Consider the following 138,773-nt stretch of genomic DNA (forward strand, 5'->3'; position numbering starts at 1 on the left):
TGCCATCCAACCATCTCATCCTCTGTCGTCCCCTTCTCCTCCTGCTGTCAATCTTTTTTTCAGGGTCTTTTTTAAGGAGTCAGCTCTTCGCATCAGGTGGCCAAAGTATTGGAGCTTCAGCTTCAGCCTCAGTCCTGCCAATGAACATTCAGACTTGATTTCCTTTAGGATGGACTGGTGGCAGGATGCAAACCCAGGCACCAACAGAATCCCACTTTTGAAAAATAAAATAGAGCATTTTGCTGGAGGAAAGCAGGCACCAAGGAACACAGCGTGTCCTCCTGTGTCCCAGGGCAGAGCCAGGCTGGTCCCCTAGGATCCAAACAGGGCAGCCGGGGAAGCAGGGAAGACAGAGAGTGTGCTGATGGTTAAGAGAGATCCTCTGCCAAAACATGGGGCTCTGGGGTGAGGTGGGGATCCCGAGGTGGGGTACCGAGATCCGGGCATCAGTCAGGAGCTCAGACTGAAGCCCTGAGTGACCCACTCATCCCTGTTCAACTCCACAGGTGTACACCAGCCTCCCCTCTCTCTGTGTGGTTTCTCTGTGCTCTCCCTTCTCATCTGCTAGAATTACACAAGAAGCAGGTGTGGTTCTGGTAGAAACAGACTCACCGGATTTTACAAGAAAGAAAGAAAGACCCTCCACAAAGCTCCGGTCCTCCCTTAAAGCACAAAGCTTTGTGGGGGTGTCCTTGGTGACTTCTCCAGTCTGGATGGTCTCGTTGGACGAGACGGTCTCCAGCAGGTACCAAGAGAAACGGGCACACAGCTCTGTCAGGCGGGAAGCAGAGTGATCGGGAGACGGGACCGCCCGGGGCCCCACCGCCCGGCGCGCTTGGCAAACTCGGCTCCGTGCCTGCCTTGGGTCAGGCCTTGAGCAGAGGACACCTCCTCCCCCTTCAGGCCCTGGCCCAGGGCATAGCGTCACCTCCACCTGACGGCCTGCTGCCACCCTCCCCCACAAAACGGGTAAAACACAGTTACATTCAAAAACCTTCATTTAATCAAGAATCAGAGGGAGGAATGAGCAGACCCTGAGAGAACCATTCCCAGTCCGTCCCACTTCCCTTTGTTCTAGAAAAGACCAAGAAGGAGCCGGCATCCACACCGCTGACGTGCGTGCCAGGGCTTCTGGAGCCAGGCCTGCCCAGAGCGGGTGTGGTTCCTGGTGGTGACTTCCAGGCCAGCCAGGTGACTCTCGCGAAGGCCAGCACCACAGCCCCAGGGCAGCAGCTATCGGGGACGCGAGCAGAGGGCCTGGCTGACGGGCTCGGCCCCCAAGATGGGGATGGGAAAGGCCGCCCATTGGGAGAGGTGGGCCTTGACCCCCCAGTCCTGTCCAGGCTGGCTCTGCCCTGCTCCCCGGGGCGTGCGCGCACAGCCATCCATCATTTCTGGGCCTCCAGATTATTCTGGAGCTGATTAAATTAGCAAATGCAATCACAATCTGAAGCAAGTTAATTGAGAGAATTTATTTGGGCCTGACAGTTTTATGCATGTTTGATGAAGTATTATAAGGTTTATTTTTGATTTTGCATAATTTACCTTTAAATCCTGCACTGGGGGGCCCATCAACCATTAACGACCAAAATAAACCTCTTTTAAGATGCATCTATTTATGATTTATTTCTGAATGCAATATCCTCCAGATTTTTTTGGTGCTGTTGCCAAACTGACAAATATGTTAAAAGTAACATTTTGAGCCATTGCATTCACCCTATAAATCTTCTGGAATGTATACAATTCATTAAAAGTTTTGAACGAAGTACAAGTTAGCATTTATATTGCAACAAGTGACATATAAATGCCTGTGTTTGTCTTCCGGGCCAGCCATAAAACATATCCACCCCGCCGGGGCTCCCCCGAGCCAGACAAATCGCCCACGCTCCGGGGGATGATAACTCTGCCACCAATCTTCCCTCCTGTCAGCACAAAACTGTTCAATCAACAGGAGTGTGAGCTGTGTCTTTTGTGAAATTAGCACAAGAGAAAATACAACCTGGGCCAGGGACGGGGGCCGTGGGTGCAGGAAGGGGCTGAACCACTGTGAGTGCTGACCTTGAACACGCGCCTTCCGTGCCGGCTTCTCGGCCTGAGTCTGGGTCTTAGGAAGGCACGTCCATGAGGCGGCAGGCATGCTGCCCGGGAGGAAACCAAGGCCACCAAGACACTAGGCTGTGTGGTCTCCTCCTTCCCACAGTGACAGGCTGGGTCCCAGTCTGGGAGCTCAGACCCTGGCAGCACCGCGCGGACTCTGCACCCGGAGTCCCTCACTCACAGCCACTGGGGATGAGACCTCCAGCTCACAGGTGGAGGCTGGACACCTAGGGAGGTTATGTAGCTTAGCCCACCCACCGAGGAGCCTGGGGGAGGTGGGCGGGGGCGCTGGACACACTTCTGAAATCAGGGCAAGACTGTCACCGATAAACTATAATCCAGGCGCCGGTCCAGCCCGCCCCCATGCCACCCCCAAGCCTGTAGCCAGTGTCCAGCTCGACCTGCTTTCCCTCCAATGCCCCTTACCCCTGCACTGGGCACCCAGGTGGGCGGGACTGGAGCCGGGCAAGCTGATGCCCATGGATGCCACTGGGCAATGCCAGGCTGAGGCCACTCCCCCCACTACCCGTATCCCCAGCTTTGAATGCCCAGTACAGGGCAGGCACTTCATCAACCAACCAACCAACCAACACAAGCAGCACTGGGCCTGCGGTGGGCCAGGCACTGGGGCTACAGGGGGTGGGATGGGGAGGTGGGCATGGGAGGCCTCCCTGCCAGGCACCACCATGCTGAGACCGAGTGGCCAGCTCATGCCAGCCTTGGACTTAGAAGAATGGAGGACAGCCAGCTGGTGGGGGAACCAGGAGGGGAGGCCGAGGCGGGAGTTGCGCCCCTCCCCAACTACCTCGGAGACACAAGCCAGAGGCACAGAGGACAGAGGACCTCTGCCCACAGTTAGAGACTGGTGGGCCGGAGCCCAGGCAGGCGGCATGGGGCTGCAGCAGCACACGATCTGACACCGCACTGCCCTCCGCAAATGCCGTCCACTGGTCTGTGGTGGGGCGTCCCTGGCGGCTCAGTGGTGAAAAAAAATCTGCCTGCCACTGCAGGAGACGCAGGTTCAATCCCTAGGTCCGGAAGGTCCCCTGGAGAAGGGAACAGCAACCCGCTTGAGTACTCTTGCCTGGAGAATCCCACGGACAGAGGAGCCTGGAGGGCTACAGTCCACTGGGTCGCAGAGTCGGACACGACTGAGCGCACACGCCTGCACGCATGTGTCTGTGGTGACCTCTGGGGGCTCAGCTGGCCCCCGTCACACACTGGCCAGAGTCCACCTGGAGGAGACAGTGTCCTCTCCGGGTTCACGGGGGTAAAGGAGGGGTCACGTCAGGGATGAGAGATGCCGCCCAGGTAGGCTGGGATTCCGTAACCAAGGACCAGCAAGGGAGTGAGACCAGCGCCAAACAGTGACGCCTGCAGGGAGTCTGGAAGAGACGGGCCAGCACGCGTGCCACGTGTGAGCCATCCGTCATGGGTGGGTTCATCCCAGGTTTGGGAGTCAGGCCTGACTTGAACAAAAAGATCTCTTTCCCCATCTGTAAAGTGGAGGCAAGACGACGTCCCCTGAAGGCGGTGATGAGGATGTGAAATGACATGCTCGCTCAAACCACTGGGGGATGTGACCCATCTCCCCACGCTGGGGCTGTGAAACAGCACCCGTTTAGTTATACTCGCAGGGTGCAGACAGGGCCTCCCTGCTCTGTGCCACCTGGGGGCTCAGCTGGCCAGTCCCAAGTGGACGAGTGACCCAAAGGGCTGGGGTCAAAATCCCCCAGAGAGTCTCCCACTCACAGGTCTGATGCCCGTGTGGGGATGCCGCAGGGCTGGGCTCGGCGGGGCCTCCCATGATGGGCTGGCCCGGTGCCCCACGTGGGCCTGCGTGTCACGGCGCCATGACAGGGGCTTCCGAGAGCATCCCCGAGGCTGAGGATGAAGCTGCACTGCCCTGGACTCACGCAGTGTCACTCAGCCTCAGGATCTGGTCACTAAGGCAGCCCCGAGCCGAGGGGAGGGAATTCATCGACTCCAACTTTTCTTTTCTTTTGGTGGTGGTGGTGGTGTTGTTTTACTCCCTTGAGCACAAAATCATTTTCACACATTTTTTTTAATATCATTTTTTAAAATATTCTTTTCCACGATGATTTATCATCGGATACTGACTATAGTTCTCTGTCCTGTACGGTAGGACCTTGATGTTTAGCCACTCTCTGCATGAGCGTCCATCTGCCGACCCCGACCTCCCCCTCCGGCCCTCTCCCAAACCCCTCCCCCTGGCAACCGCCAGTCGTTCTCTACGTCCCCGAGTCCGCTTCTGTCTCACACATAGGTTCATTTGTGTCACATTTTAGATCCCACATATCTTATGGTATTTCTCTCTTTCTGTCTGACTTGGTGTGATCATCTCTGGGTCCGTCCATGTCGCTGCAAATGGCATGTCATTCTTCTTTATGACCGAGTATATATACACCACATTTTCTGCACCCATTCCTCTGTCGATGGACGTTTACTTGTTTCCATGTCTTGGCTATTGTGAGTAGTGCTGCTATGAACACTGGGGTGCAGGGATCTTTTTGAATTAAGAGTTTTGTCTGCCTACATGCCCAGGAGTGGCGTTGCTGGGTCATGTGGTAGTCTGTCTTTTGACAACAGGACTGCTCACAAGGACTACCCAATCGCTGAAGGCTAACGTGCCTGACTACGCTGTTGGGACACTCGTGAGGATTAAACCCACCGTCACGGGGTGGGAAGTCACACCGGCCTTGCCTGAGGACTAGACAGTTAGAACATGACTGCAGAGAGGTCAGTCCCTCCCCACACCCAAACCTGCAGGGCGGCCTGATGTCAGGGGTCACTCAGCCTCTATCGTCCTGGGTGGCAAAGAGTCATTCCAGGTCTGGCCCCTGAAGTGACCGGATCCTTGCTCCCCAGCAAGCACAGGGACAGCGGAGGGTGGGGGTGGCTAAGACCGTCCCAACCTGGCGGTCTGCACGTCTACCAGTCTCTGTAAGCCGTGTGACAAACGCTTGTTTAAAGCAGGGGTGAACCAGGTTTCTGCAAAGGCAGAGAGTAAAGGGTTTGCAGGCCAATGGGCCTCTGCGGCAGGAGGCTACTCAGCGCCACAAACAACCAGGAGCTGCTGGGACTCGGCCCGCGGTGCCCTGGTTTATGCCTCAAAGCCCCGATGGACTCAGGCCCTTCTTGGACCCTTGGCTCAGTCTCAGGCCTGGCTCTGTGACACCACGTTCATTGTTCCAGCAGGTGGCGCCCGGCCACTGCCCACAGGACAGATGTCCTCCTGACGTGGGGGGGGGGGAGGGGGAGAGGGGGTGCCTGGGAGGATGGAGACTTGAGGGGGCCCCCGCTGGAAGGCCCCCCACCCCCGCCAGGGGCAGCCTGTGAAAAATCGCAGCACACGTCGGGGGTCTCCCCCAGCCCTGCCACTGAGCTGGCCCTGAGGACACAGCCTCGTCTTCGTCCTCGTGGCTCCGGACCTGGCGGTGGTCGGGCTGCAGATACGGGGGCGTCCAGCCCGTCTACTGAATCAAACAACAGAACGGAGCAGAGTGTGTGGTCAGAAGTACAGTTTGTGAAGCTTCTGGAGTTGTTTAATCATGTGCGTGTGTGGACTAGATCATGATATAGAGAGACATCTATCTTACTGTGTGGGCTATGGTAAGGAAACTGAGCCAGTGGGAGAGGTTAATCCGTCAACAGATCTTTGAGCTTTTGAGGTGGAGAAAGGGTATGGTTGAGATTAGTCAGAACCACTAGCTCCCACCAAGTGCGGGGCGGGGGGCGGGGGCAGGGAAGGCGTGGCACACAGTTGGAGGCGGTCTCCCGGAGGTGGGGATAGTGACTGGGGTTTTAAAGGGTGAATAGGAGCTCACTGGGTGGAGGGCAGGCAGAGGGACAAAAAAAAGCTAGTGTGAAGGGTCAAGGACAGGAGCAAAGGGGCCCCCTCACAGGGCTGAGGAGGGGCCTGGACAGGGCGTTTCCAAGGGACAGGGCCGGACCTGGGTCTAAGGAAGAAAACCAGCACCCTCGGTTAGGGTACAAAGCAGGGATCAACTGCAGAGGGCCAGCCACAGAGAAGATGCAGTTTCAGAATCCCTTCTCACAATACCCTTCTGCTCTCCCATCCTCTCCTGCTGCTCCCTGACCTGATCTGGGCCCCTTCCTCCCCTCTCCACCATGACACGGCCAGACCTTCCTCACCAGCAGAACGGCAGCTGAAGGGATAGAACCACCACGTGTGTCCCCAAGCACCGCGCCCCACCCCAAGGACAGGGTGGGGCGAGGGCTGGTTGGGGTCAGGACTTGCGCGCCTGGTGACGCTGCTGGCTGGTAGGGGCTCCAGCCCTGGAGGGTCAGCCAAGGGGAGGTCAACACCCAACTATCTTCCGCAAAGAATGTCTGAGGAACTGGCCTCTACTAGAGCAACCAGTGCGGAGAAGGCAGTGGCACCCCACTCCAGCACTCTTGCCTGGAGAATCCCAGGGACGGGGGGAGCCTGATGGACTGCCGTCTATGGGGTCGCACAGAGTCGGACACGACTGAAGTGACTCAGCAACAGCAGCAGCAGAGCAACCGGTGGCAAAAACAACGACCAAGAGCAGGACCCCAGGCGCTGGGGGTGCAACCAGCTTCTTCCATGTGTGGAAGCAGGTTCTCCACACCCGACAGAATTCAGGCAGGTGAACTTGCCGACTACATCCAAGAAGCGTTAAGTTTCCCCTACCCTGACCTCGATCGGATTAAAATACTTAAAACACGTCTACACCGACATCCTCTCTCTCCCAGGGCTCTGTGGGTCCCGACATGGGACCCCGACATCTGTGGGTGCGTGGTGTCAACCAGTCCGCCCTGACTCCCTACATTCGGGGGCCTTGGGTGGTGTCCCCAGCCCGCTCGAGACTCGCCGGACGGCAGACACGCAGGGCTGGGGCCGACACCAGCTGCACAGCGAGCGAGCGCTCTTCGCAAACCGCAAGACCATCACCGACCCAAAGGCGCGCGCCTCCGCACTGCCCACAGCCTGGGGCACAGAGGCGCATGCGCAGAGGAGCTGCCTGGGGGGGGGGGCGGACGGGGGGGCGGGGAACTCCGAAGCGCAGATCCCCTATCTGCGCCTGCGCAGGACGGGCCGAGGCGCCGACCGGGTACCTAGGGCGGTGTTGTCCGGGGGTACGTCACGGGCCGCGCGCCGGGCGCGTACGCACGCACGCACGCACTTACGCTCAGGGGGCAAGCACCGAGTTCCGGCCGCTCGGGGTCGACGCTGAAAAGGGGGAAGGGAGGCGCTGTCCGTTTTGGCGCGGGCGGAGGGTGGGGGTGTGTGAGGAAAGTCCTACGGTGGCCGCAGAGGGACGGCGCTACGGCTCCCACGCTGGGCCAAACGCCGCCGGCCGCCGGGCGCGGGAGCCCCTGTCCCTTCGGGGCGGCCCCGGGCGGGGACGCGTGAGGGTCCGGGCCGCGCCGTCGGCACCATGAGACCGCCCTGCTCCTGGAGCCCCGAGGGACAGGGGGCCGCGCGGCTCGGGACGCCGGCGCGGAGAGGGCAGCCGGTGAGCGGGCGGGGGTGCCTGGGCGGGGCGGGGCGGGGGCGGCTCTCAGGGCCGCCAAGGGTCGGCCCTGCCTCTGGGGGTCGAGGGCCTAGCACTGGGCGGGCGGGGGTTGGGGGGACGCATGGGTGTCGCCCCTGCCCCCCAACCTGGAAGCGCGTGGCGCAGACCCGCTGCTCGCCGCCAGGTGGGCAACGGGAGGATGGCTAGCAGCCCGCCCCCGGCTGCGACCCCGCAGGAGCGCCGAGGTCTACGTGCCATCAGATGCTGTCAGACCTGGTTCTGGTCGCAGCCTGGGGGCAGGGCGGGGCCTGTGCGCTGGGGAGGGTGGACGCGCCCGGCCTCCCCTTTCCTCCCGCTCTGGCCAGAGCAGCACGTGGGCGGCCGGAGAGGGAGCTAGCTAGCACCAGCCCCTCTGCAGGCCCCCAGGCTGCACGCCACGTGACGGGAGGCCGATGCCCTGGGCAGCGCCTCCCCGGGGCCTGTCGTTAACTTTGCCGCTCCGATTTTACGCATCCTGTACTTCCAGTTCTGTGTTTCCCATCCACGACCCAGGCACAGCTATAAAGGGCAGTTGCTAGGCAAAGCTAGAGAGCCACTTGCTATTTTCTCCTCTCCGGTGGTCCAGTCCCATGCCCTGCGATGACACCACTGGCCAGCCCTGGGCTGCCATCTCCTCCTCTGCCAGGCATGGGCAGCCCTTGCCCAGTAATGCCTGCTTCCTACAGCTCCCCTGGGAGTCCAGTGCTGCTGGCATCCCCATGGTGCAGAGCAGGAATGGTCTCAGAGGGTGAGATGACCTGCCCAAGGTTACTCCTGGTGAAGGTCAGCACCAGGGTTCAGGCACCGCAGGGGGAGCCCAGAGCCCTGTGCCAGCTGCCTGACCCCCAGCACTTGGCCTGTCAAGTTGCTAAAGAGGGTGACCCAGTCAGCTCAGTGGGCACCCTCTCCCTCTTCCTGTCCTGTGCTGGTTGCCAGCCAGGGGCTTATTCGCCCTGGATAAAGCAGCCACAGAAGAGCAGGCAGCCTTGGGCATCCCAGTTAAAAGCCAGACACCGAGTCCACTGCAGGGGACTCGCCAAGCCTCTGGGGGGGGGGGGGGGGGAGGTTAGCCGGGGTTTCTATTGACCCTTTTTCTCCTGTTTTAGCATTGACTGCACTGGGGGGTCTGCGCCCTCTGTCCTGACCCTTCTTCCTGGTGTCACTGGTGGAATTTTGGTTCCCATGTGATTGTGGGTACCTTCAGAGTGTCCTCAGCCTTTTGAAAACGATAACTCAGTGACTCTCCAGTCCCCGACTCCGTCTCCCGGCAGCCCTAGGCTGGCTGTGTCCTGGCTGACCCGGCTCCTCTTCGTGTCGCTCTCCCTGCAGGCCCCCGCCTCCCCCGGTGCTCAGCCTCGGCCGCCCAGGCCCAGGCACCCACGACGCCTATGCTGAGCGCCGCCGCCGCCGCCGCCGCCGCCGCCGCCCGGACCCGATGCCGGTCATGCCCATCCCCCGGCGGGTGCGCTCCTTCCACGGCCCGCACACCACCTGCCTGCACGCCGCCTGCGGCCCCGCGCGCGCCTCCCGCCCGGCCCGCACCAAGTACAACAACTTCGACGTGTACGTCCGCGCGCGCTGGCTCTACGGCTTCATCCGCTTCCTGCTGTACTTCAGCTGCAGCCTCTTCACGGCCGCGCTGTGGGGCGCGCTGGCCGCCCTCTTCTGCCTGCAGTACCTGGGTGTCCGCGTCCTGCTGCGCTTCCAGCTCAAGCTGTCGGCGCTGCTGCTGCTGCTGGGCCGCCGGCGCGTGGACTTCCGCCTCCTCAACGAGCTGCTGGTCTACGGCATCCACGTGACCATGCTGCTGGTCGGGGGCCTGGGCTGGTGCTTCATGGTCTTCGTGGACATGTGAGGGTGCCGCGGGCTCCTCCGGGGGCGGCTGATGGCGACCTGGCTGTAGGTGCACCAGCGAGGGGTGCTCTTCTTGCCAGGATCGGTCAGGGCCCCTTCCGCCCCGTCCCGGAGGAAGGACCGCCCTGAGCGCCTGGGTCTCCGGCTCGGACAGGAAAGAGCGGAAACTTCTGTGAAGGGGATGCTGGCGCCCTCGCTCCTGCTGGTCTTTGCTTCAGCCCTTCTCTGTGTGTGCTTCCGGTGCAGCATCCCTGGGGCCACCTGCTTGTGGTTCCACCTACACTTTCCCAGCAATTCCAGAGGGGACCCGTCGGTCCAGTCTGTACTTGGAGAGCCTGGGTCCCTGTCCCCTCTCCAGGACACCGGCATCACCAGTGCTGGTGTGAGAGGCCCCTGGGAGGGGTGTGGTGCCCAGGTGCAGACCTGGGGGGGGCTTCTCCCAGCTGCACTGTCCCCTCCGGTGCGCCCCCAGCCCCTGCTCCAGCCTTAGGGAAGCGTCAGGCTCCATCAGCTGACGCCCCGCACTGCCACCAAGCTCTTCACTCCGCCCTGGGCCACCAAGTCCTGGCTCAATCCACACACTGTCCTCCATATGTTACCCTGTGAGGCGTCCTGAGTCCCAGACCGGGCTTCCATGTCACCGGGGTTCACTCGGCAGGCTGCTAGATCAGGAGGGGCGTGCTGGTTCCAGGGCACGCGTGTCTTCCTCCTGGGCAGGTCTGCTGAGAAAGTCAGCCAGATGACGTCATCTCTTCAAGTGTGACTTTCTGAGGCGGGCAACTCAGTGTATTTCTGGCTTTAGGGGGGGTGCGGGGTTCAGCCTCTTCCCTGGAGGGAACATCCAGGATTAAGACGTGTGTCGGGAGCAGAGATCAGAGGCGGCCCGAGTACTGTACTTTAAGAAACACCTCTTGGAGTCGTGGGTACCCCAGGCTGGACTGCCAAGTGAGGGACTTGGTGGCCCTTGTTTCTGCCTCGGCAGCTATCAGAGCAGCTGGGGGTCAGAGCAAGAGTGAATGTGGGCCAGGAAAGAACCAGGGGGCCAGGGCGGTTCCGACTGCAGAGAGAACATACCAAAGGGCTCGAGTCTTGCCCTTCCCCTCCCCCGCCTCCATCAGATGAGGCCAGGGTGGCCTTGGGCCTCGTAGGTAGGCAGGCGAGGGGCACTCTGAATGATTCAGCTGGGAGAACAGCCAGAGGCAGGACTTAGGGCCTCAGACAGGCGGGTGAAAGGCAGGCTAATGCTCCACCCCAAGTTGTCCCCACAGCCCCATCTGGCCAGGCTGCCTAGTGGCCAGGGGGGCTGTCAGGGCAGTTGTGTGCCGCTGGAAGAAAAAACCCAAATCAGGTAAAGAAAGCAAAAAATAACTTGGCTGCAAGCTGTGCTTTTTTATTTGTAGTCAGCTTCTGTCGGGCGTTTGTCCACTCAAGGTCAGCGGTGGGCTCCTCGGAGGGAGTGGGAAGCGAGTCTGTCCGAGTTACCTGGACGGCAGGCGAGGAGCCGATCGGCGTGGACCCCACTTCTCAGCGCTGCAGAGAATCTTTTGCACTAAATCATGCTGTCTCCTAAAAGCTTTGTTTTGTGTTGGTTGACTCCCGTTACTCTGAGGCCCCCCCCCTCCGGTGGGCGCGGGCGCGTGCCCTTGGGGCTGGGGGGTGGCAGCGGTGCGGACACGCCGCTTGTGTCCTCAGTGCCTGTGAAATTCTTTATGAAATGAGCCACCTGCATTAAACTTATTTTTTTAACATGTTGATGGCGTGACTGTTTACAGCTCAAAAAGTTTCTACCTTTTTTTTTTTTCAGAGGATATAACAAGCCCGAAACACCACAGATGCCGTTTTTTCCTAAGTACAGTGGGAAACTTTTAAAAGCAGCCATTGCCAAGCTGGAGAAGGGGTCATTGTGCTGGAGCGTAGGGTCCCTCTGTGCCCGGAGGCCAGGGCTTCCACTGCCGTCGCCTGGCCTTGGGGCTTGGCGGGGGCGGCCGCGAGACTAGGTCAGTGCTGGGCGAGGAGGGCCTGGTGAGGGTCGTGAGGCTGAATTCAACAACCACGTGCGTGGTCCTTACAAGACAGGACATGCCCTCTCGGGCTGGAATGGCCGTGGGCTTAGGACCTGTGCATACAGTGTGAAGTCCGTTTCAGAGAGGACACCCACGGGGGAAATACTGGCAGAAAACCCAAGTTACAGTTCTTGTTTAGCCAAAAAGCAATTGGAAAAATGAGACGCACGTTCTTATTTATCTTTATTGAGTGAAGGCTTCCCTGGCTCCCGTGATGAGGAGGGTCACGTCCTCTCCTGCAGCCAGGGTGGCCGGAAAGCGCCCCTGGAAGGGGAGCTGTGGGTCCACGACAGGGCGGCCTCGCTGCCATCCCTGGAATTGTGGGGGGCTTGATGTATCAGTGGAAACCGACCCGAGCCCTCTTGGGGTTTAGCTTCTGATGGCAGAGTCGGTAGAATCTTCACAGAAGCCTTGGTCCTTGAGACATCCCAGAGGACCCTCAGGAGGTTTAAGGTTTGTTGGATAGAGCCTTGCCGAGGCTCGGGTGGGGCGATGCTCTCCGGCCAGGAGGGAGACGCCTCTTGGGCGCGCTGGCTTCATGGGGAGCAGGTGCCAGCGGGCAGCACCAGCCCAGGTTTGTCCTCACCGCGCCCGAGCCTCGGGGAGGCCCACCTTCTGCGGCTTCCACAGGTCGCCGGGCCTGGCCGCCTCCCCACTTTCTGGGCGAGTTGGCGTGTTGGTGGTGGAGACGGTGGGCCTTGATTTTGGGAATCAGGGAGGCCTGAGGAGGGCAGGCAGGCAGGCACAGTGGCCACACAGAAGGAAGCTGGCCAGGGGAGGGGAGGAGCAGTGCCCGAGGGAGTGAGGGGCGGGGGCGGGGGGTGAGGCCTGGGAGGCATCAGCGGTCAGCGCCCAAGCGTGGGAGACTCAGAGGGGGCACCGGGGGCCTGTGGCCTGCGAAGAGAGGACAGTCAGATTCGGGAGCGTGATCCCTGGGCAGGGAGGGCAGCAGGTCAAGGCTGGGGCAGAAGCCGGGGGAGGCGCTTCCCTGGAACACGGAGCAGGGCCTGAGGGCTGGGTGGTGGCCTCCTTGGCCCCAGGTGCTGGGGCCCTCTTGGCCGGTCACCCATGGAGCCCTCGCTCCGAGGAGCACCCCGGCCCGCAGGGTGGGAGGGGCTGCCCGTGGGAAGGGAGGCAGCTGCGGGAGAGGGATCATGGCAAGAAGGGAATTTGTAGAAACCAGAGGTTTATCTGAGGAAGTCAGCCCCTGGGCAAGGGGGTGGATGAGGCGCCCTGGGAGATGCCCTCTTGGCTCCAGAGTCGCTTCTGGCGGCCCTGGGAGGGAGACCACACTCAGACCGCCATGTCCTCCCACCGCCCTGACCTCCTGAGCGCACAGCCCAGGGGGAGGGACGCAGCCCCCGCCGGGAGGGTGGCCAGGGCAGGCGGCCGCCCCCTCCCTGCCCCCCTGCTCTGGGGGAGCGTGCCCCCCACCGCGGCGGCAGAGGAAGGGCGGTCCCCTGGGACGCCCGTGGGTACTGACGTCCGCTGACCTTGAGAGTCCCTGTCCCCTCCGGCGCCTGATTGGCCGAGGGAGGCCGGCTCGGTGCTGACTCAGCGCTTCCTTCCCACCGCTCAGGCCGGTCCTCTCCCTTCTCCCTTTTTGGTGTTGTTTGGAAAGGGCCTGTCTTCCAGGAAGGCCCTTCCTCTCATCCCCACCCCACCCCACCCGCCCCTGCCGCCCCTCCAGGCCTGGCTCCTGCAGGAGCCACTTTCCAGAAAATCCCCAGCCGTCTGACAGCTCCCCAAAAGATGGGAGCCGCCCCCCCTCCACCCCCAACCTCACCAGCATCCCTGCCCGGGGGGCGGACGGGGCCACGCGGGAGCAGCTGACTCAGCGCCCGTGGGCCTGCCCCTCCCCCAGCCCCGCCGGGCAGCGTGCCCAGGCAGGCTGGCAGCTGTGTCACACGGGGCCTCCGGCAGGGCGGCTGTGGCTCTCGCTGTGTGGCCCGCACCGCGCCTGAGGGGGTGGCAGACGGATGCTGGGAGGGCCTGTGCGGGCAGGCGGGCCGGCTGCCAGACGCCCCCCGTCCAGGCACGTCCACGGCCCGAGGCCAAGGAGGCCCACGGGAGGGTGCTCAGGCACCGCCGCGGCCCCAGGGTCAGCTCGTCCTCCTAAGCCAAGAGATGGCGAGTGCAGCACCCCGGCCCAGGCAAGCTCACAGGAGCCCAGGTTGGGCAGAGCTCTCCCACCCCAGCTGGCCCAGCTGTGGGCACCTGCCACCTTGGCCCCGGTGACCCGGAGCCCTGGGGCAGGCACAAGCTGAAAGGGGCGGGCGCTGCCACCAGTGGGGACTAGCCCCCGGCCAGAGTCGGGCAGGGCTTAAGCCAGGACCCCCAGGGGCCCAGAGTGCCAGGCGGCCTGGCTAGGTGCTGGGGCAGGCAGGTGTTGCTCTGTGGGTCCCAAGAGTGAGACCAAAGATGCCGGACCTTCCTCAGCATCTCAGTACAGAGAGGGCCACGGACGCGGGGCGAGCGTCCTGGGACGGGGGGACGCGAGGTCTGGAGGGCCATGTGGTCAGAGTGGGAGGGGCGGGGCAGCCCCCACGCCGTTGCCCCCCGTCTGGACCCTGTACTTCTGTGCTGCCTGCCTGCCCGCGGTTGGTCGGTGGGTCGACCAGACAGTGTCTTCAGACAGAAGCCCTGGAGGCCGATGCAAGTGTCAGCAAGACCCCCGTTCACACAGGAGAATGCGTGTAGCTCCTTTCTGCTTTCTTGGAATATTAATGACTAGCCCTGGCTGAAATGCCGCATGAATATTCATCCAGAATCAGTCGGTCCGGCAGAGGTGGCCCGGGGAGGGAGGCGTGTCCCGGAACTGAGGGGACGGTGACATCGGCCTGGAGCCCAGGAGGCCAGGGCGGGGCTGCAGCCCTTCCTTCCTGGTGGACCGAGTGGAGTCGGCCGTCCTGCTGTGGCGGCCCCTTCCCCAGGCAGCAAGCAGTGACCTTCCTGCCCTCGCTGGGCTCAGGAGCCCGGCACCAGCTGTCTGAGGCCCAGATGGGGAGACGGATGGTCTGGCTCAGGGCCGGGTGTAGCCAGGTGTGTGGGGAGCCCCCCCCACATACAACCTGGGGCCCCTGCTGGTAGGAATGGTGCTGCTTACCCTGACCATCGGCCGCCCTCGTGAATGGGGCTCACGTGACCAGAGAACGGGTTCCCAGTCTTACCAGCGGCCCCCAGCACCCCCTTCCTTCTCTTTGCTGTGCTGCCCCCTGGGCTGGTGGCACTGGGCATCTCTCTGACCTGGAGGACCCCTGCCCCCTCTGCCCACTGCCCAGCCCTGGGCTCCTCCAGGCCTGGGCTGCTGCCCGATGCCCACCTGTGGACTTTGCTTGGCTGAACTAAGGGGGCCTCTGCTGCCTGTGGGGAGAGTGGTAGGTAGCTCTTTGATGATATGCCCCTGGGTTTTAAGTGTGAATTCATCATTTACAACAACGCTGTGACATAATGGGAGCATGAATTATTTGTATGCCTTTCAAATTGTACTTCGATGACCCTGTTTCCCCGGCTCCGTGCATGAAAGTGCCCCAGCGAACACGATTATCCTCCTTAATCCACACCCTGGGGCTGACTCAGCCTGCGCTGGACACCCACTGGTGTCCCGAGCGGATGTGTCACTGAGAGCATTTCAGAGCGGCTGCAGCCTCTTGCTGTGTGGCTGGCCGGCGCACGCGTGTGTGTTCACGCTATGCAGACATGTGTGCACATAAGTGTCCTCACTTTGGAGCAGGGGCAGCTCCAAGCTGGGAGGCAAGCGTCCCGGCTCCGTTTGCCTTTCCGGCTTCCCGCACATGGTCCTCTGGCCACTGTCTTCAGAGTTGATTCGTGTGGGGATGGGTCTTATTCCCGACCATGTGCTGGGGAGGGGGGGTCACCTCTCTCCACCACCAGCTCCTCCTGTGAGAGAGGGGAGAGGAAATGGGTCGGGGGGAATCTGGACTCACCGCCCAGAGTGGACGGGGCTGCTGGACACGGCTCCTCCCAGGGGCTGGGAGGGGTTCTGGGGAGCGCCGCTCAAGGCCAGCATTTCCTTCTGGGTGGGGGCTGCTGGGAGGAGGGTGCAGTGGGCTCCAGCAGCCCCTGCAACCCAGAAGGACCAGGGGCCCTGCTCTCCTGGCCCCCTGCTCCAGGAAGTTGCCCGCAACCGGGCGACGGCTGCAGGGCCTGCCTGGGGGCAGATCAGCCGCCCTGGTCTTGACCTCAGGGACACGACCTGAGGGAACAACCTCTAGAAGGACCTTCTCAAGGCGATCTGGCCCTCTGTCGAATGATGAGTGAATGAATGAATAGGACTGTCCTGTCTCAGCCCTTTGGAGGCAGAACATCACAGACCTGGTGGCCCATAAACAGCAAACATCTGCGTCTTCCGAAAAGTGAAAGTGTTAGTCACTCAGTCATGCCCGACTCTTTGTGACCCCGTGGACTGTAGCCCGCCAGGCTCCTCTGCTCATGGGATTTTCTAGGCAAGAATACTGGAGTGGGTAGCCATTCCTTTCTCCAGGGGGATCTTCCTGTCTTGTTTCTCCTAGTTGGAGCTGGAAGTCCAAGGTCCCAGGGCCAGCACAGTGGGTATCTGGCAAGGGCAGCTTCCAGGATCCCAGACACCGTGGAAAGGGCTGTGCTCTCTGGGTCTTCGTCTATAATCCCATTCTTGAGGGTGGGGCTCCCCAAAGCCCCACCTCCTAACACCTTCTCCTGGGGTCTAGGATTTAACGTGTAAACTGGGGGACAGGCACATACTCACCATAGATGCCCCATGTCCCTGGGGCTGGCATGCAGTAGTCCCTCCACTTTCTTAACGACTGTGTCCAGGGTCACTCAAGGCCTCCATCAGCTGGGTCTCAGGGGCGGGAGGTCTCCCTCCAGAAGCGCCCATGGGCATGGGTACTTGCCTTTTGCTGAGTTATCCCTGGAAAATCAGCCCCACTCTTTAGGACCTGGCCTGTGGAAGTCCTTCTGTTTGTCTCACCTGGGTGTCTCTAGCTGCAGCTGCCGAGACCTTCCCCAAGTCCTGTCTGCGTCCTGTCTGTCTCCTCCCTGGGGAGCCTGTGCCCAGCTCTCTCCTGCATCCCCCAGAGGCACTGACTGTCCCCCACGCTGCCATAGCCACCCCGCCCAGACCCTGCCGTCCCTCCTGGGAGAAGGTGAGTCACGCGGCCGCCTGGCCCCTCGGCCTTCTCAGGAGCAGGCAGAAGCAGCTGCCTAACAGCTGCACTAGATGTTGGAGGGAAATTTAGGACAAAAGAGGAAGCAGATTGAGCATCCAATTTAAACCGAGGGGAGGTATCCAGAAACCAAAACGGCGCTGCCCTAATTCGCGCGCAGAGCGAGCCACGGGTTTGCAGCCTCTGACAAGAAGCTGAAAGGCTCAGCCAGTTTCCTTCTGTGCAAGGGATCCAAACGTGCCCGACAGGCACCTGCAGACGCCCGGCCCCAGCACTGCAGGCCCCACGTGCTGGCCGGCATGTCCGCCCTGCAGGTCAGGCCGAGGCCAGGAGGGATGATTCAGGAGTCAGCAGCGCGGACAGCTACCCCACGCCAGCTCCAGCCCAAGGCCACGCGGGGCCTGGGAGATGGCGCCTCACCTTGCGGTCCCGGGCTCCTCACACCCCAGCGATGGGTGTGCTCTGGGACCCGGCTCCCAGCTGGAGAAGGTGGTCCGGTGGACGTGGGGGCTGCCCCCAGTGAAGGGCTTCGGGGAGGGGTCTGGGGCCAAGGGAGTAGGCCTCAATCCCAGAGCTGCCCTCATCAACCACCAACCCCCACGAATGAGGCCCCATCCTCGGCGGAACTGCTTGGCCTCTGCGGGGTGGGCAGGGTCGATCTGTACGAGAGGATGCAGGCAGGGGTGGGCCTCAGGCCCCCGTCCCCACCAGGGACCCAGCCCCTAGCTCAGGAGCCTCCAGGTCTCCAAGCCAGTGCGTGCCTAGGTCGGGAGCCACGAGTGGGAACCCAAAGGGGCGGGTGTTCTGGCCTGGTCTGTAAGGTGAATGGACACCAGGAAACCAACACGCCGTGCCTGGGTTTGGAAGGGAAGTGGGTTCTGTGATAAAAGGTGCTGCACCCAGCACCTGTTCAGCCCTCGAGCTGCGAGCAACATGCCCCGGGCGGGATCCCTCCCCGGGTGGAGATGAAAGCGACGGCGGCCTGCTCGGTCATCAGGAAGAGAGATGCCATCTCCAGGTGTCGGCGCCCAGAGGCAGGGGAGCCCCCACCCAGGAGAAGCCCGTGGCTCACTCCGGTGGGTGGGGGTGCTGAGAGCAGCACGGCAGGTCCCCGGTGGACACCGGGCGCGGCAGCACACCCTGCGCCCTCAGCCCCCGCCCGCTGTGGCACACCCACACCCAGGCCGGCTCCTCCCTCCCCGATGCCCCTCTCATCCTTTGATGTTCAGTTGCTCTGCCAAGTCCGACTCTCTGTGACCCCAGGGACTGCAGCACACCAGGCTTCCCTGTCCTCCACCATCTCCCAGAGCTTGCTCAAACTCATGCCCATCAAGTTGGTGATGCCATCCAACCATCTCATCCTCTGTCGTCCCCTTCTCCTTCCGCCTTTAATGTTCCCCAGCATCAGGGTTTTTTTTTTTTTTTCCAGTGAGTCGGCTCTTCGCATCAGGTGGCCAAAGTATTGGAGTTTCAGCTTCAGCATCAGTCCTTCCAATGAACATTCAGGGCTGATTTCTTTTAGGATTGACTGGTTTGACCTCCCTGCTGCCCAAGGGACTCTTAAGAGTCTTCTCCAGCACCGTGGTTCAAACCCCCCCATGGTTTGCAGGCACCTAATTCCCTTACTCCTTGGAAGCAAAATTATGACCAACCTAGATAGCATATTAAAAAGCAGAGACATTACTTTGCCAACAAAGGTCTGTCTGGTCAAGGCTATGGTTTTTCCAGTGGTCATGTATGGATGTGAGAGTTGGACTATAAAGAAAGCTGAGCACTGAAGAATTGATGCTTTTGAACTGTGGTGTTAGAGAAGACTCTTGAGAGTCCCTTGGACTGCAAGGAGATCCAACCAGTCCATCCTAAAGCAGATCAGTCCTGGGTGTTCATTGGAAGGACTGATGCTGAAGCTGAAACTCCAGTACTTTGGCCACCTCATGCGAAGAACTGACTCATTGGAAAAGATCCTGATGCTGGGAGGGATTGGGGGCAGGAGGAGAAGGGGACGACAGAGGATGAGATGGCTGGATGGCATCACCAACTTGATGGGCATGAGTTTGAGTAAACTCCGGGAGCTGGTGATGGACAGGGAGGCCTGGCGTGCTGCAGTTCACGTGGTCGCAAAGAGTCGGACACGACTGAGCGACTGAACTGAACTGAACTAAATTCCCTGGATGGGCTCTTCCTGCACAGAAGTGCCCAGAGGACCCGTGTCCTGGACCCAGAGATCCCCAGCCCTGAGGTGTTGAAGGGCCAGCCCTGGTGAGGGTTGGCCTCCAGGGGCGATGGGACCGCGGATGGATCGGGACATAGATGTTAGCACAAAGCCCAGGCCTCAGCTACGGCCCACCCCGTCCCTCCCCAGCCTGGATGCCTCATTGGGGCAGCCTGGATCTGAGCCACCAGGTCCCTGCTCAGAACTTCCAGGCAAAAGAAAGGTGACAAGGTGATGGCCATGGCCAGCAGGGACCGGGGCTGCGGCACCAAAGGGCAGGGCTGGATTCGGTCCGCACTTCCGCCCCAGAGCCCCGGGTATGGACTGCTGGAGCCACAGTGAAGTATTTGGGGCCTAGTGAAACCACTGCACTGCTGGGGAGGGGAACCCTTCTGTGGCCGGAGACGGCCATGTGGCCTTCATCTGTTACCAAACCTGATGATTTCCTACGGAGAAGGTGAGGGTGCCCTTGGGCAGGCCCAGGAGGTGTTGGGCCCATCTGTAGCCACAGGCACAAGAGTGACGGTCCAGCAGGGCTGGAGGCCAAGGGGGCAGAGGGGACACATCACTTGTCCCCCAAGGAGGCCCCAGCTCCCAGGGGCCTCGGGCAGCCCCCAGGGAGCTGGCCAGGTGAGGGCTGATGCCTGAGCTCCTGGGGTGTGAGCCCCACCACTGCTGGGTGGGGAGGGCTCTGCTGACGGCCACGCCCTGTGGGCCTCCCTCGGGTCACTGCGTGGACCCCGCCACCCCTGCAGAAGGGATGGTCTTTAGTTCCGTGTGCCTCGGACCCCAGGTACCTGGTGCTCCTCACAGGACCAGACCCGGATCTGAGTCTGTGGGGCCCTTCCTGCTGGCCTCAGAGGAGGCCCCTGGGATGTGAGCTGCTGCCCTGCGTGCAGACCCCAGACTCGGTGTCTCTGCCTGCAGTCTGAGCTGCCAGAGCATCTCCTCGCCGGCCCCCCATCCATCCCCAGGGTCCCCCGGACCCCCAGCTGGCAGGGCCTGTGAGTCTCAGGCAGGAGCCTGGGTCCTGCAGGCAGAGGGCAGGCCGGGCCAGGCCCGAGGACACTGCCTGCAGATCCCAGTGTGGACCAGCGCCTGTCACCCGGGGATCTGCACTCTGCGAGTCGCGACTTAGAGCCTGGGGGCGGGTCAGAGGGGGCAGAGCGGAGCGTAAGGGTCCCTGGTTGGCAGTGTGGCTCGGGGAGCCACTGGAAGGTGTTTGGAGGAGGACAGAGGGTCGGTTGTGTGGCCAGATGCCGAGAGGGGAGGATGAGACCAGGACAGACCGTGTGACGGCTGCTGACAGCGAGCCGGCCACCCCCGAGCCTCTAACCCCAGCCGAGCCTGGTCTGACTCCCCAGGGCCTTGACCCTGGAGCAGCAAGTGCCACTTGTCATTTCCCAAGGGGACTTGATCCCCCAAACTGTGCTCCCACCGCCCCGTCTGAGGAAACGGCCCTCATGGGCCATCATCCCAGCGACAGTCTGACCCTTTCATCCTCTGGGCTCCCGATCCGGACCCAGTCCATGCCCCTCAGCCTTCCCTGGGCCCCAGGAGATGCCCCAGCAGGCCTAACAGGACACTCTCCTCTTCACCTCCAGGCAGGTCAGAACAAGGCAGCCCTGGCCCCGCCCCTTGCCCCTAGGCCCCACCCCCCAGCCTGTTGCTCCCGGCTCCAGGGTCCTCCCGGCTCCAGCGTCCTCCTGGCTCCAGGGTCCCTGCTCCCTCAGCCCCGCCCACCTGCCTCCGCTTCACCCCTAGGTCTCCCCTTGGCCAACAGCCTCCTCCTCTCAGTGCCTGGCACGGTACTTCGTTTTTCTTTGCAGAAAATATGAATAACGTAAAATCCACCATCTTAATCTTTTATTTGTGTTTGGCCATGCTGGGTCTTTGACGCTGCACAGGCTTTCTCTAGCTGCAGCAAATGGGCTCAGCTGGTAAAAAAAAAAAAAAAAAAAATCCGCCTGCAATACAGGAGACCCCGGTTCGATTCCTGGGTCAGGAAGATCCCCTGGAGAAGGGCATGGCAACCCACAACAGCCATTCATGGGCTTCCCTGGCGGCTCAGATGGTAAAGAATCCGCCTGCATTGCAGGTGACCTGGGTTTGATCCCTGGGTTGGGAAGATCCCCTGGAGGATGACATGGCAACCCACTCCAATTTTCTTGCCTGGAGAATCCCCGTGGACAGAAGAGCCCGGTGGGCTACAGTCCACGGAGCCGCAAAGAGTTGGACGCGACTGGGCAATTAAGCACAGCACAGCAGTGCTGGGTCTTGGTCGCTGCACGGGCCTTCTCTAGTTGCAGCAAGCAGGGCTACCCTGTGCTGCGGTGCACGGGCGTCTAACTGCGGCAGCTTCTCCTGTCGCAGAGCGCAGGCTCTAGGGCGCGCGGGCTCAGGAGGGGCGGTGCGCAGGCTTAGTTGCCCCGTGGCATGTGGGCTCTTCCCAGACCAGAGATTGAACCCGTGTCCCCTGCATTGGCAGGGGGACTCTTATCCACTGGACCACCAGGGAAGTCCCATCTTAACACAGTGCAAGGGCATCAGGCACACTCACATAGTCGTGCAAGCATCAGCGTGACCATCTCCAGGATGCTGTCGCCTTCCCAGCTTGACCCTCTGTCCTCACTAGTCACTCACGCCCCTCCTCCAGCCCCGGGCCCTCACCTTCTATTCTCTGTCTCTATGCATTTGGCTCCTTGAGGGAGCTCCTGCAAGTGGATCCCACAGGGTTTGTCCTGCTGTCTTGGGCTCATTTCACCAAGCACAACGTCCTCCAGGTTCATCCACACTGCAGCCTGTGTCAGAACTTCCTTCCTTTTTAAGGCTGAACAACATACCATGGAACGTGTTCGCTACATATTGTTCATCCCTTTGCGGACACCTGGGCTGTTTTCGGGGTTGACTGTTATGAACAAGGGCACACATTTCTGGTAGACCCTGTTTTTCAGTTCTTTGAAGTGTACACCCAGGAGTGGAATTGCCGGATCGCATGGCAGTTCAGGTTTAATATTTTGAAGGACAGCACACTGTTCTCCATGGCGCCTCACCATTTACATTTCTGGCAGCATTGCAAGAGGGTTCCAATTTCCCCACATCCTCCACAGCACTGGTTATTTCCTGTTTTTCGTTTTGTTTTGGTTATTTTCTCATCATTCTAAAGGATGAAGACGCTCTCCTTGTGTGCGTGGCACTTTTCAGTCCGTGATTTTTTTTTTTAACCATCTGTCTGGGACATCAGCCCCCGGGGAGAAGCCCTGGCCTGTCGTGCTCTCCATTGACCTCCGGGGTGGAGTCCCAGGCCTGGCACAAAGCAGGACTTCCAGGAGGACCTGATGTCTGTAGGCAAGCGTGCTGCCTGCTTGCCCCCGCCCCTGCTGAGCATGGGGACCGCCTTACCTGCAGACTCCCCAGGCTGTTGGAGCTTCTGTCCGCAGTCCCCGCTTCTGAGCAAATCCTGTCTCCTCTTCCTGGGGCTTGACAGAGCTCAGTTGTATGTGAGCCAAAAGGAGCAGGCCCAGCAATGTGAGAGCCAGCGTGGGGAGGAGTCAGGATGTCTTCCCTGAGTGCCCAGGTAAACGACCACCGCCTGGTGTGTGAACCAACCGGAGCCCACTTGCCAGCACAGAAGAGGTTTCCCAGGCAGGGGAATGGCAGGTGCAAAGGTCCTGTGGCAGCGGGGGCGGGAGACGTGGCCAGCACAGACAGGCAGCTTGGGTGCTTCAAGGACAGTGGGGGTGGGTCGGGAGAGGACCGAGCCCAGCAGCTCAGGCCTGATGGGATGTCACTGAGTGAGGCCCTGCCAGCCCTTCTGGGCACGCCACCTGCCCCTCCCCCACGCCACCTGCCCCTCCCCCACTCCCTGCACCTCGCCCTTGGGCATCACCCTAGTCCCCAGCTCACATTGGCTACAGGATGGCCAGGCTTTCCCATCAGATGCTCAGAAGTTTCACAGTCCCCCCTACGGGGGGGTCCAGCTGCCACTCACAGCGGAACATGGGCTGGCTGGGGGGCTGGAGCCCTGCAGTCTGCCCCCAGATTCACTGCAGGACAAGCCTGGTCCCAGGTCTGGGGTAGGTGGACGCCCCCTGGGCAGGGCTTGCAGGGGCTGACGGGCACCTGCCATGCAGAGCCAGGTGCCACTGGGCCCTGCAGGTCACAGTGGGCTTCGGAGCCAGCTCAGCCATGACCCCGGAAACAGCCAGGAGTGCCCACGGGAGTGCCCCATGGCCCAGCACGCCCCTCGAGATGAGCGCAAGGTCACCTGGAGGGCGGAGGGGTGGCCCTTCCCAGGGGTGCGGGGGGGGGTGGGTCTCACTAATTCTCCAGTGAGAATACTGCCATGAAAATAGCAGTGAGAGTGGGAGGGGGCGGCCAAGGGACCAGGAGGGTCTCCAGGCGGCCAGGGCTGCTTGTCTCCAGAAGGTCGGCTGCCAGCCTCTTTGTAGGAGGATCTGGGGTTGGTGGACCTTGCAGACTCATCTCCCCACCATCCTGCTCATCGCCCGGAAGCTGCAGGCAACGCATCCCGATAGGCAAAGGGGAACTCCAGGCTCTGCCAGGAACAAAGGCAGAGGTGGTCTCCTCGGAGGGCAGGCTGGGGCTTCCTTGGAGAGGTGCCTGGCTGGAGGGCCCGTGCTGGGCTTTGGCCAGAGGGTGGCCTGGGCCCTGGGTGGCCGGGGAGGTCCCTGCCCACTGTCCTAGGCTGTCGTCGCCTGGAGAGGCGGTGACAGTGAGCAGGCCCCTGCTGCCCTCCAGGCCTGGGCGGGCGCCACCCTGGGGGGCTGGCAGACTTCCCAGGGGGTGGGGGACTTGTCGGGTAGGCCGTAGGATTGGGAGGGGACTGTTCCAGTATTAAAAGAGGGGGTGAACTTGATGAACCCCGAGCTGGGGACAAGGTGGGCACAAACCCAACTAAACTGGAAGACCTGACTTCTGCGGGTCTGGGGGAGGGCGGGGACCCTGCTCAAAGCCGGCCTGCGAGTGGCTGGCCTGGTTGGCACGGAGCAGGGGCCTAACAAAGAGGCACTTTGTGGACTGCTGGCACGCGGCCGCTAACGGGGCGGCCAGGGCCCCGCTCGGAGCCGGAAAGGGAGCCGCATGGCTCTCCTGACAGCCGCCTGGTCTGGGGAGGGGTCTTTGCTGACTGTGCCTCTGCTGGGAACGCTGGTCTGAGAGTTGCAGGAAAACCCTCCACGGGCCCCTCCCCACGAAGGCCTGGGAAGCCCCTACGTGGGGGCAGCTTCCGAGGAGGGACTGGACGGGAAGTCAGGTGGCCCCCCGGCCACAGACCTGGAGGCTCCCCTGAGAAGGCGCACACTGGCCATGCCAGCCAGGGCTCCTCTGTGTCCTGCTGGCAAAGGTCAGGTAGGAGGCAGACAGGCCTTCCTCTGCTCCCCGCCCGGCCTGGACCGGGCGCTGTCGCGGCTGCGGCTCCCACGCAAGGCAACTGACAGGACCTGCTTCCTCACTCTGCTGATTGCGATGCTGGAGTCTGTTCTCAGCCCTACGGTCCCGGCCAAGGGTCTGACCTGGCGTCCCCGCCTGCTGCTTCCCTTCCTGCTGACTGGGTACCCTGGACCCTCTGAGGACAGGAAAGTGGCACCAAGAACTCAGGCAGGTGGGGGGCGGCTGTCCAGTCCCTCGTCAGCAGGCACATAGCACCCCTCAGGCTCCCACACCCTGCAGATGTCTGTGGGCATCTGGTTCGTGCCGGGTGCCCCGCAGGTCAGGGCCAGGGCTGCGGACAAGACAGGGAGCCTGTGCCCAAGCGGAGAGACAGGGGCTCTGAACCTCAGAGTGGATTCGTACCAGGGTCGGGTCAGGGAGAGCCGGCTGGCAACAGCCCAACTGGTTGTTTCATACGGGAGGGTCAGGAGCGCCCATGGTCCAGGGACATCCAGGCAGAGACCCAGAAGGAGCCGTAGGGCGAGCCTCAGAGCCACTGAGGGAAGAGGGTCCGGGCAGGGGGAGCAGCAGGTGCAAAGGCCCTGGGGCAGGAGGGTGCCACCATGAGGAGGCCCCATGCGGGGGCCAGTGTGGCTGGGACGGGAGGAGGCGTGGGGTGAGGAGCCAGGTCGCGGCCGCTGCAAGCACTCAGCGTTCTGAGTGAGAAGTGAGATGGGGCGCGGAGGGAGTTGAGCGGCGGGAGGCGCGTGATCTGACATGTGTACAAGCATCCCTGTGCTGTCATGTGGAAACAGGGGCTAGAGGGGGCGGATGGGGAGGCGGGGCAGGGGCTCGAGGGGGTGGGCAGGGGGCGGCTGCAGGGACCTGAGACAGGGTGTGGGGGAGGGAAGGGGATTCCGTGCTGGGCCTGGGCTCTGGAGGGACGGAGCTTCCTGAAGGAAGCGCTGCCACATGCTGAGGTGGGGGGGACGGAGCACAGAGACGCGCCTGGTCAGGCTATATCACACCGAGACGTCCATCAGCCACCCAGGGGGCCAGGGCAGGGAGGCGCCTGGCTGAGTTGGTCTTGGGCTTGGTGCGCTTGATGGACCTTAATCTTCTTTGGGATGAGCCTCGATGGAGGACGCGAGCCTCTTCCCAGAGCTGATGTGGCAACACCTGCAGACCCGCCCACTGGTATTGGCTTTCAGGGGTCCCCAGGGTGGGGAGCCCCGGGCTGCACGGAGCCCAGGACAACAGCAGAGCGGGCAGAGGCCTCAGCTGACTGGGCTGGACTCGGGGAACACGGGGGAGGAAGGCGTCCCTTCACCATGGGAGCCAGCTCTCCCTGCCACGGCTCCCTCGGGGCTCCGCGCAGCCCTCGGCCACCTGCAGGACCACCGGAGCGGCACCTGGCCGGCTCCCAAACACTTCCACTGTCCAGGGAAGGACAGACAGCGGGCAGGCCTTGCCCCTGGTACGCCTGGAGCCCCCACCCCTGAGACCCTGCTCATCAGTCTGTCTGCAGGGTCACCTGTGTGACTGTTCTCTCCCCGTAGCCTGACACTCTCTGGATAAAAGGCGGGAAGTTAAGCTACAGACGAAGAAAGCTCAGGCCAGGAGGCCACCCCAGGCCTCCCCGAGCTGAGAAAACCCTTGCTGGCATCTCAGACTGTGGTGCTAATCAGATCCCTCACAGGGGGCTGTGGCCATCCAGCCTGCTATCAGCCAGCCCAGCTTGACCCTTCTTAACGTCTACGAGTCCTAGTGATCAGACGGAGGGACCACACCCCGCCCTGCCTGCTGGGGGACCCGGAGTGAGGAGGAATCCCAGGCTGGCTGCATTTTCTTCCTACGCTGCCTTTTTCTCCTAAGTGAAACAGGAACAGAGAACCAACTTTATAGAACTGCTGTGAAAATCGAGTTAGACAGCTCGTAGGACACAGCACAGGCCTGGCTTCTCACAGGTGTGCAGCCGTAGTGTTTAAAATGCGCCGGTGTGGTTTGCACACACACACCCCCACGTGCACACAGAAGCTGCCCCGAAGTCCCTCCTCATCCCTGGGCACAGGCTGGTGGCTTATCTGTCGTCTTCTAAAAACTTTTCAATATTTTCCAAATGTCCTTTGTTAAAGAAAAAAAGAATCTTTTTCATATTTAGACAATACGAGTGATAAAAACAACGGGAATGTTCAAAGGTGTGACCAGCTCCCTGGGCGAGTGAGTGAAACAGCCAGCACCCCTACCCCATCTTTACCTGGCGCCCGTGAGGTGGTCACACCTGTGGACCCCATCCACACGGCAACCCCAGCCGCCGGCACGGGGCAGGGGGTGGGGGGAGACTTTGGGGCCTGGTGGGTGGCTTCTCGCATCCTGACGCCTTGCCAGGAAGTGGCTAGAGAGGTCCCTCTGGGCTCAGAGGTGTTGTCTGCAGAAGCCCCAGTTTCCCAGGGCCCCGGGGTGTTTGCACAACCAAGGTCCTAACAACACCGAAGAGCCGGTGGCAAGTTGGGGCTGCAAAGCTGCTCGAGGCCAAGGCATGGCTTCTCTCCCCTGCTGTCCCCCCCCACCCCCAGCCTCCACCGGTCCCTGCAGAGCAAGAGGCAGTTACCTGTCAGGACCACATGCCAAGCCACGTGACTGTGTCTCCAACTGATAAGAGTGCCCTCAGGACAGACAGACTGCCCTGCAGGCACGCGCTGGGCTGGGAGGACACGTGGCCTGGGACAAGCTTACGTCTAAGTGGGGTTCTGGGGGTGTACCCAGAGCATCCTTAAGGCTTCATACCCATCCCCCCTGAGGCAAGGCAGGCGTGAGCTGGTAAGGGGAGGCCTTCTGTGCAGACCCTTGAGATGGGGTCACGGGTCAGTCCATGACCAAAGTCAAGGACCTATCACGAGACTGGGGACAGGACTACTTAGACTGGCTTCTGACCTCTGTCCTCGGAATGACCTTGGCTAACTGTCCTGCAGGGCTTCAGCCCCATCCTCTGACCCCCACGGGGCCCAGAATGTACTCTGGGGGAAAGTGAGGGTGGGAACCCTGTTCTCCACACCAAGCCCCTCCTCCCAGTGACCCTCTGCTCAGGACCACTGACCCGGTTCCGCCCCATTTTCCTGCAAGGACCCCGCGGCGCTGAGCGGGCCAGGAGGTCTCCGGCCTAGGAGGGCTACTGCAGCCTGTCCTGACCCGAGGCCTCAGGTTAGGGTGGGGGCGACTGAGGGGGACTTTTGAGGGTCCTTTCCGGTTTGAGGCTGATTTTATTTGTCCGCCCTTGTTTTAAAACATCACCTCTGTCCACAGGAGGGGGGCCTCGAGCAAACCGGGAGCCGGGGGGGTCAGGGGAGTCACTAACAGCCAGTGCGCCCAGATCACGCCGGGCCTGAAAGCAGACCCGGCCGCGTTCACGCAGCTAGCAGTTACCCGGCTCAGCGCAGGAGGCGCCGGCCGCCGCCGCTTCTTCCGCATCCCGGCTCTCCGGTCTCCGGGACGTCTGTGGCAGCCAAGGCCGCGCGCACCTGCTCCCGCCGGCGGCCCCACACGGCGCGGCATCCCGGTGCTGGCGCGGCCGCCGCGGGGAGAGGGCGCCCCAGGACCGGGGGTTCCACACCTCCAGAGTGTGTGGGTCCGCGCCCCGGTCCTGCCCGCGTCCGGCCCCGGCTGCAGGCCCCTCGCAGGGTCCCACGCCAAGAGTCGGGGAGGAGGCGCGCGGAGGGGGCGCAGACCGGCCGCCCCCCGCCCTCGGATCCGCCCCCCACTCCGTCCTCGCCCCTCCCCGGGCGCCCACCTGGCGCGGGGCGGCGCGCCCCGGGGCGGCGAGTGCGCGCGCGCGGCCGGCGCGCTGTCCCTTTAAACGGCCCGCGGCGCCTCCCCCGCGCGCCCCGCCCGCCGCGGTGCGGCCCGGTGCTGGGCGCGGCCGGAGAAAGTCCATGTGAGCCGGAGCGCCGGGCCGCCGGAGCACTTCCTGCCGCAGGCCGGACCGGGCCGGCGCCCGCAGGTACCCCAACTTCGCGCCGCCCGCGGGCCCCGCCGCCGCACTTCCCGCGAACTCCGCGGCGCGCCCTCCCTCGCCTGCCGCAGTGCCCAAGTTCGCGCCGCGCGCCGCCCGCCGAGCTGGCCGGCGGCGCCCGGGCCTGGGGAGGCGCTCGCCCGGGCCGGGCCGCACCCCGCCCGCCCCGCCAAGCGCGGACCCGGGCTCTGGGCGTCTCCTCTCCCGCCGGGCTTCTCGGGACACTCGGCCTCCCCCGACCGGACGGACGGATCCCAGCCCTCCGGGGCGGAGAACGCGCGCGGGTTCGGCGGGGGTCACGGCCCTGGGGACACGCCCCTCCCTCCCGGGCCGGGGTCCGAGGCCGGCCGCGGGGCTGCGCATCAGCCCGCCCTGCGTCTTTCCTTCCCCGCCTCCCCGGTCCCGCTGGACGCCCCCGCCCTTCGGGGCATCACTGCCCTCTGGCCGCCCTCGTGCACCCCCTACCTGGGGAGAGCCCGGGGGACGGCTGCACTGGGGCGGGGGATCCCACCTGTCTTCGCTGCCCGTTTCCTGCGGTGCTGAGGTCTTGGGGCCCCCGAGCCCCTTCTCCAAGAAGCTCAGAGGTGAGCTCTGAGCCTGCTGCCCTTCCCCACCCCCGCCAGGGCCGGGGATGGCGGGGGGACTCAAGCCCTTCCGACGTCGGCGTGGTTGGTTGGGGGGGGGGTCATGAGGTCAGAGGTCACCTCCGGGTCCCCTCTTCCGGGCTTCTCAGAAGTTTGGTCTTGGCGCTAGTGATGGCCAGCTCTCTGCTGGTGGCCCTTAAACCTGTGGATTTGCGGTGGGTCGGTCCTGGATCTGGGCAGGTGCCCACTATGATGGAATCTTCCTCCTTCTCCAGACCTGGGTCTGAAAGGTTTTGCTCACGGGAGCAGTTAGGCTCTTTCTTCCTAGTGGTTTTTCTGAGGACCGGTTGGGCACCCAGCTGTGAGTCCCCTGGCCATAGGTTCTAGCTGAGCCTGTCCTGTTGCGGGGGGCGGGGGGGGGGGGGAACAGGCTGCATGGGCTGGCCATCTGGCAGAGCTGGTCTTCTGAGCACTCTGGGCACACACCGCTGTGCTCGCCGGGTCTGGTCTGGTCTGATCTGGCCTGGTCTGGGTCTCTCCAGGTCTCCACTTCCCCACCTTCCCCTCCTCTTTCTCGGTGAACTCCATCGACAAAGGATGTGGGTCTGGTATTCAGCACAGGTGCTTCTCAGCACTCCATGCGGAGTGTCGTCTAAGCCCCCCAAGGACCCTAGGGGAGGCATCTCCGAGGATGGGCTCCATTTTAGAGGCGAGGAGTGAAGGGTCAGCAGCCAGCACTGCCGTCCGCCTTCCAACACACCCCTTTCCCTCCTCCCCGTGGCCCTCTGTGGTGCCCACCCCTCCCCGGAGGCCCACGGGCATCCTCCCGTTGGTCATGCCACTGTTGGGTGGCACCTTGGCTGGAGCCTGAGTGAAGGAGCTGGGAGGGACGACGCCCAGGGTGGCTGGCCCCCGCTGCTTCGGCGAGCCGGTGGGAAGGGGCACCGCAGGAGGACCGTGTCACTTCTCCACTCGCAGTGGCAGAGGTGGGTGCTCGGTGGTCACACCGGTGGAGTGGGCGCCGGCCGTGGCGTCTCTTAGGCCGCTGACTCCGAGCTGGCTCTGTCCGGCTCCTGCTCTGCAGCCGTCCGAGGCGCCTGCAGAATCTTGGCCCAGGAGAAAATGCTTGCGCGTTTTCTGACAGTGACACCGGCCACCCTGGCTGCCCAGGAGTGCCTCTGGGTTCCTTGTCAGGGACGTGGTGGGGCGCTCAGAGGGGCCTTTTCCGGGAGGCGGGCTCGTGGGTGACTTTTTACAGAACCCTTAAAGCCTCCCTCTGTTTTCCAGCTAAAACGTGAGCTGCATTATTCATGTAAGATCGACAGTGGTGATGGCAAGTGCTGAGCTGGCATTCACAGCCGAGCTCCTCTGGCACCTCTGCTCTGCGGGTCTGACTTGCGGCCTGGGCCAGGGTGGGCCTGGTACCCCTCCTGGGACAGAAAGTAGGCACTGTGACCTCGACCCTTTCAAGGGTGTTCCCAGGGCTCCACCCCATGCCCCTCCTCTGAGCTCTGTGCTCCCGGGAATGCAGAGCCTGAATGGGCTGCAGCAGACGGGGTCTCTCTCCTGGCCCTGGGGCCTCCTGGTGTGGCCCAGGGCACTCACCATCCGTGCGCGGGAAGCCTCAGCCACCTGAGGCCTCATTCTTCCCACCTGGGGACGCGAGCCCGGCCCCCGCAGCCCGTCTGCCCCCTTCTGTGGCACCCTGTCCTGTCTCGCCTGGGCTCTGCTCCAGCCTGGTTCCCCAACCCCCCCCCCAAGTTCTCTTGTCCTGCTGGGGTGTGGGGGTGGGGTGAGCCCCCTGGCTGGGGGCAGCGTGGTGAACGTCTGCTGAGCCCTTCGAGCATAAACTGCAGCCCGGATGACAGCCCTTAGCTCCCGATTCTCCAGCCTGGTTCTCCCGAGACCCAGCGCCTCCTGCAGACCCCCGAGTAACAGGCACACTGGGGAGCTTGACCTAGGCTGGGTTCTTGGGACAAGACAAGCCACCTTCCAGCTGAGGATCTGTTGTGTTAGCTGACCGGGGCCTGGCTCCTTCGCGCGGCAGGGTCCCCAAGGGATGCCCCAGGCCCAGGAACTTGGTCTTTGGGTCCGGTCTTTTGCCTGCGGTGTGGTAGAGTTGGGGGGCACTTCCCCGCACAGGGAGGGGGCCCTCGGTCCCTGTCTAGACCCTGAGCTGTTCCTGGCTGTGGGCAGCCCCACTTTGGGAGCTGAGAAAGTCTGGTTGGGTCTGGGGTCTGACTGGGGGCTGGGGATGGGTTCAGGGCCTCTCACTGGCCCCAGCCAGGCCCGCCTGCCCATGTGCAGGGAGCATCGCTGACCACTCTGTGGTCTGGGCACTGCCCCGGCCTCCGCCGGTGCTTCGTTCGCGTCTGGCTCACTTTCCTGGGCAACCCGTCGGTCCTCCCCGAGGCGAGCCATCTAGCCCTCGGGTACTTCCAGGTGGGGCCCAAATTTAGGATTAGAGCCAGCATCTCCATTCATGTCTGCACTCCAATTCAAGACACAAATATCTCCTCACCTTACGCCCCTGGCTGTGGCCTTTGTGTCCCCCCCTGCCCTCCAGCCCTCCTCACCCGGGCCCCCTCTCCGGAAGTGTTCCCCCTTAGCAAGGCCCAAGGCGTCACTGCCACCCGCCCTGCCTCCCGAGCAGGCAGGGATCCTGGCGACCTCTGTTTCTCTTTTAGCAAATCCTTGCTCTCACCAGGCCTGGCTCTCAATGAGATCATTTGCAAAATATGCTTCCCGGCTGGCCGGGGGCCTCCACATTGTGTCACCTGCAGCTGCTTGGAGCTGAGAGCTGGGCTTCCTGTGCCCTGGCCTCTGGCTTTGTCATTTAAAGTGCAGGTTTTGGAAGCAGGCGCCCCCCCTCCCACGGGCGAGAGTCTTGTGGGCGAGGGTCTCAGCAGACCTCTGGCAGGGCAGGCATCGAGCAAGTTGGGCTCCCTGGCGGCCACTTTCGGGGCTGGCATCCTCAGAGCCCCCGTGAGGACAAGGATGGTGGGGAGCACTCCTCCCTGCCTGGTTTGGGAGCGTGTCTGAGCAGGAGGAGCCGAGAGGGGATCTGATGTGGCCCTGGGCTCTCCGGGGCTGCCCCCAACTTCCACTGTCTGGACCTGAGTCCAGGCAAGGAGGCACATAGGAGCAGGACCTCTCGGGTCTCTCACTCAGCCCCAGGCTGTGTGACCTGGGGTGGGTAACTTGCCCTCTCTGAGCCCTTCCCAGGCTTGTGTGTAGTGATGCTACTGCTGGGAGGCTGCAGGTGAGCAGGCCCAGCCTGGGGGCCGTCTGGAGATGCCCCCTCCCTAGAAGTGGACCGGAGCCAGCAGGGCGGGGGGGGGGCGGTGGTGGTTCATGCCCCTTTAAGGAAAGTCCGCCTCTCCGTCTGTGGGGAGGGTGGAGGCATACTTTTCTCTGAGGTGTTGGTCTCTGTCCCATGGGGAGGAGAGGCTGGCTCCTCCAGGGCTCCGAAGGAATCTTCCCCCTCTCCCTCCCCGTTGGCCCTGGGCCCTGGCGTCCAGGAGGGCACATGGCCATGGATGGGCCCGAGCCTTCGGGGGGCCCCGCCCCATGCCTGCCTGTGTGCCGGGGGAAGCAGGCGGGCCGGGGGCGGGGACCGCCAGGGCCCGAAAGTGCCCATATATAGTCACCGGGGTGAGCAGTGAGCCTGGCCAGTGGGGCTGCATCCCGGGCCCAGGACTGGCCCGGCCCGCCAGGTCCAGCATCAGGCCCAGCCCCCCAGGTCCTTGAGGGTGGGCTGGCCCTGGAGCGGGAGGAGGAGGGGCTTGTGTGCTGAAAGCAGCTGGATTTGGAGCAAAGCATCACATGTAGCAGCAGGCACAGGTTTGGTGTTCTAGGAATGTTTGTTGATTGACAACAAAAGTCTCAGGGGCGCTCGGTAGTCAGGGCCAAGTGTTTTTCCTGAGGCACCGCTTCTGAAAGTTGGAGGCTGTAATCTGGCTGCCCCGGTGGCCTGAGCCACCCAAGGGCCTCTCGCTGGGGCTGGGGGCGGGGTGCCTGCAGCCCTCACCCCAGAAAATGCCCCCCTTCATTCTGGTGACACCCCTAGTTGTCCATACCCCATCTGCACAGTACCAGGAGCTTCCACTCTGATGGATGGCATTTTCCGGAAGATGCGCCAACCCCCTCCCCCCCCACCTCCTGGACGCTGCCTGGAGTCCAGCTGGTGGGGAAGGGGCAGTGCTGCCCTCTGGTTGCTGGTGGTCTTTGCGGGAAGTCTGCTCCTGGACCCCTCAGGGCCTGCCCACCATCACCCTTGGCGTCTGTCCCTAGGTCTCTGCACCAAGAAGGGAGAAGCAGCCTGCCTCTGCTGCATTCCGACTTTCGCTGTTAAAAAATCAGTGTTAACACAGAGTGCTCCTTTAATTTAGTTTCCGTTGCACTGCTAAGTGCCTTTGTTAAATTTTGTATATTGGTACTTTTTGTTGTTGTCAGCAGTTTTTTTTTTAAATTTTTTGGGGGGATATAAAGCCATTAGGGTGAGAGAAGATTAAAAAGATACATTACAATTAAAATGTTAATGAAATCTGCATCATACAACTTTTGAAACCCTTTAGGCATTAATCTTGCCTGTGTCATGTCCATTAACTTTGGCTATTCTTATTCCACACTGACCCCTGCTGAGAGATTTGTGCTATAATTGGATTTTTTTTTTTCTTAATAAAAAAGAAAAGAAAGCTTTTAAGAAAATAGAGATTGAGTGGTGGCCCCAGCTCCGGCATGAAGAGAAAGGGAGGGAAGGGTCTCCCCTTGGGGGCGGCTGTGGGCCCCTCCCAGGCAGTCAGTCCTCTTTCCTGGCCTGTGGACGGCCGGCAGTTCTGGGCACGCGGGCCCAGCCCCTGCTGCTCCCCTAGGGGACCCGGCGTGGCTGTGTGCTCAGACCCGTGTCGTCAACAGGCCCGGCTCACCTGTGGCAGGAGGATGTGCCATGGCCTCAGCCAGGGTGCAGGTGTCTAGGGCTCAAGGATGATCTCACCTTCCAGGGGTGGGTCCCCAGGTCCTGGCGCAGGGTGAGTGGCTGCAAGGGGGACGTCCCAGAAGGACCGATGGTTTTGGTTTCGAGTTTTTAGGATCCCTAGTCCCCCAGGAGACGCGCACCTGAAGTCTGGTGTCCTGGGCACTCAGGGCTCCAGCATGATGCAGGGCTGGAGTTGGGGGGCGGGGAGCTCCCCCACTGCCTACGCCCAGGAGAGCGGGAACCCCCCCCCCGACCTCTGCCGAGAGTGGTGCTCCGTGAACTTGTCTGCACAGACTCACCCTTGAGCGTGGCCGGAGCCTGTGGTGGTTCCCGTCCGGACAGCACCCCTGACCGGGGTGAGGCTCAGGCCGGGTGGGGACACAGGCCTAGCCTGGGGCACCTGGGTCTAGCCCGCCCTGAGCAGTAGATAGTCACAGCCGTGGCTCTGGGAAGCTGGTCAGGTGGTTGGCAGGGGGCTGCAACAGACAGATTTCGTGTCTGTGTGTTTTTGCAACACCTTTCTATAAAGGGAAACATAATTTAAAATATGATTACTTAGTGTTGTAACAGCCGCCTTAGCGCTCCATGCTATGCCGAGATCATTATCAGAGACTGATATTAACTTGCAAAGAATATTATGCAAATTGCCTGCTGGCTCCTCCGGGAGCCCTCCTCCAGGGATGGAGATGTGTGTGGGGAGTGGGTGGGGAGCAGGCAGGTCCCTCCCTGGGGTGGGGGGGGACACCCTGTATCCCGGGCCCCCCAGCCGTCGGTTCTTGGCTGTGTCTGCGGACACCGGGCGGGGCCTGTGCCCCTTCTCCACACCCGGCCTGGCTGCTTGTCTGTGGGGGGACGTGGAGGGGGACAGGGTGGAGGCCAGATGCTCACGCCCCCCAGGCTCGCCCCCGGCCTCTGTGCTGTTTGGGCAGCAAGTGTTCTCTCTGTGTCGGGCCCTGGGTGGCACCTGGCGGCCTTCACGAAGCGGCCAGTTCGCCCAGTGGTTATGGGGGCCTGTGACTGGCTCTGGCAGCAGCTGGACCTGGGGGCCCACGAACCCCACGTGCTCGTCACTCCTGAAGGGATTGGAGTCGCAGATGGGGCACCCCCACCCCCGGCTGCAGCAGGCCTTCCTGACTGACTCAGCACTGCACTTGGTGTTCCCCAGGGGCTTGGGGCAGCCCCCAGGGGAAGGCAGTGGGGGGCTTGGCGTGTGGCTCTGACTGTCCCCTCATACCTGCCCCCTCCTCGAGTCTGAAGGTGGCCCCCTGCCTTACCAGGGCCAGAGCATCCCCCCCGACTTTGTGAACGCTGCTGTGGGGGTTCCCTGTGGGGTCTCCCAGCTCCGGGAGGGCAGTGGTGGTGGTTTTTGCCTGTGGAGAGGACAGGTCAGCAGGGACGTGAGCCTCGCGGTCACCCTGGAGTGTAACGGGGGTCACTGGGTGGGGTAGGGTCACTTTCCTGGGCCCGGGTAGCAAATGACCATAAACTTGGGGACTTAAAGCAGGAGGGATTTACTTTCTCACAGTCTGGAAACACAGGAGCAGAATCAAGGAACCGCCAGGGCTGGTTCCTCCTGGAGGCTCTGGGGAGAATCCTTGCCTCTTCCAGGGCCAGGGGTGCTGACAATCCTTGGGCCTATGGACACACCCCTCCCATCTCAGGATCTTACTAATTATGTCAGCAAAGATCCTGTTTGCAGACAAGGTCACATTCTGAGATTCTGGATGTACCCTAGGCAACCAGTGTGGCAGGCTGGCTGGGTGCTGAAACCCTTTAGTGCCTAGAGGAAAGGGGCGGGTCCAGCCAGCCCAATGGCTTAGCACTGTGCTTGCCCAGGAGGATGGGCGGCTGGACACACGGACAGCAGCTACTGCTCCCGTGAGTCACAGGACGTCAGGTGGGAAGGGCCAGCACACGAAGGCTAGGAAGTCTGGAAGGATCTTTGGTTCAGGAGCTAAGCCCGGGTCGAGGGCGGGAAATGGGGCCACCGATGGAGGAGGGTTTTCCTGAGACAGTGTCTACAGTTATGTAAGTTTGGGGACAGGAGGCAGAATTTGTGTTAATTGTCATAACCCAGTTTAGTCGGCCAGTCCTTGTCCCGGGAAGCGGCCTGGAAAGGAGAGAGGGAGGTCTCCGTGGAGCCCTCGGGGCTGGACCCCGAGCTGCAGCGCAGACTCAGGCCCCCGAGACCCTCCCATCCCTTCCTACCTGCGTCTCTTCCATCCCTCAGAAGAAAACCAAGGTCGTGAAGTGGGAGTGAAATAGTGGAGAAGTCGAGGCAAACAGGCAAAAGATAAGAGCAGCGATGCCGTGAGGAGGTGGGGGCCCTGGACGGGTCTGGAGGGGACCATGGTGTCCAGGCGATGGGGTGGGGACCCAGGACCTTGGGGTCCAGATGAGCCCAGACCTCGGGGGCCCTGAGGTTCCTGGGCCTCGACCATGCCGTCAGGCAGCTGTGGAAGGCCTGGGAGTGGACCTGTGATCCGGGGGCCTGTGGCAGGGCCTTGGGCCTCTTCCTGCCCACCTCTCTGAGCCCAGAGCCCCAGGCTTTGCTCCAGTGCAGGTGACCACCTGGCCAGGTGAGAGCCTGGGAGGCTGGGAGGCTGCCCGCAGTTTTGTGCTGGGCCTTTCGTGTGATTCCTGATAACCCAGGAAAGTGGGAAGTCCCCCCCGCCCCCCGCATCCATAGGTGTCAGCTCCCAGCTCTACTTGGGAGTTCTCTGGGGTATCTGGGGGCTCCTGTGCCTCCCCCACCCCACCCCCAGCTGCCTGGCAGGGGGGTGGGGGGCTTCTCTCCCCGGAGGACCCACTGCATGCTTCCATAACTCAAGCTCAGAAGGAGGGTCCTGGCCACGGTCAGAGGTGCTCTTCTGAGGGGTTTTAGGATGTCTGGCCAGGACATGGGGTGGACCCTGGCGCGTGGGGGCCCCCAGGACCGGGCAGGGGCATGCTGACTTGGCCTCCTCTGGCCTCCTGGCCCTGCTGTCCCTGCCTGAGGTCTGAGCGTGGTCGGGGAGGGCCCCCTTCCCCCACCCAGCACCGGCCGTGGAGGACACTGGTCCTGGTGACTCAGGAAGGGGTGGAGGGTGAACAGTATTAAACTCACCGAGAAGCTGCACGTACTGAACGCAGAACCGTTTCCGAGTCAGGGACCCCTGCTGCAGCGCGGCCCACTGAAACGAGGGCGGCCCGCCACCCGCCTGGCCAAAGCCCCAGGGGCCGCTGGACAGTCCCACCGGCCCCCAGCCCGGCCCCTTTACAGCCAGAGGGTCTCTGTGGGATCATGTCCCAGGCACCTGTCGGGTCTGCTTTTAAAATTTTAATTCAAAGCATTCTAGTTACTGAAACATGAAATCTACCATCTTAACCACTTTGGAGTGCACAGCTCGAGGGCATTAGGTCCATTCACATTGCTGTAACAACCATCGCCACATCCATTTCCAAAACTTTCTCATCTTCCCAAACTGATACCCTGTCCCCATCAACCTCCACCTCTCCCAGCCTCAGGCCCCACCGTCCACTTCCTGTCTCTGGGTTTGGCGGCTCCGGGGCCGCACCTGGGTGGAGGAATCACATGGCCTTTGTCCTCTGCGTCCGGTCTTTGGTCAGCATCGTGTCCTTGGGGCTCATCTGTGTGTGGCCTGTGTTGGGACCCCTTCCTTTTTAAGGCTGACTCTGCTCCACTGTGTGGATAGCCCTCCCTGGGCCGTTATCTTGGTCTCTCCTAGGACACGTGGCTGTCTCCATGGTCTCCAGTTGTGAATGTGTGATCACGGGCGTGCTCGTGTCTGTCTGAGCCTTGCTGTGTCTCTCAGGCTCCTTTGGTCCAGAAAACCTGAGGTCTTCTCTTGGCTTCTCGTGACCTTGACCCCAGAGTCTGGGCCAGTTCTGCAGAATCGCCCCCAGTCTGGGCACATCTCAGACCATGTTAACTGGGGCCGCGCCACTGTCCTGCCGGCTGGAGGCGGCACGTGGCAGATTTTGTCCAGTCCCTGGGGGAATTTGTCTGGTGTGTGTGTTTCTAAAGCAACCCCAGTGTCGGGGGAGGGGGGTCACGGCCAAGGGTGTGTTAGGGGCAGGGGCGAGTGGCTGGCCACTCGGGACCCAGCAGTGCTGGGGGAGGGAGAAGGGGATGGAGTTGGGGAACAGAGTTGAGTCTCTGGAGGCTCTTGAGCGCGGAAGGGTGCCAAGTGCGCTCCGCACCAGCTGCTCCTGGAAAGGCAGGTCCCATCCATCTAGTGTCCCCCGTGGAGGAGCTCTGAGCCGGGCGCTGGATGGCTGCTCTCTTAGCCTGGCCCACTCTTCCTCTGGGCCATGGGCTCTGCGAGGAGGGGTCAGAAGTGCACCGCCGCCTGGTCCCCTTCTGTGCACTGCGAGCCTCTGCCTCCCGACCCAGAGCCGCTCCGGGGCTGCCCTGGTCCTTGGACCTCGTCCCAGTTGAGCAGATCTGTCCGAAACCTGCAGGTCCCATTCCCTGGGGTCCCAGGGCTGGGTCCTTGTTGAGGGGCCTGGGGGTTGTGAGTTTCCTTGTTGGGCTCCTGAACCTCAGCACCACAGACCTGGCCCCCTGAGCCTTCGGAGGCCAGAAGCCCCCGATGCCGGCACGGCAGGGCGGGGCTCCCTGCTGTGTCTTGCAGCTCTGGGCCACATGGCTTCCCCTCTGTGTCCAGATTCCCCTCTTCCTGAGTCACCAGTCATTGGCCTCGGGGCCCACGCTGGGTGCCCAAGACCTCATTTGACCAGTCACACCTGCGGAGACCCCGGTTTGCTTACGGTCACATTCTGAGGTCCCAGGCAGATGTGAATTTGGGGGACCCTGTTCAGCCCCGTAGAGGAGTCGAGGTCGAATTGTCCACCTGCCTGTGTGCCCACCTCCCCACCCCTTAGAAGGAATAGCCATCTCGTCCCCATGTCTCCTGATTGTAGATTCCACCCCGGCCCTCTGACCTGTCCAGGCTCCTCTAGAGCCCCCAGCCCGGCTGTTTTGGCCTCTGGCTCCTCTCTTTTGGGGGCAGATGGGGTGACCAGGCCTGTAGTCTGGCGGGATTGCCCCTTTTCTACAGCTGAGAGGCTCGTGAGGTTCCTAGCCCGGTGCCAGAGAGGCTCTTTGCCCACGTAGAGGTCTCCATCGGAGAGGGCGGCGGGGGGGTGGGTCTGATGGCTTTCATGTCAGTGTGTGTGTCTGATGGATTAGGAGTTCCTGCAGCCTCAGAACACACCGGATCACCCGTCTCACTCCGGAGTTTGACAGAACTGAGGCTGTCAGCACGAAGCCCTAGTCAGAAGTGGTCCACACGGGAAGGTTAAGTTAGCAAAATAAAGGCACCTCTTTTTTTTTTTTTTTTTTTTATAAAGGCACCTCTTATGGAAAGCATGTCTGTTTTTCATTTTGGGGAGAAGGATGGGAACAAATCCCGGAGCTTGGGCGTGGCCAGTGGGGCTGTTCTGGTGGTGAGACGGCCTTCCCTGCGGTGGCCCGCTGGCCGCTGATGGGTGTTGGTTGGATGTGGCCGCTCAGGACCGCTCCACCCGCCGACCCGTCTCTGGGGCTCTGGGAAGGGCCAGGCCTTCCTCCCGCTCCAGCAGTCGGGGGGAGTCTGGTCCATCAGGGGGCACCGCCTGGGAGCAGGTGGGGTTTCGGCACGCACAGAGGGGCTTGCTCTGCAGGCTCCCTTCTGTGTTGCCGGGCGTGACCCCGAGGGCCTGCCCAATGATTTATGGGCGAGGGCGCCTCTCGGCCACCCAGGAAGAGGCAGGTCCAGCCGCTGACTTAAGACCCCAAGGTGGAGGCTTGGGGTGACCTGCTGGCTGTTCCCTTTCATCAGACCCCCCTCCCCCGCCCGCCCACCACCATTGTCCTCTTGGGGGAACCACACCCCACGCCCTGCAGGGAGTACCTGGCAGTCATGGTCTTCCCTGGGTGATGAGCTGCCCGGAGCAGCGGTCAGGTCACGTCAGGGCCGAGGGGTCTTTGGAGAGTGTCTCGTGCCTGCTTGTTTCATGGAAGGAAATGGACCCAGGGGCGAGTCAGAGCAGACCCAGGGGTGGGAAAGTTCTGCCCACTCTTGGGATTCTTAGGGGTCCAGGGTGCTGCCCTGGGCAGGCGGGGCAGGATAAAGACACCTGGATTCCCCGGGGCAGCAGTGGCAGCCTGGCCCAGGTGGACTGATCGTGGGTCAGGATGGCTGCATGGGGGATGAGTAGGAAGGGGCAAGCGCGTCCTTGTCCTGGGTGCTGGTGGGACTGCCACCCCCCGGCTCTCGGGTATTCCTCAAGGTTTCAGTTCCTCCTCACTATTTCTTAACTGCGATTTCGTAATAATTATAACCGCACGGAGCCCCCGAGCGGGCTTGTTCCGAGCCCCGGCAGCTGTGATTACATTGCAGCCACTGATTTCCAAGAAACCTCACGAGGGAATTCGTTAGAGCCGCAGTGGAAGCGGGCGCCGGGCACCGCCTCCCTGGATGGCCTGGCGCAGGGGGAGTGCCTGCCCGGCCTGGCGAGAGGAGGGGCCGGGGCTGGCCTGTCACGCTGGCCTGGCCGGCCCAGGCTGCCTGGGGTATGGTGTGTGCAGGGCATTGGTTCACGTGGTGGGCCAGGTTAGCCCGTGGGCAGCTGGCCGGCCTGTGTCCACCCGGCTGCCCTTCCCTCTGGGTTTTTCCAGCAGCCTGGGAGCCTGGCAGGTCCCATGGTGGTCCTCCCGGTTCCGAGTTTGGTTTGGTCTTTCTCCTTGGGAACTAACTCATCCCCACGTCCCTTGTCAGTCCCAGAACATCTGAAGTTCACTTCATACGAGCACTGTTTCTTCTCCCCGAGACTACGGGAGATCCTTGGCCCCAGGCTGCTGTGTTTCTGGATCTGCTTCTTCCTCCGGCCCCTGTCTCCTGTGGGGGAGCGCTGGTGGTCCCCGGGCGGCTGGAGGGACAGTGGGCAGGCTCCTGCCCCGGTGTGTATGTGTGTGTGTGGGGGTCTTCCTGGGACCATGGTCAGGGCTGCTTGTGATGGAGACAGACCAGCAGGTCCTCTGATGCTGTCGTCACAGTGATGAATAGCAGAGGTGTGGTTCCTTACTTATTCTTAAATGTAAAGTCATCTTAACACTAGTGCTGGGAACTGGTCTGTTTCTCTCACTCACTTGCAGCCCGGTCACGCCAAAGTGCACCGTGTGGAAGAGCGTCACACGCCCCCCCACCCGCGTGTGTGGGGGCAGCTTGGCGGGTCCCAGGTGGGGCTGGCCTGAGTCTGTGCCACCCACAGGCCACCTGCTCGGACAGCGGGGTGGGGTCCTGTCACTGGCCCTTCCTGCGTGGGGTATTGGTGGTCACCCCCTACCAGGTGTCTGGAGAGGAGACCACCCCCCGCCACCTACAGCACCTCCCCAAATAAGACGAGCAGGGTACCAGTATCCTTGTTGGCTGATCCCATGCAGTCTGGGCTGGGCATTTCTGCACTGTCTGGCATTAACAATACTTCCCTGGTGACTCAGTCGGTAAAGAGTCTGCCCTCAATGCGGGAGACCCGGGTTCAATCCCTGGGTCGGGAAGATCCCCTGGAGAAGGGAATGGCAACCCACTCCAGTATTCTTGCCTGGAGAATTCCATGGACAGAGGAGCCTGGTGGGCTACAGTCCATGGGGTCACAAAGAGTCGGACACGACTGAGCGACCAGCATTTTCACTAAGACCCCAGGCAGTGGGCTGACCCACGGGCCCCTGTAAAGAGCCTATGAGGCTGGAGACAGAGGTGACAAGGGGCGGACCTGGGGTCCCACAGTCACAGGCTGGATCCTGCCTCCAGGCTGTGCCTAGACATGGTCATGGACGGAGGAACCAGGGAGCCAGGCCCTCCCGAGGGTCCTGGGCCACTGCGGGCCTGCAGACCCTGCCCCGCCTGCCTCGGGCCCCTCACAGAGGGAGCGTCCTCCGCCTCGAAGCTGAGGCACAGCCCCCCTGGCCGATGCCGCTGGGCTGGGCCTCCGGGGCTCGGGTCCCCACTGCAGCTCACATTTGGGGATCTGGTGGGTGAGCCTCCTTCTTGCCCCCTCGGCCCCTTCATGTGCCAGGTCCCCCTTGCCCGGCCTGGGAGGCTCAGACACACGCATGAGTAGTTTTCAGGTTCTGTGCCCTAAATTAATATAGCGTGCACTTCGTTTTAAAAAGCCATGATTGAAGTCAAATTAACGTATTTACCTTCAGTGCTCCCAGGGGAAGCGTGAGAGAATCGCAGAGGTGCGGTGGCGGCTGCCGCGTGCGGTGACATGACGGCTGCTGGCGGGTGGCGCCCGGCTCTCGGGACCTCCCGGGGCAGGCGGGCCTCACGGGCGCTGGCCCCCCAGCCTTCCCTGCACCTCTCCCGACATGTGCAGGGGCCTTGGGCGGGGTGGGGGGGCTTCTTCCTGGAGCAGGCAGAGGAGACTGGGTAGTGGGCTGTGCTATGGCCCCGAGGACTCATGACCCACCCACCCCACCCACCTCGGTGACTCTTTTCTGGGCTTCGCTCAGCCCCTGTGGCCAATACCTGGGGCCTGAGCCTGGGCATTCGCCCTCCGCTCTCTGGCCTCTGCTTTTGGCCCAGGAGCGTTTTGTCCTGATTCTTACCTGTGGATGCAGAGGCCTCAAATCCACTCCCAAGATCCAGGCTCCAGGTCTCAGGCCAGGGAGCAAGTTCCTTCCCCACCCAGGGCTTCAGTTTCCCCGTCTGTAAAACGGGGTGGTGGTATTTCTCCTAACCTTGAATTCAAAGAGGACGCAGGACCTGGGAATTTAGGCCACTGAAACAAAGTCTGGGGTGATTGAGGGAGCCTTTTGCACACACAGACATGTCTGCTTTTCTCATGGAAACTGGGTACTGAGCTCAAAGGGCCTGAGGTTTTCTGGATCAGGACTTGTGGGAGTGAGGGTCCTGGGCAGCCCTGGGCTGCCCCTCTGCATGGTGGGGGGCGTGCCTGGTCCGTGGGCCTGTGGACACATGGTCTGTGGGTGGGCATTGCCCCCTCCCCAGCACTATACTTTTTAAAAGTTGTACATGGGTTTTTATATGCAGCGCTGAAAGCTTTATGATCAAAAAACTATTAATAGAGTGATTGTATTTATCTGATTTTCTCCTTTAAAAAGCACACCTTTGTGTAATGAGTACAAAGCAATGTTTAAGCTCCTTGTTCAGTTCTCAAACTGCTTCCGCTCATCTTTGATTACCATTTATGTGGGTATTTTATGCACCCTTGGCCAGGCCGCCTGAGAAAGCACACCGATCTCAAATGCACGGCTTGGTGTGTTTTTGTGCAGCCAGCACGCCTGTGTGAGCGGGGTGACGGGGAAGGCTCAACTCCCAGGCCCCCACCCAGACCTCGAACCTCTAGCGCTCGGAAGAGCTTTGTTTGTTGTTCAGCTGCTAAGTTGTGTCTGATCCTTTGTGACCCATGGACTAAGCACTATAGGCTCCTCTGTCCCCCACTATCTCCCGGAGTTTGCTCTGATTCATGTCCATTGAGTCGGTGGTGCCATCCGACCATCTCATCCTCTGCCGCCCCCTTCTTCTCTGGCCTTCAGTCTTTCCCAGCGTCGGGGTCTTTTCCAGTGAGTCGGCTCTTTGCATCACTTGACGGGAGAGCTCACTGTTCTCGAACCTCCTGTAGAGAGAGAGGGCCGGGCTTCTGCTCAGCATGGAGACTGAGACGTGTCCCGCAGGCACGAGTCTGGAGGGCTCCTGGTAGATGATGTTGCAGGGGGCTCTTCCACAATTTCAATATCTAACCTCTTGAGGGCCCGGCATCTTTTTTGCTTCGGGGCTGTTGTGGACACCTCTGCTAGGGAGGTCCCAGGTGTGAGTGCTGGGTGGACACCTGGGGGTGAGGGGAGGTGCCAGGAGGCAGGTGTGTGTGGCTGACGCGCAGCGCTGCCGGGGTCTGTTCGCACCCCTGCGACAGGTGCCCCGCCCGCCTTCTGCGGTCTTCTCTTTATGAGTGTCCCTTCCCTGAGGCTTTGCCTCCCTCCCCCTTCCTGAGCCTCCCTTTCTTTGATTGACTTACAGAATTTTTAGGTATTCTGAGCACACAGCCTCTGTGTTAAAGACATTGCAAATACCTCTTCCCTGTGGCCTTTTCGCTCTCAACGGTGGACTTTTTGAATGCTCGATTTGAATGAAATACTGTATATCAACAGATTCCCTTCTTTTTTAAGTGAAAGTGAAGTGTTGGTTGCTCAGTTGTGTCTGACTCTTTGCAACCCCATGGACTATAGCCCACCAGGCTTCCCTGTCCATGGAATTGTCCAGGCAAGAATACTGGAGTGGGTAGCCATACCCTTCTCCAGAGGATCTTCCCAACCCAAGGATCGAACCTGGGTCTCCTTAAGGTGGAGTAATATTTTTTCATGGTTTGAGCCGGAAAGCTTGCTCAAAGAGCATTTGAGGAACTTTGTGTATTTATAGTCCCTGAGGAAAGAGTGTTGCACTCAGACTGTTCAGTTAGTTACACAACTGCTGAGGGTCCCCCAGACAAGGACACCCGCCCCTTTGGGGCTCTCTCTGCTCCTGGGCAGAAATCACGCTGCATCTCTCTGCCCACCTTGTTGAAGAGTTAGCATGTCACGGGGTCTGGGATGCAGGCAGTGTGAGATAGTAACCTGGCAGAGGGACCTCAGTCCCCTGGAGAATGAAACAAGCCTGGTGGCCTCATCAGGCGGTCCCTCCTGGGACATGGAAAGGTCACAGTCGCTCTTTTCCAAGTTTTTGACAATTGTTCGGCCTCCCTTTGTGATCATCATTTCCAAGTACAGTTTTTATAAGTAGGTTTTGTGTTCTGATTCATAACACGCTGTGGTTAAGAGGAGCCCCCGAGTGATTGGGCTCTGGGCAACCACTGAAGCTGCTGGGTTTCTCTGCGTTTCACAAAGAAGCTCTGATCCATTTTCAGGAACCTTGCTCACTGCAGAGGTGGGTTTTTGTTCTTAGTGAACGCCAGCCCCCCCAGCCCCATCCTGGAGCTTGGGAGCCCATGCATGTTGCCAGTGGTGGCCTTCGGGTTAGGCTCAGCCGCCTAGCTCCATCAGGGAGTGAAAGAGGCCAGATTCCCATGGAACCGCTGCCAAGAGCTACATTGCCATGAAAGGTAAAGGGACTCTGGAAAAGTATTTGTTTCTGAATTCTGAAGCCTCGGGGAGAGGGCACACACTGTCCAGAACGTTCTGTGTAGTCTGTAGAAGTGAATCTGCTGCATGGAGGGCCTCAGCTGCATCGGGGCGGAAGAGGAGGGTTTTCTTCCCCAAGATTCCCAGACCAGCCCCGCATTAGGACTCGGTCACTGCGGATCTTGGTCAGCAGCCCATCCCTCGTGGACCTCACGATGTCTGGAGACCTCCCGCTTCGCTAGTGGGGTGACGGTTGTCTAAGGGTGAGCCGGTGCAGGGCACCTCTGTGGGAGATGACAGCGGGCACGCATCATTTTGTGGACAACCCTCTTCTGGCCTGCAGCTTCCAGGAGGCAGAAGCTACCTGTGGATGATTGGATGGGACCAGCTTCTCTCACGGGGCAGCCAGCAGGGCCAGCCTCAGGGAAGGGACACTCTGCATGGGCGCTGAGCGGAACCATAATGTGAGGCTTTGGTCGCTGTTTCCCTGAGTAAGAGCGTAAGGGGACGGTGGGGACAGACACTGGCATGGAGCTCCTGGAAGGGAACGTGAGGATTCTGTTCCCGTAGGTGGCTCTCGTTGGGCCGAGCTGAGCCCGGGATGATCGCTCTGGACTCGATGCCTCTTCTGTGCACTTCTTCCTGTGGATTGAGAATCACAGGGCATACCACGTCAAGCATTCCCCTGTTCATCGGCTGAAAACAGTTGCTTGTGACGGACTCTGGGAAACTGCAGGGAACAGTCAGACGTAAAATCTGACTTCATTTATTTCAGGGTCTGATTTGGGGAAAGTGAAGTCGGTATCGTTATCAGAAGAGACGTGGATATTAGATCAAGTGGGACAACGCGTGGCTTTAGCCTAGCTGCCTGTTAATTGAAAGGATGATACATTTAGAAAAATAATGTTTGAAATCATAACACCTTTGTAAGGAACCCTAAATGCTTTGGGAGTGGAGATTGTTAATTTTTAAAAAATGTCGTGGCTGGTGCAAAGTACTGAAAGTTACGCTGGGGTGACTTGGAACAGCCGTCGGGGTGGCGGTGAACACCCCCCGCCCTGCCCCGGTCACCTCATCTTGCAGGGTCGCAGTGAACCCCCCCCATCACCTCATATTGCAGGGTGGTAGGCCCTACATACCAGCACCAGCTGCCATTTTCACTCAACACTTACGAATAAGCCCGTCAAAGCCAAGTGGATCACGCCCGGACTTTAACACTTCATGGCTTCTTTTCAGCCTCATCCTGTCCAGGTGTTATGTGTGTGTGAGTCACTCAGTCGTGTCCGACTCTTTGCGACCCCATGGACTTATAGCCCACCAGGCTCCTCTGTCCATGGGATTTCCCATGCAAGAATGCTGGAGGGTTGCCATTTCCTTCTCCAGGGGATCTTCCTGACCCAGAGATTGAACCCAGGTCTTGTGCCATTGCAGGCAGATTCTTCACCATCTGAGCCACCTGGGCATTATAAATGCAGGGAAATGTTATTCTCTGTGGACCTCCCACAGCGCTCCCTGAACTCATCCTAGTTTTTATCTGTCCCCTTTCACTTGCTGGAGCAACCAGACATTTCACTTTCGGGCAGAATGACACACCCTTCAATGTGCCCCCAGCTTTTTGGCCACTGAAGTGCCTGCTAGAGAAGTCACTCAGTTGTGTCCGACTCTTTGCGACCCCATGGACTGTAGCCTACCAGGCTCCTCCGTCCATAGGATTTTCCAGGCAAGAGTACTGGAGTGGGTTGCCATTTCCTTCTCCACGGGATCTTCCCAACCCAGGGATCGAATCCGGGTCTCCCACATTGCAGGCAGATGCTTTACCGTCTGAGCCACCAGAGAAGTGCCTGTTAGTAACCCCCTTAAAAAAGAAAAAAGTTTAATTACTCACTTATTTGGCCGCGCTGGGTCCTAATTGCTTCATGCAAACTCTTAGGTACAGCATGTGGGCTCTTGTTCCCTGACCAGGGTTGGAACCCAGGACCCCCGCACTGGGGGAGCAGAGTCTTAGCCATTGGACCGCCAGGGAAGTCCCGAGTTGCACCTTTTAACTCTTCCTGACTGAGAGGACTGCAGGTGACGGGAGGGACATGACGGGCACCTGCGTGTCTTGCACAAACGTCTGAGCACATTGGGCAAACCCAGAGCACGCCTGTCAGCACCCCCCCAACACACACACACAGAGGCATGCACACACACACGTGCCTCTCACATCTTGTTATAGGGGTGTGGGATCTGAGGAACACATGTAAGAAGCCGAGTGTGTCTTAAAGCCCGGCTTACTGACCAGGGTTTGGATCCTATACTTACAGATTATCCACCTATTTAAACATGAGTAGTTAATTCAATTTAATGTCAGTATGGGGTGTTCGCTGCTGGCTCAGAGGTAAGGGTTCCGCCTGCAGTGCGGGAGCCACATTAGACGTGTTCAGTCCCTGGGGCGGGAAGATCCCCTGGAGGAGGGCATGGCAACTCACTCCAGTCTTCTTGCCTGGAGAATCCACGGATAGAGGAGCCTGGCGGGCTACAGGCCACGGGGTTGCCAAGAGTTGGACTTAGCACGCTCACATAGGGTGTTAGGGTGAATGAGGACCTGGGGAATTTTAAGTTGCTAGACCACACAGTTCCTGCTTTGTCTTTAGCTTTGTATTTTGAGATTGTTATAGATTCCCATGCTTTTTTGTGAATAGTACAGAATGGGTGAACAGAAGTGGTCCATCCCTGTGATGGAGTCTTGCTTGATGGAGTCTTATCTTGATAAAGTTGGTATGAAGAAAGACAGCCGAGAGACGCAGTGGGCCCTTTGTGGGGACCCCTGGGCTGCCCTTTCGTGGCTGCCCACGCCTCCTGCCTCCACCCCTCTCGGGCTGTGACAGTCACCAGCTGCTCCCGTCTGTGTTTCATTAAGCGGTCCTTCTCACGCCCCGCCCCGCCCTTGCCGGCGTTTGGCGTGTCTGTTTTTCATTTCAGTCCTTCTGATCGGCCTGTAGTGCGTCTCGTTGCAGTGATTTGCATTACCGGGATGGCTAAAGGTGGTGGACAGCTCTCATGTGCTAATTTGTCATCTGTGTGTCCTCTTTCATGAGATGTGCCCATCACTGGTGGCTCAGACAGTAAAGAATCTGCCTGCAATGCCGGAGACTCAGGGTTGATCCCTGGTTTGGGAAGATCCCCTGGAGAAGGGAATGGCAACCCCCTCCAGTGTTCTTGTCTGGAGAATTCCATGGACAGAGGAGCCTGGCAGACTGCAGTTCATGAGGTCGCAGAGAAACAGACATGCCTGAGCGACTGACACTTTCACTTTTCACTTTCATCCATGACTTTAGCCAATTTTTAATTTTTTTTCCAGCACATGTGTATGTATCGTTGTTGTTCAGTAACTTAAGTCATGTCTGACTCTTTGTGACCCCATGGACTGCAACACGGCAGGCCTCCCGGTCCTTCACTATCTCCTAGAGTTTGCTCAGACTCATGTCCCTGAGTCAGTGATGCCATCCAGCCATCTCATTCTCTGTCACCTCCTTCTCCTTCTGCCCTCAGTCTTTCCCAAGCATCAGGGTCTTTTCCAGTGAGTCGGCTCTTCGCATCAGGTGGCCACAGTTTTGGAGTTCAGCTTCCGTGTCAATCCTTCCAATGAATATTCAGGACTGATTTCCTTTAGGATGGACTGGTTTGATCTCCTAGCTGTCCAAGGGTGTGTATATATGTACCATTTATTTTAAAAACTGGGTTCTGAGCATGCATTTGGTTTTACACTCTGATGTCTTCACGTAACATAGTTTTTTTTCATGTTATCAATGTTCTTCTCTGATTTTTCTTTAATTGAAGTATAAGTTGATTTATGAGATTGTGTTAGTTCCTGATGGATAGCACAGTGTTATGTATATTATTCTTCCATTGTGGTTTGTTATAAGATACTGTACTATATTCTTTTGTCAGATTCTTTCCCATTATGGTTTATTATAAGATACTGAATATAGTCCCCTGCGCTATACAGTAGGACTTGGCGTTTATCTATTTTGTATATTGTAGTTTGTGTTTGCTGGTTCCATACTCCCAATCCAACCCTCCCCAGACCCCCTCTGTCTTGGCACCCACAAGTCTTTTCTTGGTGAGTCTGTTTCTGGTTTGGAAATAAGTTTATTTATATCATACTTTAGATTCCACATATAAGTGATATCACATCACGTCGTCTTTCTCTGAGTGACTGACTTCGCTTGGTCTGATCAGCTCTCGGTCCATCCGTGTGGCTGCAGATGAACATTCTTTCTTTCTTTCCATGGCTGAGCGGTGTTCCATGTGTGTCTGCACCACATCTTCTCTATCCAGTCCTCTGTCGATGCACGTTTAGGTTGATTCCATGTCTTGGCTGTTGTACATCGTGCTTCTGTGAACATTGGGGTGCACGTATCTTTTCGAGTTTTGTCTGGGTATATGCCCAGGAGTGGGCTTGCTGGAGCACATGGAAACTCTTATTTTTAGTTTTTAAAGAAACTTCCATGCTGTTTTCCATCATTGACTATACCAGTTTACATTTGCACCAATGGTCTAACGGGGTTTCCTTTTCTCCACACCCTCTCCAGATTCGTTTGTAGATTTTTTGATGATAGCCATTCTGACTGGAGACTAGTGGACTGCAAGGAGATCAAACCAGTCCATCCTAAAGCAGATCAGTCCTGGGTGTTCATTGGAAGGACTGATGCTGAAGCTGAAACTCCAATGCTTTGGCCACCTGATCCGAAGAACTGACTCATTGGAACAGACCCTGATGCTGGGAGAGACTGAGGGCAGAAGGAGAAGGGGGTGACAGAGGATGAGATGGTTGGATGGCATCACCAACTCGATGGACATGAGTTTGAGCAAGGTCCAGGAGTTGGTGATGAACAGGGAAGCCTGGCGTGCTGCAGTCCATGGGGTCTCAGAGAGTCAGACATGACTGAGCAACCGAACTGAACTGAACTGGTTCTGACTGGTGTGAGCTGATACCTCCTTGTAGCTTTGATTTGCATTGCTCATAGTTAGTGATGTTGAGCTTCTTTTCATGTGTCTGTTCGCCATCTGTATGTCTTCTTTGAAAAATGTCTACCTAGGTCCTCTGCCCACTTTTTGATTGTTCCTTTTTGTTGTTGTTGTTACTGAGTTGTATGAACTGTTTGTAGATTTTGGAACTTAACCCCTTGTAGGTAGCATCATTTGCAAATGTTTTCTCCCATTCTGTAGGTTGTCTTTTCATTTTGTTTATGGTTTCTTTTGCTGTGCAAAAACTTTTGAATTTGATTAGGTCCCATTTGCTTATTTTTGTTTTTATGGGCAGACTGACATAATAAAATATGGCTATGATTTATGTCAGAGAATGTTTTGCCTATGTCCTCCTCTGTGTCTTATATTTTGTATATGATGTGAGCATGTTCTAACTTCATTGATTTACATGAGGCTGTCCAGCTTTCTGGGCTTCCCAGGTGGCTCAGTGGTAAAGGATTCACCTGCAGTGCAGAAAATGCAGGACACCTGGGTTCAATCCCTGGGTTGGGAAGATCCCCTGGAGGAGAAAATGACAACCCACTCCAGTATTCTTGCCTGGAGCACCTCATGGAAAGAGAAGCCTGGCGGGCTACAGTCCATGGGGTCACAAAGAGTCTGACATAACTGAGTGACTGAGCTTGCAAGCACATCTAGCTTTCCCAGCACCTCTTATTGAAGAGACTGTCTTTTTCCCATTTTACATTCTTTTTTTTCCCCATTGTACATTCCTGTCTCCTTTGTCATAGATTAATTGACTGTGGTGGTTTAGTTGCTAAGTCATGTCCAGCTCTTGCAACCCCATGGACTGTAGCCCGCCAGGCTCCTCTGTCCATGGGATTTTCCAGGCGAGAATACTGGAGTGGGTTACCATTTCCTTCTCCAGGGGAATCTCCTGGACCCAGGAGTCAAACCTTGGTCTCCTGCATTGCAGGCAGATTCTTTACCAGCTGAGCTTATTGATTATTTGATTACTATTTGAGCTTATTTGATTGCTATTGCTTTGTAGTGTTGTCGGAAGTCTGCAAGGGTTATGCCTCCAGCTTTGCTCTTTTTCCTCAGGACTGCTTTGGCAATTCTGGGTCTTTTATGGTTCCATATAAATTGTAGGATTATTTCTTCTAGTTTCATGAAAAATATCATGGGTGATTTGATAGGAATCACATTAAATCTGTAGATTGGATAGTATGGCCATTTTTTTTTTGTTGTTGTTATGGCCATTTTAACAATATTAATTCTTCCAATCCAAGAGCATGGGATATTTTTCCATCTCTTTGAATCATCTTTGATTTCCTGTATCAGTGTTTTACAGTTCTTAACTGGTTTACTCCTAAGTATTATTTTTTGGATGCAATTTATAAAGTGATTTTTTTTTTTTTTACTTTCCCTTTCTGACACTACATTGTCAGTATAAAGAAATGCAACAGATTTCTGTATTTTAATCTTATATCCTGCTACCTTGCTGAATTTATCATTTCTAGCACTTTCTGTGTGGAGTCTTAGGATTTTCTTTATGGAAAACCATGTGTAGTATCATGTTATCTGCATATAATGACAGTTCTACCTCCGTCCTTCCAATTTTGACGCCTTTTATTTATTTTTCTTGTCTTGACTGCTGTGGCTAGGACTTCCAATACTATGTTGAAGAGAAGTGGTGAGCGTGTGCATCCTCCTCTTGTTCCATACTGTTTTGTTTTTTTTTAAACATTTTGTTGCAATGAGGGGTTCCAAGCAGAAGTTTTAAATTTGGATAAAGCGGTCAAGTTTATCAGGTTTTCCTTTTGCATTTTCCCGGATCCCAGAGATACTGTCCTGTGCTTTCTTCTGGTTTTAAGTGACACACTGAGGCTCTGACCCGTTCTGGGTTAATTTTGTGTCAGCGTGAGGCTTAGGTTGAGGGTCAGTTTTTTTTTTCTGCCTCTGGGTATGGGGTTGCTCTGCCACCGCTTGCCGAGAGGCTGTCTGTCCGTCACCGATTGGTCTGCGTCTTTGTAACACGTCAGTGGGGCATGTTTGTGGGTCTGTCTTGGCGTTTCTCTGTTCTGTTTGTTGGCCTGTCTCTCCTCATACAGTCTTGATTACTGTAGCTACATAGTAAGTCTTAAAATCAGGTAGACTGATTCCTCCCACGTAATTATTTTCCAAAATGGTCTTAGCTATTCCACTTCTGTTGCCTTTCCATATGAATTTTAGAATTATCTTGTCTATGGTTACAAAAAACCTTGCTCGGATTTTGAAAAGAATTGTGTTAAACCTGGATATCAATTTGGGGAGAGCTGACATCTTTACTGTGTTGAGTCTTTCAGTCCATGAAAATGGTATGTCTCTCCATTTATGTAGACTAGATTTCTTTCATCAGGAATTTGTCGTTTTCAGCATCTAAGTCCTGTACGTGTTTTGTTAGATTTACGTGTCTGTATATTTTTCTGTGTGTGATTGTAGGTGGTATTGCATTCTTAATTTTAGTAATTGCTAGTACATGGAATTGCAATTTATTGCATATCCTGTGACCTTGATAGTCTCACTTATTTGTTCTAGGAGTTTTTGGTAGATTCCCTGGGATTGTCTACCAAGACATCCCTGTCATCTGCAAACAGGGACAAGGTTATTTCTTCCTTCCAATCTGTGTGCGTTTTCTTGCCTCATCTCACTGTGTTGAGTAAGCGTGGTGAGCAGTCGTCCTTGCTGTGTTCCCCATCTTGAGAAGAAAGCGTCAACTGTGAGATTTTTGTAGATGCTCAGTACCGAGTTCAGGAAGTTCTCTGGGAGAGTTTATCACGGATGGGTGTTGAGTATTTTCACAGCTTTCTTCTGCGTTGAAGGACATTTTCATGTGCTTTCACTGATTTTCAGATATTGAACCAGTTCACATCCCTGGAATAAATCCCATTTGATTGTGGTATATAATTCCTCTTACATGTTGCTAATGTCTATTTGTTAATATTTTGTTGAGGAGGGCTTCCCTCATAGCTCAGTTGGTAAAGAATCCACCTGCAATGCAGGAGACCCCGGTTCGATTCCTGGGTCGGGCAGCTCCCCTGGAGAAGGGAAAGGCTACCCACTCCAGTATTCTTGGGCTTCCCTGGTGGCTCAGCTGGTAAAAGAATCTGCCTGCAATGTGGGAGACCTGGGTTTGACCCCTGGGCTGGGAAGATCCCTGGAGAAGGGAAAGGCTACCCACTCCAGTATTCTGGCCTGGAGATGTCCATGGACTGTATAGTCCATGGGGTCGCAAAGAGTCGGACACGACGGAGCGACTTCACTTTCACTTTGCATCTGTATCACGAAGGACACTGGTCAGTAGTTTTCTTTCTTTGTACAGAGTTTGGTTTTGGTATCTGGGTAATTCATAGAATGAACTGGAACGCTCCTTTCTCTATTTTCTGGAAAAGATTGTATGTGTGATGCTAATTCTCCTCTAAATGCTTGGTAGAATTCTCCAGGGAATCTGGGCTTAGAGATTGCTTTTTTGAGAGTTTTTAAATTAAAATTTTGATTTTTCAAATAGTAATAAGGCTATGTAAATGCTCTGTTTCACTGTGGTAGTTGCCCCAGCCCCCCTTAAGAATTGGTTCATTTAATTTAAATTGTCAAGTTTATGTGTTAAAGTTGTCCCTATTATTACTTTATTATTCTTTTGACATCTGCACGGTCTGTAATGATATCACCTGAAACATTTCTTATATTAGTGATTTGTCTTTTTTCCTTTTTTCTTTGTCAGTCTTGCTAGAGGCTTTCCAATTTGATTGATCTTTTCGGAGAACCAGCGCTTCATTTCATTGATTTTTTTTCTCCCCCTATTGCTTTTCTGTTTTCCGTTTCATTGATTTCTATTTTTATCATTGTTTTTCTTCATTCTGCCTGTTTTGGGTTTGTTTGTTCTTTTTGTGAGTTCTTGAGATGAGAGCTTATTGATTTCAAACTTTTCCTTCTTTCTAGTACACGAACTCAGTGCTATAAATTCTCCTCATAGTTCTTACGTGGTGTCCCACAAGTTTTGGTATATTATATTTTCATTTTCTTTTAATTTGATTTCCTTGAGACTTCCTCTCTGACATATGGATGACTTAGAGGAATGTTGCTTGTTTCCAAGTGTTTGGAGATTTCCCTATTACTTTTCTGTTATTGGTTTCCTGTTTAAGCCCGTTGCAGTTGGGGAACACATTCTGTATGGTTTCAGTTCTTTTCAATTTCTTGAAGGTTTTTTTTCCTGGCCCAGAATATGGACTATCTTGGTGTAAGTTTCTTAGGTACTTGAAGAGAATGTCTATTCTGCTGTTTCGGGGTGGATAGTTCTGTAAATGTTGATTAGATCCTATTAGTTGATGTTTAGTTCTCTGTATCTTTGTGGATTAATTATCTAGGTCTGTGTTGGAGGAACCTGGCAGGCTACAGTCCATGGGGTTGCAAAGAGTCGGACACGACTGAGCGACTCTGCTGATCTGATGATCAGTTGTTCAAGTGAGTTTTGAAGTCCTCAACTCTAATTGTGAATTTGTCTTTTTCTTTTTCCCAGTTATACCTGTTTGCGCTTCATATATTTTGCTGTTGTGTTGTCTGGCACACACATAAGATTGCTGTGTAGTCTCAGAGATTAATAATCCCTTGACCACTGTGAAACGTCCCTCTGTGTCTCTGACAATTTTCTTTGTTCTGAAATCTGTTTTACTGGATACTGATACAGCATCTTTGTTTTATTTTCTTTTGGGGAGGTGCCAGGGGAGGCCTGCCACAAAGTGTGTGGGATCTTAGTTCTCCATCAGGGATCAAACTTGTGCCCCCTGCAGTGGAAGCGCAGAGTCTTAACCCCTGGACCACCAGGGAATTCCTCATCTTTGTTTTCTTTTATGTTTTCATGATTTGTCTTTTTCTATCCCTTATTATTTTTTAATATTTTGAAGTTTTATTGAAATACAGTTGACATCAGTGTTGTAGTGGTTTCAGGTATACCGCAGAGGTATTTATTTTTGATTGTCTGGGTCTTCCTTGCTGTGTACGGACTACTTTCTAATTGCGATGCACGGGCGTCTCATTGCAGTGGCTTCTCTTGTTGTGAAGCTCAGGCTCTCAAGCACGGGCTCAGCGGTTGTGGCACATGGGGTTAGTTGCCCCAGACACGCGGGATCTTCCTGAACTGGGGATTGATCCTCTGCATTGGCAGGCGGATTCCTAACCACTGGACCACCAGAGAAGTCCCTGTATATACTTTTTAAACTTGCCTTTATCATTATATTTGAAGTGAGTTTCTTGTTGACAGCACATTATTGACTCTAAAAAAAAAAAAAATCTGCTCAATCTCTGTCTTTTAATTGGTCTGTTTATGTCGTTTACATTTAATGGAATTATTGCTATGTCAGGGCTTAAATCTACTGTTTTATTTTTTTATTCTGTTTGTTACTCTGTTTGACCCTGTTTGTTTCTTGATTATTTCTCTGGTTTTTTTTCTCTTGCCTTCCAGTGGGTCACTTGAATGTTTTATAAAATTTTATTTTGATGTATCTGTGTTTTAGTAACAGCTCTATGGAGATATAATTCCATACCATGTAAAATTCAGTGGTTTCTAGTCTGTTAAGAGTTGTGTAACCATCGTCACCATCAATTTTAGAACATCTTCATCACTCCGGAAAGAAACCCCATCCTTTCATCAGTCACTCTCATTTCCTCCATCCCTCCCTAACCTTTGCTGCCCCTAGTTCTCGGCAGCCACTGGTCTACTTTATGTCTCTATAAATTGCCTGTTCTGGACATTTCATATAAATGGAATCACATAACATGTAGCCTTTTTTGTCTCGTTTTCTCACTTACCACCATCTTTTTAAGGTCCACCCATGCTGTAGCATGAATCACTACTTCATTCTTTTTCATGGTGAGCAATATATCATCGTATTGAGAGACCACATTTTGTTTATCCATTTTTCCACTGATGGACGTTTTGTGTTGTTTCCAGTTTTTGGCTGTTGTGAATAATGGTGCTGTAAGCGTTCATGCACACGTTTTTGCATGAGCATATGTATTCTCTTCTGGGTAGGTACCTAGGAGTGGAATTACTTGGCCATGTGTTAGCTCTGTGTTCAACCTTTTGAAGAACTGGCAGACTGTTTTCCAAAAATGGCTATGCCATTGTACAATCCCACCACATCGTCACCAACAATTTTAATCTGCCTTTTTTATTATAGCCATTCCAGGGAGTGTGCAGTGCTATTTCATTGTGGTTTTAATTTGCATTTCTGTAATGGCTGATGATGTTCAGTATCTTTTCTTGTGCATATTGGACGTTTGTGTATTTCTTTGGAGAAATGTCTTTTTAGATGCTTTGCCCATTTTAAAATTCAGTTATTTGTCTTTTAATTGTTGAGTCAGTTCTTTATATATTCTAGACACAAGTCACTGGTCAGAAATGTGACTTACAGATACCCCTTCCCATTCTTCGTCTTTTCACTTTCTTGATGGTGTTCTTTGAACCACAAAATTTTTTAATTTTTATGACGTCTAATTTATCTCTTTTCTTCCTTGGGCTTTTTGTGTCATATCTAAGAGTCCACTGTCAGAAATATTTGCCTGTGTATTTCCTTAAGTGTTTCATAGTTTTAGCTATACTCTTACATTTAGGTCTGTGACTTGTTTTAAGTTGAGTTTTGTATATGGACGCATGGGTTTATCTCTAGACTCTCAGTTCTGCTCCATTGATCTGTGTGTCAGTACCGACACCACACTCTGCTGATTTTTTTGCTGTAGCTTTTGTAGTAAAGTTTTGAAACTGGGAAGTGTGAGTGCTCTAACGTTGTTGTTCCTCCTTTACAAATTTTTTTGGCTGTTCTGGGTCCCTTGCATTTCCATATCAATTTTAAAATTAACTTGTTAGTTTCCACAGAGATGTCAGCTGGGCTTTTGATTAGGAGTGCATTGACTTTGTCGATCAGCTGGGGGAGTATTCTCATCTTAGCAATGTTACATCTAATCCATGAACATGAATACCTTTCCATTTATTTAAATCTGTAGTTTCTTTCAACAAAGTTTTGCAATTTTCAAAATATAAGTTTTATACTGAAGTGAAGTGAAAGTTGCTCAGTCATGTCCAACTCTTTGCAACCCCATGGTCTACACAGTTCATGGAATTCTCTAGTCCAGAATACCAGAGTGGGTAGCTTTTCCCTTTCTCCAGGGGGTTTTTCCAACCCAGGGGTCGAACCCAGGTCTCCTGCATTGCAGGATGATTCTTTACCAGCTGAGCCACAAAGGAAGCCCAAGAATACTGGAGTGGGTAGCCTATCCCTTCTCCAGTGGATCTTCATGACCTAGGAATTGAACCAGGGTCTCCTGCAGATTCTTCAGGCAGGCAGATTCTTTACCAACTGAGCTATGAGAGAAGTTTCATACTACTTCTGTTAAATTTATTTGTAAGTATTTTACGCTTTTTTATATCATTATGTATGGCATTTCTTACTGAATTTCATTTTCAGATTGTTCACTGTAAGTATATACAAATGCATTTGATTTTCGTCTATTGACCTTATATCCTGCAACCTTGCTGAACCTGTTTCTCAGTTCTAATAGTCTTTCGGTTGATTCCTTAGCATTTTCTTTGTACAAGATCATGTTGTCTATGAACTGAGATAGGTTTTCTTTTCCCTTTCTAGCTACATGTCTGTTATTTCATTGTCTTGCCTGATTTCTCTCCACTGAATGTTAGAGCTTGTACAATGCTGACCTCCTTCGCTTGTTCTTTATGTTGGGGGAAGTATCCAGTGTTTCACCTTGGGGTATGATGTCACTTTTAGGGTTTTCACACATCCTCCATCAGATTGAGTCCCCCTATTCCTAGCTGGCTGAATATTTTGTAGGTGCTGAGTGTTTTTATGTGTTGTTTATCTCTCAGGCGTTTTCAGATGACAGATGTTAGGATTGTCTGACAGAGGGTTTCTTTTCTGTTTTGTTTTGTTTTTGTGGTGTTGTTGTTTTTATCTGACAGAGGTTTTAAAGCAACACTGCACTATTCCAGTATTACATACTCAGAACTAACTTTGATACCAGTTTGTCAGAATTCTGCAGTGTAGTTGACTTTATCACTTTATGATTTTCGTGATGTTGAGCATCATGTAGAAGTGATGCTAGCTTCTCTGGTTGACACAGTATATGGAGTTTAGGAAATTCAGAGTAACTACTTCCCTCATGAAAAAACACATCCAGATCGTGAAAATGAAATAGGCGCTGGATTTATAAATCAGAGCAAAGACATCGTGTCATCTTTTTAACCCATTATCAAAGCAGTCTCATTTGCCCAGGATTCCCCTTGATTGCAGAAATTTGGGGTATTACATGGAAGAGCTTTTTGAGCTAGTGCTTTCTCTGAAAAGTATCTCCTCCCCCTTACACGCTGCTGCTGCTGCTAAGTCACTTCAGTCGTGTCCGACTCTGTGCGACCCCAGAGATGGTACCCACCAGGCTCCACCGTCCCTGGGATTCTCCAGGCAAGAACACTGGAGTGGGTTGCTATTTCCTTCTCCAATGCATGAAAGTGAAAAGTGAAAGTGAAGTCGCTCAGTCGTGTCCGACCCTTAGCGACCCCATGGACTGCAGCCTACCAGGCTCCTCCGTCCATGGGATTTTCCAGGCAAGAGGACTGGAGTGGGTTGCCATTGCCTTCGCCACCTTACACGCTAGCCTCTTTAAAATACTAGAAGTTTCTTTATGTTCCAGGAATTCTGAAAACATTTGGCTTATGAAACTGCTCATTATCTATTAGCCAGTAGGGATACAGCTCTTTAAGAGAGTCTGTAGTTCTTGGACACCTTTCAGAGGTAGGAAAAAGCGCTGCCTTCAGCGTGAGGACAGGGCTTCCCTCGAGACTAGGGAGGCCACTGCTTCAGCCACAAATCAGAAGCAAATACTGTCCTTGATGCAGGAAAGGGACGTGGCCCAAATCACCGCTAGGACACCGGCAGACTCTGAGGGACTTTGCCAGCAACCCGCTCAACCTGCTTCTGCAGGTGAGTCCACCTGGGCACCTGTCACGTGTAGTTGTTTAAAGATGGTAGACAGGATCCTTGTACAGATGCTGAGTTGCTCCACAGTATGTGGGATCCTCTTGGATCAGGGATCAAACCCGTGTCTCCTGCATTAGCAGGTGGATTCTTTACCACTGAACCACCAGGGAAGCCCAGGGGTATCTTTTCTATGGAGAAAAGTCTTTGAAATCTTTCCTGGACGAGAAAATGAACGAGTGTGCGCATAGCTGGACACAGCCTGGGTGGAATACAAGCAGGCGGGTGATTTTCCTGGGCAGCGGGGGTCCTTGTCCTGGGACAATCCCCTGGGTGGCCCCTGTGATGGTGAAGGGTCAAGCATTTGACATTGTGCTTAATTTCCAAGCTTTTGATAATTCTCTGAACAGTCTGTCGTCCACCTGAAATTGATGTTCGCGTGTCCCTGTGGGCTTGCCCCTCACCCGGCTGCCTGCCCATCACGGGGCTGGCACAGCCTCACCATCTGGCCTTTCCTGACCGGGTGGCGTTGGGCCGGGGGCTGGGGTGGTCTTACAGGAGCAGGTGCGGCAGGGCCTCTGCCCTTCTCGCTACCTCCAGCCTCTCCTGCAGGCTGAGGTGACGCCTCCCGGGCCTGCCCACCCCCATGAGTATCAGCCTCTTGCTCTGTAGGGCGGAATGAGAGCGAGTGAGGTGAGCTCCCAGTCCCTGGGGATGTCAGTTGCAGGGTCCTGTGTGGTCCCAGAGGCGGGGGAACCTCACAGCCCGCTCCAGTTCCAGCCGCTCGCCCCCACCCCTGCAGCAGGAGACCACCTGGCGTCTAGCAGGATGTGAGCATGGCCGTGGCTTCCAGGGCCATCAGGGGAGCAGGCGGGGCTGGGACGGGGCTGAGCCACTTGGGGCCGCTTCCTGCCCCCAGCCCCCAGGGGAGGGTCTGTTCCATCCTGGAGCGTGGTGGGACTGGTGGGCCTTGTCCCCTCTGTGTGACAGCTCAGAATGCACGGGGTGACCTCAGGCCGGGGGATCTGGGGATGTCTCTGTGTCTTTCTGCCTCTCACTCTCACACTGATGCACACATACACACATGCTTACACATACGTGTACTCACACGCCTGCGCGCACACACACACACGTACACACACATGTGCACATTCACACATGTACTTACACACCTGCACAGACAAACACAGACACATACATGTACTCACACGTGCACACACAGAGGCACACACATGTACTCACGCAGGTGCACATTCACACATACATGTATTTACATGCATATGTACACACGCGCACACGTACACAACACAAACACACATACACGTACTTGCTCACACACATGTACTTACATGCACACACGCTCATACACATGCACGTGTGTGCACGCACAAACACGTACTTGCTCACATGTGTGCTCGCATGCATGCACACACATGTGCGCACACACACACGCACTCACACGCACATACACACACACGCACAGACACACACCTCCCCATCCGCTGCTCCCCTTCCACCTGTGCAAACCCCCGACCCCCAGTCTCTCAGGGCACCCGCGTGTCAGGATGCAGAGGGGGAGGTTCTGGTGAAGGGGTGGTTGGAGAGTGGACACCTGGCTGCCTGGCCAGTGGAGCAAGCAGGGGAGGGGGCCCCGGAGGCCTGGGGGCTGGGAGGACAGGCCCTGGGGTTCTGAGGGTCTGCAGGGGCTTGGCGCCCACCAGCTGTGCCTTTGGGGTGTTTTCCTCAGGAGCAATCTGGCCGTGTGTCCTGACAACTTTGGGCGCTGATGGGCCGGTGAGCCTGCAGGACGACCCTCGACCTTGGAGTCCAGCGGGCCTGGGCCTCTCAGCCCCTCACCTCGGCTAGCCAGCTTGTCCTGGGGGCCTGGCCTCACCTCGGGGAGAGAACGTGCCATCTTGACGTGCTATCGGTAGCTACTGGTGATCGGCGTTCCCGGGCCATAAAGTTGGGTGTTTGTATTTACAGCCTTTATTTTTCATAGAGGTAATTGCTTTTTACAGCCCTGCCGTGGGCCGCGGCCCGTGCCTGCAGTCCCAGGGTGCGCTGGACCATCCTTGTCACGCAGGACGCGCCTGCATCCCTGGGGCAGTTTGGGGAGATCTGGTTTGTGGTTGAGATTCTCACACTGGAGCAGGAGGACGACTATGTGCAGCTTTTATTTGCCCCCCAGGATTCTGACTGCATTATCCGTATTTCCTTTAATTTGTGGGATTTCTAGTAAATGGGCTTAAAAATAGGTCTTGGCGTGAAGCCAGGCAGATGCGGGCAGCAGGCGTCTCTGCGTCTCGCTAAAGGCAGTGGGGTAGCCCCGTGTCACCCAGGCCTGGACCTCCTGCAGGCTCCTCTGGGGGCCTTCCTGCCGTGCCCCAGGATGGGCAGGGGTGTGTGCAGCCTGGGGCCCTGACTCTAGGCTGCATTTCAGGGGCCCGGGACTGGGCTGAACCTGTGCTGAGTGCCAGTCCATCTCCTGGGGCTGCCAAGGAAGCTGAGGGTCGGGATGAGGGGTGGGAGGCAGATGCCTGCCCTGATGGAGGCCGGGTCACCTGCCTCTGGCCCTGCTCCTCCTGGGCTTCCCCGTCCAGGTGACCCCACTGTCCCAGCTGCAGAGACCCTGAGATCTAGTGTCGGGGCCACCTGTGGGGGTCCCGGATGCCTCTCTGGTGCCCACCCGTGGTGGCAGGGCCTGATGGGCTCTGAATGGCCCTGGGCGTCTGCTCCGAAGCCCTGCTCTGTGTCTCCCGCAGACAGGACTGGGCCCAGGGGGCAGCGCCAAGGCCGCCCCAGGCCTCTCCTGCCAGGCAGGGCTGGAGCCCCCTTGGGGCTCAGGGGACCCACTGTCCCCTCCAGTCCTGTCCCCACGCCCTTCTGTGGCTTGATGCTCTGCCTGCGGTTCCCGGCTGCCCAGTTCCATCCCCCGCCCCCACCCCCAAGCAGGCATTGCCCCGGGGCACATGGACTCTGACTCTCCTCTGCCACGGAGTCAGGCTCTTCTGTAGAGCTGGTTGGGTGTGGAGCCCAGGGCGCCCGGGATTGGGGCCCTGTGTGGGCCGGGGGGCCGGGGGCCCAGGTGCGGGGATGCAGGGAGGCCTGTTGGCAGACGCCCTCAGTAGGACAGGCCAGCTGGCCTTGGGGCAGGGCTTGGGGGGGGGGGGGTCCCTGAGGTGCCACGGGCATATCCCCTGCCCCTTCGCTTTCTCTCTTCTTCAAGGCCACGTGGGTGAGCCTGGCTCGGGAGTGGCCTGGAACGCTGCTGCCCAGCTCCAAGCCGGGGAAGGTGGGGGGCCTGGACCCCTGATACCCCCACAGCCACCCAGCTGGGGGGGGTGGAGGTGGGGTGCATGCACGTGGCCCCCATCTCAGCGTAATTGCCGTCCCCCGCCCTCCCCCCAGCCCCTGCCAGTGGCTGATTTAGTATTTCTGTGTCGGTCTGATTTACATTAGATTTTTAAGCATAATTAGAAATGCAGGGGAGCTTTGTGTCTTACCTCGACTATTTATGGCATGATATGCAGATGAAGAGAGCTATGAATATTAAAGACCGGAGTGTGTGTAGAGGCGCTGTCGTTAATGAGCTGGGTGACCGGCCTGGCCTGGCGCGCTCGCCCCCCACTCCCTGCCTGCCACCCACCACCCGCCACCGAGGACCTGGCTGCTTCCGAGACCCCTGCCAGCCCTCAGAGGGGACATCGAGGTGCTGTGGGGACCATGGCGGGGCGGCCAGCGCCTGAGGCCTGGCTCCCCATCCCAGGCAGCCCTTGCTCTCAATGCCCACCCCCCCATCCCGTGCACTCGAGCCCGGGCATCAGGGGAGACCCTGCTTCAGTCCACGAGGGAGGAGAAGGTGCCGTCTGCAGGCATGGAGCCGGCTTTCTAAGTTATTAAACGATGCCCGAGGGGGACACTCTTCAAGCTTACGGTATTTAAATTACAAATACGGGTGAGAGAGATTGTCAGCGCTGTTCTAAACACTGCTTAATTCTTCACGAGCCTTCTGGACCCGTCGGTGGCTAGTCTGTGCGCTCGGTGGGACACAGGGTGTCCAGGTAGGCTCCTGGCGGGGGGTGGCCCCTGTCCTCCCGCTGGGCCGGCCATTGCTGTTTCTTTAGGTTCACGCCCTGTTTGTTTGGCTCCCAACCTCCGACCCACACCAAAGTCGAAATGTCCGAGCGGAGGGTCAGAGGCTGGCCTGTTGGTGGCAGGAAGTCACCGTCGCAGTGGCATGTAGGAGGGAGCTGGGCCACCAGACCCCTAGTCTGGACGCTGGTCAGAGTCCACCGCATAGGCCATGTGCTGTGTGGCGCAGGGCCCCACGGCCCACCCGATGGTGTGTCCACCCAGGCCCTGCCTGGCCCCCGGGGCCCCGCAGCCAGTGGGGCCGATGGGGCCCCGGCTGTGGGTGCCCAGTCTGGTGCCCTGGGCCCCCAGGGGGCTAGGGATCATTCTGGAGGGCCAGCCAACTGCGTGCATGCACCTCTCTCTGAGGGCCGGCCCTGCCTCCTGGGGTGGCAGGGGAAGGGCTGGGAAGCACATTTCTGAATTTGCGGATTCTGGCAGGTTGCCCTTCTCTGTTTGAGAAAAAAAAAAAGCTTCCAGGCAAACATTTGTTAGTGCAGTTAAAACCGGCTTTTATGCTTGGTGCTGGTCCAGGCTGTGGTCTGGGCGGAGGCTGCCCAGGTGCCTGGTGCAACCCAAGAGGCCTCTCTCCTCTGCCTGTCGGGCTGGGCTGTGGTGACCTGGCGTGGGGGTCTTGAAAGTGGGGCCACAGCCGGGGACCCATGTGACTCTGAGGTTTTGGAGGCCTGTGCACCCGCTCCCCGGGCACCGGGGACTCTCGGACTGCCAGGCACAGAGGCTGAGGTCAGAGTCCCTTCTCTGCAGCAGAGTCCTGGGGACCAGAGGCAAGTCCAGGCCTCAGCGCCCCATCTGCCCAGCAGGGTCAGCACCCCCCACCCCCCACTGCCCGATGACCTAAGTTGCCTGGGATGAGGGTTTTTGAAAGCAGGCAGCTGGCGGGGGCTGGATGATCAAGTGTAGTCCTGGCCGGAGGCCTGGGCAGGAAGCTCACCCTCTGGGTGCCCTGGCTTCCTCATCTGCACCCACGTGGAGGAAATAGGGCTGGGAGCCAGGCACACAGGTGGGGACCAGGGGGAAAGGCTCCTGGAAGCTGACACCCCACCCAGAGCTTTGCTGCCCTGCCCTGGCCCTTCCATTAGCAGCCCCATGGCGGCCCAGCCCTGCCTGGGGAGGTATTAAAAGTTTAATGCAGACCTGAGGCTCACACTGGGTGGGACCTCGCCCATCTCTCAGGGGGCTGGCATGCCCAAGTGGGCAGCCTTGTTTCACCCGAGCACCTGGGCCTCCCAAGGGTCAGCCCCCAGCCGCTTCCCCCTTGCCCCTCTGAGAAGCAGAGCATCGGCCGGGGCCTGGGGCTGGAGTGTCAGAGAGCTGGCTAACTGGAGACTGGGCTGCAACGGGGAAGCCAGGCCATTGCTCCAGTGGCAGCTGGCCAGGGGGAGCCCTCCACCACCCCCCACGCTCTCCTGTGGCCTCCGGGTGGAGGCCTGAGTGTATTCCTGGGGCCCCGGCGTGCCCACATGTGTTCGTGCCGACTCAGGAACCTGCCTGCTGCCCTGCAGGACGGACGTGGTCCTGGCGGACATGACCACTGGGGCCTGGCCCCGACTTTGCGGTGCCCTGCCTCCTTGTCGCCAGGCTGGCTGCCCCCCGCCAAGGTCCTGAGGTGCAGGGCCTGGAGGCTGGGCAGTGGTGCTGCCAAGGGGATGCGCCCCGGGCTGGGGGCCGGAGGTGTTCCTTTTACTGTTTCCAGAATGTTCCTGGCACACCTGCCCCCCCTCACCCACTTCCCCTACAGTGGGTGCCTTTAATGGCTGTGTGTTTGCCGAGGTCCAGACCTCTGATTAGATTGGTGAAATTAAATCCTGCAAAATAATTTTAATTTAATTTAATTTATCTCGCCTCCCTTTCCCTTGCTGGTAACGATCCTGCAGAAATGAAACGTTGCGTTCCTCCTCCGTGGCCCTGCTGCGGGAGGCTCTTTGGGGTCTGCGGTGGGTGGACTCCGACGCCCCCTAGGCCCCTGTGTGCATGCACGTCTGCACTCTTGGGGCCTGTACCCCCGCGTCCTTCTCTCGTCCCCCTGTGGGCCGCGCTGCCCGCAGGCCGCCTGGTCGTGCTCTGGTGGATGACCCGTCATCCCAGGCCCAGCTCTCAGCCGTCCCTGAGGGAGGGCCCACAGAAGAGGATCCCCCCGCCCCCCACTTGTTCCTTGGGAGCGCTTGCAGTCTGTGTAGAGTGGGACCCCCCCAATCGAGGCTGGCACAGCTGCAGGGGCTGGGCTCTGGCTTTGTGGGTGTCAGCTGGGGTTTCCCAGAGTGAGTTCCATTCTGAAGGGCATTATGAGGGGGAGGGCTCCGTGGTCCAGTGGCTTTGAGGATGGCTGGGATGAGCGAAGTTAGGGGTCTCGGATGTTCCCTCCACATCTTCAGAACCTTCTGTAAGTAGCCAGCCCAGGAGCCCTGCTGCGAAGGGAGGAGAACAGCTGGGGAAACTGAGGCACAGAAGGAAGAGGCAGTTGCGTGGGGGTGGGAAGGGGGCGGCCTGCCCAGGCTCCCCTCCTCTCTTCTCCACCACTGCCCGCGGGTTGGCCCTGGGCTCGTCCTGCTTTCACGGCCCTGAGTGTGTAAACCAAGCCTTTATTTTATTCTTTCTCCTAAAGTTCAGCTTTGTTCTCGCTCCGGCCGAGGCTTCTAAGAAAGCAACCTGAAACCAGCTCAGGCTGGGCTGTCTGTCCCGGGCTGGGCAGCTGGGGCGGCCGTCTCACCCGCACAGGTGGCCTGAGGACACGGCAACAGCAGGGCTGGTTGTCCCCGTCCCCGGGGACCAGGCGGCCTGTCACCTCGCAGGGGAGAGTGGTGGCCCCTCTCTGGGTGAACGGTCTGGCCGCAGCCCCGGGGGAGGCCTGCATAGCAGGGCTGAGGGGCGGGGTAGGTCCCAGCAGGGAGCGTCACGAGATGGATTTTACACGTCGCTTGTGCCAGGCTCCGGCTGGGCACTTTGCTAATAACCTCGTCTCCCTCAACCCTGTGGCCACCTTCGAAGGGTGACCCTCACCCCCATCCTGGGCGGGCATCCTTTGCTAGATAGAGGCCACGGGACCTGCGTTCGAGGTGGCCGGGCACACGGGGTGGTGCCCAGTGGAACCAGGACGTGCTCTTGAAGGGGTCGGCTCCGTAGGCTGCACACCGCCGTACCCTGCTCTCAGCTCCCCAGCAGCTGAGGGGATCTAGCTGCTCCCTGCCCAGCCCTGGGCGGTTGAGACCCTCTGGTGCCAGGGCCCACTGCACCTTTCCAGCATCTGCCCACCCCGGCCAGGCTAGGTCACCCCTCCCCTCTCACAGCACAAGAGCCCCATCTGGCTCAGGAGACCCCATCATGGTCTCTGGGAGTCTCCTGGTGGTGGGTACAGGGGGCCACGTGGGGGGCCTGTCCCCACTGCGGTGTGTGTTCCTGGGCAGCACAGCCCATCCCTTACTTAGCCCTCCCCGGCCATGCCCAGCTTGGGGTTAAATGCCCATCAGGCGTTGGGCAGACCCACCCCGGCCTCACCAAGCTCCCGTGTGGCAGCTGGAGGACTTCGCTGTGGAGGTGGCCTGAAGGTGGCAGGTCTGGTCGAGGAAGGGCCCGGCCACGGCACAGGCAGGGGAGAGCTCGTGGAGGGCGTGGCTCTCTGCGCTTCCTGCCCATCGCGGGTCCTGCTGTTCTTTGACCTGAGTGTCCCCCTGTTGCCCCAGATTGGCTTCCTCTGTGCCCAGTCTGCCCCCCTTCTGTGGCTGGGTGGGCACGGGGGGCTGTGCCTGTGACCCCCACCCAAGGTCCCAACCCCGCATCTTGGGGCCGGTGGGCTTCACCTAGGCCCCAGCGAAGGGGGACCACCAGGAGGACACTGGGAGCCCAGTCCCGGGGGGGCCATGCGATGCTATGGGCGTGGGGACACGCGAGAGGAGGTGTGCAGACATGGGAGTCTGTGTGGACCCGTGGTGTGGCCAGGCCCCAGATGCAGAGACCGCCCCGGGGACCGACCGTGCGGGGAGGAAGGGTCCTCAGTGCCTCGCCGAGATACGGTCGCCCCACATGAGCCTCTAGCCCGGGGAAGCTCGGCCGGATCCCGCTGTCCTTGGCCCACGTGGCCCCCAGGTCCCCAGAGCGCCGATCGGGCGCCGTTTCTGTGAATGCTGTGCACGCGGGCCTGCGTCGCCCTCCCCCTGGAGTAGTCTCGGGCCCCAGGCAGGACGCACAAAGCCCCTGCGCGGGCTCCCCACACCTGGACTTCTTCCCGCTCTCCTTCGGCAGCTTTTCCTACGGTCTTTCTCTCAGAAGCCGAGCCCCACGGGGTGTGAATAGGGAGGCGCCAGATGGCCATTTCTTTCTCTCCGGATGCTGCGGAGGGGACCATGCGGGATGCCGCCCTGACGGCCGTGATGCTGGGCGCTGCAGGGACCAGGCCTGCCTTGGCTGTCTCCCGTCTCAGCCTGGCCCCTGCATGCAGGCGGCCGCCCCGTGGGTGGCAGGCAGGGAAACCGAGGCTGGGCAGTCTAGCAGTCTGCCCCTGAGCCCACGAATCCAGTGGGCTGGCGGGGCGGGCTGGGGGGCACCGTTCTCTCTTGAGCAGGGCGGGCAGCGTGCCGGGGACAGGGTCAGCAGTTTGTGGATAGTGTGGGCCCGCACGGGTAGCCTGGCCACATGGGTGACCTGCCGCCTCCCCGTGCCAAGTCCATCAGGGACCAGGGCTGGTTCTTCGGGGGGCTCCTGGATGCTGGCCACCGTGGGCCTGGCCCCAGCTGCCGTCACAAAGTTGCACTTCTCTAAGAGAGCTGTCCTGGCTAAGGCGGCGGGAGTTGGGGTGCAGAGTGGCTCCCTGGGTGGGTGAGTGGGATGGGGGTGTTGAGGCTGGACCTTCGGGCTCACAGCTCCAGAGACCCCAGGAACTGGGGAGGGGGGCCCTGGGGCCCTGCAGGGCACTGGGGGGCGGGGCCCTGGGCCTCCTCCTCCTCCTGGCTCCTCTCTCTCTCCCCTCTTTCTGCCTCATTTCCCTTCTCTCCCTCCCCGTCTGGGCTCCCCTCTTTCACCAGCTTCTGCTCTCTGTCTGCCGGACCCCCTGGCCTCCCTGCCTCCTCGCCTGCGACACCCCCCCCCCCCGCCCCGCCCCAGCCACCCCCCACCCCTTCCCAGGAGTCAGGCGGCTCTGCCAGCCCAGCAGACTGTTTGGAATAGTTTAAATGCTTTGACACTCTGGCTGTACTGGGTGGCAGGGTGGCAGTTTACTGGGTAATTCATATGCAAAACTGCACTATAAATTTCCAGGCTGTCTCAGTTGCCGTGGCACCACGAAGCGTCTCCCCGCGTACAGTACAGTATTTCTGCCATCTTTGTTTGCATTGCAGTGAGTCATCAAAAGTCTGTCTTGTACCAACACCCGGAGCCGTGCATTCCTCTGGCACCAACCCTCCACTGTTTTTTAAAGCCGGGGCTGGGAGCTGGCATTTACTTCGGCTCCCAAATCAAAGGCGGCTATTCATTCCCGAGAGCTGCCTGAATGTCCGTCTGCATCCGGCCTCTTCATTTGGATGCTGTGCGCTGCCCCGGAGCGCCGGGCTGGGTGCAGCTGAGCCGGCCCAGCCCCGCGCCGAGACTCGCGGCCCCCCGCCCCCCTCCTCCTCCTCCTCTCGCCCTCCCCACCCCAAGGGCTCCCGCTCCGTTTGCTGCATTCCCGGAGCAGCTGGTGGCTGCGGGCGGCCGGGCGTGCGGGCGAGCCTGCCCCTGCCAGGCTGAGTGGGCAGCGCCGGGGCCACGGCGGCAGCGGCCAAAGGTAGGTCTTCCCCGCCGCCGGTGCCGCCGGCTGGGCCGGCAACTTCTCCGCAGCCGGGGGTGCGGCGGGAGCTTGGAGGGGGGGTTACCGCGGGCCCTCCCCGCGCCCCCCCACAGCAGCCGCCCACCTGCCCAACTCCTGTCTCCGCACTCCGCCCTCCTTCGCCGGATGCCCGCACTTTCCTCCCGCGGGACAGAGCGGCCCTTTGTACGGGCTCTGGCTGCGCGGAGTTGGGCCAGCCCTTCCCCGGCCCATCCGGCCCGGGGGAGTCCGGCACCAGACCCCGGGGGCCGGCAGCACCCCCCTGGCAGCATCTGAGCCCTGGCCAGACCCTCCCCTGACTCCCCCAGGACCCCTCCAGTCACCTGGGCTAGGAGCAAGCCAGCAGGGATTGGCTGGCGGCAGGAGCTGGGGGGGTGGGGGCGGCGGGAGGGCACGCAGGTGGGGCTGCGACAGGCTCCCAACTCCTGCCCTGGCCGCCCGATCCCCAGGCAACTCAGGCCGGTGGGGGGAGCTGAGTCCCGGAGTCGGACTCACAGCTCGGGTCGGGGGAGTCCGCAGTCTCCTTTGCTCGGAGGGAAGCAGAGACGGCGGAGCGACTGAGTTCTCCCTGCCCCAGCTCTCTCTCTGGGTGCCCCCCCCCCCGCTTGCCCACCTCTCCAGGGGGCAGAGGGGGGCTGCTTCTAAGTCTGCAGGGGCAGGACTTCACCCCCCCCCAACTCCCGGCGGGTTCTCTGCATGGCTGCTCTAAGAGAAAAGGGGAAAAGCAAACCGAAACCAAAGCCTCCGAGAGGACCCCTGCTTCTCCCATCGCCGCGGTGCCGGGCTCTGGGTTCTGGCCCCTCCCAGGGGACCGGCAGCAGAGGGGCCCCTTTGCTGCTAACTTTTTCCTGGGAGAAGAGTTGTGCAGATGGACAGAGGCCCACCGCCCTTGCCCCTCCAGCTCTGTGGCTGGCCGGCCTGTCCCGTCCTTCTGTCGTCCCGTCTTCTGTCTCCAGGCCTCTCTTCCTGGGCCCCACCAGGACGGGTGTCTTCGGACCTCAGGGGCCCTTGCACTCTGCCCCGGGCTGGCATGGGGGCACCCCCCCCACACCTGGCTGGGAACCCAGCTGGGGCTCCTGGGCAGTGCTGAGGGCTCTGCCGGGGTCCCGCTGCTGGCGGGCCTGTGGCCAGACCTGGTCTGGTGCGTCGTGGCTGGGGCGAGGCTGGGGTGCCCAGGAGCGGGGGTCGGCGGAGGTGGAGGAGGCGGGCGCTGGGGCAGAGCAGGGTGGCTTCGCAGAGCACGGCCCGGCTGCTGGACGTCCAGGAGCCTGACCCTGACCCCCACACCCACGCCCTGTCTCCCGCAGATGCGCCCCACCCGGCGGCTCCCGCGCTGAGAGTCTGAGGCCGGCTCCCTCACCTCCCGCCATGTCGCAGATGCTGCACATCGAGATCCCCAACTTTGGGAACACTGTGCTCGGCTGCCTCAACGAGCAGCGTCTGCTGGGCCTCTACTGCGATGTGTCCATCGTGGTCAAGGGCCAGGCCTTCAAGGCCCACCGGGCCGTCCTGGCCGCCAGCAGCCTCTACTTCCGCGACCTGTTCAGCGGCAACAGCAAGAGCGCCTTCGAGCTGCCGGGCACAGTGCCGCCCGCCTGCTTCCAGCAGATCCTGTCCTTCTGCTACACGGGCAGGCTGACCATGGCGGCCAGCGAGCAGCTCGTGGTCATGTACACGGCCGGCTTCCTGCAGATCCAGCACATCGTGGAGCGCGGCACCGACCTCATGTTCAAGGTGAGCTCGCCCCACTGCGACTCGCAGACCACCATGATCGAGGACGCCAGCTCCGAGCCCCAGAGCCCCTGCAACCAGCTGCAGCCAGCCGCCGCGCCCCCTTACGTCGTGTCCCCCTCCGTGCCCATCCCGCTGCTGACCCGCGTCAAGCACGAAGCCCTGGAGCTGCCTCTGGCCACCGGCCCGGGCCTGGCCCCCAAGCGCCCTCTGGAGACGGGGCCCCGGGATGGCGCGGCGGTGGCTGCCGGCCCGGCAGTGGCCACGGGCACGGCCCCTCTCAAGCTGCCCCGCGTCTCCTACTACGGGGTGCCCAGCCTGGCCACCCTCATCCCCAGCATCCAGCAGGCGCCGTACTCCCAGGGGGAGCGGACCAGCCCCGGGGCCAGCAGCCTGCCCACCACGGACAGCCCCACCTCCTACCACAACGAGGAGGATGAGGAGGACGACGAGGCCTACGACACCATGGTGGAGGAGCAGTACGGCCAGATGTACATCAAGGCCACGGGCAGCTATGCAGGTAACGCGGGGCGGGCCCGCCGGGGCCCTCCAGGCACCTCCCGTGTGGGCACTGAGGCTGACCGGGCCTGACCCGTGGCGTCACAGCCTGGTGGGGAGATGGGCACGTCCCAGGGCCGGGACAGCTCAGGGCGGCCACTGTGCCAGAGGCGTGCAGCTCAGACCGGACGAGCTGTCGGCAGCTGACCCTGAGACACAAGCAGGAGTTGGGTCCCTCTTGCACGGCCTTAGCTGAGGACCTTCTATAAAGTCGACCCGGGTGGGATGGAGGCCCCGGAAAAGTTTAGCTGTAGCGGAGCGCGTGGGCCAGGACCCGGGCTTTCTCTGGACAGATGAAAAACACTGTGGGCCTTGGTGGAGCAGGGACCTGCCCGAGGGCTCGCAGGGCACCGTGCAGCCCCGCTGACCCCATGCCTGCTTGAGGCCCTGTCAGTGAGGTTGCCCCGTCAGATCCATCTCTGTCACCTTTGACCTCCGCCCTTTGCCCCTCCCATGTGCTTTCGCCTCGAGTCCAGAGCGTCCTTGGAGTCTTCCAATCGCGGCCAGCACCCGGGGCAGGTCAGAAAGCGCCTCCTGAGTGCAGCGAGCGCCCCCCGACCCGCCCTTGTTTTGGGAGGACTCCTGCCTTTGGGATCATAAAGCCGGCACATTCTGACTTGAGACGCCTGTTGCTACCTGTAAACTGCCTCACGGCCCCCAGAGAGGGTTCAGGACTCGTGGGTGGAGGGTCCCACCATCGAGGCCCCGGGTTGTGTGTCCCCCCCTGCCTTCCGCGTTCCCCAAAGACCGGCTGTGTGCCTGGCCTGCCGCCTGGCCTGATTTGCATGCGGGGCCCGAATCCAGTGACTGACTGGCCGGAAGCTTGGTGCCAGTGGGGAGTGACCTCCCAGAGCTGGGCCCGGGGGCACTTCGGAGACTCTTTCCTCCCCTGAGACTGCCCGTGGCCTCGCGCCCCGATGGGGCCGACGCTGTCTGCCCCCGACCCCCGCCTCCCACCCCCTTCCACTCCTCCATCTCCAGGCAGGCGCAGGTCCATCAGTTCTGGACAGACGGGGACAGGGAGCTGGGAGCACCGGCCAACTCAGGCCCTTGGGACAGCCGGTCCCCAGCGGCCGTGGATGGGGTGGCTGGGTCTCGGCTCTGATCTGGCCCACCTGGGCCCCTCCTGGGGTCTCTCTCAGAGCTGCAGGGGTGGCGGTGCCCTGGACAGCTCCCGTGGGCTCGGGCATCATCTTCCCTGCAGCGCAGTACTTTGTTTGAACGCGTTTTGTCACATTTGTGTGAGTTCTGCAGGATGCTAGCACACAGACCGCCTCTGTCTGGATGGGGTTTTCCTCTTAGTGGTGGAGGGTAGGGCTCCGTGTTCCTGACCCCAAGAAAGCCACAAGCTCAGGTGTGGGTCAGGCCTGGCCGGGACCCCGGGAGCCACCTGTGGGCAGCCCCCTCAGCCTGCTCCCGCCCCAGCAGCCCCCAGGCGGTGCCCAGAGGGAGCTGGGGTGGCTCCCAAGCCCCTTCCCCAGGGCGTGCAGCCTCTAAGGACCACCCCCCCGGCCACAACAAATGCCGGCAGCAGGACAGGGCTCAGCGGAGGGGTCAGGGCCGAACCTGCTGTGGGCCCAGCGGTGGGGCTGCCCGCCGTGGTCCCTGGAGGTGTGATGCCAAACCAGGAGGGGGCCTGGTACAGCTGCCTCCCCAGGGTCTTCCCCGCTCAGCCCGCCCCGCCGTGTGGCCTCAGGCATTGACGGGTTGGAGACGGTGAGAGACAGGACAGGGCGCTGAGGGTGGCACTGGTGTGCGGGCAGGGCGGTAGCTCGTCTGGGGGCACCTGCTGCTCTGGGTGCACAAGCCTGGCCCTCTCCTGTGATCTGGGGTTTTCTGAGAGGGCAAGGGACAGTGGCCGTGGACAGCCCGGGGAGGGCTTGTGAGACCGAGCTGCCCCACGGCCTTGACTGTGCCTGGGCCCTCTCCCCAGCCCCTTTCCCGCCGAGACCACATGCCGAGTCCTTCAGGGCGGGCACGGCTCAGCAAGGCCTGCGTGCCTGTGCCCCGCGGCCCCCAGAGCCCCTGGGGGTGTTGGCGGTGGACAGGGTGGTGGCGGCAAGCTGGGAGACTGGAGGGACAGCGGGCCTGGGAGCGGCCCTGCCTCCAGCTGACCCGCGAGGCTCCGGCCTGGGTGTTCTCCTCGCTGAGCCCATAAGTGGGGCAGGGAGGGGGGGTGTGATTTCTTGGTTAAGATCTAGGTTATCGGCAGTGACGTGGCTGGCATCGCTGGGTGCTGGGTGCGCTGGGAAGAGGGTTGTGGGGGAGGGTCCGTGGGGGCCGGGCAGGCGGAGAGGGCCTGTTCGCAGTGGTGGGCTGCTCCTTGGGTGCTGGCTCCCCGGCCCCCAGGCTCCCACTGTGCCCTGGCTGAGTCTGGGTGGGGGGTGACAACCCCCATGGGCCACCCGATAGCCAGGCGCCCCTCTCCCGGCACCTGGACAAAGGCAGGGCAGGACTCCGAGCTGGTGGAATCTGGAGCTTTCGGGCTCTTTGGAGTCCCTCCTCCTTCCTGGCCAAGGGAGAGGCTGGCCTGAGTGACCTTCAGGGGTCTTCTGACCAGCACCCTGCCTGCAGGGCCGTGAAGGAGCCAGAGACCGCAGCCCCAGCCTCATCCCCACGGAGGGCCGCTGGCAGCCCCTGCTCACTGAAATCGAGGAATGGAACGTTCCAGACGAGTGAATGCGTCTCAGTCCTTCAGCAGCCCCCTCTGGGTTCCTGTTCCCAGCCTGTGTGTCTCCTCCATCCCGGGCAGGTCCTGCACCGCCGTCTATCGGGGAGATGCCCTGGTTGATTCAGCCACATCCCCGTCAGGGGACACGGAGGGGTGGGGGGATGAGCCATAGAGTGGGCACCCACGCTGCCCCTGTTCTCTGCGGTCTGACCGCCTTCTGGCCTCCAGGCCCGCCCTCCTCACTGTACAGGTGCTGGGTCAGCAAGCAGGTGTGCTCCCCGTGGGCGTCTGAGACCGGGGCACCTGGGTATTTACGCACCAGCCGCGTGCTCCCACGTTAACCCTTTCCTGGGCGGATACCGCCTCCGGGTGTCCTGCAGACACGCCTGGACGCTGCTGGTAGCCCGGCGTGTGTGCTGATGTCCCGGCGTGGCTCTGCTCCTCCTCCGGGTCTGCCCGCCGTCCCCACGCCTGGACGCAGGGTGGACCCGGCGGTGCTCAGGAGTGGGTGCTGGCACGCGGCTCCATGACTGTTCCCAGGTTCTGGAGGTCAGCGCAGCCGCTGACCCATCTTACGGCTTACATCTTAGGGCCAAGCCCGCTATATCCACCCCTCTGCACAGCAGGGCATCTCTCCAGCAGGGCCCCCGGGGTGCCTGGCGATCACCGCTCCCACCCGCAGCTCAGAGCCCATGGGCGCTCGCTTGGGGGTCCTGCTGAGAAGGGAGAAGACGGAGTTGGTTCTGCAGGCCCCCTGCCACCCCCCCATGCTGCCTCCTGGCCTGGGGGCGGGGACATCACCCCGTGAGAGTGCAGCAAAAGCCCCGGCCTGTCTAGGGTGGGGGGCCCTGCCCAGGGTCGGGGGCTCCTCTGTGTTTTGAGGTAACATCCTGGCAGCTCAGCTGAGAGAGGGGCCAGCACAAAGTGTCTCTCCCACTGTGCACCCCAGAGGCTGCCCCGGGGGCCGGCCGGCGCTCCCGGTGTCGTCTAGGACTGGCCCTGAGGGCTTCCAGGGGTGGCCTCCCTGGCCCCCTGCAGTGTCCCGTTTAACCCTCACCCCCCAGTGCCCTGAGATTTCTTCTTAAGCCAGTTTTATTGAGGTGTGACTTACATACCCGTGACACGGGTATGAAATGTACCCATTTGAGACCAGCTGTGGGGCCATTAGCACAGTCAGGAGGACGTGTCTGTCACTCTGGGGACGCTCACACCTCTTTGCGGGTACCCCACCCCCCAGCCGCAGGCAGCCTGGGATCTGTTTTCTGTCCTCTGGGGACGTCTGTCCGTCACCCAGACCGTCAGGCTGTCCGCACTCCAGTCTCGCTGGAGCATCAGCAGGAAGACTGAGACGCGCCTGTGCTGGGCGGGCGGTCCTGCCTTCCCGTTCGCGCCTTCTGTGTATGTGAGTGTCTACACGGGGTAAAACATGCCCGTTTCCCGCGTACAGGTGATGAGGTTGGTCGCTGTGATCCGGCCAACAGCACAGTCAAGTTTACGCGGCAATTTGCTCCCCTCAAAGTTGTCCCAGGTCGTCCCTACCCCAAGCCCGGCCACCACACACCTGTTTCCAATCACCGTTGCTTCTGCTTAAGGGGGCTCGCACAGAATGGAACCTCTTCTCCTTGACTTCCTTCACTCACTGTGCCTTGAGATCCATCATCCCTGTGGTTCCGAGCGTGGGTGCTTGATCCTAGTGGCTGGGCCGCTCTCCCACTCCATGGACGTGCCGCCAGTGGCGGCTATGTGCGGCCTTCGTCATCACGCTGCCGTGGACGTCCTCGTATAAGTGGGACTACGTTTTTGTCCGTCTGTTGAAATGGTTGGGTTTTCTCCTTATTTTATTGATGTGGTATATTGCATCCGTTAATTTTTAGATGTTGAACCACCCTTGTATTCCTCGGATAAACCCCACTTGGTCATTATGTGTTATCATTTTGTATATTGCTGTACTTAATTTGCTAGTATTTTCTTAAGGAATTTTGCATTTATGAAGGCTAATTATCTGTAGTCTGCCTGTAGTGTCTTTGCTGGTTTTGTAGGATGATACACTAATGTCCCTTCTCGTTTATTTTCTGTAAGAGTTTAAGTTTGATGTTATTTCTGTCCTAAGCGTTCTTTGACCAGTGAAGCCACTTGGGCCTGCAGTTTTCATATTCAGTTAGTAAAGAATCCGCCTGCAATGCAGGAGACCCTGCTTCGATTCCTGGGTTGGGAAGATCCCTTGGAGGAGGGAAAGGCCACCCACTCCAGTATTCTGACCTGGAGAATTCCATGGACTGTATAGTCCATGGAGTCGCAAAGAGTCAGACACGACTGAGCGACTTTCACTTTCACTTCACTTCCGTTAGTTGAGGTATAGAACTATTCAGATTTCTCTTTCACCCCCTTCAAGTCATGGTAATTTGTATCTCTCATGGAACTTATCCATTTCTGATCTATGTAAATATTAAAATAGCCATGCCAGACCTCTTGTTTAGTATTTACCTGCTGTTGGCTCTTTTCATCTTTTTACTGTTAATCTGTTGTTGTTGTTCAGCCGCCAAGTCATATCCGGCTCTTTGAGACCCTGTGGACTGCAGCGCACCAGGCCTCCCTTCCCTTCACTGTCTCAGTAACTCAGCGAGACCGTGAGCCATGCCGTGCAGGACCACCCAAGACGGACGGGTCATGGCGGAGAGTTCTGACAAAATGTGGTCCACTGGAGAAGGGAATGGCAGACCATTTCCATATTCTTGCCTTGAGAGCCTCATGAACAGTATGAAAAGGCAAAAGATAGGACACTGTTGATCTCCCGTGTCTTACTCATTTCATGTAGGTAGCCCATGGTGTTTCTTGTTGTTCCGTCACTAAGTCTTGTCTGGCTGCGACCCCATGCACACCAGCCTTTCCTGTCCTTCGTTATCTCCCAGAGTTTGCTCAAACTCCGGTCTGTTGGTCAGTGACGCTACTTAACCGTCTCATCCTCTGCCACCCGCTTCTCCTCTTGCCTTCAATCTTTCCCAGAATCAGGATCTTTTCCAGTGAGTTGGTTCTTCAGGTGACCAAAGTATTGGAACTTCAGCTTTAGCATCATTCCTTCCAATAAATATTCAAGGTTGATTTCCTTTAGGATGGACTGGTTTGATCTTACAGTCCAAGGGACTCTCAAGAGTCTTCTCCAACACCACAGTTAAAAAACATCAATTCTTTGGTGCTCAGCTTTCTTTATAGTCCAGCTTTCACATCTGTACATGACTGCTAGAAAAACCATAGCTTTGACTTGATGGACCTTTATCAGCAAAGTAATGTCTCTGCTTTTTAATATGCTGTCTAGATTTGTCATAACTTTTCTTCCAAGGAGCAAACATCTTTTAATTTCATGGCTGCAGTCACCATCTGCAGTGATTTTGGAGCTCAGGAAAATAAAATCTGTCACTGCTTCTTCTTTTCCCCCTTCTATTTGCCATGAAATAATAGGACTGGATGGCATTATTTTAGTTTTTTTCATGTTGAGTTTCAAGCCAGCTTTTTCACTCTTTTCTTTCATCTTCATCAAGAGGCTCTTTAGTTCCTCTTCACTTTCTGCCACTAGAGTGGTATCATCTACATATCTGAGGTTGTTGATATGTCTCCTGGCAATCTTGATTCCAGCTTGTGATTCACCCAACCCACTATTTCGTGTGATATATGAGTGCACGGTTGAGATCTGCTTTTTTATCCAGTCTTAACCATCTTTTATTGGGAGTCTTTAGACCATTTACATTTAGTGTAATTTCCAAGGGGGTTAAGGTCAGATCTGTTATCTCATTGGTTTTTTATTAGTCATGTTTTCTTTTTTCCTCTTTCCACCACTTCCTGACTGAATTTTCCCAGAGTTCCTCTTTAGGCTCCCTCACCTTCCACTCCCACCATGCTTTTGTTGTCTAGAGCTGACTCACAAATCTGACTTATCCCATCAACCTTCTCAGGGTTATTGCCCCCTCCCATGGAACTCAGACTGTCAAAACAGTGTGTTTTTACCTGCTCTAGTTCTTTGTGAAATTGTAAAATATTTTACTTCTTCATAGGCTGTTGTGAATCTTATCTTGTGCTCAGTCGTGTCTGACTCTTTGCGACCTTTTGGACTGTAGCCTGCCAGGCTCCTCCGTCCATGGGATTTTTCAGGCACGAGTACTGAAGTGGGTTGCCGTGCCCTCCTCCAGGGGATCTTCCCGACCCAAGAGTCGAACCTGAGTCTCCGGTGTCTCCTGTACTGCAGGTGGGTTCTTCACCTGCCGAGCCATCAGGGAAGCTTTATTGATGTTGCTGTTTTCACTTGGAACAACTAGTTGTCTTTTTTCTACTTGTAGTCACTTTCTTCTCTTGGGCACGTTATTCTCAGAGTTTAAACAAATGCATATGGTCGTGTGACCACTTCCATAATCAAGACCCAGAGCAGCGTCACCTCACACATTGCCTCATCCCCGTGAGGCCCCGCTGTCGTCTTGGCTTCCTCTCCCCCAGCTCCTGCAACCGGTGGTCTATTTTTGTCCCATCAATGGAATCACACGGTGTGTGGTCTTTTGAGTCAGAATGCATTTGAGATTCATTCTTGTTGTGTGAGTTCTTGGTTCGTTTGTTTTTTGACTGCCGAGCAGTACTCCCACAGTGGGTTTAATGTCTTATAGAAAGATGCAGATGAACTTTTTGGCCTACCCAGTATGTGCCAGTTGAAAGACCTGTGGTTTTTTTCTACTCTTTAGTGATTATGAATTGAGCTGCTGCAAACATGTGAAAAAAAAAAAAAAGTTTTTGCACACACTTCAGTTTTCAGTTCTATTTGGTAAGTTAGCCCAGGAGTGAGACCATAGGTGGTATGGTAAGACATACTTAACTTTATAAGAAACTGCCCAAACACTTGTCTGAAATAGTTCCGTCACTTTGCATCGTAGCCAGCGGAGCAAGAGAGTGCCTGTTGTTCCATCTTCTCACCAGTACCTGGTTTTGTCTTTTTTCTTTTTTTTAAAGCCGTCCTCAAGGTCTGTAATGGTGTCTCACTGCAGCTTTAGTTTGCATTTCTGTAATGTCTAATGATGTGGAACATCCTTCTTATGTTTATTTGCCATCTGTGTACCCACTCTGCTCAAGTGGCTCTTTGAGTCTTTGTCCTCTTTTTATTGGGTGGTTTGAATATTGAGTATCATTGATATTGTGCATTCTTTATGCCTTCCAGGGGGAAATCGTGTGTTGATATGTGATTTGTAAACATTTTCCACCAGACTGTAGTTTGTCTTTTCTTCCTCTTAATCATGTCTTTCATAGACATTTAAAATTTTTGACGAAGTGTAAGTGGTTAATCATTCATCTTGCAGGTCATGCTTTTGGTGTTGTATTTGAGTCTTAACCCAACAAAATTATAGAAAACGTTCTCCCTGTGTTTTCTTCTAGCTATTTTATGGCTTTGGGTTTTACTTTTAGTCTGTGTCCCATTTAAAGTTAATTTTTGTATAAAGTTAGAGATATGGTCAAGGTTCTGAATATTTTTTTCATGTGGATGTCTCGTTTACTTTTGAAGAAATTTAAAATATGAAAAAACTCTATTATATCTGCCTACATATTTACCTTGTCCAGTTCTTTACACTTCATATAGTTTGGTTTCTATCTGGTGTCATTTTCCTTCTGCTTAAAGAATTACCTTTAACATTTCTTACAGTCCTAGTGATGGACTAGTGATGAATCCCAAAAAACTACAAAGAGGTTTTTATATCACCTTTTTTCTTTTTTTTTAGACTTGTCCATTTTATTGTATGTTCAGTTCAGTTCAGTCGCTCAGTCGTGTCCAACTCTTTGCGATCCCATGAACCGCAGTATGCCAGGCCTCCCTGTCCATCACTAACTCCCAGAGTCCACCCAAACCCATGTCCATTGAGTTGGTGATGCCATCCAGCCATCTCATCCTCTGTCGTCCCCTTCTCCTCCTGCCCCCAATTCCTCCCAGCATCAGGGTCTTTTCAAATGAGTCAACTCCGCATCAGGTGACCAAAGTATTGCAGTTTCAGCTTCAGCATCAGTCCTTCCAATGAACACCCAGGACTGATCTCCTTTAGGATGGACTGGTTGGATCTCCTTGCAATCCAAGGAACTCTCAAGTCTTCTCCAACACCACAGTTCAAAAGCATCAATTCTTCAGTGCTCAGCTTTCTTTATAGTCCAACTCTCACATCCATACATGACCAATGGAAAAACCATAGCCTTGACTAGACAGACCTTTGTTGGCAAAGTAATGTCTCTGCTTTTTAATATGCTGCCTATGTGAGTCATAACTTTCCTTCCAAGGAGTAAGTGTCTTTTACTTTCATGGTTGCAATCACCACCTGCAGTGATTTTTGAGCCCAGAAAAATAAAGTCAGCCACTGTTTCCCCATCTATTTGCCATGAAGTGATGGGACCAGATGCCATGATCTTAGTTTTCTGAATATTGAACTTTAAGCCAACTTTTTCACTCGCCTCTTTCACTTTCATCAAGAGGCTCTTTAGTTCTTCTTCGCTTTCTGCCATAAGGGTGATGTCATCTGCTTATCTGAGGTTATTGATATTTCTCCCAGAAATCTTGATTCCAGCTTGTGCTTCCTCCAGCCCAGCATTTCTCATGATGTACTCTGCATATAAGTTAGATAAGCAGGGTGACAATATATAGCCTTGACATACTCATTTTCCTATTTGCAACCAGTCTGTTGTTCCATGTCCAGTTCTAACTGTTGCTTCCTGACCTGCATACAGGTTTCTCAAGAGGCAGGTCAGGTGGTCTGGTATTCCCATCTCTTTCAGAATTTTCCACAGTTTATTGTGATCCACACAGTGAAAGGTTTTGGCCTTTATATCACCTTTTAAAAAATCTGCCTTATTGAAGTATAATTTATATCCAGTGAAATTAACTTTCACCATACAATTGTCACCTTCATTTTTAAAGGGTATTTTTGCTGGATATAGAATTCTAGGTTGACTGTTACTTTCTGCTTTCAGTAGACATTCTCTTGTTTTCTGAAATGCATTTTTTCCCCCTCAGGAAATCAAAGTCCTTTTCCTCTGTGTGTCTCTTTACAAGTTGTGTCTTTTGTTTTTAGGCTGCTTTTATCTCTGCTTACAGTTTGTTGAGCTTTTTGGACACGTGCATTTATACCATTATTCCTTCAATTATCTTGTGTCCCTCCCCGCATGACTCCAGTTAAACATACCTTTGCCCCTGAGATCCCAAGGCTCTGTTTATTTATTAGCGTAGAGCCTTTTTTCTCTTTAGGCTTTAGATGGAGGAGTTTCCATTGCTGTTTCTCCATGGTCACTGATCTTTTTCGTGGTTCCATTTTGTTCTTATTTGTATGTTACATTTCTCCCCTCATGAGTTCTGGCTTTGACATTTTAAAAATATTTTCTGATTGTGTTTCTAGCTGGTTTAAAGTCTTTGCCTGTTAATGCCCTCCTCTTTGTCAATTCTTAGTCTGTTTCTACCTACCGATTTTTCTCCTCCTTAGGATCTCCTTTTTGTGGTTCGTTTTTCTTTCTTTCCTTCTTTGTTTTTTAATTTGGTTGTGCTGGGTCTTAGTTGCAGCATGTGGAATCTAGTTCCCTGACCAGAGATCAAACCTGGTCCCCCCTGCACTGGGAGCATGGAGTCTTAGCCTCTGGACCACCAGGGAAGTCCCTTTTTTGTGGTTCTCCATGTTATCTGTTAATTTTGTAACAGATGCTGGACATCCTGAATGTTGAGCACTGGCAGGCAATCTGTTGTCCCGAATCTCTTATAGAGAAGTGGCATTTCCATAATGAGTAATGACTTTGAGCACTTTTCCATACTTTTGGCAGTTTGGCTGTCTTCCTTTGTGAAGTGCCTATTTAAACCTTCTTTCCCACACGTTCGTAGAGCAAGTTGTCCGTTCTTTTCTCACAACTTCTCAGGAGCTCTGTCTACTCTGGATAGGCCTCTTTCGTCCGATAAAAGTTGTAAATAGCTTCTCCCACTCTACAACTTGTCTTATCTTCTTAATATAATTTTGATGTAGTGAATTTATTAACTTTTTTCTTATTCAATGGCAATTTTGATATAATGTTTAAAGAAATCTTCCTTTACCTCATGGTCATTGTGATATTCTCTATGTACTCTTAAAAAAAATTTTTTTTTTCTGATTTGAAATCATTTTAAGTTTAACAGATGTTTTAAGAAAAGTACAAGGAACTCCTGTATACATTTTCCTCAGACTCATTAGCTGGTAAGAATTTGCCACATTTGCTTTATCATTCTTTCTCACTTTTTCAGTTCAGTTCAGTCGCTCAGTCGTGTCCGACTCTTTGCCACCCCATGGACTGCAGCATGCCAGGCTTCCTTATCCATCACCAACTCCTGGAGCTTGCCAAAACTCATGTGCGTTGAGTTGGTGATTTCATCCAACCATCTCATCCTCTGTCACCCCCTCCTCCTCCTGCCTTCAATCTTTCCTAGCCTCAGGGTCTTTTCTATTGAGTCAGTTCTTCGCATCAGGTGGCCAAAGTATTGGAGCTTCAACTTCAGCATCAGTCCTCCCAATGAATATTCAGGACTGATTTCCTTTAGGACTGACTGGTTGGATCTCCTTGATGTCCAAGGGACTCTCAAGAGTTTTCTCCAACACACAGTTCAAAAGCATCAATTCTTCAGCACTCAGCTTTCTTTATGGTCCAACTCTCACATCCATACATGACTACTAGAAAACTGTAACTTTGACTAGACAGGCCTTTGTTGGCAAGTAATGTCTCTGCTTTTTAATGTGCTGTCTAGATTTGTCATAGCTTTTTTCCCAAGGAGCAAACATCTTTTAATTTCATGGCTGCAGTCACCATCTGTGGTGATTTTGGAGCCCAACAAAAGAAAGTCTGTCACTGTTTCCCTTGTTTCCCCATCTATTTGTCATGAAGTGATGGGACCGGATGCCATGGTCTTCGTATTTTGAATGTTGAGCTTTTAAGACAACTTTTTCACTCTCCTCTTTCACTTTCATCAAGAGGCTCTTTAGTTCTTCTTCACTTTCTGCCATAAGGGTGGTGTCATCTGCATATCTGAGGTTATTGATGTTTCTCCTGGCAATCTTGATTCCAGCTTGTGCTTCATCCAGCCTGGCATTTCACATGATGTACTCTGCATATAAGTTAAATAAGCAGGGTGACAATATATAGGCTTGACAGTAATCCCTTCCCAATTTAAAACTGGTCCATTGTTCTAACTATTGCTTCTTGACCTGCATACAGATTTCTCATGAAGCAGGTAAGGTGGTCTGGTATTCCCATCTCTTTAAGAGTGTTCCACAGTTTGTTGTGATCCACACAGTCAAAGGCTTTGATGTAGTTATTAAAGCAGAAGTAGATGTTTTTCTGGAATTCTCTTGCTTTTCCTATGATCCAACGGATGTTGGCAGTTTGATCTCTGGTTCTTCTGCCTTTTCTTTTTTTTTTTTCTTCTGCCTTTTCTAAATCCAGCTTGAACATCTGGAAGTTCTTGGTTCGTGTTATTGCAGCCTCGCTTGGAGAATTTTCAGCATTACTTTTCTAGCGTGTTAGATACTCCAGGAGTTGGTGATTGACAGGGAGGCCTGGCGTGCTGCGGTCCATGGGGTCACAAAGTGTCAGATACAACTGAGCGACTGAACTGAACTGAACTGAGTGCGGTTGTTCAGTGGTTTGAACGTTCTTCGGCATTGCCTTTCTTTGGGATTGGAATGCAAACTGACCTTTTCCAGTCCTGTGGCCACTGCTGAGTTTTCCGAATTTGCTGGCATATTGAGTGCAGCACTTTTACAGCATCATCTTTGAGGATTTGAAATAACTCAACTAGAATTCCATCACCTCCATGAGCTTTGTTCGTAGTGATGCTTCCTAAGGCCCACTTGACTTTACATTCCAGGATGTCTGGCTCTAGGTGAGTGATCACACCATCGTGATTATCTGGGTCATGAAGATCTTTTTTGTACAGTTCTTCTGTGTTTTCTTGTCACCTCCTCTTAATAACTTTTGCTTCTGTTAGGTGCATACTGTTTCTGTCCTTTATTGTGCCCATCTTTGCATGGAATGTTCCCTTGGTATCTCTAATTTTCTTTAAGAGATCTCTAGTCCTTCCCATTTTATTGTTTCCTCTATTTCTTTGCGTTGATCACTGAGGAAGGCTTTCTTATCTGTCTTTGCTATTCTTTGGAACTCTGCGTTCAAGTGGGTATATCTTTCCTTTTCTCCTTTGTCTTTAGCTTCTCTTCTTTTGTCAACTATTTGTAAGGCCTCCTCAGACAACCATTTTGCATTTCTTTTTGCATTTCTTTTTCTAGGGGATGGTCTTGATCATTGCCTCCTGTACAATGTCACGAACTTCCATCCCTAGTTCTTCAGGCACTCTGTCTATCAGATCTAATCCCTTGATTCTATTTGTCACTTCCACTGTATAATTGTAAGGGATTTGATTTAGGTCATACCTGAATGGTCTAGTGGTTTTCCCTACTTTCTTCAATTTAAGTCTGCCTTTGGCAATAAGGAGTTCGTGATCTGAGCCTCAGCTCCTGGTTTTGTTTTTGCTGACTGTATAGAACTTCTCCATCTTTGGCTGCAAAGAATATAATCAATCTGATTTCAGTGTTGCCCATCTGGTGATGTCCATGTGTAGAGTTGTTTCTTGTGTTGTTGGAAGAGGGTGTTTACTATGACCAGTGCATTCTCTTGGCAAAACTCTCTTAGCCTTTGACCTGCTTCATTCTGTACTCCAAGGCCAAACTTGCCTGTTATTATAGGTACCTCTTGACTTCCTCCTTTTGCATTCCAGTCCCCTATGATGAAAAGGACATCTTTTTTTGGTGTTAGTTCCAGAAGGTCTTGTAGGTCATCATAGAACTGTTCAACTTGAGCTTTTTCAGTGTTAGTGGTCGGGGCATAGACTTGGTCTACTGTGCCTATTGAATGGTTTGCCTTGGAAACGCACAGAGATAACTGTCGTTTTTGAGATTGCACCAAGTACTGCATCTTGGACTCTTTTGTTGACTGTGTTGGCTACTCCATTTCTTCTAAGGGAATCTTGCCCACAGTAGTAGATATAATGGTCATCTGAATTAAATTCCCCCGTTCCAGTCCATTTTAGCTCACTGATTCCTAAAATGTCAATGTTTACTCTTGCCATCTCTTGTTTGACCACTTCCAATTTGCCTTGATTCATGGATTTAACATTCCAGATTCCTATGCAGTATTGTTGTTTACAGCATTGGACTTTACTTCCATCACCAGTCACATCCACAACTGGGCGTTGTTTTTGCTTTGGCTCCGTCTCTTCATTCTTTCTGGAGTTATTTCTCCACTGATCTCCAGTAGCATATTGGGCACCTACTGACCTGAGGAGTTCATCTTTCAGTGTCGTATCTTTTTGCCTTTTCATACTGTTCATGTTTCAGTTTTTGTGTATAGTTCTGTTCAGTTTTTTTCTGAACTATTTCAGAACAGTTGAAGATCCTATGCTCTTTTACTCCAAAATACTGAGCGTTGTTTATCCAGGAGATATTCTCTTGCATAAACACAACATAGTGTTCAAAACTCAGGAAATTCAGTTTTGACATAGCACTGCTATATAATTAACTGTCCATGCTTAATCAGTTGTCTCAACATTGTAGTATATCTGGAATTGTTTTTTTTTTTTTAATGTGGGTGATATGGGACTGAAGATTTACTTTTTTCTCATATGACTTTCTAGCCGATCTGCCACTTTCTACTGAGAAGACCACCTTTTCCGCACCAATGTGACAGTTCCCCTGTATTGACCCCAGATGTCTATAAAACGTACGAATTCTCTCTGCGCTTGGGTCTGTTCCTCTGTCTCTGCCAATCCCCAGTCTCCTGATTTCTACATAGTGTAAATCTTCCAGGGTTTTGTTCCTTACTGCTGCCTTGCTTTGGCTCTTTTTTGCAATTGTTTATCCTTTCAGGACCAGTTCGTCAAATGCCACACAATTCCCCTTGGAAGCTGGTGGATTTCATTGACCCCCTGGATTAGTCTAAGGTGAACTGCTGTCTACAAGATTGTATGTGTCCCTCCATTTCTCTACATCTTTTTCCATTTTTCTTGGGAATATTTTGTAGTTTTTCAGTCCATCTTTCGTTAGATTTATTCCTAGAAATTCATTTTTGGGGGTCTTCATCCATATGATATTTAAGTCTCTCTCTCTCTTTTTTCATTATGTGTTACTAGTATCTAGAAACAAATTGGGTTTAAAAAAAAAAATCTGGTCACCTAGCTAAATTCACTTATTTATTCTAACAGTTTGCTTGAGGATTCTTTTGGATTTTCTCTGTGTACAGTCATGTCATCTGCTAAAAATGACCACTTTATTTCTTTATTCCTGTTCTTCCCCTTTTAATTTTCTTTCTTGCCTGGCTGTACTGGCCAGGGTTTCTTATTCATTCTTGTCTCCTTTCCAAACTCTGGAGAAGCTATCAATATTTCATCTTTAAGTAGGATATTTGCTCAAGGCTTTTGTGTGTGTGTGATACACTTTATCAGATGAAGGAAGTTTTCTTTCCTAGGTTAAGAGTATTTTATTTTTTCATAAATAAGTGTTACATTTGAACAAAAGCTTTTTCAGAATTCCCTGCTGGCCCAGTGATTGAGACTCTGTGCTTCCGCTGCAGGGGATGCAGGTTCAGTTCCTGGTCCGAGAACTAAGATCCCCCATGCAGTGCAGCATGGCCACCAAAAAAAAAAAGATTAAAAAAGGCTTTTCTTTAAATATTGAAATGGTCATATGGTTTTCCTCTTCTGCTTTGTTAATGTTATAACTTGCTTTTTGAATATTAAAAGACCTTGCGTTCCTGGAATAAGTTCAACCTTGTGACGTAGGATCCTTTTTCATTACCCCGGATTCAAGTGCCTGATATTTTTGGCCTTTTGTGGGAGGTTCTCCGGACTGGGACACCCTCCTCAGTGTTCATCTCCTAGAAGGAGGCCACAGGTGGGAGAGACAGGTGAGATGTCAGTGTCCAGCAGTTGCTAAGTCGAGGGAGCCACCCCACTCCAGCCAGACTCTGAGTGTGGAGCCCTGGCTCTCTAGGGGGTGCCCCCTGCCCCTACAGTTGTCCAGAGCTCCAGCCTGGAGCACTGGGAATCCTGTTAAATGCGTACCCCGCACCCACACACAGCACAAGCACTGTGGGTGCTGGGGTGTGTGTCTGTGTGTGTGGGGGGGGGCGGTGTGTGTGTCTGTGTGTGTGTGGGTGCTGGTGTGGGGGTGGGGGTGCTGCTGTGTGTGGGGGGGCGGTGTGTGTGTCTGTGTGTGTGGGTGCTGGTGTGGGGGTGGGGGTGCTGCTGTGTGTGGGGGGGCGGTGTGTGTGTCTGTGTGTGTGTGGGTGCTAGTGTGGGTGTGGGTGTGGGGGTGTGTGTGGGTGTTGCTCAGTTGCTTCAGACTGTGTGACTCCATGAACTATAGCACTCCAGTCTCCTCTGTCCGTGGGATTCTCCAGGCAAGAATCCTGGAGTGGGTTGCCATGCCCTCCTCCAGGGGCTCTTCCTGACCCAGAGACTGAACCCCCGTCTCCTGCATCACAGGTGGATTTTTGTACCATCTGAGCCCTCTGAGAAGCCCAGTTGCCAGTACACGTTCCTCAGACCCACCTCAGAGGAGGCGAGAGTTTGGACCCAGTGCCTGGATCGCCAGCCACGTGGGGGCAGCCCATGCTTTGCATATGAGCTCATATTTCCTTTAGGATTTTTGTACCATACGGACAAGAGAGAGGGCCCTCTAATTTTCCTTTAAGGTCATGTTTCCCTTTTTGCTGGCAGAATTATCTGGCCTCGTAAACTGAATTGAGAATCATCCCTGCCCCTTTTATAAAATGACCTGGCAGAGTCTGTATAAGATTAGCTGACTTCCTTCTTAAATATTTTGAAGTAATACACGGGTGAAGCCATGCAAGCCAAGAGTTGTTTGCAAGATGGTGTTTTTCAGATTTATGTTTATTAGGTCCCGGTTCAGATTTCTGTCTCTTCTTGCATCACTGTTGGCTAAGTTATGTTTCTCTAGAAGCTTATGGGCCTCATCTAATTTTCAAATTTATTGGCATGAATCTACTGCTAATATCCTCTTAAAATTTTCCCAGTGTTTGTGGAAGAAAGTGGCAAACTGCGACACAGACAGTTCTGCCCCCTGGCCAGTGTAGGTACCGCCCCCACACGAAGGATACTGTTTATATTTTCAAAGAGAAGTTTAAAAGGAAAAAAGGGGAAAACAAAGAAGGATACGCAACAGAATGTAGCCTAAAACACTGACCCTCTGACCCTCTACAGTAAAAGTCTGCCGACCTCTGTTCTACAGAATCTGCTCTGTCATGTTCATACAACAGTAACATTTAATATTGTTAATTAGGGTCTTTTCACCTCATAGCCTTCATTTAGGCTTACTGGAGATTTTCCAAGGTATTAGTCATTGTAAAAAAAACTTATGTGAATCATTTTTTAAAAGTCTTTATTGAATTTGTTACAGTACTGCTACTGTTTTATGTTTTGGTTGTTTGGCCCCAAGGCATGTGGGATCTTGTTCCTCAAGCAGGGATCAAACCTGTACCCCCTGCATTGGAAGGTGAAGTCTTAACCCCTGGATCTCCAGGAAAGTTCCAACGTACTAGTCTTTTCGAAGAGCCAGCTTTTGGCTTTTTCTCTCTTATGTACATGGTTGACCTTCAAACTGCATGGGTCCAGTTATATATAGTTTTTTTTTTCCAATAAATGCAGTACTTATAAATAAATATGCATTTCTTTTCCACATTATCTTTCCTTTTTTGATGTCTAGTACCACTGACATGTTAATACCTACAGTGCTTCATGTCATATCAGTTCAGTTCAGTCGCTCAGTCGTGTCCAACTCTTTGCAACCTCATGCATCGCAGCACGCCAGGCCTCCCTGTCCATCACAAACTCCCGGAGCTTACTCAAACACATGTCCATCGAGTCAGTGATGCCATCCAGCCATCTCATCCTCTGTCGTCCCCTTCTCCTCCTGCCCCCAATCCCTCCCAGCATCAGGGTCTTTTCAAATGAGTCAACTCTTCGCATCAGGTGGCCAAAGTATTGGAGTTTCAGCTTCAGCATCAGTCCTTCCAATGAACACCCAAGGACTGATCTCCTTTAGGATGGACTGGTTTGACCTCCTTGCAGTCCAGGGGACTCTCAAGAGTCTTCTCCAACACCACAGTTCAAAAGCACCAATTCTTCGGCGCTCAGCTTTCTTCACGGTCCAACTCTCACATCCATACATGACCACTGGAAAAACCATAGCCTTGACTAGACGGACCTTTGTTGGCAAAGTAATGTCTCTGCTTTTTTAATATGCTGTCTAGGTTGGTCATGACTTTCCTTCCAAGGAGTAAGCGTCTTTTAATTTCATGGTTGCAATCACCATCTGCAGTGATTTTGGAGCCCAAATAGGACAGTATTAATGTGGGTACTGACAGACAGGTGATTCACCTTGGAAACAGTGTAAACGTAAGGACATCAGTAAATACAGCCCGGTGCTGTAAATATATTCTGTTTCTTACGATCTTGTTAATAACATTTTCTTTTCTTTAGCTGACTTTAAGAATACAGTATAAATATATATAACATACAAAATTTGTGTGAACTGACTACATATGTAAGGCTTTTGGTCAACAGTAAATTATTAGTAGTTAGGTTTTGGGGGAGACAAAACTTTTACGTAGATTTTCAACTGCTCAGGGGAGTGGGTGCCCCAACCCTCAAATTGTATTAGGGTCAACTGTGCTTTATATATATATATACATATATATATAAATTTTTAATTTATATATATATATGTTTTATATATTATTAATTTCAAATTAAATATATATATATATTTAATTTCAGTTTATTTCTACTTTCTCTGAGTTAACCTGCTATTCTTTCCCTAGTTTTTGTGGTCAGTTGATTTCTCAGCCTTTTAAAATATACACACTCAGGACTATTCATTTCCTGCTCATCATGGCTTCATTCTACCCAACACATTTTGATATGTCGTTATTTCCATTATTATTCAGTTAAAAATAATTCCCAGTGCTTTCGTGATTTTTTTTCCCTTGACCCTTGGGTCATCTAAGGGTGTTATGTGGGTTTAAAATTTCACACCTGCTGTGGATTTCTGGTCATCCTTTGGTTGTAATTTCTGATTTATTACTTCCCGCGGTCACAGTCTCCTCCAAGCCCTCCATTGCACTGGCATCTGCTGAGACTCCCTCTGTGCCCCAGTATGTGTTCCACACGCACTGGAAAAAACTGCGTTCTTCAGCCTGATAAACTGCACCGATAACGACATCGAATCTTGCCTTCGCTTTCTGATTGGTTGTTCTCTTCTTGCACTGGTTGGCTCCCCAGAGGGGATGTTCACATCTCCAGGTGTACAGTAGATGCGCCGTTTCTCCACTTCAGCTCTGCCAGTTATTGTGAAGCTGTGGTCTGGGCCCCTGTTCTGTCTTGTCGCTGGCTTGTTTTATCTTCTTGGCGAGCCGGTCTTCTTGGAAACATCCCACAGCACCAGGAAGGTCCCTTGCTTTGAAGTCTGCGTGGTCTTACATCAGCGGGGCTGCCCTGGTACCCTTCTCTTTGATGTTCACCTGCTGCATCTTGTCTCCAGCCTTTTGCTTTCAGACTTTCTTTGTCCTTTTGTGTAAGATTTTCTCCTGGGTTTTTTTGTTTGTTTTTTACACAGTCCTTAACTATTCTTCATTGGAGTGTTTAATCCACCTACATTTCATGAACTGCTGGTATTTGGGGGTTTCATCTACCTTTTCCCCCCTGACTTACTGTGGTTTCTCCACTTTTCCTCTTTCTTTCAGGTTAATCAAGCACTTTAGTCTGTTTATTTGCTTTTCTCTGCCTGTTTTAAATTTGCCTACTGGTCTCTTTAGGGCTTCCCTCGTGGCTCGGTGTAAAGAATCCACCTGCCAACGCAGGAAACAGAGGTAAGATCCCTGGGTTGGAAAGATCCCCGGGAGAAGGAAATGACTACCCACTCCAGTATTCTGCCTGTAGAGTCCCCATGGACAGAGGAGTCTAGTGGGCTGCAGTCCACGCATGCGTGCTCAGTCGTGTCCAACTCTGCAACGCTATGAACTGTAGCCTGCCAGGCTCCTCTGTTCTTGGGATTCTCCAGGCAAGAATACTGGAGTGGTTGCCATTTCCTCCTTCAGAGGACCTTCCCAACCCTGAGATTCAACCCATAGCTCCTGCCGCATGTCCTGCACTGGCAGGCGGGTTCTTTACCACTGAGCCACCTGGGAAGTGCCATCACTTCATGGCAAACAGATGGGGAACAATGGAAACAGTAAGACTTCCTTTTCTTGGGCTCCAGAATCACTGAAGATGGTGACTGCAGCCATGGAATTAAAAGATGTTTGCTCCTTGGAAGAAAGGCTGTGACCAACCTAGACAGCATATTAAAAGGCAGAGACATAACTTTGTTGACAAAGGTCTGTGATCAAAGCTACGGTTTTTCCAGCAGTCATGTATGGATATCAGAGTTGAACCATAAAGAAATCTGAGTGCTGAAGAAGTGATGCTTTTGAACTGTGTTATTGGAGAAGACTCTTGAGAGTCCCTTGGAGTACAAGGAGATCAAACCAGTCAATCCTAGAGGAAATCAGTCCTGAATATTCTTTGGAAGGACTGATGCTGAAGCTGAAGCTCCAATACTTTGGCCACCTGATGTGAAGAACTGACACTGGAAAAGACCCTGATGCTGGGAAAGATTGAGGGTAGAAAGAGAAGGAGACGACAGAGGATTAGATGGTTGGATGGCATCACCGACTCAATGGACCTGAGCTTGAGTAAGCTCCGGGAGTTGGTGATGGACAGGGAAGCCTGGCGTGCTGCAGTCCATGGTCAGACACAACTGAGCGACTGAACTGAACTGAACTGAACATCTGGGAAGTCCTTAGAGACTAGCAGACAAATTGCAGTCCACGGGGTCACAAAGAGTGAGGCGCAACTTAGCAAATAAACAACAGCTGGTCTCTTAAGGGTTGGAGGTCATCTTGACTCACAGCCTTCCTTCAAGGACCGCCCCCTCCACTGCTTGCCAAGACCTCCAGGACTTTAGCCTTCTTTATGTCCCCCCCTGTCATACTGGGTTGGGGTGGGAGTGTCTGCATGTTTTTAGCTGCACCCTTTTGCCATTGTTGTTTTAATACCTGTGTTTATACTTATCTGCACATTTAGTTTTTCCATGTCTTCCTGTGTTACCGTCTGTCTGGGATTAGTTTTTTTTTTTTTTTATAATGTGGACCATTTTTAAAGTCTTTGTTGAATTTGTTACAACAGTGCTTCAGTTCTGTGTTTTGGTTTTCTGACTGTGAGGCATGTGAGATCCTAGCTCCCCTGCCGGGGATCAAACCCCAGCTGCCTGCCCTGGAGGGTGAAGTCAAGCCCTAGACCCCCAGGGAAGTCCCTGGGGTCACTGTCTTCACATGACTTCATTTGATCAGCTCAGAATTCTCGGTCACGATAGCTGCCTACGTGCACCCACCCTCCTCCCGGGGCTCCCAGGACACGAGTGTCATGCATTCACCGCGTCCTGCGAATTCCAGGTAACCTTTGTTCTGTTTCACGACTTTCCTGTTTCTTTTTCCTTCTGTAGCTTCCATCTGGATGTTTTGGATTGAGTTATTTTCCAGTTCACCAATCTTCTCATCTGCTCTGTTTAATTTACTCCTGAACCAATCATCTTTCTAGCATTTGATTCTTTTTACCGATTCTAGTTTTCTGGTGAAATTCACCGTCTTGTACATTCCTTGCACAAATGAAGAGAGGTTATTTGAAAGACAGCATCTGCCTGTTTTCTGTTACAGATCGCCTGTGGGTCCCATCTAATGTCTTTTTGTAGATTGTGAGTTTTTTCCTTAACCATTCATTTTTGACTGCGCTGGGTCTTTGTCGTCGCTCATGGGCTTTCTCTAGTTGCAGCGAGCAGGCTTCTCCTGGCCATGGCTTCTCAGGGGCTTCAGTAGCTGTGGCTCCGCAGCGTGTGGGATCTTCTCAGATCAGGGGTTGAACCTGTGTTCCCTGCATTGGCAGGCAGGATATTAACCACTGGACCACCGTGAAGTCTCCCTGGTGATTTTTTTATTGAACTCTTCACGATACGTGAATACATTTTGGAAGCTCTAAGCAGAGCTGCTCCTCAGAGGGTCTGGGGACCTGTCTTTAGAGGCCTTTGCGAGAGACCCTCGGGTTTGTCAGGAAGTGACGTGACCTCCTGGAGTAAGTCAGGCGGGCGCTCCTGGTCGCCCTGCTCGTGGGCCCTGGCTGTTCCCGGGTCTTGGTGAAGTCCTTGGTGTTCCCCCGAGCATCGCCTCCTTCGCAGGCCCTCAGACCCGATGCTTGTCTAGCTCACACGTGGGACACCACATTCCTGACTTAAGTTGTTTTTCCGTTTCTTGGCAATAGCTTTTCTGCCTCTGGTCCTGCACGCGCGCTACTTAGCGGTTGGCAGATGCATCGAAGGGAACTCGGGAAGCTGTGTCCAGGTGCGGGCCCCCGGAGTCTGTGTGGGCTCTCAACCCCTCTGTCTGTCTGCCCGGCCCCCGGCTGCTGGCCCCTCTCCTTGGACTTGCTGCTCCCAACAGTCACCCCCACCCCATCCTGCGGGGGCAGCCACTGTCCTCCATCCGATTTGTAATGTTGTGTTAGTTTCAGGTTATGTGGCTGAGTGATTCAGTTACACAACATGCGGGTGTCTATTCTTTTTCAAATTCTTTTCCCACTTTAGCTTATTACAGAATACTGAGTAACGTTCCCCCTCCTATGTAGTAGGTCCTTGTTGTTTATATGTTTAATATGTAGAACCGTATATATGTTCATCCCAAACGCCTAATTTATCCCTCCCCTTCCCTTCCCCTATGGTAACCATACGTTTGTTTTCTGTGTCTGTAAGTCAGTAAGTCCGTTTGTGTGGTTTTTTAAAACTCCGCATATAAATGATGTCATCTGATATCTGTCCTTGTCTGACTTACTTAGTATGACCATGTCTACCAGGCAGCTTCCTCTGGTGTCCTCTTTATTGGCCGTGCCGTGCGGCATGCGGAATCTGAGTCCCAATCAGGGATCGAACCCGGGCCCCCAGCTTTGGGAGCCACTGGACCACCGGGGACGTCCGTGTGCTTGCTCGCTTAGAGCACAGAACGATCAGCAGTGGAAGCCACCCACCCCCACGGCCCCTTGCCCCTCACTCTGGCCCCCAGCAGCGTCCACAGTCGGCCTGGTGCCCATGGGCGGGCAGTGGGCCTGCGCGCGTCTCTAGGTCAGCACTGCATGGAAGGATGGGGAACAGAAGAGGCACGCGGTCAGAGTGGCGATGGAGAAGCTGCTGGGCTCTCTCTGCGGGGTGGGAGGCCAGACAGGGGACCAGTGGGGTCTCCCAGGGCCAGACTCGGGCACAGGAGTCAGAAAACAAACAGAACCCAGGTCTGAGTGGGTCGGGCCAAGTAGGGTGTGGAGCTGCCCAGGGGAGTGTCAGGGTTCCGAGCTGTCCCAGAGGGGCCTGTCACCAGGGCCTGGCTGGGGCACCGTCCAGGGACAGGCCTTTCCAATGCCCATGTCTTCCCAGCAGCGGAGCCTGGAACTTCCCAAGTGCAGGGCCGCCGAGACCCACGTGTCCCTTTGTGACCCAGCTTCCGGGGGTCTGGTCACCAGGGTTTGCACATAGGTCCTCCCCAGCCTTGGCCTCGAATTTCTGTTTCCAGCTTTGTTTCTCTTCCTTGCCAGACTTCCGCTATTTGTTTTACCCCGTGTGCCAAATTGCACTGGTTCTTGGGTGCATCCTCCCCCCGACATTTTAAATCCAAGAAAGGAGATGCACCTTTCTGTCTGTAGTGCGTCACGGTTATGTGGGAGGCACATAAAGACGGGACGGTGACTGCGGATGCTCACACCGTCCTGCCTGCCCAGGTCCGACCGCGCCTGCTGGAGGCCCACCTGCCCCGTTCCTGGGAGGCTGACAGGAGTGTCTAGCGCACGGATGTCCATCATGAGTGTGGCCCTTTCAAAACTGCAGGTCTGGTTGGCACCGAGCTGGCAGCTGCAGGGACAAGCCAGATGGCCCACCTGTGGTGTGTTTGTCGTGAGTGGAAGCCGCCTGGAGCTAAGCAGAGGGGGCTGGGCGGCCTCCTGGGCACCAGGTGGTGTGAGCTGAGCGTCCGCCACCCAGAAGAGCTCCGTCAGCCAGCCTGCAGGGCCCCAGGGCTCGCCCACGCTGCTCTGATGGCCATCCCCACCCCACGCCCTGGCAGCCCCTCTTCTGTGTTCCCCCGGGTGTTGGCTGGGTCTTTGGCCGTGTCCTCCACGTGGACCCGCCCCGGAGATAACCCTGGACAGTACTCCTCTCCTGGGCGCAGCGAACCTGTGATCCATCCAAACTGTGCATCAACAATTTGTACCTCCTCATGACCCCATGGTGACGGTCGTGTGGACGGCTCCCCGGCTGTCCCTTCCCCTGATGTGGGATGTTGGGTGTTGCCAGTTGGGGGCGTCTGTGAACAGAGCTGTGTGCGCATTTCTGCACAGGCTTCTTGGCGTCGGGCCCTCATCTCTCTCTCTTCTCCTGGATAAACACCTGGAAGCGGAGGGCTGGCTCGGCACAGCACACATTTAACTTTGTAACAAATGGCCTAGTGGTTCCCAGCGGCCTGTGCCATCTTGTTCTTGCAGCAGGGTGGGCGGGTGGGTGAGTGTTCCAGGGGCCCCAGGTCCTCGCTGGGTGTGCTGTGCTTGGGTCCCGCCAAGCTGTCCTAACCTCAAGGAGTGTTATCTCAGCATGGCTTTAATTTCCATTTTTCTAAGGGCTTGTGATGAGCGTGTTTTCTTGTGCTAATTTGCTGTCTGTGTGTTCTCTGCTCACGTATCTGTTCAGCTCTTCTGCCCGTTTTTAAAGTTGGATTGTTCGTTTCCTCCGGTTGAGTTTCCCTTGTCTTCCCTGGGGTTTTCCTCTGTCAGGCACATGGTTTGCCTGGCCATGCTGATCTTTCCTTGGTCATCTTTTGTAGACAACAAGTTTTTTTTTCATTGTGACGATGTTTAGTTTCTTATTTCTTTTAGTGATTGTGCTTTTGGGGTTCTGTCTAGGTTTTTAGCTAAACCCAAGATCACAGATTTGCTGCTGAAAGTTTTGTAGGTTTGTGTTTACATTCAGGTCTGCAGCCCACTTGGGTTCATCTTCATACAGGGTGCTGGTTGGGCTTGTGGGTGTTCGGCTTGGCTTCTGCCTGTGTGTGACTCATGTGTGACCCTTGTTGGGAGCCTGTCACCTCCCGCACTGGGCCCCTGTGCACCTGTGTCACGGATTGGCCGAGCTCACTTGCGTGGGTCTGTCTCTGGGCCGTGTGCTGTGTCTGGCAGGCTTGGTCACCGCCAGCATCGGGTCGTGTAGGGCCGTGTTCTTCTTTCCGTTTGGTTTTCGGTTGTATTTTTCTGTATCATGAAGGACCAGGGGCTCAGTTTCTTCTTCTGCCATCTGAACAAATGGCACACACTTTTGTGGAGTGGGCATCACCTTCTCTGCCCCCTCTCCGCCCTGCCCCACCTCAACAGGGCCCCCAGTGACTGGATCGGGGCGGCCTGGGCACCTGCTGGTGCTCACGGCGTTGGTGAGGCTCCGATGGTGATGCCCCGTACGCACCTGCACTTGGGGACGAGAACAGGGCCCCTCTGAGCCTCCTGGACATGATGGCATCCTGTGGGCGGGCGTCTTGATGTGTGCTGCCTGTGCAGAGGGTCCAGCACGTTCTTCAGACTCCCTGCCCGTGACCCTTAGGAGATCGAGGACGTTTGGGGCTGAGGGCAGCATGACGTGCCCAGTTTCCCTCCTTCCATTCATTCCTTTGAAAAGGTGTCTTTATTGTGGCAGAGTGTAGCTGAGAGAAGCTTTAGTGTTAGATCCACTTTTAAGTGCTCAGAACCACGCGCATTCACGTGTGTAACCGTCACCGCCGTCTTCTTCCCAAGCCGACGCTCTGTCCCCACTGGACACTCACCCCTTCCTTCCCCCAGCCCAGGGCCTCACGCGAGGGCGGCGTGCAGGCTGTGTCCATCCGTGTCCATCCGTGTCACGTCACTCGCGTGCCGTCTCTCCCCCGTTTGGGTTCAGGCCGTGTTCTGGGCAGGTGGGCAGCGGAGTCTTGAAGGCTCCGCGGGGACCCCTCTTCCCCCCGCAGGGCCCACAGCCCGCCCCGTGGACACACTGGTGTTCTCTGGAGCCCCAGGGCCTCGGTTGTGAGGCCCGTTTGCCCAGGCGAGCTTCTGTTCCAGGTCCTTCCATCGGGACCTTTACGACCGTGACTCACCCGCCCTCGTGCAGGGCGGACGCTCACCTCCCCATGTCAGCGGCTGATTGCTTTCACAGGCTTCTCTCCAGATTTCACAGGGCCTGAATGTTTGGAGCCCATGACCTGAGAAACCAGCATCATAAAGCGGTGTAAACGGGGCCACTGAGGCTGCAGGCGGCGGCCTGGGTCTTGGGGCAGCAGGAGGCTGGCAGGTTCCCCCCACCCCGGTGCAGGGGGGGCCTGGGTGTGACCCCTGCGCACAGCCCACCGAGGGGTCTCCCACCACCCTTGCCACCAGGCACCGTATGACCCGCCAGAGGCCACCAGGGGTGCTCGAGGGGCCCCGTTACCAAAGCCTGGTGCACAGGCTCTCCTGGGCTCCCGGAGCCTCTCTGTGACTCGGCACCCCCCTCCCCGGACGGAGGCTGCTGGAGGCCCAGCTCCGACCCGGCAGAGGGTGGTTTGGGGCCGGGGGCGTGCGGAGAGATCGAAGCACCTTTCCAGATGCGCCGCCGCTCAGGGGGGTATTTTTAGCTGGCGCAGTATCCGGCACGTGGCGGAGCAGAAATAGAAGAGACTCTTTTGGTTGTTCTGGATCTGACAGCCTCTGGCTCTCGGGGAGCTGGGCTGGGGTGGGGGGGGAGCGTGCGGAGCACAAACAACTTCTGCTGTTTGGAGAAACATCGAGGCCGAGGGTTGTGGATGGGATTATTTCTGCTGGCGAGCGCTCTTTATGTAAATGCCACGGCACCAGCGTTGGTGCTCTGCTCCGAGTCTGTGAGCATAATCACAGCGGGCTGGGGTTGGGGGGGGCGGGCTGGGTAATTATGTTTTAAAATATCATCTGCGTTGTTTTTCCTGTGCTCCCCGAGCCCCTGGGTAATTCCGGGTTTGGAAGATTCTGACGGCTCTCTGCCATTCTGCCCCCCACACACCCACCGCCCAGCATTCCCCAAACATGCCAGGTGGGAGATGCTGCCCAACCCCCAGAGCGGCCACCCTTCTGACTTCTGCCCTGATCTGAGTTCCTGGGAGGCTCCCTCCTTCACCCCGGAGTTGGCCCCTTCCGGACCGAAGGCACCAGGTACCATGCTCACCCTGTGCACATTGGCAGGTGCCTCCCCAGGAAGAGCTGAGCTCTGTAGGGACGGGGGGCGGGGGGCTGGGGGCCCCCTGCTGGGAATTGAGTGATCCCAGACCCTGGGTGAAACAGCAAGAGCAGCAGGTGGGTCCCCAACCCATCCTCAGGGATGGGACTGACCGTCCCGCCTTACCCCGTGGGACTCGCCCTGTGGTTTGCAGAATGCTGGTTCCCCAGGGCCTGGGTCGCCCTGACCCTTCCCCCACGAGAGCTTGGTGCAGAGATAACCTGGGGCTAATGCACACTCACCTGCTCCAGCTCTGGGGCTGCAACCCTTCCTTGCCACCACCCCTCCCGGAGCCCCTTTACGGCAGCTCCCGCGTGGCTTCCAGGTCCTTCTCCCAGTCCCACCTGGTCTCCCCCACCCCAGGCTCACATGTCCCTGCTGAATTGCCCTGTGACCCTAAGGGGGTGTCACAGTGCAGAGGCGAGGGCACTGGCCAGCCCGAGGGGCTGCCTCTGACCCTCTGGGAGTGGCCTTCGTGCCTCCCCAACAGACTCCACCCCTGAGCCCCTGCCCTGCAGGAAGAGAGCGTCCAGCCCGGCCTCGCCCCCTAGTGTCCATGACCCCCCACCCCCCTGCTGTCCAAGTCCTGGTGGATCTGACAAGCCGTGCCCTCCTGCCCTGCCCAGGGCTCATCAAGGCTGCTGACAAGAGCCACTGCTCTCAGCAGGGAAGACCCACCTGGTGTCCATCGGAGCAGCCTGGGGCCCTATCCAACCTGCAGACGTTGCCCGGGTGCTGCGTGCCGGGTGGGTGAGGGGCTGCCTTGCAGGCCGTGCTGCTCGGCCAGCTGGGGCTCTCACCCACACAGCTGCCGGGGCAGTGGCCCTCCCAGGAGTGACCAGGGGCGCCCGTGTGCTGGGGACACAGGCGAGGCAGGCACTGGCCCTGCCCTCTGTCTGGCCGGGGCATCCCTGAGTGCGGGCTGCAGGGTGAAGAGGGCTGGACTGATGACCGGGTGTGAGCGTGAACCGGGGTGGGGGTCTGCAGGTCTGGGTGGAGGCTTGCTGGGTGCGGGCCTCTTGCTGACCCTGCTGAGAGGCTCGGGCAAGCAGTGCTGCAAGGGGGAATTGGTGCCAAGCAGGAAAATGGGGCGGGGGCATTGGGGAGAATGGGGACATGGGGGAGGGGGGGGCGGGCAGGGGGCAAGACCGGGGGCCCGCTTGAAGGGTGCTGGGGCATGGAGCCTGGCAGGGGGGCAGGTCCTGGCCATGGCGGGGTCCTCAATGCAGCCTCTGCCTTCACCCTCCTGTGGGCAGGGGGCAGGCCCTTGGCACCCCCCTCAGCCTCCCAACACCTGGTGAGGCACAGGGGTGTGCTGGGTGCCCAGCAAGTGCCCGAAGGACCCGCCCCCCCCATCCTGAGCACTAGAGGGAACGCCCACCCAGGCCTCAGGAGACCCTGCAGGGCTGGGAGAGTGGGGGGTGGTTGAGAGGCTGGCCTGGCGTAGGGGCGGGGCATATGTGTGCTCAGGGTGGGGTTCGGGCAGGGGGGTGTTGGGGGACCTCCCCCACGCCTGCCGCCCCATCACAGCTGCAGTTCTGGTACGCTTGGGGGTTCCTGAGTGCCCCCCGAGTGGTGATCTGTCAGGAACATTCCCTGAAGGCTCAGAGACGTGGAGCCAGCCCTGGAGACACGGCGTCTGCCCTGCCCGACTCTGCCACCCCCTGGCTTCACTGCTGGGTGGTATTGATGGAGCCACTCTTGGCCAGGAATAGAGGGCGCAGCGCCCACTTGCAGAGGGGCTGTGTCCCCCCTCCCCGCCCTGTGGCACAGGGCTGCTGTGAGGAGTGGCTGGGTGGGGGGTTGACAGGACGAAGTCTGTCCCCTCCCCGAGCCCTCGCTCCCCCAGCAGAGGCGGCCGCTCCGCCTCTAACAGGCTGTCCTCCGAGGCCTGGTGGACACACACCCTCCGCCCGGGGAGCCTCCTGGGCCTGGCTGGGTGGCCCCCCACCTGCCCCGTCTGCTCTCTCGGGTTCTCCCCGCAGGGGCAGTGGCTGGTGGGCAGGGAGGACGAGCGCGGGGCAGACCCCACGCTGGCCTGGGTGGAGGAGGGGTGATCTCCCTGTCCGTGGCCCCGGGGGCTCGGCCGGGCTGGCCCTGACCGGGCGGGTCCTGTGTCCGTAGTACAAGAGAAGCCAGAGCCGGTGCCGCTGGAGAGCCGCTCCTGCGTCCTGATCCGCCGCGACCTGGTGGCCCTGCCCGCCAGCCTCATCAGCCAGATCGGGTACCGCTGCCACCCGAAGCTCTACTCCGAGGGGGACCCTGGCGAGAAGCTGGAGCTGGTGGCAGGTGAGGCCCCGCCCGCCCCGTCTGTTGTGTGCAGAGGCCTTCCCCTTTCGTTTTTTCCTTCGGAGCTGTGAACGATGTTACTCATCACCAATCAGTCAAAGAAAAAAAAAAGAACATCTTAAATTTCTTCTTAATTTCCTTTTAGAAGAATGTGTCACGAAGAGGAGTTATTCAATTGAATTAATTTAGCATTTTAATTGAATCCCCTGGGCTGGTCGAGCTTCTGACTGGCAGGGGCCGCAATCACGATTGTGTTTTAATTTAGGTCGTGGCTAAAACCAAGTCCTGTACAGTTTGCCGGCCCCCTGCCCTCCCCCCCAGCTCCCCCGAGTGTCCAGGTGCCACGATCGAGGGGCAGTGTTGCCAGCTTCCACACAGTGGCTCCTAGATGGACTCACTTCTTCCGTAAAAACAAACAACACATTGGGGTCCAAAGCCCATTAGGGCTGGTGCCTGTTGGAAATATTTATCTTCTCAGTGTTGGAATTCATTGGGCCTCACAGCTCCTTGTAGATTATTTTCCCCACACCCCAGCCAAGCCACGAGGCTTGCGGGATCTTAGTTTCCTGACCAGGGACTGAACCCGGCCCCAGGCAGTGAGAGCGCAGAGTCCTAACCACAGGACGGCCAGGGTCATCCTTCCTTGCAGATGTTTAAGGCTGTCCAGCAGCGAGATGAGAATTGATGGGCCACTGGGCCCCCACTCCTGTCCAGCACCCCGCCTGCCGCTCCCAGGCAGCTTCATGGGGTTTTTCTGCCTGAGACCTCCTCGCTGCTCTAACCACGCCTCAGTGGGCTGCCTGACATTTTTAGCCAACAGGAGAGTCACCAGGCGGTGTTGGCTGGTCTGGGTGGGGTGAGGGTGCCCCTGGCCATACCCCACGCGCCCTGCCCCGATGCCGGCTGTTAACAGTTCCAAGCAGTGCCCAGCCTCCTGAGTTCCAGGAGTGTCAGCATTGGACTGGGATGGATTCTGAGGGTGGGCAGGTTTCTCAGAGCCCTGGGGGTGGGCATGGTCCCTGGGGAGGCCTGTTTGGGCTGGGGAGGGGTGCGGGCTGGCCACCTTCCCTGGCTAGGTCCTACCCCAGCCCCAAGCCTCCTGCTAGAACCCTCTTTACAGATCTCCCCACCGCAAGGCGGCTGTCCAGCCCACGTGGCTGAGGATGACCCGTCTTGCTGTTGGGTTTGAGGCTCTGCAGACCTGGGGGGGTGAGGCCCTTGGGGACACTCGGTGTGTGTTGGCTGGGGTGCCTGATGGAGGTCTGCATCCAGCATCAGCCACATGCTTCTTGGCCCCGTGGCTGCGGGCGTCCCTGGAGACCTGGCTCGTAGTGGGGACCAAGCGGGAAGCCAGGGGAGGCCCCCGCCCCCCGAGCTGGCGTGTCACGTCCTCACAGGGTGTCCTCGTGCCTTCTGCTCTGCCCCCTGCAGAAGGGAGCACCGCCTTATTCCTGCTTTTCAGTAAGATGCTTCAGTACGTGTTCTACAGAAAGTCAGATGGTAGACAAAGGCCCAAAGAGGCCCTGGAGGCTCCCTGCCCCCCAGGCCCAGCGCTTCCCTGCCCTTCTGCGTTCTTCACACCCGCGGCTCCCAGCTGGGGACACTGCCTCTGGCCTAAGCTCCTTTCTCCACGGGCAGCATCCGGGGTGAACCATCCGGGGTGAACCGGGGCCCCAGCGGCCCGAGCCTACAGCCTGGGCAGGGCCCACAGCACTGCAGGGTGCGCGGTCCTGCCCCTACGCTGGGCCGGGCAGCCCCTCCATGACTCTACCTCCCACCCCCGCCTGCAGCTCTTTGATCGGGGAGCAACTGAGAGGCAAGACAGGGGTTTACCTAAACCCACACCCAGGGCCGCTCCCCCGAGGGCCGCAAGGCAGTTTGGGGACCGCCCCTTGGAAGCGTCTGACCAAGGCGGCCTCCTCCTGGTGACAGGGCCCCCGAGGGAGCAAGGACAGCCTGGAGCGTCCTGGGGTCCCAGGCCTGGAGGAGGGGTGCTGTCAGTGTCGGGAAGGCCTCCCCCCCACACCTGCGGTCCGCCTGCCCCGGGCCCAGCAGCCCTGGGCCTGGGCTTGAGGGCCTCTCTGTCTCTCTCCACCGGCCGCAGGCTCCGGCGTCTACATCACGCGTGGGCAGCTGATGAACTGCCACCTGTGCGCGGGGGTGAAGCACAAGGTTCTCCTGCGCCGCCTCCTCGCCACCTTCTTCGACAGGTAGGTCCCCGCCGGCGGGTGGGCGCGGAAGCCTCATGCCCTCTAGGCGAGGCTGTGCGCAGGGCCTGCACCTTCCCAGCTCCACGCCAGTGTCAGCCCGGGGCCTGGGGAGGGCCTGTGGACCACCCCCCACGTGAAGAAGCATGCTGGCTGCGCGTCATGGGGGGTGGGGGCCTGCTCCTCACCCCGACCCCCCGGGAAAATAGGCAGCAGGCCATGGGTGGGGCGGGTGGGCGTCCCCTCCCGCTGCCGCCTCACGCTGCCTCCCCTGCCCGCCCCTCCGTTAGGAACACGCTGGCCAACAGCTGTGGCACAGGCATCCGTTCGTCCACCAGCGACCCGAGCCGCAAGCCGCTGGACAGCCGCGTCCTGAACGCTGTGAAACGTAAGAGCAGGGCTGGGGCGTCTCTGGTGGGGCTGGGGAGCACCTCCAGGAGCCGCCAGACCCCTGGATCTCAGCCTGGGAAAGGCGGCTTCTCCCAGAGGGAGCTGGCCGTGGGGTCGACGGGGAGAAAAGAACAGCTCGCGGGAGCCCGGGCTCGAGGTGTGAACGTTCTTGGTAGGTTTCCAAGCGTGATGAATTCAGCTGCGAAACTATTTTAATATGTGAAATAGATCTAATTTTCCTTTTTGAACAAAACCCCTTATTTACATTTGGGGGTTATTTTGAGCCTTTGCCATCTGCTCGGCCTGCTTCTGCCTCCCGCTCTTGGGTGCGTGGGGGTGGAATCGGGTCCATCTCGGTGGCAGACCGCCCCCCCCCCCCGCAACCCCCGAAACACCCCACCCACCTACCCACCCACCCCTGCCCCGGGACAAGGAAGAAGCCACCCATGCCTGGCCCAGGCCAGACCAGCCGAGCCCGTCTTCCTGAAACACTGTCTTAGTTTTCTTGCTTAAAAGAATCTCTCCCGTGAGGCTAATTCTGTTTAGAGCAGAGAGGGGCCTTTGTAGCCGGTAATTGCATCCCGGAGCGTGCGGTGCTGGCCGGGCTCTGGGAGGAGGCAGGTGGGGCGGGGCTGGCCCACCCCACAGCGGGGCTCACAGTGGCGGGGGCTCACTCTGGGGGACCGCCCTCCGAGTTCCCTTCTGTTTGTGGAGAGCTGGGTCTCCCGGCTTCTGGAGCAGAGAGGAGAGGGCGGGTCGTCATTGTCAAACACGATGCCGCTGCCACAGGCTGGGCTGAAGGCAGGCATGAGCCAGCCCCCTTATCACTCCTTGCTGGCCCTTCAGTCCATCTCAGGCCCAGAGAGACTCCCCCCCACCCACCCAGCTTAACCCTGGGGTGGGCACCGAGGCCCTGCCCTGGTTCCCACTGCCCCCGGCGGGGATGCGATCAGACTTCTCCCACCAAGGACGCAAGGTGGGTGGGACAGAGTGGGAAAGTGAGGCCCAGAGATGGGGCCTCGCCAGGGCCACGCAGCCAACCAGTGGGCAGGAGGGGGCCAGAGCCCCCCCCCAACAGGCCCTCTGTGCCCCTGCTGGAGCCACAGCGGGGGATCCCATGTGCCCTGACCGCCCCTCTCCTGAATGCTTGCCCCAGAGGAGTGGGACAGGGCCTCCAGCAGGGAGAATGGTGACCGACCGCTGGTGTTCAAACTGCCCCAGGGGAGGCCTGAGTGGCCACATGGCCTCCTTTGCCGGAGGGACGCAGGGTAGAGGAGACCCCCCCCTCCAGTGGCCCCAGAGTGGCCGCTCCAGCCCAGAGTACCGCACCCTCACCCCCTTCTCATGCAAGGCGGGTCTCAGGCCCACGGCCCCTGGGGAGGTGGAGGTGGGGTCCTGGGGTTCCTGCGGGTGGGTGGCCGCTCACGCCCACCCCCCGCCCTGTCCTTGCAGTGTACTGTCAGAACTTCGCCCCCAGCTTCAAGGAGAGTGAGATGAATGTCATTGCCGCGGACATGTGCACCAACGCCCGCCGCGTGCGCAAGCGCTGGCTGCCCAAGATCAAGTCCATGCTGCCCGAGGGCGTGGAGATGTACCGCACGGTCATGGGCTCCTCAGCAGCCAGCGCGGCCCTGGACCCCGAGTTCCCGCCCGCGGCTGCGCAGGTGTTCGAGCAGCGCATCTATGCTGAGAGGCGGGGCGAGGCCGCCGCCATCGTGGCCCTGAGAACTGACGCCGTGAACGTCGACCTGGCCGCCTCCGCCAACCCGGCCTTCGAGGCCGGCGAGGAGGCCGACGGGGCCGGCTCGGTCATCCAGGAGGTGGCCGCGCCCGAGCCGCTGCCGGCCGACGGCCAGAGCCCCCCGCAGCCCTTCGAGCAGGGCAGCGCCAGCAGCAGCCGGCCCGCCACGCCGGCCCCGGGGAGGAGACCGGAAGGCCCGTACGCGGGTCCCTTGTAGGGAGGCGCCCCTGGCGGACCGGCACCCAGGCGGGTACGGAAGCTGCTTGCATGCGTTACTAATACAGACAAATGTGATCAAGCCACTTACCTACTGAACTGCTACTGTTGCCTGAGAAAAATGTGATTTTTATTCTGCTTGTATTTAAAATTTATGAAGGAAACAAATGCATTCGTTATACTGTAAAACGATTAGGCCACTGGCGACCTAGTTGCGAGGAAGGTCCCAGGGGCTCCTTTTTGATATTCGAGAGGTTAGTCTCCAAGTTGTAGCGCCCCCTCCCCCGCGTGGGGAGGGGCGAGAGGCCCCCAGGCCCTGGTGCCTGGCTCTGCTGGCCTCCCCCCCTCCCTGCTCCCCCTGCCCGGGATGAGGCCGGGGGGCCTGTGGGGCGGGAACACGCGCTTTGGGGTCCTCCGTCCTCACCCCTGGGGATGGGGACCCCCCCCCACCGCCGCAACCCCTCCGGGGCCACGGGCCAGGGCTGGGCCCCCAGGGGCCAAATCCTTGTTTTACCTTCTTCCTGAGACTCGGGGGTCAGGCCTGCCAGGTCCGCCGTGCGTGTGGGGTGTGGGTGTGTGTGCAGAGCGTGTGTGTGTGTGTGAGCGTGTGCAAGGGTGGCGGTGACGGCCCGGCGGTGGGCCGTGCTGGTCTGTGTGTGAGAGGAAGTGATCTTGGCTACGTCTGCTGTCCTGCCCCACGCCCGGGGGGTCCACCCAACCCCTGCAGCTCCACGGACCCTCAGTCCACCTGGGACCCGGGGCCCGTGCCGCCCAGCACCCCCTGGTTCCCGCCTGGCCTCCCCCGCCTGGCCGCCCGCCGCCCCGTGGGGTGGGGCCCCCGCCCCTGGTGCAGCCCACGCAGCCCTCAGCCACGTTGGGTTTAGGTTTGCTTGTTTATTCGTTTTTGTCTTAATTCAGACCTATTTCATACTTGGTTTGGAAACTTTCAGACCCAAAAGAGCAAAAAAACATTAAGAGAGGCTGGGGTGTCCCTGCCCCGACCCACTACAGCTCTGGGGGGGGTCTGTGTCCTAGACCACAGGATGGGTCCTGCTCACCCCTGTGGAAGGGCAGCCAGGGTGATCAGGAAGGGAATCGGGGGTCAGGCGGGCGCTGGGCTCCCCACGTCTGCTCGGAGCCCCTGGGTGCGCGGACCTCCGAGGCTGTGGGTAGGTGGGCCCTGGGCACAGGCCTGAGCAGAGGCGGTTTGCAGGCGCAGAGGTTCTGGACTGCATCGGGGGGTGTGTTGATGGGGGTGGGGGGGCAAGGGCTTTGATGGTTTGAGGCTGGAAAGCTCACTGTGAAGTTCCATTGCAGTTTGAGGGGAGGGGCACGCGCGGGCTGTCCCAAGTGCTCCCATCCAGACGCCCAGGGGCTGCCTCTTAAATCCCAGGCGGCCGCCAGGCATGGCCACAGGCCCCCCCCACCCCAGCCCTGCTCCCTGCACTCTGCCTTCCCTTCCCCCCCAACCCCTGCCAGGCAGGTGTGACCCGCCCCCCCCCCCCACCCACAAAGCTGAGCCACCCCCAGCCTCTTGTAGGTCCCAGCTGGGAGGCCGGCATTGTGGGAGGGGGGGCTTCAGCACTCCCCGACCCCCACCCCGGGCTCCTCGTCCTGCTGACTGCGGTGCTCTCTTGTGGAGGGCCCTTGGAGGAGACCTTGGTGGGGGTTGGGGCGGGGTGCTTCTTCCAGCCAGGCCTGCCCTCCGCAGAGGTCTGATGGCGCCGGGCTGGGCTGGGAGGACCCTGGGTGGGCACATGGGAGCTGACCTCAGCCCTTTCACCCACCTGTCCCTGCCCCAGGGGCTACAGCTCCTTCCTGCTGGGGCTTCAGGCTGACCATGTGGCCCAGAGGTGGGCCTCTTCCGTCTCAGGCCCAGGGGGCGAGCTGGCACAGCCCAGGGCCCACAGCCCACCAGGGACCAGGACCAAGTCCTCCTGGAGTTGGGAGGAGGCCACAGCCCCTAGGTGGGGGTGGGGGGCCGGTGAGGCAGACCCCACCACCCCACCGGCTCCCCTATGGAGCCCCCCTTGTCAGCCGGCCGCCACCCCGTGTTTGCACTTTCATCCCACCAGCCCTGGGGACCTTCTGGGGCCGGCTGCCCGCCCTGGCTGGCACAGAAGGGCTTTGCTCTCTCCTCTTGACCCCCACTCCAACGTGGGCCCGGCCCCCTCTCCCCCGCCCCGAGGCCAGGACAGGGAGGGGCGCCGGCCTCCCAGAGAAGGCCTGACGGCGCTGCTCAGGCCAGCACAATGTCCCGTGACCTCTGTCCTTTGTTTATAGTCACCGTCTGTTTTGTTGTTCTGGGTAAGGAAGGCTAGAGCTGCAGGTGAAACTTTAATAAGAATCTAATGTGAATGGCTGCTGAACTCTTCCTGCGCTCCGGACGGGCCAGGCCGAGCGTTTTGCACTAATGTGTCCCGCGGTGGACGTGGGGTGGAGCGTTTGCAGACGGGCGTGGCTGATGATTGTATCTGCCGGGGTGCTCCTCCCGCCGCGTCCGGAATGTTCCGCGGGGCGGGCGGCGGCGGGCCTGGGCTCAGGGGGGGCCTTCCAGAGTGCCTTAGCATCTTTTGATCATTTTTCCCAAGGAAAACCAATTAGGAGAACCGGACCCTCCCCTCCTCTGTTTACAAGACGACTAATTCCTGTCCCGTGAGCGTGACCCTCCCCACCTGACCCCTGTAGACCGAGAGACAAGCCACTCAGTATTTATGAGATAACCGCACCTTTATCCCTAAGCTTGACTATTAGCAATACGCATATACTACATAGAGTCTACATAGAGCTAAGTCTATCGGCGCCTTTTGGAGAGAGAAGGACTGGGCCAGTCCCAGCGGCCGTGGCGGGCGGCCCGCCTGGGCTCCGCGGCCGCCCCCCACCCCTGCCCTCCCTGGTGGCCGGGCTGGGCCCCAGGAGGCAGCTGGGACGAGTGCAAAGGCCCAGGAGAAGGGACCGCAATGTGACAGATACTGTGAGTTCGGTGGGGCTGCCCGCTTGCCCGGTCAGCCGGCCGGCGGCCTCGGTACTTGAAACCTGTCTTGCTTTCTGCACTGTCTGGTCTCACCCAGAGTTCTCTGTGGTTGCTTAACCTTGCACTTGATGCGATCGTCTTACCCTGCCCTTGAATGTGGACCAGAGGCGAGGGGAGAGGCCTCTGGGTGTGCGGCCTGCGGCCCCAAAACCGCTGTCCAGGTGCTGGGGCCCCAGGAGCCAGGCGTGTTTCTCCTCCATGAAAACTCATTCCTCGGCAGCCTTTCTGCTGGGAAGGAGGAGGAAAGCAGGGCCTCAGCCTGGGAGCGGCCTGCTCGGTTCCGGCCCTGACTCTGTCCCCATGTGACGGCCGGAACCTCCCAGCACGGGCTGGGTGTGTGCCATCCCCCGCTGTGGACGGCTTAGATTCCCCTCCACCGGGTTATCTTTATGGAAATATTCTGCTGCAAGTCGAAAAAGGCCTATGGCCCATTAACCACCTGAAAACTCAGAGAAAACCTCTGCCTGCCTCTCTGCCAGCAGTAAATCCTAAACACAGAATTGAGAGCTCAGAGCCGTCTTGAGCTTTAACTACTGTCTCTGAATGTTGCTGCTGCATACATTTGTCATCATGTCAGCCAGCCAGCTCCGGGCGTGTCCCCCGCCAGCAGCCAGAGACGGTGGCGGTGGGGGGCGGGGGGGCTCGGTACAAGGTGTTTCTAACCTGGCAACAAGGGTTTTTGGTTTTTGTTTCTTGTTTTCTTCTGTTTCTTTGATAAAAACGAAAAGGAATGTGATGCAGCATCCATCTAAAGCATTCAGATGGGACAGCCCGCTTGAATTCTGATCAATGCTTCTTCGTCAGCGTTTTGCACATGGTTGTCATTTTTACGTCAAAAGAAGCCAAAACTTGCAATACTATTTTTAGCAGACAAAAAATAATAAAGAACTAAATATAAACCATATAAATATTTTTGACTTGAACATTTGAATGGCATTGGGTGCAAATAGACCATTCATCCTTTGGACGGACTGTTTGGGGGGATAAAAGAGACTTTTGAAAAGGAGACGGTTGTTGTAAAGAGTCCGTGGAGGGGTTAAGTAGTACTGTAACTCACGACTGTTAAAAATCAATAAATAAATTGTCCTGTGCTGTATAGGAGGCCTGTTCCACAGTAACACTGAGTTCCATTTCAGTCTCAGAAGAGACTGGCTTTTTTTTTTTTTCTATTTTCTTTTTTCGTTTTTTTTTTTTTTTTTTTTTAAGAAGGAGGAAACCTCTATTTGTTCCTCCTGCGCCTCCCTCTCTTTCGTGCTGCTACTTGGCAGAATTCAGACTGTTGCTTTTTCGCCACGGCTGACACCGTATAACTCAGAGGACACAACATCCGCCAGCGACCAGGAAACCGAGGGCTTGCAATGTGCTCAAAGCCGATCCAGGAGGTGGAAATCCGTTACAAACAAAAGGATGTGATCGTTCATTGTAAAGCGCTTTGTAAAATTCACATTTACAGAATAATAAAGTCAGTTCAAACCCAGGTTGCCTGCACTTGGCTCCTCTGTGGGGTTGGGAGAAGCCAGGGAAGGGCGTGGGTTTGTTGGAGGCAGGATGATCAACCGTCCCAGGAGGGGCACCTTCAGGACCCGGGAGCCCTGGGTGGGAGAAGGGGCCATCCCCAGGCTCACTGCCCATGTCCACACCTGGTCCGCTTACCTCTCCCTGCCCCCAGTGTCTTATGAGGGAAGGGGGCTGGTGGGCAGGATGTCGGTGGAGGGGGGACCCATGCCTGGGGCGGTGCGGGGGGGGTCCCGTGCCTGGGGCGGGGGGCCTGAGCTCCCGGTGCATTGAGGGAGCTCTCCCTTTCATTGTCTGCAAACTGGGGCCCCTGGCTCACCTGCCTGCCCGTCCAGGTGTGCATCTGCCCCCCGCCCCGCCCTTCCCCTCCTCTGCTCCTGGGCCAGGTCCGCCCCCAGGTGGACGAAGCGGGAATTGCAAGTGGGCAGAGCAGGTTGCCTGGCCTGAGAGCCCCTGTCTCCACCCGCTGACCATCTCTGGAGCCATCCCTCCAGGTTCCCCGGGGCTGGTTCACAGATTCAGGCGTGGCAGCTCTGTCCACCCTTCACTCCGCTGCTATACCCTCAAGGACCTTTCTGGGCTCCAGCGGGCAAGGTTGTGCGTCCGTTTGTCCCATGGACTTCAATCAGTTCTCAGGTTCTCACGTGAGACTCCAGTGCTCGGACCTCTAGGTGGTGGGCTCCTCACTTCCTCTGTCCTTGGAGGGTCTTGTCCAGAGGGGCCACCGCTGGCTTTCTAAAGGCACCCCTGGCCTCTCCCCTTTCTCAGGCTTTGTAGCAAATGTTCTGCCCAAGCCGCTGTTGTTTAGCCACTCAGTCGTGTCCAACTCTTTGCGACTCCACGGACTGGAGCCCCCCAGGCTCCTCTGCCCACAGGATTTCCCTAGGCAAAAATACTGGAGTGAGTTGCCATTTCCTTCTCCAGGGGATCTTCTCCACAGATTAAACCCACTTCTCTTGCATTGCAGGCAGATTCTTTACCACTGAACCACCTGGGAATCCCTGCCATGGATGGATTTATTTAATCATCTGTTTATCTTGAAACTGCCCCCCAACACAGGGGGGGGGGTGGAGAGGAGGAGTCTGGAGGAGGAAGGGGTCTGTAAGCCTGCTGGGAGTGACGTTCCCAGAAGGGGAGCCGGGTCCCCTGGAGCCATGGCCAGGGTGGAGCAGGCACGAGGTCTAACGTGGGTGGACCTGGTTTCCAGATGGGCCTCTTGGAGGGGCCACCCTGCAGTCCTCTCATCAATGGCCGGGAGCCTGGTCACAGGCAGGCCCAGGAGGAGCCCGGTGTGCCCGCCCCACCCCACACCCAGCCCTGGTGGGTGAGTGCTTCCGTGGGGTCTGGTTTTCAGCTCTGCTCACCCATCAGCTTGGCCACCACAAGCCCCTGTCCCTCCTGCCTGGGACCTCAAAACTGTGGGATCGGTGAACTCCAGGTCCCCCACCTGGGCTGACGGAGACACCCGATCTCTGGGCCACAGACTGCACCCCTCGAAGGCCCCTACTCAGGCAGCCCCGTGCCCCCAGTGGCAGGGACAGCTGAGTCCAGGGCTGGCAGGTGGCAATGTGAGGAAAGGCTCTGCTCTGAACCCAGGAGTCCTGCCACATTCTGGTTCAAGCTGCCCAGCCCAGCCCCCGCCCCGGGGTGAGCTTCGGGTTCCCCTCAGGACGGGATCCAGCACCTGCCGGCCAGGCTCTGTCCTCCCCAGCCTCCGTCCTTCAGCCGGCCTCCCTGCCCTTGCAGCCTCCACAGAAACTGGCTGAGGCATCAGAACCTTTGCATCCCACCCCTTTGTCCTGTCCTGGAAGGGGGTGCGGCGTCAGCAGGACCTAGAGCTCGGCCAGGAGCCCTTTGTCCTCAGGAACAAAGGGTCAGAGCCCAGGGCGGGGGGTGGGGGTGGGCTAAGCCATGGGGGAGGGGTGCCCTGGTCCATGCCGCCGCAAGAGGCTGAGGCCTGGCCGAGTGAGGACCCAGCCCGCGCAGGAGTGACCAGCCCGCTCCTGATCTGGGTGGACACTGCGGGTGTGTCCTTCCTGGCCTTGAATGAGCATCACCGCTCCCTCAAGGCGTCCCAGCGGTGCGGGAGGGTGTCCAGGCCTGTCTGCTGTGACCGAGGAGGCCTGAGTGGTCAGTTATGGTTCTGTGTTGGGTCCATTCCATCTGGCCAGGAGGGTCCACCGGGAAGTGGATGCGGACAGTTGTCAAGGGACCGCTGGGGGTCTTCGCCTGTCAAGGGAAGGAGAGCGGGGTGGGCAGGTGGGAGTGGGTTAGGGCCCAGGGCAGGAAGGGAGGGTGGGCAGGGCAGGAGGGAGGCACCCAGCTCCGAGATCTTTCGTGCCACACAGCTCGGGCACACGGGGCTGGGGGACCAGCGGAAGGCGGGTCTGGGGACACGGTGCGGACAGGACTCCTGCTGTGATGGGGGTGGGGGGTCACTCAGACCACAAGACCATCTCCCCTGGGGCTTCCCTGGGGTGTCTGTAGCCAGCCTCAGAGCTGGGGCTGGGAAGGGGCCTGAGGAGTCTGGGGTGGGGGTGGGGATGACCTTCGCTCCAGGTGGCCTCACAAGGCCAGGGCTGGACGGACCTCCGGCCTGGTCTGTCTGTCCTTCCGGGCTCGGCCTGGGGGAGGCCTCAGCAACAGCAGAGGCTGAAGGATGCTGTTCTGGGTGGGCCAGGGTGGGTAGGCTCTCCTTGATCTGATGTCCCCGCCCCGCCAGCCCCAGGGCCCCTTGCAGAGGTGGGGCCCCCCTGCAAGTTTGAGATTGGGGTGCATGGAGAGGAGTGGGCGGGGGAGCAGCCATGGGCCGCTGGCTTGGGTTCTCATCCAGACCAACGCCCACCCCGCCCTCGGGACACAGGCCTCGCCCAGCGGAGGAGCTGCCTGGCCTCCGGGGACCCTAATTGACTAACAGCCCCAGACAGACGGCAGGGCTGGGAGGCGGATGGCACACTGCCTCTCAGGGAGGGTGGGGAGCCCCCGATTTCCAGGAAAAGCGGGCTGATTCTTGGGGAGGGGAGGGCGGCGTCAGGAGTGGGGGGTTTGAGAGGGAGGCCTTGACGAGGGCCTGGGGCAGAGCCTGCCTGCCCTGGACCTCAGCCCCCCGCTCCATGAGGGGAGCCCCCAGCTGTGTAGCTCTGTCCCAGTTCCATCAGGTAAGGACAGAGCGGCCCTGGGGAGGAGCCACGTCTGCCCCTCTGGCCTCCCGAGGGTAGGCAGTTTCCAGACCACACTGGGCTCCCCGAGCAGGGCAGCTGGGGTGCCAGGAGGCAGCTCTCCTGACCCAGAAGTTCTGGGTGCCCCGCACCAGTGCCCCAAACAGGCCACGCCTGCTGGAAGCCCCCCTCTCCAACTCGGGGCATCCGGCTCTGTGGCCCTCACCCCACTCAGACCCCTGGCAGCCCTTCCGGGGAGCAGGGGCAGGGGCAAGCTCATATGCCCAGCTGGGAGACTGCTTTTGGGATGGGGGGAGGGGAGGTCACCCCAGTGGCCGGTGCTCAAAATTGGCCTCTGGGCGGGAATTCCTGGGCAGCCTCCCCGGGGACAGTGCAGGGGTGGGGCTCTTGACCCCCAGAGGACCTGCAGTCTGGGTCATCTTCCTGAGCTGTCTGTCCAGCATGTCTCACTGACCCTAGCTGACCTCCGCCAGCCAGTGTCCACGCAGGGCCTCACTGGAGTCCCATCACGGTCCTGGGAGGAGATCCCACCACAGCCCCATTTTTCAGATGGGGAAACCGAGGGGCAGAGAAGTTTAGGAAGTCACCTGGGCACAGTTGGCAGGGTCTGAACCAGGCCTCTACCTGGCACTGGCCTCCCTGCCCCTGCCACCGGGGCAGCGCCTCTGCCCAACTAGAGGAAGTGTCCCCAGGCTCGAAGTTTGGATGGGCTCAGCCGGGAGTCGCAGAGGGTGGTCCGGCTCCTCCCACCACCAGGTGCCCCCTACCCATCCATTCATCTCTCCAATCAGTCAGAGGCATGCACGGCCCTAACCTCACCCCCACTGCAAAGGGGGTCCTCGGCCATCTGGGATTGGAGCTGAAACCCTGGTGAAGGGCGCCTGGGGCCTCGGCCAAGGGTCAGAAGGGAGGAAGTGTGGTGGGCAGGGGTGTTCGGAGGCAACACAGTATCCGTTACAGAACTGTGGACCCTGAGGCTCCCTCTGGCGGGGCGGGGAAGGACAGGAGCCCAAGACCCCCGCCACCCTGCCCCCAGGGCCCCATCAGTTCCAGGAGGTCCCTAACTCAAGAGCACCCATCCCTGCTGAGGAGCATGGGGTGGGGAGCTGGGCGGGAGGGGCGTCCCCAGGCCAAAGCAGACTCTAATCTTCGGGGAGGGGCTCTGGGCCTTGGATGGGCTTGCCACCCAAGTCGGGGTGAAATCAGACCCTTGAAGGCCCAAGGTGAGGAAGAGGACGGGTGGGAGGCAGGAAGTGGAAGGTGAAGCCAGACTCCCCCTACCCTGGGGCATTGCTGATAAGACTCCCTCTGGGCTCAGAGACTGGCTGCAGGGGTCCTGGGGTTGCAGAGGTGAGTGGAGTTCTGTGCTGGGGGTCCATGTCCGCCCAGGCCCTGGGCAGTCACTGGGCGTCAGGACCCCCCACCTACCCCATCCAGGGCTCCTGCAGGGAGCTCTCAGCCCCCTGGCCTCCTCCCCCAGGTCGGGGGGAGGGGGCTCCAGGCTCTACATCTACCCTGGTGTAGGGTCTAGAGAGGCGCCTCTGAGACGGAGAAGCGGCGGGGAAGCTGGCCAGCGGTGTGGAAGCGAGTGCCCGGCAGCTGGCAGCGCAGAGCGGGGACTGGCCTCTGCAAGGCGGCCCGCCTGCGAGAAAAAGCGGATCATTCCAACTCGCCCGACCGGTGGTGCTGAAATTCAGATAAGCCGGGCGCGTGATCCAGCCGGCTTTGCGGCAGACCCACCCCAAGCGGGAACACAGAAGTGATTAGGCCTAAAAGCTCGGGCCATTTAGCTTTTATTCGATTGGCAGCAAGGCCTGGGGTGCCCTCTGCTTCTGCCGTTTGATTATACATCTGTGCTCAAAATACTGTTCCTGGAACAGAGGGGCCGCAGGCCGCCTTGGAATGGAAATCAATTTGATTAGAGAGCAGTCAATTACCGTGAGGAGCAGGCTGCCGTCCACCTCCGCAAAACACACGCCACTTTCCGAGGAAATGCCAGCTTGCTCCGCGCGGGCGGGGGCGGGGCAGGACCTTTGTGAAAGGGGCAGACCCGGTGTGGGCGGGGCAGACCACGTGTGGGCGGGGAAGACCCGGTGTGGGCGGGACAGACCTTTGTGGGCGGGACGGGAAGGCCTGGTGTGGGCGGGGACGGGGCGGGGGCAAACCAGGGGGCGGGGCAAGCAGGGTGGGCGGGGCAAGAAAAGGTGGGCGGGGCGGGGCGGAAGGGGCGAGGTGGGGTGGGGCAGGCCTGCACCGCTTCTTCACTCCCTCCGAGAGGGTGCTCTTTGTCGCCTTCTCCCCGGGATTCCTCCTGCAGAGACTGGGCTACTATGTGTCTGGACCGCTCTGGGGGCCCTGACCAGGGAGGCAGGTCTCCACCTACTCCTGCATCAGAAACAAGATGTGTCACGTCACATGTGGGAGCTCCCCAAGTTGGTCTGGAACGGGGTGGTGCCCCCAGGACCTGTCCAGTCCTCCACTAGACCTCGCAGCACCTCTGTACTGAACTCAAGGTGCCGTTGAGGGGACAGAATGGGGACTGGAGATTTACCCCTTCCATCCTCCTGCCTGGACATCCTCCTGGCTGGACACCCTCATGCCGTGAGCCCCCTGCAGACTGGTACACTTCAGCCCTGCACTCAAGAGTCAGGCGGGCCTGTGGCAGGGTCCCAGCTCCATCCTCTGGCTGGGGGACTTTTTGTAAAATAGAGAGATAGTTTCTATCTCGCTGGGGTGTCATGGAAATCAGAAATCACGCCTCCACTCAGTGTTTCTAGATCATCTACTCTGCACCAGACGCAGTGGCTCATGCATTGCCACTGCCCCCCAAAAGGAGCTCTGACGTCCATGGTTTCACTGGCCAAGGGGGGCACACCATCCGCTGGGGGCACCAGGCTGGCAGGTTCAAGGAGAGGCTTGCACACTTCTGGTGCACAGGGTCTGTGGCCCCCGCATCAGGGCCATGTGCAGAGGGCCTTCCACGCAGTGGACACACCTCCCCTCCTCGCCCTTCCTCACACGCCCTAGAGAGAGAGGCGATGGTTCCCATGTAACATATGGGAAAGTCGAAGGCTGCCAGGGCCTGGCTCAAATCTCAGGGCCCGCGACACTAAAGTGGTGCAGCCTCGGTGGAAAATAGTCTGGCAGTTCCTCAAAAAACTGAACGCAGAATCGCCATCCACTCAGAGGCTTGCACCCGAAGGACTTAAAGACAGATGCTTAAACAAGATTGCACACCCGTGTTCTCTGTAGAAGGTGCGCAGTAACCAAAAGTAGAAACAACCCACGTGTCCATCAATAGATGAAGGATAGCAAGATGTGGTCCAACCCACAAGGAAGTATTATTCAACCATAAAGAAGAATGAAGGGCTGACTCACGCTGCCTCATGGGCAAACCTTGAAAACATGATGCTGAGCAAAGGAAGTCAGACACCATATTGTTCAATTCCACTTCTATGAAATGTCCAGAATAGGTCAAAGCAGGTCTGTGGTTGCTAGGGACCAGGGGAGGGAAGGAGGCATGAGAGTGATGGGTAGAGGGTCTCAGTCTGGGGGGACTAGTTTTGAAACCAGACTGTGGTGTTAATTGCACAACCTCACGAGGAATGTATTTAATGCCACTGAATTGTTCAATTTACAATGATCAGAATGGCAAATTTTATGTTTTATGTATTTTACCACAGTTAAAAAAAAACAACCCAAAACCCTCATCCAGTGAGTGATGGAGCTGAGATGGGAAGTTGAGTCAGGCCGGCCTGGGCCATCCCCCTTCACCCAGTGCACCCCAGAATAGGGGCTTGACGCAGAGGGGCCCAGTTCTCAGGCAGGACACCTCCTGTGTGTGGGTGGGGGGGGGTCCACCACCCCAGAGTCTGTGTGCTGTGAGCAGGGGGTGCAGCAGGTTACTTTGCCTCCCAAGTGGGTACCCCGGTGGAGGCGAGATGCGCTTCTGCACTAATTGAGCTCTTGTCTGACGGGAGGTCTGCCCCTGCCAGAGCTTCAGGATCAAAACAAAGGGCTGAAGGAGGTGTGTGCTGCAGCCTGGATCTGGCCCGGGGCACACTCTGGTCCCTGAAGGGTCGGCCTGACTCCCTTCCAGACCAAGGGAAGCTTCTAGAAACCTAGTAGGCAGGCAAGGCAGTGAGGGAGGGAAGAGCCCCACCCCCAGCCCATGTGTTCCTGTGAAGCTCAGCCCCCAAGACTGAGAGGAAGGGGCCCCCATCCTCTCAAGTCCCTCAACCACCGGGGAGGTGAGTGTCTTGTCCCCTTGTAGAGAGGTCTAAGCCACCAAGGAGAAGCGGAGACCCGATCCAGGGCTCTGAGTCCAGGGCTTACAGGCACCCATGACAAGGACAGGGACACTTGGGCACATGGCGGGGGGGAAGAAGGAAGGGAGGGAGGGTCAGTGGGCGCTTTGGCCAGTGGTCAGGGGTCGGGAAAGGCTTCCTGCTGAGGTGTCCCAGAGTGGCTGCGGGAGCAGAGGCGGAGTCTGAGCCAAAGACGGGCCCAGAGCCTCAGCCCCAGAGGGGCGTGGGTGCTCCTGCGGCCTCGAGTGCCCGGCCCGTGACACCCCTCCGTCCCTCCGTCCCTCTCCCCACCAGGCCCCTCTGTGGATCTGGGCCTGGGCCACCTCCAGCCCTGGGCGGGAGGAGAGGCCGCCCCAGGAGAGACAGCTGTATGTCAGTCCCGCACGTTGGTTCGTGACGCGGCTCTGAGTCATACGCTCCCTGCGTTCATCCGCAGAGTGGAGCAGATGGTGGTGCAGTAACACTTTAAATTAAGGATTCCAAAAGCACATTAAATCTAGATTGAATAAGACAGTTATTGTATGGAAATTAAAGGCCCACTGGTCCTTCTCTGACTATCGAGGTCCAGCGGCACCTCGTCCAATCTCTTCCCGCCTTGATTTCGAGGGCTTTCCCGTACCAGCCCCCCAGGGACCCCCGCCTCGCACGGATGTCAGTTTCTAAGGCCCTGTCCCCCTGGCCTTGCTCCGGAGCTGACCGCAGTTCCCATGCTGGAGGCCAACGAGAGCCGGGTGCCACCCTCAGACTAGCCTGGGGGGCTCTCATGGAATCCTCCAGAAGCTGCTCGCACTTTGTCCATTTTGCAGGAAAGGAGACATAGGCTTAGAGAGGGGAAGGGACTTGTTCCAGGACTCTCTGCCGGGGCGGGGGGAGGTGGGGGCAGGGGAGGGGGCGGGAGGGGACACAGGGGCCTGAGAGGGGTCCTGCCAGAGGTGACCAGGTGGACACGGAGCCTGGTGAGCCAAGCTTTGCTCAGCAAGGGCGGCGGGGGGAGCAGCTCACCCTCTGTACCGTCCTCCCCAAGCGCTGCCCTCCTCCTCCCCCGCCATCCTGTCCCCCCAGTGCGAGGGGGAGGGCCCCTGGGAAGAGGCGATTCCGGGACCACCGCCCCCCCCAGGTCTCCTCAGACCAGGGGCTGGAAGCTGCTAAGTGCCTGATGAGTTCTTGTGGCCACAGTAAATCTGGTCACTTCGTCCCTCCGGAGAGGTCCCCGGCCACCAGGCGGAGGAAGCCGGCTCTCCAACCTCAAGCAGGTGAACACCCGCCCGTCACTGCAGTTCCTGTAACCAGCAGCCGTGCTATTCATAATCAATCCGCTGGCCCTAAAAGCTTCAGGGGGAGTGGAGTGGCCTCTATGGGGCCTGGCAGGGAGTGGGTGTGCACATGGCCCGGAGTCTGGGCAGGAGGCTGGGGGCGTGGGGACCTACATGGGGTCACAGCCAGTCCAGCAGGCCTGCTGAGAGACACCTGGAGCCCGGCCTCTGTCTCCAGAGTTAGGTCCAGGACCCCCGAGCGGGGGCAGGATGTGGGCTGGGGGCCTGCCCTTCAGCCAGGCAGGCCCCTCTGGCCAGAGTGGCCAGATTTATCAAATGAAGATACGTAGTGAAAGTGAAGATAGTCACTCACTCCTGTCTGACTCTTTGCGGCCCCATGGACTGCAGCTTGCCAGACTCCTCTGTCCACGGGATTCTCCACTCTAGGAATACTGGAGTGGGCCCTTATTTCCTTCTCCAGGGATCTTCCCAACCCAGGGATCGGACCCAGGTCTCCCGCATTGCAGGTGAATTCTTTACTGTCTGAGCCCAGGGAAGCCCATCCTTCTTCAAGCCGACCTTCACATTCACAAGGAATAACTTTAGCTCAAGGACTTCCCATGCAGTTTGGGGACATATCATTGTTTGTTTGAAATTCAGACTGAGCTGGGTTTTCTGTATTTTATCTGGCAAGCCCCCGCCCTTGCAGGCTGCTCCTTCCCTGGAACCGGGGCTCTGTGGCTCAGCCTCTCCCTGTCTGTGCTCTGGCTACCCCCCGCCTCCCCTCCACCTCTGCCCCAGGGCCTCCAGAGCGCTTCTTCCTCCTGATGGCTCTCACGTGGCCTATGTGGACCTGTGCTTTGGGTCCCTGTCTTCCCACCGTCCTTGAGCGTCCAGCCCCGGATGGGGCCCCACACTGTTCCCGGGGTGCCCTGCCCACCATGGCCACGGCCTAGCCCTTCGCAGCTTCCTCTCCTCATCTGTGAAGGTGCAACGTCTGCTTCCTGTGACAATAGCAGAAGTCACCCTGCCCGCTTTTCTGGGGAGCTCGGGACCCACAAAGCCACGAGGAAGATGATGAGGGGCGGGGCCCAGGAGAGGCTGGAAGGAGCCAGTCCTCTGCCCCCTGGGGAAGGGGAAGGGGAAGGGCCCTGCATCCAGTTAGAGGTGCACACCCCAGAGAGGTCCCCAGCACACAGGGGGCACCCCAGAACCAGAAAGACAAAGGAGAGGGGCAGGGGTCAGCATGTGGCCGTCCCTGACGGCCTGACCTTCGGGGGAGAGGGCCCCGGGGCTGGGCTCCTTGGACGCCACTCTGACCCCCCGCCCCCCGCCAGGCCAAGGCCGATGTGTACGCGGCAGCATTACCTACCCTGCAAAGCAGCTCATGCATCTGATTTCTATTTTCTTTAATGGAAGATAGTGACGGCTAACGATGACAGCAGGTGTTTCTTGAGCCCTTGCTGTGCCAGGGACGGGCAAGCACCTGCTTTGTTTGTGGGGGCTCTCACACACTCCTGCAGCCCCACCCCAGGGCTCTCTCATCCCCCAGGGACCCCACAGTCTCTCCTGAACTGACACATCCCCGTGTCCCTGAGCTGTGTGATTTCCGGTTTCCTCTGGGTCTAAGGAGATCTGGGGCAGGGGGTGGGAAAGGAGGTGGGGGGTGGGGGGCGCTCAGTCTTTAAAGGGTCTGAGACCCTGTAGACTGTCCTTCAAGAATGGGGACAGCGGGAAACCTGGCCAGCGGGGGCCACTGCTGACCCAGCTGCAGGGTGGGAAGCTGAGGCAGAAGGGGCTGCCAGGATGGAGCCCAGTCCCCCCTTTCTGTCTTTCTCCCCTTCCTCCTCTGCTCCACGCCACCTCCACCCCACACCAGAGCGCCCCCCACTTGGGGCTGCCCAGGGAGCTTCACGGGGTCCCCCGACCCTTCTACACCGATGAGATTGGTGCTCAGACGGGGCTCCTAGAATCCCAGGCAGTCTGGGGCCACTCCACGGCTGGACACACACACACACACACACACGGGCTCAAACACTCGGGGAGACTGAAGCCCCGAGGCCCTGTCCTAGCAGGGGCTCCGCGGGCACTCACCCACCCACCGTGCGGTATGATGGGGGCCTCGGTGGAGAGTGGTGATGGCAGGTCCTGGGAGCTGGAGGGGCTGCTCTGATCCCACCCTCCCCTGTCTGGTAGCCCACCCGGGGGTACCCCAACATGGAGACTCAGACCCCCAGGTCTCCCCTGGGTGCCCACGAGGAGGCCCAGAGGGCCGGGAGGGGCCCCGCCCTCGGCTCTGCCTGCTGGGAGCTGCCGTGGGCACTGCTCCCTTCTTGTGTTTAACCAGCGAGGTTTCAGCTGGGAAACTGTCGCCCGCAGTCTGCAAACATCCCTTCCCGCTCCGCCGCGCCGCCTGCCAAGCGCCGCCAGCCGCCAGCTTGGCTCGCAGTCGGCTCACGCAAGCTGCCCGGCCTGGCACCGGGCTCCCGCCCACCAGGCTCCCAGGGAAGCTGGCAGGGGAGGGCGGTCTCCTGCTGCACTCTGGGCCAGGCAGTCTCACAACAGGGCTCCAGCCTCCCCGTGTCCCCTACCCTGGGCCCCGCACCCCGTGGCCTCTGCTGCGGTCCCAGGAGCAGTCTGGGACCCCCCCTTGCCCGCCACGGGGAGACACCTCAGGAGGAATTCCGGGATGCTGGGGGGACAAGGCGAGTTTAGGGAGAGTTGAGGAGCCTTACCGGGGAGCAGGTGTCCCCGAGGCTTGGGGACAGGCCGCCTCTTGAGGTCCACCCTGTGCCAGGGTCCCAGTCCCACCCCCAGCCCTGGCTGGCCCTCAGGTCCCCTCACTGGCCCCTGGTGGCCAGCAAGGGTCACAAGCTCCTGGGGTTCTCTGGGGTGTCCCTGTCCCCAGGCAGATGCTGATACCAGCACCCACTCTGCCAGAGGAGGGACCACTGCCTCAGGACCCTTCCCATCCCAAGCCTGAGCTGAGCACCCCCCGGCGAAGGCCCTTCCGCATCCTTTTGGAGAGGGTGCAGCCCCCACGGGCCAGGGAGGCTGGCTGGGTCTCATCACAGTTGGACCCCGGGCTCTAGAGACTCAGAGACCTGGCCGCACTCACCCTACTGTGGCCCAGACTCCACCCAGCCTTACCAACTGGTCTCCCCAGGCCCTTGGCTGGCAAGAGGGGGCCCCCAGTTTCTGAACGGCTCCTAGGCCCCCAGGGGCCCCTCGGCAGCTCTCGGGCTCAGACTTCAGGACCGAATTGCACGATTTAAAATTAATCATCACACTGTCCCATGGCCTCACGATTAAGTGCTTGTTCATCCCGATTATGTCTGAGAGCAATTCGTTGTTCTCTGGGTGACAAAAATCACCTGCTTCAGGAAGGGAGCTGTAATCCCCCAACCTGCACCCAAGGAGGGACCCTCGACCTTGGTTCTGAGGTGGCCTTGGGGGGCTGATGGGCAGAGCGAGGGGTGGGAGGGGGACTGCAGGGGCTCAGAGTTCAACGAGAGACTGTGCACATCTCTGGGCATGCCCGGACTGTGGCAACAGGTCACAGCGATGGAAGGGCAGCTCTCGGGGCTGGGGGAGGCACTGCAGGGGGTGCAGACGGGCACCTTGGGCTTGTTAGTCTTGGCTCTTCCGTTAGGATCCCCACTTGGGTCTCAGTTTCTCCATCAGAAGAGGGGTGACGATCTTCACCCTTCCCATCTCCTGGGGGGAGGCACAGAGGGACTTCTGCCCAGGGGTGAGAGGAGCCAGCAGTGTCCCCCAGTGGGCCCTGTGGCCTCTCCGGTCACCAGGCGGGCACTAGGGGGCCAGGGCCGCCTCTCCTGCCCCCACAGTTCCTCCATGAGTGTGTCTGGGCGCCTGCCTCCCGGGGCCCCAACTTTGTGAGCAGGTCACTGGGGAGCCGCCCCTCAGGTCCACTGCAGCCCATGCCTCCTGTGTGTCCAACACAGGACAATCCCCCCACTGCCAACCAGGAGAGGGTGTGCCCATGCGTCTGTGTAGGTGGCAGTGAGGAGCTGAACATGGTTTTCAGGCCCTGGAGAGTCAGGTGGACCCCCACCTGGGCGCCAAGACAGAGGCTGGGGTTGCTAGCCCCATGACCTAGGAGGTCATGCCCCAACGTCACCCCCAGACTCCTGGGGCCCTGGGATGGGGGGAGTCCCTGGGGGCTGACACCAGTTCACCCCCGCCCCCAGCCACCTCTCACCTGAGCCGAGGTCAGCAGGGATCTGAGCCCACGGCCCATGCCACACCTGCTGGTCCAGCCTCTGGCCCAGCGCACAGCCGTTTTCCTCTGATCATTTAAAAAATTAGGCCAAACTCACATAAAGAGATTTTTTTTTGCGAGGGAGGAGAAGATGTGAAATAATGAGCTAACAAAAGAAATTTGGTCCAACAACATCTTTTAGCAAGAATTGACTTTAAAATGATGGTTATTAACCATATTTCCTTTCAGGAGCAGTTAAAGCTACTTCACAAGGTGAGGCGATTAATTTTTAAGTTTATGCTGAACATTATAGCACACGAGCCATTAACAAGGCGGCGGAATTAACCTCCCTGCACTTGGCAGATGGCCGCGGACACGCGCCGGACCGACCCAGCACGGGGCTCCGCCCGGCGCCCCGAGAGGGATGCGGGTTGGGGGGCGGCCCAGACTCTCCTGCCATCTCGTGTCCGGCCGCTGGCAGGCACAGGGGAGGGTCCAGGGGGACGCGGGACTCAGTCTGGGAAGGGGTCAGAAGTCAGGGCTGTTTGGAGCTGGGTCAGAGGTCAGAGGTGGGCTGGGGCCCCTGCCGAGGTCCTGTGGCTGACCTGCCGGCCCGGAGTCTGAGAACCCTGGCTGCTGGGACCCTGGAGACCCTCGCCCGGCTTCTGGCCCTGGGACCTCCCCAGCTGACGCCCTGATGCCCAGGGGGAGCCCATGGCATTCTCCCTCCCAGGTCCCCACCTTCCAGGGTAGGACTCGGGAGCCAGGTCAAGGTGCCATGCTGGGGTCAAGGTCACAGCAGGCAAGACTAACCGCTGCTCCCGTCTGGTCTGACCCGGAAGCGGCTCTCTTGCCTGTCTCGGGGCCTCAGTCCCCCGCCTGGGGGTCCTTGCCCGCCTTTGCCCGCTGCTCTCATCGGCCAGGGCAGGGCCGCTTCTCCAAGCCCAGCTCTGGGGCCCCGGGGGCCAAGGTGGGGGCCACGTGGAACTTTCCCCAGCCCGCCCCCTCAATGGTGCCCAGTGTTCCCTCTGCAGGCTCCGTGCCCCTGTGCCCCGTTTTCCCTCGGAGGAGGCTGAGGTGGCAGGAGAAGGGGCGTGAACGAGCCTCTCGGGGCAGCACGAACACGGAAGACGCCAAAGACGTGGTGGCATCTCAGGCCCTGACACCCGTGCGGGAGGCGGCCTCGAGTTCGGGATCAGCCACGGGCTGACCAAGAGGGCAGCCCGGGGCTTGTGGTCTGGGCCGGGGGACAGGCCTGCTCCGGCCGGGCCTTTGGACACAGGGCCTGGGAGGGAGGGTGCCCACCTCCCCAGGGGAGCATCCCAGTGGCCCTCACGTGGTTCTCACCTGCCAGCGTTGGGTTGGAGTGGGCAGCATCAGGGGTCCCAGCATTTCCTGAAACGTGGCCCCTTTAAATACTAGACCCCACTGAACCTTTTTGTTGTCGTTCTTGTAGGAAGCTGTTCTAAAAGCTGCCCCCGGGTGCCCCGCCTGCTCAGGACGGGTCACTGTGGGGCAGGCCGGAGTTCCAGCTCCCTGCTCCCTCCACCTGAGTCCTGCAGCCCCCCAGCCCCCCGCTGCTTCTCAGCCACGGGTGGGCGCCGGAGCCAGAGACCTCACTCAGGCTGAGAAAGCGTCTCTGGTGTGGGCCATCCAGGCCCCGCTCCCCTGAGTATCCGGGCCCCTCCTGCCCACCGGGGTGGGTTCGGTTGGGCCGTGCATACTCAGGACCTGCTTTGACCCTTCGTCCCTCCCAGGGCAGGCGGTGAGGGCGGAGAGGGGGTCCCGGGGCTGCCGTCCCCGCGTCTCGCCGTGGGCCTCTGCCAACGAGACTCAGATGGATCTGAGAGCAGCCCGCACAGTCTCATACCTATAACTTTAAATTAAAAAAGCCATGTGCTGTTATGGGTTCTTCCGGCAGTGCAGCGAGGCAGCCCCATAAAGATTATATTATAGTACAAGCCATTATGTGCCGAGTCGACTATATATACATTTCTAAATGGTTCGGCAAACAGCAGCCTACTTATGGGCACGAAAGGAGAACTGGTTCATTTGGGGTAACAAATGATCCTTGATTTGATTTTAAATGCAACGACAGCCAAATTTATTTCTTATTTAATCACTTCCCTGTGCTGTTGAGAGCGGGGTGATATTAAACTCTCCAACGCGAAGCAGACTCGGGAATCAGGCGAAAGAGGCGAGCGAATAGATTATGTTTATAGGGCAGTGGGAGACCGTGGAGCGAGGCACATAACCGGAATGGGTGTTTTTGTCATCTCTACAGTAGCTTAGATCATGATTTCTTCCTGCTTCCAATTTTTCAGTAATAAAAATATAGGCAATGTGATTCTCTTTGCATTACAGATAAACCATCTTGATTCTTTATTAAATATTTTTATTAATCTGAAGGACTGCAAAGCGCTGTCGCCGATAAATCAGGCAGCGAGCCGCCGTCCGCCTCTGCTACGGGCTTCCGTATTCACGGTCCGGCTGCCTTCTGTCCCTGCGTTGTGGCCACATGTACTCAGCAGAAGTGGCGCTAAGGGGTATTTGTTCCTCAAAATCCAATCAGTTTGGGTAATCGCTCCGCAGTCCTCAGTTTTGTGCCTATTTGATTAGGAATCGCTAATCTGGTGTCCCTGCCCACTGGGACAGGAGGGCCCTTTTGGCCCTTGCCGGGGGCTCCTGGGGGCTGACGGGGGCTGGGGGGTCTTGGGGCTCTGGGAGAGGCCTTGGCCCCGGGCAGTTGCCAGCAAGCATTTGGGGCCCTAGAGACCACGGAGGCCACGTGGGCGTGAGGTGGAGGACAGGCCGAGGGTCAGCTACGTGGGCACCCTGGTCCCTAGGGTGGGGACAGCCAGGGTGGGGTCCTCTCGGGAACAGGGGGGCCAGCTCCAGCCAGGTCCCCCTTCTTGGGAGGCCTGTCCTCCTGCCATGGTGGGGGGTATGGGTGAGAGGGGACAGGCTGTGTTCACCAGTGGGGGCAGTTTCTTGCTGGTAAGTTTGTTTTTCCAGCCTCTGCGATAGACCCACCCAGAGCTGGGAGGGCCGTCTCCCTGGAAAGCTGTAGGAGGTGGTGGTCCCTTGGCCCCCAGCTATGTGCCCCACCCCGTCCGCTGGGCCCGCCACCGTGCATGTTCACCCTTCACCCCCAGACCCGTTTACTCCCCAGGGGATGGTCATCCGTGCGGCTCTGATGACCGCACAACAGAAGGGACCCTTCCTGGGGGTCCCCAGGGTGTCCCCAGGGGTGTCTCCTCGTGGGTGGGGTGCAGATCTAGGCCTGTCCCAGCTCAGGGGTATCTGTGAGGGGTGGCACCTGGGCTGGGGCCTTGGAGGGGAGTCCAGGAGCTTCCCAGGCTCAAAGAGAGTGTTCAGGTGGCCCTGGGAACATCGCCAGGCGGCCCACCGATGGCCAGCGTGGGAACGGGCACATGGGCTCGTGTGGAGACAGTGACGAGAACCTTAACCCCGACCGTAACCCTAACTCCGTGACCATGCCCGGAGCTCGCGGGCTGATGCAGACACGGCCGCTCTCCCCAACACCTGGCCCTTCCTGTCCAGCCACCCCCACCCAGCCTGCCAGCCTGCCAGTCCATCCGGGAATGACCAAGGTCTGGTGGTCCCTCACCTCTCTGGGCCCCTGGGCTGGCTCCAGCCAGGGGGTCTCCAGTCTCTGGCCCCTGAGTCCTCCCTATGAAGGTCAGCCTGACTGACCCCACAGTCAACGCCCCAGTAAGGCTTGGATCAAGTTCCCATCCTGCCAATCAAGGTCTGGTGGCCCCAGGCAAACATACCCCATACCCACTTTCTGTTCCAGCAGGGCTGCTGGGGATCCTGGTGAGCGGAGGTGGGGGCGAGCCTCTGGGAGGGATCCTTGCCCTCCAGGCCCTGGAAGGACCCCCCCCCCCCCCCGCCCCAGGTCCACCTTGGCCAGGTGATGCTGGAGGAGCAGTCTGAGGAGGCTTCACAGAGGAGGCGCTGTGGAGAAGGCCCTGTGTCCAGCAGGAGCCAGGGCCGGGGAAGGAGCAAGCTTGCAGGGGGATGAGGGGGCAGGGGGAGGGTGGTAGCAAGAAGATCGGGGGCAGCGCCACGAGGGGTAATAGGGAGACCCCAGGATGTGGGCTGTGCCGCCCGCAGCTGCCAGTGGGCCCCCGTGCTGCCCGGAACAGCCCCGAGAGGCTTACCCAGCACAGCCTGGGGATGGCTACACGTGGGTGCCCAGTGCTGGACAGGCGAATGTCCAGGGTCCCCATGAGAACCTGTGACGTGCAGAAGAGGAGAGAACCAGCGCCAAACCCGGGTCAGGCCTGAGACCCGAGCCTGGCCAACCCTGAGGAAGGAGAGGTGACCGGGAACACCACCCAGTCCAGCCCGGGTGCCTCAGCAGGCTCTTGGCACCCCACCATCCAGGGCAAGGGGCACCCACCTCCACCACCTCTTGGGCTTACTGGCCGACCGGGCGTGCTCAGGGCCTGGGCTGCGGGCGGTGCCCAAGCGCCCGCAGCTGCTGCTGGAAGTGCCCCCCTGGGGGAGGGGAGGGAGGGCGGCCGGGCGGCCTGGCGGGGCACCAAGGGAACGCCGCGTTCCCACCACCTCCTCCTCGCGGGCTGCTCTGAATGCAGCCCGTGTGTTCTCCGCGGCCGGCCAGAGGCCAGTGATTCCAGGCTGGGGGAGGAGAAAGAAGACGGGGAGGCCACAGGCTTCTCCGAACAGTCCCGAGGGGCTGGGCGGCCCCCACGGCAGAGTCCCCCGTTGGAGGCGGGGCTGGTGAGAATCCCACCTGCTCCCGGGAAGTTCTGGTCTTGCTGGGGGAAGTGGGTGGCAAGTAGGGTAAGAGGGGAGCCAATTAACTGTAAGGAGCCACTGCTCTCTGCACCTGCCTCTCAGTGGGCCTGGCCCCCCCGAGGGCAGGACTGTGACCACGTGCGTGGCAGGACGGATGGGACCCAGGTCACGACACTCTGCCCCCGACCCCCGAGCTTCCAGCTCACCCGCCCCACCTGGACTTGGGGGGCCCTAGTCCTGAACAGACTGGCCCCCTTCTGGCACCCTGCATCCCAGAGGGATCCCCACATGTGGGAAGGGCCTCACGTCAAGCCCCAGCCAGCCAGGGTGCCGGGTCACCCCAAATGCTCTGCTGCAGGAGAGCCAGGGCTGGTGCCCTGGGCCTGCTCTAGATTCTGATTTTCCTTCGTGAGATGTTCTGCTCTTGATAACGTGCAAGGGCGTCCTTCTTCTCGTGGGACCCCGCCCCCACCCCCACCCCAGACGGGCGGCTGGGTGGACCGGTCCGGGTAGAGACAGGCATCACCCAGGGGGGCCTGGCCGTGCCACCTCCCGTCCGGGTGCCTGGGTGACCAGTGAGCCCTGTGCAGAGGGGGCACCTCTGGAGGGTCGCCCTCGAATATGCAGGGGAGTCAAGCCCCTATGACCACAGAGTGCTGGCCCTTCTCAGCTGCCCTCAGGCTAGACCTCCCAGCCTCCGCTTCTCCCCAGGGGTATGTGGCCGGGCTGGGGTCTCTGAGGACTCAGTGGTGGAGGCTGCGGGAGACCCAGGGCAGCTCTGAGAGGGTGAGCCCCTGCGGGGAGACCTCTTAGGAAGAGGCCATTCATTCCTGAAATGAAATGGATTCTGTTTAGTTCAAACCCTGCTGGCGGTGTATCTGCAGGGCACCTCTGGGGGGCGCTCGGCAGCTCTGGTCCGTGGGACTTGACAGGAGAGGTTTGGAGATTCTGAGGCTTGAAGGGGGAACGGTGGCTGGGGGCTGCAGGCTGCACCTGCGGAGGACGGTGCCCAGGCCGAAGTGGGGGCCCCTGGAGCCTGAGCGCTGGGGCCTGGCCAGGAGGCCCTGCCCACCTGTACCTGCCACCGCCCCCCAGCCCTCAGTGAGGATTCAGGACTCTCCTCGGGGCCCCCATCCCATTGCCCAGTCCCTCCGGTGACACCTGTGCTGAGCTGAGGACAGCTGTGTGCGGAAGCAGGTCAGTCAAGGTTCTCCTGGGAGGGGGTCAGAGGGTCCAGACAGCCCCTTCTTCCTGCATCTGGGACTCGCCCAAGGGTAGGGGGCCGTCCTGGGGGGTGACCGCTTCTGTATCAGCCAGTGAAGGTGCGGGCAAGAGCACCTGCATTAAAAGGAAGGGCGTCCTGACGCCAGACAGCACGGACGAACCAGGAGGACGTTGTGCTCGGTGAAGTGAGCCCAACACAGCAGGACAGACCCTGCAGATCCACTTGTACGAGGGCCCTAGAGGAGCCAAACCCATAGAGACAGAAAGTAGAAGGCGGGGGCCCGGGGCTGGAGGATGGGAGGGGAGTAGTGACCAGTGGGACAGGCGGTCAGCCTGGGGAGGGGACAGCGTCCTGGGGATGGACGTGGTGATGGCTGCACAACGACGTGAGTGCGCTTCATGCCAGAGAACTGGATGCTAAACGTGGTGAACATGGTAAATCTTGTGTGTGCATCCGTGTGTGCTAAGTTGTGTCTGACTCTTTGGGACCCCGTGGACTGTGGCCCACCAGGCTCCTCTGCCCATGGGATTCTCCAGGCAGGAGTGGGTTGCCACGCCCTCCTCCAGGGGATCTGCCCCCACCCAGGGGTCAAACCACATCTCTTTCGTCCCCTGCATTGGCAGGTGGGTTCTTTACCCCCAGCACCACTTGGAAGGCCCTTCATTATGTGTATTTTACCACAATTGAAAAACCTTTGCAAAGATATTTTAAAAATTCCCGGGGGAGAGGAAAAATCACCCACACCGGTGGACTATGTTAAAGGGACACCTCAGCCCTGAAAGCCCCACCTGGGCGGGGAGCGGGCAATGCTGGGGCAGGAAAGCAGAAGGTCCTGAAGGTGAGGCAGCGCGTGTCCCAAATTACGAAACCAGTGTCCACACGAGCGCACGGCCATGGAGAAACGGCGGGAGAGCAGCAAGGGGCAGCCCTCCAGTGCAGACACCCAGGAAAGACGTTCAGACACCCCGAGGGCAGGACAGCCCCCCAGGAGTGGGCCGTGCACAGACTTCCTTCCAGATGATTAATCACGCAGAGGGAGGGAAGGAGGGATGGCTGAGGGGAAACGGACCGAGCCTCAGTCAGGGACCAGGGTCGCCGTCGGCAGTGGACAGGTCAGCGTGATGGCCTGCGCCCCTGGTTTGATGATGTGAATGGTGTGAGAAGGGCACCTCGCCTCTGAGGTCACCCCCAAGCCCATCATTCCCGTCCACTCAAAACACCAGACAAACCCCAGCAGAGTGGTCATCTGTGAGATCCCTGGCTAGTCGTCTTGCCAAGAGGCAAGGTCATCAGAAGCCGGGCAGCCTGAGAAGCTACCACAGCTCAGCGGAGCCCCAGCAGACGTGCAGGCCGACTGCCGCGTGGGTCCTGGGACAGGAAAGGGCCTTAGGGAAAAACTAAGGAAATCTGATAAAGTCTGGAGTTCAGTTAATTTTTTAAAAACGTCTTCCTGGGGACAGCCAGGCAGCCCTCGGGTAAGATGTGACCTTGCAGGAGTTGTGGCCTCAGAGACTGGACGCCTGGACCAGGGCCTGTACACGCCCCTCCGGCCGCAGACCCCAGGCCCCAGACCATTGTGCAATTGGCAGATGGGGCTGCCCCCGCTCCCCCCACGCCCCCCACAGTCACCTCACATGCCTCTGTTTCCGTGTCTGAGGCCCGCAGGACCGTGAACAGGTGGGTGACGTCTGTCCTGGGGGAGGGGAGCCTGGAGTTTAGGACACGTGGAGCTCACGGAGCCCTCGGGGAGAAGAGTCAGGCAGAAGGGGGTCAGAGTAGGTCCGGCACTCAGAGGGCGTCCAGAGACAGAGTGGCCGGAAAAACCGCATTTTAACCCATCATCATGTGGACAGTTTTGTTATGAAAAACACCAGAAAGCCATTAATGTAAATCATGAAATATTCAGCAAGGAAGTCGCTGAAATGTCTCGTGTTCCCAGAAACGGTGCCGAGCGCTTCCTGCAGCGGGGACGCCCGAGCGTCAGCTCTTCAGAGGCCATTAGCTCAGGGATGGGAAGTGTTAGATCATCGCCTCGTGGGGGGCGGATGCCAGGTGAGGGAAGGGAGGCCACCCCCAGGGCAGCGGCCACGTCCACGTGCGCTCCGACTCCCAGGGCTCCTGCCTGCCGCCCCCAGGAGCCCGGCTCACACGGAGGGACCGGCCCCTGGGCCCCCAAGTCTGTTCTCAGAGGAGGCGCGCAGCTGGTGGAGCTGTGAGCACCGCTGGCCTCTGCTGGCCTGGCCGCCCCCCGGCTCCCGGCTCCTGGCCACCTGTGTGAGCACCCTGTGTTAACACCTTCCCAGGACACACCGTCCTGCCCCGAGCGGTGCCCACAGCAGAGGAGCTGCCACACCTGCACATCCGCGCTGCGCTGGGCTCCGTACAGGCTATCTCTTATTCTACCCTGACCGCCATCTCGGATCTCAAACTGGTTGCTGTCAATGAGAAGACTTAGATCCACATCTGTTTGGCTCTAACACGGTGCTCTCGCTTCCCCAGTGGCTCAGCTGGTAAAGAATCCCCCTGCAACGCAAGAGACCTGGGTTCGATCCCTGGGCTGGGAAGATCCCCTGGAGAAGGGAACAGCTACTCACTCCTGTGTTCTGGCCTGGAGAATTCCATGGACTGTATCGTCCATGGGGGCGCAAAGAGTCGGACACGACTGAGCAACTTTTACTTTCACTTCACCGTCATCCAGCCCGTCTCTGAGCAGCTCCCGCTTCAAGAACACAAGATGACACCAGGCGGGGAAGAAGGCGAGGATGTGCCCGTTGGCATGGTTTCTGTCAAACAAACAGAAATCAGCAAGGCTGGTGAAGACGTGGAGAAGCTGGAGTCCTTGCGCCCTGCTGGTGGGGATGGAAATGGTGCAGCAGCACGCAGCATGGGAGGTCCTGGAAAAATCGCACAAAGATTTGCCATACAGAAATCCCACTTCTGGGCATGTACCAAGAAACTCAAAAGCTAGGATTGGAGAGGTATTTGCACACTGACCTCCAGAGCACTGTTATTCACAGTAGCCAAAAGTGGAAACACCCCAAGTGTCAGCTGATGGAGGAATGGTTACACGAAATATGGTCCATGCACACAAAGGCAATTATTCAGCCTTAAGAAGGAAGTCCCGACGAAGGCCATGACATGGGTGAACCTTGAGGACATTACGCTCAGTGAAATGAGCCCAAGACCGGAGGATGAACACTGTGTGATTCCACTCGTGGGAGGCCCTAAATGAGTCAGATCCACAGAGGCAGAGAGTAGATGGGGAGGGGGGCAGGGGCTGGGGAGGGAGGGGAGTGAGGGTTTAATGAGGACAGAGTTTCTGTTTGGGAAACTGAGAAAGTCCTGGAGGTGCATGGTGAATGTACTTAATGCCACTTAACTGTTGCTCTTAAAAACTGGTCAAAGCGGTAAATTTTATGTTATGTGGTTTTTGCCACAATTTAAAAAATAAATGAAAAGAAGATGAGGAGGGTGGAGAGTGTGAATTGAGGGACCGGTGTGTCCCGGGAGTGATGGTGAGACAGGCAGCTTGCGGTCTAAGGGCAACGGCGGCCCCAGGAGGGTGGCCTGGGGCCACGGGGGTGTTTCAGCACCTCAGAGAGAGGCACCGCACCTGGACTCCGGGAAGGACCGGCCGGACGGGTCTAGGAGGGAGGCTGGGCCCTTTCTGAAGACAGCCTGCTCCTCGTTCTGGAAACAGGCAGATGCTTGATGAGGCGCCCCAGGACCTTGCAACTCTGGTCCCACAGGGCTCCCCGGGGAAGGCTGCTCCGACTCCTTATGGGGAAAGCAGCATTGGAAGAGGGCCCCGGGGCAGGCTTCCACCTGCCCAGCCCTGACCCCAGTGACCTTGGGGAGGCTCCTGATTCCACCCATGGCCAGCGGGTCTTCCTGGAACCAGGGTGCCCATCCATGCTGAGGGCAGGGCAGGGAGGAGGGAAGCACTAGTTTCTTTTGTGTGTGCCTGGCCTGAGACCTCCTTACACCAACATTCTCAGTGCAGGGGTGGGGGAGTGGAAGAGGCAGGCAGTGGTCCCCAGGCCCTCCGGGGAGCTCGTTGCTCTTGTCACAAGGGGGCAGGAGGTGTGCGATTGGCCCTTAGTGCCCTGGGAACTACATGTGTGAGCCAGCTCTGCCAACTGAGGGCAGTCCTTCCCCGCAGGGCTGATGATATCTATGTGAAAAATCAGCCGCAAGTCCTCCAAATGCTATTTCCGCATAAAGCACACAGCCTTCCAGAAACTGAGCCGGGGGTGGGGGTGGGGGTCGGGGGGACTGGCCACTCGGATTCTCTGTGACAAGACTCCTGGGGATGGTTAAAGACGGCCGGCTACAGCACAGCTCCTCTGGCCATGATGCAGTAGTGTTCACGGCGGGTCACTGAGGCCGTGTGTGTGCATAGCTGCCCACCAACCTGCTGGTGCTGGCCCAGAGCGAAGTGAGCTTCCTGTGTGGGGACCACCATCTGAGTCCCTTAGGGGCTCCACCCGCAGCAGAGGGCACCGTGGGTCCCTCTGGAAGTCAAATCCCACTCCTTTTTTAAAAAAAAATATTTATTTATTTGGCTGCATCAGGTTTTAGTTGAGGCATGCAAGCTGTTAGTTGTGGCATGTGGGATCTGCTTCCCTGACCAGGGATTGAATCCAGGTCCCCTCATTGGGAGCGTCGAGTCTTAGCCACGGGACCACCAGGGGCGTCCCAAATCCCACTTCATTACTCGTCATCCGTGTCACTCTTCTGAACGGCGATCGTGGCAGTTCTCTGCGAGATAGGCGTTCTCTTAGTGGGCCACAGTAACCACAGTATTGACCTCTGTCGGGGTGAACCCTCCAATGTGACATCATTCATTCAGCTTCCCAGGTGGCTCAGACAGTAAAGAATCTGCCTTCAACACAGGAGACCCAGGTTACTTTCCGACCCAAGTTCCACCCCTGGGTCGGAAAGATCCCCTGGAGAAGGGAATGGCTACCCACTCCAATATTCTTGCCTAGAGAATCCCACGGACAGAGGAGCCTGGCGGGCTGCAGTCCACGGGGTTGCAGAGAGTTGGACACGACTGAGCAACTTTACTTTCACGTTCACTCATTCAAAGCAAAGAGAAAATTGACAACTATCTGCTCTCCTAGGAGCACTGCTTTGGGGGCTGGGGTACAGAAAATAAGACGACCAGGCCTCTGCGGGGAGGGGTGGAAGCAAAATATGGGGACACTGGAGACATGAACTCTGACCCCAGAGGACCTGAGTTGAGTATGCACCACCGGCAGCCAGGGTGGCCAGCCTGGAGGAGATGGCTCTCAATCTGCAGGGGCGGCCGTGATGGGGGCCTCTAGGGTCTGTCTGGTGACAGGTCGGGGGGAGGGGGGCTGCTGACGGAGCAGTGACACGTGTCTGCAAGAGGCTGGGTCCAAGGAGAGGGCACCCGCCCTTCTCTGAAGAGACACTCCTTCCACACGCGCAATCACCGAAGGTAGTCAGGACATCTGATTTTCCACTTAACCATGTACTTAGTGAATTGCTATGGTTTATTGGGCACTTGGAACGGCCTGTAATTACATCAAGCGATGGAGATCGCCCTGGGAGGATGCTCCGGGGGAAGCTGCCAGCGGCACTGTGGCCCGTCTCTGCTCCAGGCAGACAGAAGCTCCAGGCTTCAGGCCTGCTCCCTCCAGACCGGAGGTTGTAGAGAGGGACGGGGGAACGCTGGCTCTGGCCTTAGCCTGGGACCAAATCCCAGCTCAAGACTCTCATTTCACAGATGGGGCAGTTGAGGCCCAGAGAGGTTAGGTAACTCGCCTGAGAGCACACAGCATCAGCGTCTGACCTGGCACGTGCCCGACTCCACAGCTGAGCTTCCCACCCCCCACCTGGCCCTCAGATGGCGATGCGGCTGCAGTACATGGAGCGACTGCAGAGACTCAGGAGCGGAAGCGGGGACCTGCCGGGAAACTGCGAGGTGCCGAGCAGAAGGGGCGGAAGGCGCCGCACGCTCACACCTTCGGCGATGGAGCCTCTGGCAGGGAAGCCTGGTACCCCCCGCCAAGCCCCCCCTGCCCCCCACAGCCCCTGTGGGGCAGGGACCAGCTCCCGGGAACTGTCTGGCTGACCAGGACCGTCACCCCCATTTCATTACTTTAGGGCCTGGAAAATTACTATTCATGACAGTAAACTTAAAGATGAAATAATAAGTCTGTCCTTTTAGAAAGCAAATTGCGACACCAGAATATTCATGAGCGGTGACTTCATGGGGAAAGGCAGCGGGCCGGGAGAAGACAGTTCGGTTAAGTCGGCAGCCGAGGAATTTAGGGAAATGCACTTGTCACTCCGAGGAAATTGGTGATTAATCCTTTCCTGTTTGCGGGGGCCCTTAACAGGCGCATTTTTAATGTACTAATTAATTAACCTCGGGAGCACTCGCGTTTCCCAGGCTGCCGAGGCCTCAGCTCCTGGAGGGTGGATGCGGCCCGATCCTACCCCAGCTGGTGGAGACGCAGAACGTCCCTCCCCCTGGAGCCAAGGCCGGGGAAGCAGGCAGGGGCAGCTCCAGGCTCAGGACTCGCTCCCCAGCGGTAATAACCCATGACTTCACGGCTGGGGGTTGAGTAGGGTCCACCCCAAAGTCACATCTGCCTGGAAGCACAGAATGACTTTGTCTGGAAATCAGGTCTTTGCAAACATCATCAGCGAAGGATCACCCAGGACATAGGTTGAACCCCTCAGTCCTGGGTTTAGGCCCTGAGTCCTCCAAGCAGAGGAGAGACACAGAGACACAAAGGGAAGAGGGGGCGATGATGAGGGCACGGGGGCAGGCTGCAGCAGTGTCCGGAGGGACGCGTCTCCAGCCAAGGAAGCCCGAGGATTTCTGGCGACGCCAGAAGCTGGAGAGAGGCCCGGAGCGGCCCCGAGGGAGCCCGGCTGGCACCTGGGCTCGCGCACGTGGCTCCGGGGCTCCTGCTGCTGCGTCGGGCTCCCCTGCCCCCGCTGCCAAGACGCCCGAGAACAGTCATGCACTCGGGGTCGGGGCAGAGGCAGTGAGCTGGTGGTGGCCTTTGCAGCGGGCCACTCGGGGCCCTCCTCTCTCTGAGCCTGGGGTCTCCCACCACAGTGGGGGGTGGGCCAGAGCTGTGCTTTTCAGACTGGGACCCCTGCAGCCATGGGTGCGGGGGGCTGCCTCCACTTGTTGGAGCGCCTCAAGGTCCCCACCACCACCGCCCCCTCCCTCCTGCCACCTGGAGAGCTCTTGGTCATCTTTTACAGCCGGTTCCTATAAGCGACCCCAGGGTGGGGAAAGTTCACCTCCTCAGGCCCTCTTCAGGGGCCTTAGGGGGATCCCCTGCCTCCCCAGGAACCCACTGTCCACCTGCCCACAGGACCACGGTTCACCCCCGCCCTCTAGCGGCTACGTGGAAGTACTGCCAGGCAGCCCAGTCCGCAGGTTTGGAGCCTTGCAAGGGTGGGCGGATTCTTTAGCAACCCCGATGCTGGGAAAGATTGAAGGCGGGAGGAGAAGGGGATGACAGAGGATGAGATGGTTGGATGGCATCACCGACTTGATGGACGTGAATTTGAGTAAACTCCGGGAGTTGGTGATGGACAGGGAGGCCTGGCGTGCTGCAGTCTCCATGGGATTGCAAAGAGTTGGACACGACTAAGCAACTGAACTGAACTGAAGGGTGGGCGGCCCCCAGGGAGAGGAAGTTCCGGGTGGACTCCCCTCTTGGCCAGACAAGGAGACTTCCTTGCCAGGAGACCCTCTTCAGCCTTTGTGGCCCAGCCACACCTGCTCGGGACCCCGGGGCTGAGTCCAGGAGGGAGTTGGCAGGGGCAGGAAGACCAGGGAGGGATGGTCATCCGCTTGGCTGCCACCACCCAGGGCAGCTCAGGCCACTCCTGGGGACTGTCAGTGCCGGGGTGGAAGCCAGGGCTGGGCTGGGGCAGCGGGCTGGGCCCTGCCAGCTCAAATCGGGCCTGGCAGCCAGGCTGGCTCTGTCCTTTGCAGGGAAACCCTTGGTGCCCACTGACTCCCAGCTGGGTCGGACCTGCTCAGACCACCCGGCCTGACTTTTTCCTGAGAGCGACAGTGATCTTGAGAGCCGCCCAGGAGGGGTGACAGTGTAGGCACTGTCTCTGTCTTATTCCGGCTGCACCCCCTAGCCTCAAAAGGAGCACCCAGCGCACAGCAGGGACTGGGCAGCCAGGTGGGCGGGCTAGGCGGGGTCTTGGAAAGCAAGGCTGATCTCAGGGGCACAGTGTGCTTTAGGGAGCAGCACCTGTTGGTTGGGCGGGGAGGCCATGTGGTTGGGCCAGCTCCAGGCCAGGTCCTCCCCGTCACTGGAAACGTGTTGGTCTTCACACCCCATTTAGCCCAGCCACCCGGGAGGACCGTGACCTCACAAGGCTGCTCCCTGCAGCTGAGACTGCAGGAGAGGCTGAAGGTCCAGCATCTGCTGACCGCTCCCCAAAGCAGGGCAGCTGGTCCTCCCTTGAAGGGGGCCCTCTCTCTGTCTGCACGGAAGCCTGGACCCCATGTACTGGAGGAGACAGAGGCTTGGAAAAGGAGGTCCCCACCGAGGACACCCCAGGAATCCTAGGACATCAGCCATCACTGCCCAGTTGGTGAGTGCAGCCTTGCCCCAGGCCCACAGCGGCACCCGGGATTGGGGAATCATCCCTGATTGGCCTCTGCTCTAAGCAGGAGCTGCCACCAACGGGAGACCACTGACTTATATCCAGGCTCCTCGGCAATATTTTGCCAATCCGTCATTAAAGAGGTCCAGGCTGCAGGGGTCTGCTCTGGCGATAGGGTCACTGGAGGGGTGGGCGACTCAGCGTGCCAAGTGCTGATCCGAGGAGGCGCAGCCAGGGTGGTCTTCCTGAAGGAGGAGGTCCTGGATTCTGCGGAGGGGTCTGGGTTTGCACAGGCAGCAGGGTTGGGGGAGATTCAGTGTATGGAGGAGGCTGGGCATGCGAGCCTGGCTGATTTGGCTGACACAGGCACCAGGAGCCACTTTTGGATCCAGACCATTCTTTACTGTCACAGCGAGGGCTCCCCGGCCCCTTGTGGCAAAAAACCCAAAAGGATGACTTTGGAGTCGCGGAGGCCGCTGTTCCAGCGAGGGCTGGGACACCCTGTTGCCGAGGCGCCCCATCGCCCCCCGGAGTCACAGCTATACCTCCCCCCAGTCTCTCCGAGTCCATGAGTGGCAGCTCTGGTTCCCCCATGGGTTTTCATTTTTCTCCTGGAAATCCCCGCTCTGGACTCCATGGGGCTACACTCAGAACTCTGTGGGACCCTTTTCCTCCAGTTTTCTCTGTGGACTCCTCTGTGTAAAGTGGGGACAGGGTGGGGGGCGGGCAGCACCACAGTCTCAGCCCCTGCCCCCACGTTGACAGCTGTCCTTGACTCCAGTCCCGGACACCTCCGCCTGGGGCCCCCCGCACCTCTGGGCCCGCAGGCAGGGCTGAGCTCCGCCCCTGCCTGGCCCCCTCCAGCTGGGGGTGCAGCCGGGCCCTGCCGCCGCTCAGTTGCTGTCATGTCCAACTTTTTGAGACCGCGTGGACTGTAGCCTGCCAGGCTCCTCTGTCTATGGGATGTTCCAGGCAAGAATACTGGAATACATAGCCATTTTCCTCCTCCAGGGCATCGTCCCGGCCCAGGGGTCAAACCCACGTCTCTTACGTCCCCTGCATCGGCAGGTTGGCTCTTTAACGACTGAACCCCCAGGGGAGCCCTTGGCCATGCACCCCGTCACCCAATTGGAAGCGATCCTGTCATTCTTCATTCTGTTCTCGCTCACAGCTGACCCCCACCCACCCACCCACCTCACCGCCCCCCTCGATCAAAGGCTCACCTCACCTCCTCCTGCCTCTGTCTTCCTTGCCCCGGTTCAGAGCCCCCAGGCCCTCCTCTGCCAGCCAGCATGTGGGAGCTTTTGACTTTCTCTTGCCTCCAGGCCTTGTCTGTCCTCCTGCCATTCAGTCACTAGCATCTGCACCACAGCTCC

At 57.8% G+C, this 138,773-nt stretch overlaps 2 protein-coding genes and 1 long non-coding RNA gene across 7 annotated transcripts in view; all 3 read left to right on the forward strand.

Moving 5' to 3' along the window:
- Nucleotides 1–1,765, forward strand: part of LOC122702953 — a 4,978-nt gene extending 3,213 nt beyond the window's left edge. The window contains exons 3-5 of one of the 2 annotated variants that reach the window (XR_006343378.1): nucleotides 507–585; nucleotides 746–969; nucleotides 1,079–1,765. This is a non-coding gene — a long non-coding RNA (uncharacterized LOC122702953). Of the gene's footprint in view, nucleotides 1–506; nucleotides 970–1,078 lie in introns of both variants that reach the window. The other variant, XR_006343377.1, reaches the window with a different exon arrangement.
- A 5,376-nt stretch (nucleotides 1,766–7,141) lies between these two features.
- TMEM250 (transmembrane protein 250) lies at nucleotides 7,142–11,267 on the forward strand. 2 transcript variants are annotated; one of them, XM_043916972.1, is made up of 2 exons: nucleotides 7,142–7,242; nucleotides 8,991–11,267. In XM_043916972.1, exon 2 carries the CDS (start codon nucleotides 9,097–9,099, stop codon nucleotides 9,514–9,516), a length of 420 nt encoding a protein of 139 aa, XP_043772907.1. In that variant the 5' UTR covers nucleotides 7,142–7,242; nucleotides 8,991–9,096; the 3' UTR covers nucleotides 9,517–11,267. The 2 variants fall into 2 exon arrangements, with proteins under 2 accessions (XP_043772907.1, XP_043772906.1); XM_043916971.1 differs by lacking the exon at nucleotides 7,142–7,242 and adding an exon at nucleotides 7,286–7,622.
- Nucleotides 11,268–28,227: 16,960 nt separating this feature from the next.
- NACC2 (NACC family member 2) lies at nucleotides 28,228–109,760 on the forward strand. Of its 3 annotated transcripts, none has more exons than XM_043916477.1 (6): nucleotides 28,228–28,346; nucleotides 70,296–71,239; nucleotides 100,531–100,695; nucleotides 102,800–102,905; nucleotides 103,193–103,290; nucleotides 104,745–109,760. In XM_043916477.1, exons 2-6 carry the CDS (start codon nucleotides 70,357–70,359, stop codon nucleotides 105,248–105,250), a joined length of 1,758 nt encoding a protein of 585 aa, XP_043772412.1. In that variant the 5' UTR covers nucleotides 28,228–28,346; nucleotides 70,296–70,356; the 3' UTR covers nucleotides 105,251–109,760. The 3 variants fall into 3 exon arrangements, with proteins under 3 accessions (XP_043772412.1, XP_043772414.1, XP_043772413.1); XM_043916479.1 differs by lacking the exon at nucleotides 28,228–28,346 and adding an exon at nucleotides 28,567–28,942; XM_043916478.1 differs by lacking the exon at nucleotides 28,228–28,346 and adding an exon at nucleotides 68,812–68,946.
- Nucleotides 109,761–138,773: the final 29,013 nt, after the last annotated feature.

Source organism: Cervus elaphus, chromosome 11 (assembly GCF_910594005.1).
Source record: "Cervus elaphus chromosome 11, mCerEla1.1, whole genome shotgun sequence".
Taxonomy (NCBI): domain Eukaryota; kingdom Metazoa; phylum Chordata; class Mammalia; order Artiodactyla; family Cervidae; genus Cervus; species Cervus elaphus.

Coding starts and splice junctions, on each gene's coding strand:
- TMEM250 (XM_043916972.1), top strand. CDS start 9,097: ATGCCGGTCATGCCCATCCCCCGGCGGGTGCGCTCCTTCCACGGCCCG.
- NACC2 (XM_043916477.1), top strand. CDS start 70,357: ATGTCGCAGATGCTGCACATCGAGATCCCCAACTTTGGGAACACTGTG. Junction 100,696..102,799: donor GAAGCTGGAGCTGGTGGCAG/GTGAGGCCCCGC, acceptor CACCGGCCGCAG/GCTCCGGCGTCTACATCACG. Junction 102,906..103,192: donor CTCGCCACCTTCTTCGACAG/GTAGGTCCCCGC, acceptor CCCCTCCGTTAG/GAACACGCTGGCCAACAGCT.